This window comes from Toxorhynchites rutilus, chromosome 2, assembly GCF_029784135.1.
Source record: "Toxorhynchites rutilus septentrionalis strain SRP chromosome 2, ASM2978413v1, whole genome shotgun sequence".
NCBI classification, from domain to species: Eukaryota; Metazoa; Arthropoda; class Insecta; order Diptera; family Culicidae; genus Toxorhynchites; species Toxorhynchites rutilus.
In genome coordinates, this window is record NC_073745.1 from 164,212,111 (window position 1) to 164,356,289 (window position 144,179).

At 39.8% G+C, this 144,179-nt stretch overlaps 1 protein-coding gene and 1 pseudogene across 1 annotated transcript; both read left to right on the forward strand.

Moving 5' to 3' along the window:
* The first annotated feature begins 1,847 nt into the window (after window positions 1-1,847).
* On the forward strand, window positions 1,848-112,857 carry LOC129767256 (uncharacterized). Its single transcript, XM_055767956.1, has 5 exons — window positions 1,848-2,962; window positions 26,048-26,093; window positions 65,050-65,179; window positions 109,571-109,692; window positions 110,219-112,857. Coding segments are annotated over exons 1-5 (903 nt in total). The 5' UTR covers window positions 1,848-2,960; the 3' UTR covers window positions 110,822-112,857.
* An 11,718-nt stretch (window positions 112,858-124,575) lies between these two features.
* Window positions 124,576-124,658, forward strand: LOC129772347 (U4 spliceosomal RNA; annotated as a pseudogene).
* The last annotated feature ends 19,521 nt before the right edge of the window (window positions 124,659-144,179 follow it).

A 144,179-nucleotide genomic window follows, 5' to 3' on the forward strand; every position in this document is an offset into this window, starting at 1 on the left:
ATTATATTATATTTATATTATTATTATTATATTATATTATATTATATTTATATTATTATTATTATATTATATTATATTTATATTATTATTATTATATTATATTATTTTTATTTATTTTATTTATTTATTTCATTGTCTTCGGAAAAAAATATACAGACTGTTATTAAACTATATTCCTTATCCTATTTTTGAAAACGTCCTTGCTTATGTTATAGTCAAAATAGTCGTAAACTCGTACTAAGCGGGTTGTTGTGCACGTAGTTCGTCCTTTGGACGGGAATGTTGATCGCGTTATGATTGCGAAGCAAACGTCATTATGTCTAATGTGAACATCCGTTGCAATTTCAATCGGCTGGATGATAGGCTTTCAGAGCCAATCAAGAGTTAGCTGGGTCCAGCCATGGCAACTGTCGAAGGTCGAAGCGAATAAAGTGTTTTTGGATGCGCTCAATTTTGACGATCTGGGCCACGTGATACGGCGCTCAAACTGGAGTTTTTTTTTTTTATATCCAAAATATATATTTTATTAAGGCTCATATGGCGTCAGCCTAACGGGGCCGGGAGTTCAATATTTTGACAATGTTTGCTTAGACTATGTTAGTAATATGTAACCGATTACTCGCGGTTGACTCGAGGTTAGTATTACAAGTGTTCTCATAATTGGTATGTCGCAGTCTTCGATGCTCTGTACGTGTGCCCGACACGGGATACTTCCTATTGGGATGCAACTGACCATTAATCAGCAACGCCCCCCTAGTCTGTACCCCATATCTAGCGTGGTGCGTCTTTCTCGACAAACTGGAGTTGCATATTCTAAGATGCTGCGGATTAAAATCGGTTCAATTTGTAGAAGTTATTAAAATTTGTTGCGTGAGCGTTTAATCTGAAAGACACTGTAGTTCAAAAGATATGAGCAGTTTTTGTTTTGACCATCGCTTTCAGATTCACGCGTTTTAAATAAGGTGCCTTCTCACCACACTCCTCACTCAAAATTATCAGCTTATTTAGATGTACTTTGGATATGTATAACTTGTCCGCTAATTTTGAGATAACTGTAGTTTCGAGTACAAGTAGACACAGTGACTGTTACCTCAAGATGACACCAGGATTGTTTACATGATATTTATATTCCTAGGATTTACTTGAAATGTGTTTTTCCTCGTCGAATATAACGGCGAATAATTTGAAAAATTCCCATCAGATCAATTGACTCGCTTGGCATATTCGTATCGGTGAATCTAGGTTGCATAGATTAGAGGTTTATAGTTCTAGGGTGAATAGCAACATTCAAAAGTTTATATGAAGGTCTTTAAGCCACACTCACCATAATGAGTGATTTGTCATTACCAGTCACGGTCGGTCATATTAATCGGTGGCTACAGTTTTGATAATCTTTGAACTATGTGTATTTGTATTTCCAACACTAAACATATTTCAATGAACACAACTAGTTGACTAATTTCGACTCACACAATGAATTCACCGCGATTTACTTTGCCACGCACTAGACCTATCAATTCGCAGATCCTTTCACGTGAAGCGTCCGATTGGATGCAAATGTGATCTAGTTCAGTCACTGCAGCATAATACATGTACATGATACATGATTTTGTATCACTCACCCTTTTCGAATGTCACGCCTAAAACGTGACGTCAATCCGGCGCGTGTCGCACAACTTCGATGCTACAATCACTCGATAGTAAATCCCGTCGAGGCAGGAAACTGGGGCCACATAAAACATACAATCAAAGAGCAGCAACAACAATCTCACCAAAGCTGCAGCGAACTGACGCACGGTTGCAAATACATTCAGCTCGGGGCGAGCATTTAGTACTGTTTTGCGCCTCGTACGGTGAACAACTCTCCTTCGTGTGTGGCACTATGTACAGTTAGACTGATTCGTGTGATCCTTGCAAGGGTATTATCGAAGAAGGGGTTGAAGATTTTTTTTTGTGCCGACGGTTTGGTGGATCGCTGAGAACGGAAAATGACATCTACTAACAACTTGGTGGCGTTGCATTTGTCGTGTGTGTCCTGTAATCGGGATCAGTGAATTAATTTAGATTTGAACGCTGCAATCCCACAGGTGCAAGGTTGGTGTGGAAGAAAAGGGGGGAAATACTGATAAAGACGATGCGCGCTTTCGTATAATCGAAGAAAGTTATCAACCACCTCATAACGATTAAAATATTTATATTCTACCGAAGCTTAAGTGGTATATGCACGTGAGTTTTCGAATGGTGATTTATACCGCCCGAAGTGCTATCAAGATATATGTGAAATAATTTGATTCTTTTTCGCAAAAGCGCGGAAAAGTTAGATTTGTGAAGATCAAAAAGCTATAAGAAAAGAGAAAAATTAAGTGCATGCAAATAAAGTATCATGTGTACTGAGGATGAAGAATTCCTTGTAGGAAACCGCAAGCAAGTGATTCTTGTAACCGATACTGATGGCAGAGTTAAACTCAAATAAAAGTGCATTAAGGTAATTCAAACATAGAATAACGTGTTTACTCACTGGCTGAGTGAGATGAAATTTACAATAAATTTTACGTGGTGAGAAAATTTGTGATCGTGAACTCTACGCGAAGCATACATAAATCGGAAACTGAAGAATATCCGTCGTCATAACGTTGATTTTGGGAACTCGGAAGAAACAACGAATTAGTTTTTCGCCACACGCTTGGAGTTGCTGCATTGGCTTAGAGTTGCATATGGAAGTGAGTGGTGATGGTGAAAAATATTATACAACAGAAGATTACGAATTTTGCAAAGGTTTGCCGTTAGATTCCAAGTATCATTTCAAGTGGTGTTTAACAAAATATTTTTATATGTGTTTATCAACCTGTTTGGATATAACTCCCGCGATCTGGATCGGTGGCTATCTGTTCAGTAGCAATTACGAATGTGACATTTTAATAATAAAAAATAAAAAGGTACAATGAGGCCAAATAAATACGATGTAAGTATCCTCGTCATCATCACACTCTCTGTTGAAGTGTTCACTCGTCAACCCCTCTTGATATTTCAGTATAGACATTCTAGACCAAACGTTGATTCGAGAATAGAAAGAGAGAGAAAGCGGTGGAAAAAGTTTATTTTCGTTGTACATTGAAATCTTTTGTCGCGTTCGCGATGCCAACCGTACTTCTAATACTCTACCCGGTGAAGAATACAAACATCAGCCCCAGCGACGAACGCCTAATGTAATGAATATACCGATGAAATATTAATTAAAGCACATATATAGGGGTTAAATTGTCGAGCAAATTCTCACACGGACGATTACCGGAGAAAGGCAGGGAAAGTTCTCCTCACTGTGGGTTAGCACGTGTTTGCAACTGGTTAATTTTTCCGCTTCACAAGCACAATTAAGATTTTGGTACACTATAAAATATATTTTTGATAAAAATCCCTTTCCAAAAGTGGTTTCTTTTATAGAAACTTGATAACTTGACGGCTAGTGACCATTTTATCCTGGATTCCTCGAGTCGAGAAAGACGCACCACGTTAGATATGGGGTACAGACTAGGGGGGCGTTACTGATTAATGGTCAGCTGCATCCCAATAGGAAGTATCCTGTGTCGAGCACACGTACAGAACATTGGAGACTGCAACATCCCAATTATGAGAACACTTGTAATACTAACCTCGAACCAACCGCGAGTAATCAGTTACATATTACTAACATAGTTGTAAGGCAAACATAAAAATGAGAGATTTCACGTAGCTTTAAAAAAGGCAGTCTGAAAATGCCAAAAAAAGAAAACCACTGCTCATCGAAATCGTCTCACAATCGGTTCCTACTGTGTATAGAGCAGCGCCATCTTGTTGAAACCCCATATTGGCCAGCTTTAATACTTGCATTTGAGCGGAAAGAGACAACCGATGATGTCGGGCTCTGTTGAGAGTAAGCTAGAAATAAAATACGGACTAATGATTCCGTCGGCTCATACAGCGCACCAAACAATGCATTTTTCTGGATGCATATTGCCTGTGGTTGTTCATCACATCAAAATGCAACAATTTGGTTTGTTTTGGTACGCTCACTGTAAATTTTAAATTTAAAAAAATTATTAATTGGGTGTAAGTCACTCCATAGTGAAATGGCCATACAAACAGAGCATTTTCATTCTCCACGCGCGAATCACGCTTGTATTGTCAGAATTAAAGCTTTAAAGGCGAGACTTTAAAAAAATCACCTAGTATAATTTCATAAGATAACACAACGATTGTTGACAGGTTACTAAAATGTTCTAGAGCTCAGGGTATACCACCTAGACCCACCGAACACCGTGCATCGTCTTTCGGTCGAAGCGATTTGGTTTTCCTTTGGATAGATCGGCTTCACCAGGTGAAAGCTCTGATTTTTGCTTATAGTTCTCCAAAAAACGTTATAACACGCAATGTGCGTCGACCGCCTTTTTGTTCAAATAAAAAATGTAGCGAATGCAGAAAATGGTCTTTTTCCGACATTTAAAGAAAAGTTGAATAAAGCTGAATCGGATTGCAATGGATTCCAGAAATGAGACACTGAACTGGATATTTAGTTAGAATCCTAACATAAGCTTCATTGAAGACTTATATCGTTGCTAGAATTGATTCTTCTACAAGCCTGTTATCCTATAAAACGTACGCTTTTTTTCGTTCGCTAAGGCCATTTCTCAGAATCCTAATTCTGGGATATGAATTCGATAAGCTCGATCGTAACCACAAGATTCGCATCTGGCGGCAGTACAGTAAATTCGTTCCAATTTAGAGTCTAGAATCGCTCTATGTTGTGATGACCCACAATGTTGTACTATTTTTGATACATTGAAATGATGTAACTAAGGATCGAACTTGTCACACTTTTCAAGTCATTGTAATATTGAACTACATAATTTGATTTTCGATTGTATTTTACCATTTCCCGATTTTCCTTAAATTGCTATTTTCGCTTTTCAAAGATCCTTGTTCCGTGTATGTCGGTGAAATGGGTGCGATATACTATGCTCTAGGGATCAATGAAACACTGCCCATCGATATTTCCTAAAAAGAATAAGACAACTATTGAGTATTTTGGTCGAAAAATTATTCAAGATTACCTTAGCATGGATTCCCTCTCATTGCTCGATCCCGGGGAATGAGAAAGCGGACTCGCTAGCTAAGGTGGGCGCTTCAGATGGCACACTTCTTGAAAGGCAAATTGCTTATAACGATTTTTTTCACATTCCTCGTCAGCGCACACTCGTTAGTTGGCAGCGCATGTGGAGTGAAGATGAGTTCGGTCGTTGGTTACACACGATTATCCCTGAGGTCTCGACGAGTGCATGGTTCAAGGGATTGAATGTAGGTCGTGAATTCATTCGCGTGATATCTCGGCTTATGTCCAATCACTACAATCTAAACGCGCATCTCTATCGCATTGGGCTCGCAGCAAACGATCTTTGTGATTGTGGTGATGGCTACCACGACATCGAGCATATTGTCTGGTCGTGTATCCGGTTCCATGCTGCTCGCTCTCAGCTCCCTAGAGCACTAAGAGCACAAGGCAGACAATCGGATATCCCCGTCCCCGGATATCTTAGGTAGCCGTGATCCTGATCTTCTGCTCCATCTATACCTGTTCCTCAGAAACGCCGATTTTTTTTTATCCAAAATATATATTTTTATTAAGGCTCATATGGCGTCAACCTGACGGGGCCGGGAGTTCAATATTTCGACAATGTTTGCCTTATAACTATGTTAGTAATATGTAACCGATTACTCGCGGTTGGCTCGAGGTTAGTATTACAAGTGTTTTCGTAATTGTGATGTTGCTGTCTTCAATGCTCTGTACCTGTGCCCGACACGGGATACTTCCTATTGGGATGCAGCTGACCATTAATCAGCAACGGCCCCCTAGTATGTACCCCATATCTAGCGTGGTGCGTCTTCTCGACCCGAGGAATCCTTCAAGAATGGTCACTAGCCGGCGCAAACATCAGCTCGTGTAGAGTTGTCATGAGCGGTACAACCTTTGGCTCTTGTTGAATGATCAGTGGACTGCACAACCTTTGGCCCGTGTATCTGTAAAGAGTGTGTTTATGTATTGCCGCGACTAAGTAAAAGTTTATAGATCGGATAGGAGGGATATGAAACAGGGACACAACGAAGGAAACATCAATAAACGTTGACATCGGCGTTTCTGAGGAACAGGTATAGATGAAGCAGTAGATCAGGATCACGGCTACCTAAGATATCCCGGACGGGGATATCCAATTGTCTGCCTTTTGCTCTATGTGCTCTAGAGATTTGAGAGCGAGCAGCATGGAATCGGATACACGACCAGACAATATGCTCGATGTCGTGGTAGCCATCACGGATTCAGAAACGCCGATGTCAACGTTAAATGATGTTTCCTTCGTGGTGTCCCTGTTTCATATCCCTCCTATACGAGCTATAAACTTTTATTTAGTCGCGGCAATACATACACACACTCTTTACAAATTCACGGGTCGAAGGTTGTGCAGCCCACTGATCATTCACCAAGAGTTGAGTATTGTACCGTTCATGGCAACTCCACACGAGCTGATGATTGTGCCGGCTAGTGATCATTCTATCCTGGATTCCTCGAGTCGAGAAAGACGCACCACGCTATATATGGGGTACAGACTAAAGGGGCGTTGCTGATTAATGGTCAGCTGCATCCCAATTCCTATCCCGTGTCGGGAACACGTACAGAGCATTGGAGATAGCAACATCCCAATTACGAGAACACTTGTAATACTAACCTCGAGCCAACCGCGAATAATCGGTTACATATTACTAACATAGATGACATAGGCCCTGTCAGGCTAACGTCATATGAGCCTTGATAAAAATATACATTTTGGAAAAAAAACTGTCTTTTCTCTACTTTTTGAAATAAATTGTCAAAGTTTCGAAAAAATATTCCAGGTTTTTCAGGAATTCGGCTCATTAAGCGATGCACAATTCTATCATCCATTATTCTGAGCATCCCTTTCTTTTTTTTATTTGAATGATGTTTTTGGTCACCTGTGGTTCTGGTGACACTTCTTCTTGCACACTGCCGAATTCATATGTCGTATCTGCGATGAAAACATTTGTCTTCTGGCTACAACTTTATGTGGCCTACTAGACCATGATTTTTTGGGCGAATTTATCAGTACAACAAACTTATATTTAGCAGAAGTCTATCCTCTAGCAGTGGCTATGTAAAGTTTTTGTCATAGGTTCTGACCGAAGTCAGTCTTTTTGTTCATCCAAACTAGCGTCGGCAGAAAAGATATCATGCTTGGCAGAAAAGATGCTTTTTGATGCTCCCACACTGAGTGTCAGCTTGGAATTGTACCCAAAAATATTCCAAACGTTGTCAAGCAGGAATTGAATCATCACAGGCTGGGTTGTAAAGCTATTTCACACAAACACTGGTGCAAATGCACTAGAATATTACTTATTATATTAAAAAATATTATATTAAAAAATGAAATTGGATCTCATAAGTACAATGTTTTCTGACAATATAACAATATAATGCATGCTTATTTGCAAACTTTCTCTCATTTTGCTCCCTTATATGGGGCTTATCATGCAATGACATATGAGGGGCTCAAAATGAAAGAGGTGTAAGTGACTTGATCGAACTCTCTTCATCAACTGTTTCTTTAATTAATAACTCTTCTGCAAAAACGTTCCAATCTGAGTTTGCTATAGAATCCGATATATGAGGTTCTATCTTCCACATTATCAAATACAGCTGGGAATGTGTTTGCAGTTAAGTTATGACTAAAAGAGAGAGTCGATGTAGAGAAATCGATGATGTCACTAACCCCCTTTCATTTTAAGCTTCTCACATATATTAAGCTGTCAAAAAAGGCCTGCGGTATTTTTTTTAAATTTTCATTTGTTCATAAAATTAGTTACAATCATCTGTTTTAAGTCAAATATGCGCCGTTTTGTTCGATTACTTGTTCCCAACGAGATGCCAACTTCATAATACCCCTGTTATAGAAGCTCGCTTCCTTATTGGCAAAAAACTCGGATAGCCAATTTTCACAGGCCTCTTTTGTGGCTAACTTCTGACTACCTAGCTCGTTCGCCATGGACAAAAACAGGTGGTAGTCACTTGGTGCAAGGTCCGGACTATACGGCGGATGCAAAAGAACCTCCCATCCGAGCTCCCGGAGCTTCTGACGCGTCACCAATGAAATGTGTGGCCTGGCGTTGTCCTGATGGAAGACAATGCGGCCTCTGTTTATCAAAGATGGCCTCTTCTTCATGAGTGCTACCTTCAAGCGGTCCAGTTGTTGGCAGTACAGGTCCGAATTGAGCGTTTGGCCATAGGGAAGCAGCTCATAATAGATTATTCCTTGACAATCCCACCAAACACACAGCAGAACCTTCCTGGCCGTTAATGAGGGCTTGGCCACCGTCTGAGCCGCTTCAGCGGGCTTCGACCACAACCGTTTGCGCTTCACGTTGTCGTAAGTGACCCACTTTTCATCGCCAGTCACCATCCGCTTCAGAAACGGGTCGATTTTGTTGCGATTCAGCAGCAATTCACATGCGTCGATACGGTCAACGTGTGGGTTTTTTTGCGTCAACGTGTGTGGCACCCATACATCGAGCTTCTTTGTGAATCCAAGCTTCTTCAAATGGTTAATAACGGTTTGATGACTTATCCCCAGCTCTTGGCCGATGCTACGGCTGCTACTATGCCGGTCTTTCTCGGCTAATTCAGCGATTTTGTCGCAATTTTCGACGACAGGCCTTCCGGAGCGTGGCGCATCTTCGACGACCTCTACACCAGAACGAAAACGTTGAAACCATCGTTGTGCGGTGGAAATGGAAACTGTATCGGGTCCATAAACTGCACAAATTTTATTGGCAGCTTGAGATGCATTTTTGCCTTTGTCATAGTAGTACTGTAAAATATGTTGGATTTTCTCTTTATTTTGCTCCATATTTGCGACACTATAACTCACGAACGGCTTAACCAAACAAAACACTGTCAAGGACTATATTATAGCAAAAATACCTTTCCAACAAGCTATAGTATGACTCGATACAATGAATACAACTAGAACTACGCGCTTACAACGACACTTCGCCGAAATACCGCAGGACTTTTTTGACAGCCTAATATTATACACAAAACTCGTTTGAGCAAATGCTGTACCAGCATAACTGTATAGCATTTTTAATGATATTTTGAAGCTCATTTAAAGTAAAATGTGCTAAATATTCATCTTGGGTGTAGGTTTCATCATTCATAAGCCCGTCGGTGTTGGTCACCGGTCACCAATTCGTATACCAGGTCGTGCAACTTCCGGATATGGAGGCTGATCATAGTATTCTGTTAAGGGAGATTGTTTGATTGTTTGTTGGCTGGGTAGAAGTTGAAACCTTTCCGGAGACGAATTCTTCGCACTGTATTGGGGGCAGCACAAAACTCTTTGGCCACACCTCGATCTGAAACATTCGACTCCTTTTGATGACCTATATGACATCTCTACGCGGGAAAAAAAGTTGATGAGTCTGGGCCTAGGGAAACGGAAGGCATCTTGACATAGGACTGTGATTGTGTGTTGTAATTGCATTAGAATTGAGTTTTGTCATCGTTCAAAATCTGTAATTTTTAAATATATGTTTATAGATATTATAGGTGAGCTAACGGCGAACTGTAGACAAAAAGATTGCTCGTTGCGCAAAGCAATTTGTAGAAACATACCCATCCTTATTACAGTTTTCAAATTACAGTTTTCGTAGAGTGACTATATCGAAATTAAAGACATATTCCTGTGTCAAAATATTTTGAACATTGGGTTCTTTTTAACATCTGTGATCAAAATTACACCAACGGCCTTCGTCAAAAAATAATTTTTACAGCTCAGTACGATATGAGTTAACAATATTAAGTAGCTGCTGTGCTCTGTTCGCGACCCGAATTTGCTCTAAAGGGTCATAACTGGTGACGAATCATGGACTTATGGTTACGACGTGGAAACTAAAGCTCACTCATCCCAATGGAAGTTGCTGCTTTAGATTACAGTATACAGCTACTCAATGCTGTAATCGGGGTTGACAACCATAATTTTCAAAAATCAGGACAAATGATAATAAAAATCAGGACGAAATCAGTATAGCTCATATTGGATTGTCCGGAAAGTTCGTGCAAATTTTAGGGAAAGCAATTCATAAGCCTATTTTTTATAGGCAGATATACATTCATTCAATTTTCATATGCCCAGTTTTGTTCCACAATATTTCGCCATCTTTCATGCAGCTTAAAATTCTATCCTTCTTGAATAGACTTACTTTCTCGTCAGTTTTCAAGATATTTTTCAAGCTGTCCATAGAGTCGAAAGTTGTTTTTTTCTTGAGAGAATGATGTAATATTCAACTAGTTTAGCTGGTGTAGTATAATCTCCCAGCACCTCCCAGCCTAAATAATTTGTCGTGTTGTCAAAGAGGCATGAACATTGGAGTTGTCCTGATTGAATACAACGCCTACCATATTGATCAGTTCTGGAAGTTTATCCTGGTTTACATATTAAATATTCTCATATGGTTTTAAATGTACCTAAATATTATACATATAAAATCTGCCAAATTTCTGTAAATCTGTCATCCTTGAAGACAGAAAAGAGATACTTCGCAACACTCTCCTCAAGGTTCATTCATTCAATTCGCGCAGACGATGTTGTGCTTCATGTTCTGTCATGTTCTTTCAAATAAAAATCATGGATGAAATATGACTTTTTCCTATCGAAGCAATAGATCAATACCTTTTTTCGTAAACTGTGAAAATTAATACACAAAAAACTGTATCTGATAATGAGTTTTTAATGTTTCTACGATAACGCTAATCTTTTCGAAATAGATACCTAACTAATAAACGAAAGAAAAATGAACCATTATACAAGTGCGGAACGGGGTGTTTTCATATAGGCTATTATGACAGTTTGCATTTATAACCAGGTAAACTTTGGCAGAGATTGGGGTATATTTATTACGGATAATATTGAAAAAGTTCAAAAATCAAAAAAATCAGGATAATTCCAGTAAAATCAGGCAAAATTGAGTGTTAGTCAGGGTACCAGTGAATATACCAAAAAGTCAAGAAAGTCAGGAAAAAATCAGGAAAGTTGGCATACCATTTAACCGCGCATGCATACCTAGAGTATTGTACCATTTAGAATATATTGAAATAATCTAACTGATTATCAAATTATCTACTCTTTTCAAACCCTTGCCACGTTTTATAATTCATTTCACAATCTCCCGAATTTTCCCCAAATCGCAGTACACTGTGCGGACGCGCTATAATATTCGATATAGCGTCGTCGCCGGTAGCTACGATGCCACACATATGTATCTGTTTGCGTGTGGTTGCTTTGATTGGTTTTTCCTGTTTCATACTTTTCTTCTGGCATGCCGATCATCGGGAATGAACAAAGCAGCCGTGTTTGCAACGCAATGAGGGGTAGTTGCAACCCCTATATCGATGGTAGTCTGGGCCGGATATATATTTTTTGTATCCAGAAAATATCAACGCGAAAGACTGTACCACGTGTTACCACCACCATCGATTGGACGCGGTTGGGTGTTTGGAAATTTGTGGTGAATATAGTTTACTCAACTAGGCTAAATGGTTCCATGTGACGGCATCTATCATGTTGATAAAATATATCTCTGAAAACTTATAGTCGTAGTTGGCAAACTGTCTGGATTAAAATTTGTATTACATACAGGATAATTCACATTCAATCACATTGCCCATCTTCCAATCTTCAATGTTGCTGGATTTTTTATGGTGGGAATTAATTAATACTTGCCAGAATATGTACAGAACAGAGCAATTATAAAACTAAATATAACTTGCATTCCGACAGCTTGACATTGTTTTTAAAGGATATTGCTCAATTATGATGTTACATTCTACGATTGCACCATACGTGCCAAGCAAGAAACGAATTTAAAGAATGTTTGGTGGAGGAGCAATTGATTTGTTATGTAATAAACGGGTGTTTGTGGAGTCTACGGATTTAGTGTAGAATGATGGCCATCTGATGGCTGACAGGGTCTTGATGTTCGCCATTGATTTAGTATTGGTAGTCATCCACATTATGTTTGGCATCATCATAATGTGATCACTTGTACTTAGTTGGAGTGTATCATTTCCGTGTGTTCACAGAGTCTTCGTAATTTGAGCCAGAAAACGATCATGTTATAAACCTGGCATCAACACCATTTATAATCGAGGAAGCATCCGAGTTCACCCAAAAAAGACATCTTGATGTGTTAATTATATGACAAACTTCGAATTGTGTTAGGTCAGGTATGCGCAATACATCTCAATAAAATTATAAATAAATAGAAAAATGCGCCACATTCTCATTCCACAATCGTGCTTATTATGGAGCCTTCATAGCTCAATGAAATATTTTTCGCGGCATTGTATTAGTCGTTGCACTCGGCTCTGGTATGCCGCTCTGTTTGAGGCTAGCGAAGGGTCTGGCGCTCTTATCGGTGGAATATAATGAGTATGACAAATCGGTTGATAAGTTGTAGCGAAATCCGGCTGCTGCCCTTTGGTGTGTTTTTGCTTCTTATTCGAAATGCGGGTTCGCCCCGTCAAATGTCGGACAAGGCAGGTGTTGTTGGATATGTGGTTGAAAACAACTTGTCTTATAGTTTACTCCAAACGAAAACTGTAACACGGTTTAAACCGGGTAAAAATATTCGATGCTGGATCATGGAACAGTTTATAAATGATTACTATAAATGAAGGCTATTTTGACTCTTTGGCCTCTGAAAAATACTGAGAACAAATTTGAAAGCTTTTTTTGCACAAAAATAGTGCAATACCTAGAACCGATTGAATTATTATTGTTAGGATATCATCATTGTGATTAATTTTTCTGGGGATAGGAGGAAAATTGTGGTTTTTTGACGATTTCGAATCTTCCCATCTTAACAGCTTCATCACATTGTCCCATCTGAAAACATAGGTCCAGTACGTGGGAATAGTATGACAAATCCAATCTGTACTGCATTAATTAAGGGAACGCACGAGCACTGAGAATCAAAGCGCCGGGAAATCCACTTCAAGCCGGAAACAACCTACTTATTACGATGCTGAGCGCAAACTAGCTTTTCAATTTACACAAAAAGGAAACAAACGAAGCACAGACGATGAAACTCAAACACCCTACTCTTAGATTGACGATTCTTACGAATATGTTCAACCTGAGTAGACTGAATAGGCCTCACATCGACTCCGCACATTGATAGTGTTCTTCACTTTTTGATGCACTGTTATGTTAATGCGGTTTTCCAAGATAGTCATAATTTTTGTTACACTTTCCAAGAGAAAATTGTGTTGGTTCTGAATCGGGCTTGAAATAATGAAGAATGTGTAAATGTACACATCAACAAAAACAGTTATCAATTAGCGGTTTACTGATATGTTGCTCTTAATAAACCCGTTGGAACGCGTTCGATGATTAATCACGCCAATCATATGTGTCTGTAGTCCAAATTTAAATTCCAAAAACAAACGCTGAAAACCGGATTGAGCTTTACGTCAATCATCTTTACACCTTGATTTTTTTTACACTACAGCAGCAGCAGCCAGCAGCATTCACCACTCGCCCTCAGGCGCTCCCGAGAATGTCAGTGTGCAGTTGGCCCGTGGTTTCATGAAAACAGTTCAACAAAAGAAGCAAACGAATTGAAAAGTATCAAATATCATAATCTTCGGTGCCTTCATGTGTTCATTCATAAATAATTTATTACAAACTTTGGCGGTTGCATTTCGTTGGCTTTGACGCGGGCGCATCTCGTTCGATCTTCTTCTGTGGCAACCCGTCGGAAAGGTGGTGAGCCGTTTTAACGCTTCAATGAATGCTGGTCATGCCTAAGACATATCAATGTCTCAATACGATTGTATGTTTACCTTTGTAAGTTCCCGGATTAAGAACTATGAAAAGGGAAAAAAACAACTTTCGACTTTCTGTCACAACAATGCACTTGCGATCGAGAACATATCCGGCGGTTGTTGAAATTTTATATCTAGATAGGTTGTTCGTCATCGAAAAAGGGAATTTAACACATGAACACAACAACAGGTATCAATTTGTAAACACAATTCATGTTCGGGTTGATAAGACACCGCGTCGCACACATGGCCAGGCACACACTTATCAGTCTTGTAAATTATTCCCAGTTATGGATTTAAATCAATAATAAAAAATGCCTTTCAGCGGGTGTGTTTTTGGAATTTTGTGATTGGGTGTCTGGGTTTACCGAGTGGCGTTGAGCTCGTGGCTGTGACGTGTACGATACTGGTCTTGTTGATTTGCTATTTATTGGAAACACTCGTGATTCCGATTTTTATAGCACATTCCGGCCTATCGGGAGCGTAAGCGCGGCGTAAAAAACTTCAAGTTGCACTTATCAATATCAGACACTTAAGAAGGTTCATTTGATACGCATAGAGAAAATGCACATGGAATTTGGCCCACTGACTGTAAACTGCAGTATTCCGATGAACATTTCTATCGTGCATAAAACAATAACCGATAGCTGTTCAGCATGAAGCTTGGTTTTCCATCCATTATCGGGATCGATATCTTTAATATACAAATTATAGGCTCATTTTTGTAAGTTTCGGTTCCTCCATAATTGAATCGATTCCATTGTTTTAATTTGTTAGAGCATTGTTGGCCGCTATTGAAATAGTAAGGAGTATCCTTGATGTGCAAAGTTAACATTTGTCATGTACATCATCGAAAATAGTTCAGTTCGACCCTTTTCGATTTTTCTACGTCATGTGTGAGAATATTTATCGGGTAAAGGTACAATGATCCCGTCCAGTGGGTGTTGGTGTCATGAATTTTATGTGGGTCACACAAAATAGCTCTGAAAATATGTTCGAAAGAAGGAAAGTCCACATTGCAGCAGAGTAATACTTCCGTGTCTGATGATAGCTCCTGTTTCTACTATGTCTTCACCATTCCCTCCAGAACTCGTGTGCTCGTGTAGATATATCACATAACAAAACAAAATATATCGATTCCCCATATAAAACGTGTATAATAAGCCACCTGATTGTAGAAGTGAAATTGATCAGGGTGTAGAGTCATGGAAAGGTGAACTGGAGAAAGATAGACGTTAGATAGCAGTGGCACATGAGACATAGGCAACTTCAACATTCACTTTGTGTATGTTGTTAAACAAGAGAGAGATCCATATCACATACAGGAGGCATTTCTTTTTAACCACTTCTTTTTCTTGTTCAGTAAGCAAATCAAACTGCCGCCACCGCCACCTTCCAGTACTACGGTCTGACTATACTGATATGACACAAATTGATGTGCCTCTTCAATTTCGGTTATGCTTTCACCATCATGGGGTACTTGTTCCTACAACTTCTCACATAACTTTTTTTTCTTCATTCCATCTACACAAGCGACATTTTTATAATCATGCTGTAAATTAACGCTGATAATCCCAGTAGGCATGTAGGTTTTCCCACCAAAAGTTGTAAGGTTTTTGTGTGATGTGAAAATTCCGCCAATGCCTACTTCGCATGATTTTATCTCCTCATTGGAATTATCGTTCCATAAAGCAATTTAACATTTTCAACACATCATATCTTGCATCATTATTCTTAGAAATTGGGTCAGTTTTCGAAGCTATATAATATGACAAGATTAGACTTCCGAGATTGCTTTGAAAAAAAAATCCGATATGAACGAGAATTGAACCCGAAGTCGCTATGCATTCGGGAATCCGGTGTCAAATCGCATGACAATGAAGGCGCGGAATAATTCGTTTGCAAAATGCTTCTTCCAACGAATCAATTTTGACACGCGCTGCGGCATGTCGCACCGTCATGTTGAAACCACAGCTGATATCGGCACTAAATTGCAGCACATGAAAGTGATCATGGCCCTGTATCGATTACCAACAACTTTTACGTTCTTTTCGGCATATTTTTTTAAACCAATGAATCGAACCAATGATTCCACTGGCGCATCAAGCGTCGTCATGCATTGTACGACATCTCAGACGGTACGTGTTATACTTAGGAGTAAAAAAGTCACAGGAGGTTGTGTCCGAGACACGACCGCACAGTTGACGTAGGATTACGTTAGGCTATCTGCCGTATGCTGATTTTTTCTCGGTTGACGCCTCGCCCCGTTAGCGTGAAAATTTGTTGCTTCGCTGCTCTGGGAATAATTTGCGCTGCACAGTGAGAACATTCAGTTTGTTCGCATTACATCTGTAAGTATGTATTCACTACTTCTTTTTCGAAATGCGGAACGCAAAAGATTTGCATCAATTGATTGAAAATATTTCTATGCGACTTTTTCAATAAAGCAAAATTATATACTTTTCGAAACAAACTATTGAATAAATGTAAAATACAAAAGCTGATATTCCGGATTGCATCTTGTTCTTTATTCTTTATTATTATTTGATTCATCTGACAGAAATAGTCTTAATGTCTATCACGTTTAAAACCACATGCAGTCTTCTTATACTATTAACATATTGTAACGTGGACATTCCAAGTTCAAACAATAATTCAACAGACGAAAATATGCGGACCATTGCATCGTACTTTGTTTGGTTGTATCCATACAAAGTACGATGGAATCCCGGCTGCATTAGGGATCGATATCTAAGCATCCTACCCGAGGCTCGAAAGTTCAAAAGCGATAGGAGATAAGAGCAGTCCACATCGCCATTAAGTAGTTTAACAACAAACGTCGCTTGTCGAATCTTCCGTCTCCGATCAAGTGTTTCAAGTCCAAACAAGCGACATCTGTCAGGATATGCCGGTAGGTTCAATGGGTCACGCCACCGTAAATTTCTGAGTGCAAGCCGTACAAACCTCTTTTGCACTCGTTCAATCCTTAGGTTCCACGTGACATCATTAGGAGCCCAAACAGCAGATGCATTCTCCAGGATCGGGCGAACAAGTGAGCAATACAATGCTTTCAAGCAATGCGGGTCTTTGAAATCTTTGGCAATCTTAAATAGGAAGCCGAGTTGTCGGTTTGCCCTAGAGATTGTCGAAGTATAATGAAAATAGAAGGAAAGTTTAGGATCCATCACTTCATCTACTCTCTCAAGAACATTCTCAACGATGTGATAGTCAAAAATGATTGGGTCCTTGGATCGATGAAAGGTCATGACATGGCATTTACCGATGCTAATAACAAGTTTGTTTTTGCGGCACCAGTGAACAAACTCATCGAGTAGCCTTTGAAGGCGTAGACAATCCCCGATGCAACGTACCACGACATAGATCTTCAAATCATCAGCATACATAAGTTTGTTCTTGAAGCCTAATGAAGATGCAGTGTCATTGAAATGAAACACGAACAGTAAAGGTCCCGAATTGCTTCCATCAAACGAAGCTTCCTATCAGTAAGGTACGACGACAACCACGACACCAATCTGTTCGATGTGCCCATCCGTGATAGTGAACACAATAGCACTTTGTGGTCGATTTTATCAAAAGGCCCCTTTAGGTTTGTGTAGATCACGTCTACCTGTGCCTTTTGTTCTAAAGCTTCGAAACAGGTACTGATGAAATCCAACAGATTGGAAGTTGCGGATCTACCAGGAATGAAACCGTGCTGATCGGATGAAATGTGGGACTTAGTAGCGTGTAGAATTTGATCACTGACGATAATCTCAAAAATTTTCGATGCAACGGGAAGGCTGGATATTCCACGATATTTCTTCACATTACGACGATCCCCACTTTTGTGTACAGGTAACTTATATGGTTCTTTCCAGCACATGGGAAACACTTCTTTTTCGAACGAATGTCTGAAAATGAAGGCAAGCGGCTCCGCAACTGCACTTATGCAGCGACGGAAGACAGATGCAGGAAAACCATCCGATCCAGGAGAAAATAAATACTCAATTTCTTGGAGGCGTCGATGATCGTTGCAGGTAATGTTTTGAACGTATCCAAATCTACTGCATCCGCAACGATATTAGACATAGCCAGTTCAGCATCGGGATCGCTAGATGGCAGTCGAGGGAAGTAAGAAATATATTGTCCAGCTTGGTCCTCAATCCTCTTACATCCTGGTAATAAATCCAGACGGCATCATCGACGGAAGTAGAAGTATGCTACAACACAGACTGATTGAGTGCTGGGGTCAAGAGAATAGAATGAATATACTCGCCTGTGATGGGAACCCTTGGGTTCCCACCGTCCTTATCATAACGCATTGGAACATCGATCATGTCTGCATTGCATCTACCAGTGGTGTAATGGATGTTGGCGTCAGGTTGACAACGGGAGATTTCTGAAATTTTTGGACAGAAATCTCCTCGAACTCACGGAACATGATGCCCTCTGGTCAAGACGAAGGGTCCATTGCTTTGGATTTCAAAGCTGGATCAAGCCCGACTTTGAATGAAATGAAGGTCATGTTGCCGATGTCTGCTCTTATTGAATAAGCCTCAGTTTAAGGTACTGTAATGTGCTATAGGGTTGGGGAAAACAGAAATGTCGTATTTCTGATCGAAATTTGACGCTTTATTTAACATACTTAAAATTATCCAAAGTCAAATATGCGCCGTTTTATTCGCAAACTTGTTGCCATTTAGAAGGCAACTTCATTATCCCCCCTTATAAAACCCCACCTCCTTATTTGCAAAAAACTCAGACAGCCAGTTTTCGCAAGCTTCTTTTGAGGCAAACTTAGTATCACCAAGAGCGTTTTGCATGGACCGGAAGAGATGTTAATCACTTGGAGCCAAGTCCGGACTATACGGTGGGTACAATAGGACATCCCATCCGAGCTCCCGTAGCTTCTGGCGGATCATCAAAGATATGTGAGGCCGAGCGTTGTCCTAGTGGAAAACAACACCATTCCTATTGATCATTTCTGACCGCTTCTGGTCAATCGCCTGCTTCAAACGGTTAAGCTGCTCACAGTAGAGAACCGAGTTGAGGGTCTGGCCATAGTTGAGCAGTTCATAGTGGGTGATTCCCTTCCAATCCCACCAAAACCTTACTGGCCGTCAATCCGGGCTCAGCGATGGTTTGGGCCGGCTCACCGCGCTTCGACCACGACTTTTTTCGCTTTAGGTTGTCGTACGTGATCCACTTTTCATCACCAGTTACCATCTTCTTCAAAAATGGGTCGAGTTCGTTCCGTTTCAGCAGTGCATCGCAGGCGTTGATTCGGTCTAAAAGATTTTTTTGAGTCAACTCGTGTGGCGGGGGTCTCCGTAGCCACATTGGCTGCGCGTTCGCTTAGTAAGCGATCGATCGTGAGTTCAAAACTCAGGGCCCTCATTGACCATATTTGTGTTGTTACAGAATAACTACGTCCACGCAACAATCATCAGGGATGGAGATCGATCCACGGTCGAAATAAGATCGATTCATCCATACAACTGCTCTGCTCTGCAAGACACATCGGGTTGCTATTCTATTAATAACTCAACAATGATCATATCAACTGTCTCCGCTGTCCGGTCTAATTGGACAATGGAAGAACAGAACGAACGGTGCGAACGGAACGAACAGAACGGTGCTCCCGTGGCCGAGTGGTTAGCGTCATAACTAACATGCCGGGTGTTCGGGTTCGATTCCCGTTCTGGTCGGGGGAATTTTTCGTCAAAGAAATTTCCTCCGACTTGCACTGTGATCACGCGTATTCTAGAGCTTGCCACTCAGAATGCATTCAAGGCGTGTTATTTGGCATAGAAATCTCAACTAAGTACTAATAAAAATGACGCAAGTAATACTACGTTGAGACGGCGAAGTTCCTCTAGGAACGTTAGTGCCATTGAAGAAGAAGAAGAAGAACAGAACGAATACTCTTACGCCTAAATGGCTACTGTGAAATGTAATGTACTATATGTATAGAAGGAATACTATAACGCCGAAAAATGGCAACTGTGTAATGTGCTAATTATATATATAATAAATATGTGACATGTACACGATTAAAATTCGGCTCTGTTACAGCTAAAATGCTAATGAGTCTGAAATAAACAAATGGGATAAAAAAAAACTCGTGTGGCACCCATACATCCAACTTTTTTTGGAATCCAATCTTCTGCAAATGGTTCCAAACGGTTTTATGGTCTATACCCAGTTCTTGGCCAATCGAGCGAGTGCTCACATGCCGGTCTACTTGGATGATTTCAACGATTTTATCGGTTTCCACAACGATTGGCCTACCAGTACGGGGTGTATCTTCGACAGCCACTACACCAGAACGAAATCGATCAAACCAACGCTGTGCTGTGCGAATCGTTACAGTATCGGGTCCATAAACTACACGAATTTTTTCGGTCGCCTTCGTTGCAGTTTTACCTCGCAGGTAGTAAAAACGTAAAATATGGTAAAATATTTCTTGCTTGGTGGACTCTATCTTTGACGCGCTATAACTTGAGACTGAAAAGGACAATCACAACACTGTCAAAACGACACTTGTAGCACAGATTGTCGTCTTTAAATAGCCGTATAGTATGACCCGGCAATATACGACATTTCTTTTTCCCCAACCCAATAAATATATGTTACATGGAATGAGCTGATGACCACACTATGTATTCCCAATAACACACAATATTTACATACTAAATAAAGGCGAATGAACTTGGTAGTTTCAAGCTTCTATGATGGAAAGTACATAAAAACAATTACTCGATTGAATCTGTTATTGTAAAATACCCCAACGATTAATCCATAATCAATTAAATGAAAACTTTAGAAATCTCTAGCCGTGATATGACGGTTCCCTGTCAGTTGCACCTGGTGAAAGAAAATATAAAAGTGAAGAGTATTTTTTATCTTAGTTTTAATTTTATAAAAAGACGACTCTTTCGTTTCAAAGCAATATTAGTAGTCCTGAAAAGGACTGGATTTGATTACTCGTGTTGTGCGAACTCTACTGCGTGATGTGATGTTTTAGTTAGACGTAGCAGTTGTTCACTTTTTGGCGGCGGTAGCTTTTTTCAGTCGCAAATGTTCTTCTCTATAATTCAACAAGTCAGTTAGTCAGACATGCTCTCGTTATTCCGGAGCGGTCGAAAGGGTCGACCACAAGAATCTGAATTCTAGGTTTTCAGAAACACGTGACATGTGCGACGCATATCAATAGAAAATCACACATGAAACTCATATTTTATTTTTCATTATACAGTCTCGTATTCTAATTTCGTATTTCTAGTGCAAATGCACTGGATGTTAGTGCGAAGATTGCTTTTGCAAATGGATCAATTTCCATTGCTTGACATTTTTATATTGTTTGATAGTTGGTTTCATATAATATATTATTTTATTAATTGTAATGATTTATTATGGAGCGCCTAAATCGATTAAGGCGAAAATCTCATAAATCCATCAAGAAATTGCTGAGCAATAATTGTAAGTACAAGAGCCGCCGCTTGTGTCGTCAATTTCGACCAATCAGAACTGGGTACTTCCGTTCGGATAGGGGTTGAGATTTTTCAATTATTCGATAGTTAGTTACATGATATATACTATTTTATTCAATTTTAGAAATTGTAATGGAGTGCCAAAATCGTTTGATGCAAAAATCTCATCAATCCATCATGAAATGACTAAGCAATAAGGGTTTGAAATTGGACGTTTTTCACGATGCAATCGATTCTCGTTTTTCAATTTGTACTCCCAATATGTTCCCGAAGACGTAATCCAAGGTCAACAATTATGCCCAATCGATCCAGGTTTTTTCGAATTGATTGAAACCTCTCTAAAAAAACTAACTAACTCATTCTATTTAATAAACGCATTTCATCACACTTAATGCTGAGCGGCGCGAGCAATAGTCACAACAGGAACATTCTCAAATCCCAAACTCGTTCCTCGTTTCACTATTGGGTGTGTCGTTTGGTTTTTTTTGCATGAAAAACCATTCATTCGAATTTTAAAATGAATCAATACATTGTTCAAAGTATTGGCCATCGCTAGTCACTCCTTGCTTCATCTTTCTAGCAATTTACGGATTCCGTCGCGAAAGAAGCGTTCATCTTTTGAAGCCAAGAATGAATCCAGCTAATTTTTGATATCCTCTATCCACTCAAAGCGTTCTGCATCGATCGAAACATATGGTAGTCGGAAGGGGCATTTCCTTTTTTGTCGTTCAAGCAAAATTTCGGACATGCAAAATCGCTGTTCGACAACAGTCGCTTTCAATTCGTATGGAACATAATTTTATACTGAACTTTTCACAAAAAATTGACTTCACCGCATTCGGGGCTTCTGTTCCTTACTATACAGTGTAGAATTGTGCCCTCGGAAAAGGTTTGTAATCCAGCTTAACGTAGGTTTAGTAGGTTAAGCATCACCCATGATGGTTCCCCTTTTGCGTTTGCTCAAAATTCCATTGTAAATTTCACGGGTACGGGGTTTCACCGAACTTGCCTGATTTTTGCTCCCTATATTAGCATTGATTGAACCATTGAAGTTCCACAACTTTTAGCACTATTTTCATTCAAATTATCTGTGAAAATTTTGGTCCAAATCAGCCAGGTTTTTTCGTTACAATCGGGTAGATTCTTCAATGTGTTATGTGTGTCAAATCGCTTGATGATAGCGTTATGGACCGCATGGTCACCTTCGCTAATTTCGATTATTATTTATTTATTTATTTTTTATTTATTTATTTATTCATTTCGTCAAACAAATGTAGACTACACACTTATACAATAATGTTACAATGTTTTCTTAGGTTAAATATTATTTTTGCGGTACATGTTTCTTTTTAGCTGTTTTTTATTCATTGTTGTGTCAATTATTTCGCAGTGCTGATTGTATATACGCATCATGCGATTGATAGGGGCGTTATTTGCATAATTTGTTCTGGATGTTTTGGTTAGAAACAAATTTCGCGTTCTTAGTTGACGCCCAGGTACATAGAAATTTAGTTTTTCTAGTAATTCAGCTGACTGTACTCGTTGCGAAATTAGGTCATTAACAAAAGAAAGCATTGCAAATTCACGGCGTTCTTTTAGTGTTTGGATGTTTATGAGCATGCAACGTGCTTCATATGAAGGAAGTGGAAATGAGGTCCAGTTGAGTTTACGAAGTGCAAATAGAAGAAACTGTTTCTGGACTGACTCAATGCGTTCTTCATGTACGACCATATACGGGTTCCAAACGATGTTACAGTATTCCAGAATAGGCCTTACATATGTAATATATAAAAGCTTTATTGTGTATGGGTCCTGGAAGTTATGTGAGAAGCGTTTGACAAAACTTAACACACTATTCGCCTTATGTATTACAGAGTTGTAGTGTTCTATGAATGTGAGTTTACAGTCCAGGACGACGCCTAGATCTCTAACTATTTCACATTTTTCTACATTTTGATTTCCAAGACATATTACAATATTTGGTACATGTTTTTTTCTGCTAAATGTTATAGAGTTGCACTTTTTCACATTCAGTGTTAGTAGATTTTTATCACACCAAGTATGGAATACATGTATTTCGTTTCGAAATGCTTCGATGTCGTTTTCATTTCCAATTTCCGCGAAAAGCTTCATGTCGTCGGCATACACAAGTACATTGATACGCTTGAGAACGAAGGAGATGTCATTAACGTACAGAATGAAAAGAAGAGGACCAAGATGAGAGCCTTGTGGGACTCCCGATGTGACTTTTACTGGATTTGAAAGAGAATTTTGAAAATGAACAATTTGTTCACGGTTTGTTAGATAAGAATTGAGCCAGTTTAGGAGTCTTTGTTTCATTCCTATTTTCTGCAATTTGAAGAGTAGTAATGGAATGTCGATGCGGTCAAACGCTTTACTGAAGTCAGTGTAAAGAGTTTCTACGTGTTTGCCATTTTCCATTGCATTCAAAATAAAAGTCACAAAAGCCAACAGATTAGTTGCAGTTGAACGGCCTTTGAAGAAGCCATGTTGCATACACGTAATTCTATTCTTTACTTGTTGGAAGACTTTTTCGTTGACTATTGCTTCGAATAGTTTAGGAATGCAAGAGATAATGGCAATTCCACGATAATTACGTACGTCAGATTTAGCGCCTGATTTAAAGATAGGTCAGGCGCTAAAAGATATTATTCATAATAGTTTCAATACAACATGTTGTCACAATGGATTTACGTTTTTCTTCTGTCGGTATTCTCGTTGTTTCACGTATAGAAAAAAAAAACGAACAAACTTTCAATATGAAAATTGTGAATGAAAAAATATTTTTTCTGTATTAAATATGTATTTTATATGATAGATTAACAGTCAGTTATATAAGTCAGTTATATAAAAGAAAATAGTTATTATATCCTTCAACACTATATACATCATCTCAACCGAGCTCTTACATATTTCAGAAAACTCAATAAATTGAAGGGTTGTGTTCAAGAAACGATCACATTTCTGCCGCAGGACTACGAATTTGTTCGATTCAATTCGCTTGGTATAACGTTAGAAATTGTTTGGGAGCGAAACAAAATTCGAAATCAACTCTCGGTTTTCCCTAGTTTGCCTTCACCGATAAATATTTTTTTAAATATGAGTGATAAATCATGACAACCCAACTTGTGAAATACCAAATACCGATAAAAGTCAAGAAGATGCGCTATTCATGCCTTAGTCTCATTGTTTGCTGCAGAATGTGTTAGACGCTTACTTGAAAATGGTTTTGATTTGACGCGAAAATGAAAACCTGAGGCGAGCGAGTGAAATACTTGCTTGAGAGGAAGGAAAGCCCTCATTATGATGAGAAACAGACCGAGAAAATTATGTTCACTGCTTTGAGTGTTCAATGAGACTGAAAATTTACCAATCTTTATTGTAGCTTTAAACCTGAAAGTTCATTCTCATCTAGCTTTGAAAAAGACCATTTGAGAAAACTAAGCTCTCGGCCTCGAAAAAAGCCATACCCTCATCGCCACCGTCGTCTGGTTGCAAGCTGAATAGCTGCTGAATCGTAATTGAGAAAATTTGCCATAGCGAAGTATACTATTTATACTCTAGTGATAGCGTAATACTTTTGCAAGGCCAGAGTATAAGTCGCAAAAATTCTCTTCTCGATTGTCCTCCGTTGTTTATATCATAATCGCTACATTTTTTTTGCTCGTTATTGACGGCATAGGTTGGTAAGCACAGAAATGAGCAGAACAATGTATGGGAAAATTTCTGAAAATTTGGTGGCGAAAACGAAACGAATCATCTAGGCATTCAAATTAAATTGAATCTCCGTAGAATAGGAGATAACAAAACGTTGTGTGGGTTAGAAAACACAATGCCGAATGAACATACGTAAAAGAAATCACGCAACAGTAACAGCATCTAGTACCAAGCGTTCAAAATCTGTATTGCACAGCCATGCACTTGCAAGCTTTCCTTTCGTAACATCAGAGGTTAATTCCCGCAGTAGTGGTCAATTAGCCAAATGAAACGCTGCAATCTTCTATTGCTATGCACAGCAAAATACTCCACCTGTATCTTTGAGAGATCGCGAATATAACGATTTTACCAGTTTATCGTGCAGGGCCAAAGGTTCACTTCTGATTTATTTGTGGTTTCAGTTTTCCTGCTCTAGTTAACATATCTAGCTTACACGGTCGACTGCACGTTAAATTTGTTAAAGATTGAGAAGATCGAACTAAAGTTCGCTGAATCTGTTCAATAAAAAGTACAACATCGTGTTGAGAGAAAAAAGGTGGCGAATGCAAGTGCACTAATTGTTAGTCCTCAAATGGATGAATGTGTGCGGAGAGCTGTTCTTGTTGCTGGATTTATTCAAGATTGGGTTATATTTCCATGCCTAGTGCTTGTACTACATCTTTCACCATCATTTATAAAATTGTTTATTGCGGTTGCTGGTTTTGTGAAAAGCCAACCAAGATTTTACTACAGCTATTTCTTCGTACCTTAAATGTCGACGCACCATGTTGCAGAGAGTGCACATTTGTGGTACGTGCAAATTAACCACATGCCACTGAAGCAGGGAACGTAGGAAAAGTCTTCAGTTGTTCAACTTGAATTAACCACTTCTTTTTTAATTCTTTTGCAGGTTACCACAGCTTACCGTCTATGCCAAGATTTTGTGCCTCCTGATGGTGAGTTTTGATGGGGTTTCTATATTATTACGCCACCTAACACTAACAAAACGCGGACCGCTTATCCATGCGAAAAATAGCTATAACCTCAAACATAGTAAAAATGATTTTTCTACAATCGAAGTAATGTTGAACATACCACTATAATGCTTTGTTATTCATTTACGAATCGAGAAATACAAACATAATCAACTTTTGCGTATTACTGTTACGAAAATTTATTACTAAAAATAATTTTCTGTTATTGCAGTAGTATATTTTTAGCAAAGTTGACACATGTCTTACATAAACCCGTTGTGTGTTGTGTCTTAACAGAAAAATGTAATTATATGTGAATCAAAACACACAATGCACTTCTGGTAGATCTGTTTACATACGTTTATGATTAAACTAATGATGTTCAAAACTAGGATAGAGATATTGTGTGTGTTACAAACATATAGTATCATCGCCAACACATGGGGTAAAGCCGTCAATGTCGGCAAGCCACCGTCGCAAAGAGAATCTGTTTTTTAACAACGCACCAAATGTACGTGACTTGGGTTTCGTGTCGCTCTCTGGTCACTCGCATAGGCCGTCATATATACATATTGTGACGTTGACATTGCGGTATTACTAGCAGAGTTCAGCTCGAGACGACCGTCATGTCAGCGCTATGGCTCATCGGCTTTGATTACATTTGCATATGCATGAAGGGTTTCCCTCGGAACCATTCCGAAGCGTAATGGAAATCTAGAGTCTAACTTATTATAAAGCCATATGGTGCATTATCATATGATTTATTTACTGTTACCATAATAATTGAAATGAGTTGTATATCATTAATACACTTATGGTTTTTTTTTGTTTCAACTTTAAAGAGTCGGAATGGATCTGTATATGGTGTCCGTGTTGCTGTTTAATTTAGTAACAAACGAATGATCGCTATAAAAATACTATATAATTCTCACATTATCTAGTCCTAGACTCCACAGACGTTGAGAATGACACTTAGGCAGTAGCGAAATTAGTTCCGCTTTTATCGCCGAGATGACATGATGACTCATTTATGTCTGATCCCCAATCAGAAATGTGCTTGTTTCACGTATTTATACACATCAAAGACAGCCGTGTTGATCTTGGAAACTTGGAAATTAGTATTCACTACAGCCTACTACTAGTAATACATATTCGCGCTTCGAAAAAAATAATGAATCCACTATCTGAAGACGAGGAATCTACGTAATCAGCAATAACAAAAATTAGACTCTCGAAGTTTGCCATTGTCTCTTGCCACACACCATGTACTCATCTGTTATGCATGCCTCATCTATGATACATTTAAATGTTAAATAAGATAAACCGTGGACTGACAAAGTTTGAACGTTGCGCTATGTTCCCTTTGTTTATTTCCAGTCGGTATACAAATAAATTCAGAATTTACAAAAAAATACGTATCTAGCATTAAATCGCATATTGTAACCAGGGTTGCCATAGTAAAATCTTTTCATCTTAGATTTTTCTCAGAAAATCTGTATTGATTTATGTACTGAATTTGAAAGTCGCTATTCGTAGTAGTTAGTAGTAGTAACAGTAGTATTCAGATTCAGCAGATGGTCCTAAAAGATATTATTCTGCCCTCGCCTAGTTGAGTAGCCCGCTGTTTCTACAGATTCAAGACCGACTCGGATATCTCGTGGCTTCATCAGAAGCTGTTGAAATTTTCTAAAGTCTGATCTTGTTATCTTAGATTTGATGTATTATTATGGGCATAGTGTGCAAGTGTTCTGTGCCATTTAGAAGGCAACTTCATTATCCTTATAATACCCCCCCTCCTTATTTGCAAAAAAAAACTCAGACAGCCAGTTTTCACAAGCCTCTTTTGAGGCAAACTTAGTATCACCAAGAGCGTTTTGCATGGACTGTAAGAGATGATAATCACTTGGAGCCAGGTCCGGACTATACGGTGGGTGCAATAGGACATCCCATCCGAGCTCCCGTAGTTTCTGGCGGATAATCGAAGATGTTTGAGGCCGAGCGTTGTCCTGGTGGAAAACAACACCATTCCTATTGATCATTTCTGGCCGCTTCTGGTCAATCGCCTGCTTCAAACGGTCAAGCTGCTCACAGTAGAGAACCGAGTTGAGGGTCTGGCCATAGTTGAGCAGCTCATAGTGGATGATTCCCTTCCAATCCCACCAAACATACAGCAAAACCTTCCTGGCCGTCAATCCGGGCTTGGCGATGGTTTGGGCCGGCTCACCGCGCTTCGACCACGACTTTTTTCGCTTTAGGTTGTCGTACGTGATCCACTTTTCATCACCAGTCACCATATTCTTCAAAAATGGGTCGAGTTCGTTCCGTTTCAGCAGGCGTTGATTCGGTCTAAAAGATTTTTTGCGTCAACTCGTGTGGCACCCATACATCCAACTTTTTTTGGAATCCAATCTTCTGCAAATGGTTCCAAACGATTTTATGTTCTATACCCAGTTCCTGATCATTGAGCGAGTGCTCACCTGCCGGTCTACTTGGATGATTCCAACGATTTTATCGGTTTCCACGACGATTGGCCTACCAGTACGGGGTGTATCTTCGACAGCCACTACACCAGAACGAAATCGATCAAACCAACGGTGTGCTTTGCGAATCGTTGCAGTATCGGGTCCATAAACTACACGAACTTTTTCGGCCGCCTTCGTTGCAGTTTTACCTCGCAGGTAGTAAAAACGTAAAGTATGGCGAATTTCTTGCTTGGTGGACTCCATCTTTGACGCGCTATAACTTGAGACTGAAAAGGACAATCACAACACTGTAAAAACGATATTTGTAGCACAGATTGTCTTTAAATAACCGTATAGTATGACCCGATGCGATAAGTACAACACAAGATATGTTTAAGTGTTGCCATATATTGACAATATACGACATTTCTTTTTCCCCAACTCAATATACAGGGTTTCAAAACTTTAAATTCCGAAAGTAAATTGAAATAAAACACACTTAGAATTCGAATTTCGATGAAACTTTTATTTCAAATTAAAGTTTGGTTTATGCCATTATGTGTGAAATACAACATCATCCAAATGTCCACCTAGGGCTTCCTCGCACACCTTGATCCGGAACAGGTAATTTTCGATTACTTTTCGGCACATATGGGGCGGTATCTCGGTCATAACTTCACGAATGTTGTCTTTCAAATGTTCAAGAGTTTGCGGAGAGTTGGCATAGACACGGTCTTTCGCATAACACGTGGCACGAGGCGCCATCCTGCTGAAACCACATGTCATCCGTATCCATATCTTCAATTTGTGGCAAAACAAAAATCGGTTAACATGCGGCCATAGCACTCACCATTCACAGTTACCGTCTCACCGCCTTCATTTTCAAAGAAATACCGCCCGATGACTCCACCAGACCATAATGCGCACCAAACAGTGACTTTTGGCGGATGCAATGGCCTCTCAACAATCACGTGTGGATTTTCTGAGCCCCATATACGGAAATTTTGGGTGTTCACATAGCCACCGAGCTCGAAATGTGCCTCATCGCTGAAGAAAATTTGATGCAAAAATTCAGCATTTTGCTGCTGTTGTTCGTTCACCCAATCGACGTATGCCCGACGTATTCCATGGTCACCACGCTCTAATTTTTGTACCAGTTGGACTTTATATGGATGTAGGTGCAAGTCCAAATGCAAAATTCGTCACAATGATGTGTTTGACAAGCCCAATTGCTGAGCACGCCGTGGAATCGAAACATTCGGGTCATCCTCCATACTGGCAGCAACAGCAGCAATATTTTCGGCCGAACGCACATTACGATGATGCACAGGTTTCACAATATCCGCTACGGATCCAGTTTGTTCGAATTTACGCACTACATTAGCGATTGTGTGCTCTGTAGGCCGTCCATGACGACCAAAATCCGTCCGTAATGCTCGAAAAACATTTGCTCGAAAAATGTCTTAAAAATACATAAAACGTCGAGATCTGGTGTTATCTCGAAAACAAAATTTGACCGAAAATCGACTTTTGGCACTTAGCCTGAGAGACTAAAAAATCAAAACTTTGAGTGCTTTGAGGCGCCCCTAAATCATGTCCGATCGAGCTGAAACTTTGCACAGGTCATTTTTTGTGCCAATGAAAAAATTGTACATGGTCGGTTTTTTAAATTCGATAATTATTTTTTTCTGTACCTTCATTGCCTCTCAGACAAAGTCCCAAAAGGTCGATTTCCGACCAAAATTTTTTTTTCGAGATAACACCAGATCTCGTCGTTTCATGCATTTTTAAGTCATTTGGCATAAAAAAAAATCGATTTTCCAAATTTCCTTTACTCCCCCCTTGGAAGATTTTCGAGAATAAAAAAATCAAAACTCACAGATCTTTTTTTTTGTGCCAATAAACAAATTGTACATGGTCGGTTTTTGTCAGTTTTTTTGATGATGATGAATTATAGAGGCTGAAAAAGGTAAATTTAGTAAACATACACCAAAGGCGAATGAACTCTTCGAGTTTCAAACTTCCAGCAACAAAAAAAACAACAACTTAAACTAATCTCTCAACCTTCAGAAACATGTGATATGTGTGAGCCACATCTGCAGAATATCTATCACAAACGCATATTTCATTGTGCGTATTCGTATTGAATGAGTAATGAGAGAGATTGAGAATGAGATTGATTGTACCAATCGACCAATCAGAGCGCGGTATTTTCGTTTAGATAGTGCTTGAAATTTTCAATTGTTCGACAATTGGTATCATAAAATATATAATTTTCTTTATTGCAATAAACTGTTATGGAGTGCCCAAAACGATCAATGCAAAAATCTCGCAAATACATCAGGGAATGACTGAGCAATGAGCGTTTCAAATTTGACGATTTTCGCGATGCGACCGTTTTTTCATCCCAATATGCTCCCAATAGACATAACCCTACGTCAAAAACTGTAGACACTTTTCAAATGACCCCATATCATGAAAATTACGAAGGAGAGCGGTATGTACTTGAAAAGAAATCTTGCTCTCTGTTTTACGAATATTTTTTTAATTGTTGTGTACCGATTCAAAAAATAACTCAATTCCGCGGCTTTCAAGGCATAAGTTATATCACATGACTAGATAAAAAGTGTCTAGAGAGAATTGTAAAACGTCTAGCGTGCAAATTGTTCAATATCGGATCCAGTAATTCTATATTTTGTTTCGTCTCACAAGATTGCGATGTCATCGCCAATGCGAACAATGATTCAACGAATAAACTCCGTTGAAGTCTCCTACAGGGTTATCCTTTTTGTGGTTGGGATGGTGAGGAATGGAAATTAAAATAATAAAATTCAGACTTCTAAACTTTTCACTTTCATTCTCGTGGAGTACGAAACAACACTATTGTCGTTGCTTGTAGAATATAAAATATTCGCCAATACAGAATACAGGGATATTTTCAAATAACCACCGCGCGGGGATAACCCTGTACAAAACACCATTTATCAAGCCACTCATTAGGGAAGGCGCCAGATATTAATTAATGTCAACGATTCCCGTCATTATTACGTGCTGCATCAATCGCCACCATGTAGAGGCTACAATTTATCAATCTAAGTCGAATGAGTGGGCACCGACTGTATTGCACTGATACTGAAAACTGTACAAGTAACTACGGTGCATCGGATTATTTTCTGGCCGAGTTTCAGCTGTAAACTAAAGTTCTCTGCGTCATAAACAGACAACAACAACAGCAACTTACGATTGACATTAGCTGATATCATATTTGTTGCTTATTATTAATCCGTTTTTATCGTACATGTTGTAATATTTTCTTCTCGTTCGTACGGTTTGCAGGGAGTTTAACTCATTCTCCTCCCTTCTACGATATAATCAAGTTTTTTTTTCTTCTCATGGGTAACATTATTCTATCTACCTAATATATCGGCTACTTATTTAACTGATAGAGCCAATATGCGGTTAATGCAAAACGTTTTTCTCTTGACTGTCCGGCAGGATGCTCTCATGTGTAATCTCTTGTTTCTTCGCAGTGTATGATTACTATCGGGTCGCCGCTCGATTGCACTGAATAATTTGCCTCAGTAGATTTTAATTCCAATTTTATTTTGTACAATATCAGATAACGCAAGAATGTGCCTATGTAGTTAAACATAATCGATTCACCCAAACCGGTTCCGAACGCAATGGGTACATTTTACTCGTATATCACTGTATATTCAAAATAAAGGAATTCATTCTAAATTTGCCGACGTTTTTCAAAGTAAACGGGACTGCTTGGCTTCAGTATCCATGTTGTCCGAACTGATCGGAGCTAGGCGAACAGCAAGCTATCGATGTTGATGGAATAGTTGTTTAAATGTTAAAGGTGTGATTTTATAGTGGGAAATAACGAGGTGAGTAGCAGTAGCATTGATTAATTCCAAAAGCGCTAATGCAGTTGTTCATAAACACTGCTATAAAAAAAAAGATTCTCATCTTGCACTGATCGTGGTCTGCAATACCGACTTGATGCGAAAATCGTAAGTGATAATTTGATCGCACGAGCAGCAGAAGGCGTGAAAATCATCGTTATTTTAAGCAGCAAACGAAAGAAATAAATTGTACCAGTTACACTGAAAGTAGCACTTATGCGCGCAACCATCGCGATAATGCTTTCACAAAAAGCATATAAATGATCGTTTTTGCTGAATATCCTGAAGCGTAATTTACAACGGAACAAGAGATAAACATGTTCTGATTTCGATAAAATGTAATTCTTTCAAGAGAAAAAACACAGAAGTGTTGCCTGCATTTGACTCGAAAGATGGTTAACAGATTGTCAAGATTTATGTGTAGTCGACATAGTATTGTTTAGCAAATATTTCTCTTAATAATTATTTATTTGCATATCTCTCAAATATCAACAGAACAATTACTTTCATTAAACTGGTTGCACGGTTAATGTATAAAATAAAATTTACACGTTGTTCAAAACAAAACAACAATCAGTAAAGAAGGGTGTGAGTAAGACTGATCGCTGATTCTTGCGTTGAACTTCATAAATACAAAACACGCGTCACGTAGCCGCGAGCGACGCGCGATTCATCCAATTTACAACGATTTTATTCGCGTTTCATTGTTCTCCCATGCCTCAGATTGCAGCGAGCCGTGAAAAATCGGTAGCTGGCATCGTGAAATGTGAAAAAGATACATCAAAGTGTGGAAAAACACTTGAAGCTGTTCGTTTTCGCGGTTCCATTTGATATTGCTTCTTAATCTTGTTGGGAAATGATAACGATCTGCCGGAATCTGTTTATTCGATGCCGCGCAGATTTCATACTTGCAGATGACCTTATGCAAATGAAGGCCTATTTAGACTCATGAGGGGCTGGTAATTTGTGGTCTTTAGTAGGTTTTGAGTTTCAATCTCGTTCTCATCTTGAGATGCGATACTTTCGCCGTTCGCATTTCGTTCATGAAGATGTTGATTACGATGATAATGAACGACACCGTGTTCGGCGCTGTTAATGATGATAAAAGAAGAATAATTCGAAAAAGCGTGTTTAATAGAGATGGACTTTGCCGCAAACTGGCGCAGATCGGAGGCTGGCGCTGTCGGTTAAAGCGTATCGTAAGCTGGTGACGCTTGTTTAAGGACGAGCGGCATCGGCTGTTGTAAATTATCTCAATTTAAATGGAAATATTTATACTCCCTTAAGAAGTAATTTGTTTATTATCAGCTCACATCGCGGTATTGGTATAGTTATTAAACCCAAAACTGGTAAAATGTTTTTGTTTGCCTAATCCGGGATATGAAAACTCCCGTTGATAGTTGATAAGATTTCTATTCATAGGTTCTTCTTGAAAACTTTCAGTCCTTAATTTGCTTCGTTGCTTCTAGGCAGCAGAAGCGGATTCATTATCAATCGACGTTCTTGTAGATGATTTAAATATAGTTGGAATCTCTCTATTAGCGCGAAATATTCCATAGAACTAATATGAACTTTGAGAAACAGTTAGGCAAGCTATTTACCGAACAAGAGCTTTATTGTGACGCATATTGCTTAACTTACTAGCACCTATTTCGCGATGTTCATTAAGCGACTTTCCCACTAGATTTGAATCGAAAAAATAACAGGGAAGGATTATCAGCATGTTCGGACCTAGATTCAAGACACAGAGGCTCGAGCTCACGCTTGAATGCTTCCTTGTATTTTTCATGAATTAGCCAATTGATGGATATTCTTCGTTTCCGATCAATTTTCTTATAACCATATTTCACTTCTCCACAGAGCATTCAAGTACCCGGAAATCATTTCTAAGAGTTGGTTGATCTTTCTGGCTGAATATGTTCTTAATTTCAACATGCTTTTTTGGCGAAACTAACCGCCGATTAAGGATATCTGCACACGAATATTCATTATAGTTTACTTCTTCACGAGACCAGCATTTCAGGGCAAAAAGCACAAAGCCTAAATGGGAGCACACTTCACCTAATCCGGCTATACAATCGCAATGTGCAATTTGCATTGTTTCTGTAAAACTTTTTGAATAATCAATCTGCTTCCATTGATAAGGTTCATAGCCATAACAGAAATTTCTATTTTTCTCCGTGTATATTGCTTTGACTTTAGCGTCAATATTTTTTAATAAATATTTTTATGTGAAGAGACATATATTCGCAACTTATAAATATAGTGTAGCGCGTAATTTCTATAACTATTCCGCTAAAATAATTATTTAAACAAAGCTCAATCTTGTCGATCCATATAAATCCTATGCAGCGATCTCTTTCGCCTGCCCAACAGATCACTAATACATATGCACGCTGCAAGCGCCCTATAGGCTAACTGACGCGCATGATGACGGAGTACCGCGACGTCGTTGTAAAGCTGTTTGCGAGAGGTCACGGGGTGAAGGGAAATTTCATCTATGTCACCATCCGTCGGTACCGGGAAACGGGCACAGCCAAGGACCGTACGAGATCCGGGAGGACGCGTTCGGCAAGGACGTCAGCAGCCATCAAGGTCCAAAATGATCGACTGCGGGCGCCGACGGGCAGCATCCCCGCGTCCCACATAACCATCCCGCGGTTCCAGAGCGCCGCGTCGGTGACGGTTTGGGGACCGTATCCAGGGGGCCGTATCCAGGCGTGGGAAACTCCCACTTGTCCTTAATCTTCAGGATTTTTATTTATAGTCGTTGAGTGCCAACGGATGGATGTATGATAAAAAAGTGACCTTCGAATGTTCAAAGGAAACTTAATTAAAAATGTTGATTCTCACGAAAAACTACCCTATGCAAAATATCAGCTCTATCGGACTTCATTTACTAGTGTCGCACAGTCGTCAAAGTTTGAGTTTGTAGAAAACCTAAAAATGACCCTAGCGGGGGGAGTGAAGGAAACCGGGGTTTTCGAAAAAAAATTGTTGATTCCAAATGTCTTAAAATTGCATGAAACGTCGATCTCGGGGTTTTCGAAAAAAAATTGTTGATTCCAAATGTCTTCAAATTGCATGAAACGTCGAGATCTACTGTCATCGGAAAAAAATTGTCGAAAACCACCCAAGGGGGAGTAAAGGAAATCGGGGTTCTCAAAAAAAAATTTTGATGCCTAAGACATTTGTCTTAGAATTGCATGAAATGTCGAGATTTACTGTAATCTCGAATATCTCGTCTCTCCGTCTGAAAAGTTGAATTTTGACGAAATTTTTTTTCGAGAAAATAGTAAATCTCGACGTTTGCAAATCAAAGACATTTGGCATCAACAATTTTTTTTTAAGAACCCCGATTTCCTTTATTACCTCTTAGGCGATTTTTCGATTTTCAGAAAACTTAAATTTTGAAATCTGCGACAATAGTAAATGAAGTCCGAATGAGCTAATATTTTGCATAGAGTAGTAGAGTTATATCGTGCAAATCAACATTTCGCAGGGAGTCCCGTATGAAAAATCGATATGACTATTTTCATTGGCAGAAGGATGATATCGTCAAGCTTGGCTAAGCTGTTAACAGTTTGGCCGACAAAGCCGTTGGGAAAACTTCCGCTCCTAACAATTCGATATTGTGGATAAACTAAACCTTCCAGTGGAGCCACAACCATCGGGAAGAGAACCAGTTGTACAGATGGAAACTTAATACTCGGGTAATCACCGCTACCTCGATCTATTATTCGTTGCAAGGATTTGCAAACGTTGTAGAGCCTTCTTTACCAGGACGCGCTGTTTGTCATATTAGCTTCCTGCTTCCTGGGGTCCCTCGAATCAGCCGCGCCAATCGCATTCTGAGATCTGTGACTGAGTTTGGAGATGGAATCTTTGAATCGTACGCATATGCAAGTTTGCCACAAGCATCATAGCAGTCCCTTATCCGCTCATTGCAGTCAAGCCCTCCCAGTCGGGAGATCTCGGGGATCTGCAGTCATCTTGATCTTGTTGTCAAGTACTCAGTTTTCTTCAAGCTCTTCGTAATTTTCCTGATTCCAGCAGATTCAATAACCAACAACCTCATAGTACTTCTTCGTACCGGACTCAGGTACGCAGATATGTCACCGGAACTACTAATGGGCTTCAAAATAAATTCCCTGACTAACGGTCTTCTCCACCATGGCCATGCACCGTATCTTCAGAGCAGATACAGGAACGCAACAGTGGAGTGGAGTGGAGTCTTTTCAACCAGTAATCAGCAGTCGTTCTGTGTTTGGGATCGGAGAAAAAAGCTTCCATCGTGCCTCGTCAAGCAAGTGTCATCGTGTTAGCAATTATTTGTGCCCTAAAATGTCCCCTACTCCCAGCTACGACCCGCCGCATCCTGACGATAATCACGATCTCGCAGAATGACCTCACGTCAACGCGGGATATTTACACGTCATCTCTGGATGCAACAACCCTCGATCACCGGGACTCGTGTATGATGGAACTATGGTTGGTAGTTACCGCCCATCTCAGATGAGCCTCTCAGCTGACATCAGTAAATCTATCCGGGTGAGGACCTGTTCAGCCTAGAAGAGGAGTCTCCCGATATGTCTCCTCTGGTGACTTAAACCTGCGACTGATTTACTATGAGAACGTTCGGGGAACGCATACTAGAATCGAAGTCTTCTGTGTGCGGATGTACGGAGGCCTAGACGACCGCATTTTTTCCCACAACTGTTTGGGGGTACATTCCCCGATTACCGTAATGAACGTAATCCACGTGAAGATTGTGGTTTGAAAACCATCTCATCCAGCGTTTTATTGGTCCCACTCCGGTGTGTGACATTCTCGAACAGCTTTGGGTCAAAATTACTCTCCCATACTGTATTGACATTTGTATAATATATAAGCCATAGCAATATAAGAGCAATATGAGCAAACGAAACCAGATACACATTGCAAATAATCACGTATTAAACCTTTTCACATACTTTGCCACATACACGGCCCAGACCTAAAATGTAGATTCTCGTTTATGACCTCCTTTTTACTCTTAGAAAACACTTTCCAACTTCATTTCATAATGAGGAGAAATAATACCACCAGTGTTTAGATATCTGTCAATATTGAATGATACACAATGTGTCATGCAAGTAACCTCTCACGAATATATAACCTAACATAATTCGTGTTTTTTACATGACTATACAAAGCGAGGGAAAAAGCCTGCAAAGCCTGTAGATTCAATATCTAAGCTGTATCAAACATCGCACACCACTTTAGATGCCTGCATACAAATTTGAACCACATATGTCGTCCCGTTCTACTATAGCGAAAACCGCTGCACAGCCAAGTGCAGAGCGATAAATGATAGATGAAAATTTACGTCATCATTCGGTCTCCATTTGCGGAGAGCAGCAAATGGGAAAAGAGATAGATAAGATTTATGCAACAGCAGTGGCTATGTGGGTGGCGTGTTCGTAACGTGTAACGTGTGGCGTGTAAAACGGTCTTGCATTCCAGCCGGCCTTGGTTCGATCCCCGCTTGACTTCGTTTGGATTTTTTTTGGGTACAAAACTGACGTTCGGGCTGAAAGAAAGAGATGTCTACTCCCGTACATACAAACATTTTAAGGATTTTGAAGAACGTGCTCTTACTTGTTCATTTCACCCTTCAGCACACGAAAAAGCATTTTTTCTGCCGAAGATGATATGTTTTCTGCCAACGCTAGTGTGGGCGTTATTCATATACGACCCGATAAGAGAGCTGACTTCGTCTATACCGAGAAGCATATTGATCCCTCATTGAAGCACAGGATGACGTCTTTGCGTTCGGTGACTACATTCAGTCTGGTTTAGTATGGAACATTCCGTAGAACGCTCTTCCTTCTATTGGTTGCTCACGTCTTTCTGCTACTTCCCCGGCCTTACACTATGGCATCCGTTTCCATGAACTAACGCAGATCAATCCAGGGCTTTACAGGAAACCGAGGACATCGATCCCTCTTGACACCAATCATCCAGCACTGGAGGCATCAATCTACCATCACCAACTGAGTTTGAAGATATGCAGACCTGAGTTGCCTCAATTTCCGGAGAGCTAACTTCGCAGTTCAAGTTAACTGGGAATTTCCGGAGACTGTCGAGGATGCCTCCGTTGCAAGGTTTACCGATACCATAACTCGTATCATTGCGTATCGGAGCGGAGGGCAGCACAGAAACCAATATGGGCCAATAGACGGTTCAGAGCACTCAAACGATTGGTATCATTTACTTTCCGGCGTATCTGAAGAGTACGCTGTCCATTTGCAAGATGAGAGCTTAACCGGACGAGCAACGTGTAATGTTTGTACAATAGGTTCCCGTATAAGCAGTATACGAAGCGTTTTCTGGGAGATCTCTTAAAAACCCGAAGCTTTTCTGGTATTTTATCAACTCCAATAGAAAGAAAGAAGACATGCCCGTAAGCAAGCTTACGGTGAGTAATTCGCACTCAAGAAATATAATCCCTCTGCTGCTCACTTCAAGGCAGCACTCGATTGCCTTTCGTCCTTCGTATGTTGCTGCTGCCGTCGGAGACACTCCAACTAACATATTTATTCACGATATATTTTGAGTTACTTACTAGGTTGCAAAGACTTCAATCCGTAAATTGAAGTATCTTCTATCTATCCGTGGATCATCACGGATTCTTCTCAAAAGTACAATCGCAACTAATTTGGTCGACTTCGTTCCTTTCTGCCTGCACAGTATCTCAAAATGCAATACTATTTTGTTCCATCGGAAGCTATAATCAATTGCGTTGGTTCATTCCATCTCGGGTCAAGTTGTGTCGCGAGTGACACTTGATAGCGCACTCATGCGTACGACATGCTTTCTGTTTTGACCAAAACGGCAAATCCAACCAACTCAGTGAACGAATTGAGGTGTGGCATGGAGTCCCGTTCTACTTAAAGACCACATTTGGCTTAGATCCGTCTTCCTTCGTGACCCATGATAGTAAAATTTACTTAAAATACTAATATACACATCCGTGGTCACTTTATCGCTTAATCACTTAAGTCAGTTATCGACTTTGGCAGAGAGCTGATGTATCGGTCGGTTCTAGAATTTGATACGGGATCAACAGTAAACATGCTCTCGCCTGTGAACAAGATTACCAGGTTTTTGCGCTTAAGAATGTTTTGAATCTTCTTGCAGCCTTTGATACATAACTCCCGGATGCGCTAAAAATGAAATAATTTGTGTGTTCGTATAACATGAAGTTTGCCCATCGAATTCGAAATTTGCCAGTCTGGAAACTTTTACACGATGATCATTTTGGATGTCTATATAATTGAGAATACTGCAATTAGCTGAATCATTGCAAAACACATTTTGTTCCTGGAGTGGTATTTTGGATATCTTCCCTCACTACAATCGAATCCCAAATTGTCATAGCCATTGTAACCTGCCCATGAAATGTATATCACCCCAATGCGGTGTGTGTCACTATTCCCTTTCAATTGACACTCACCGCGCACAATCGGAGCATCGAGCCGCTCCGACATCAAATGGATAAGCTCGAACTTCCTGTTTAAATGTTATTTGAACACATAAGCGCAAGCATATTTAACGTAAACATTTGGGGTAGTATTTCATCATTTCATTTGTGCATTGCTGTGCAGCCTTGCCATCACAGCACTGTAAACGACACGGCAAAATGTCAGGTTAATGCATATAGTGCATTATGCATTTTGTTTTACCTATTTCGAAACTATCATCAAATAGACATGGCGCACCATTCGACACTTAGTAGATGCGCTTTACAACACAAATTCGAAAGAAAGCCATATTTTTTATTATTTTATTAAGTCAAACATGACTTTAATTCATGTACTTGAACACACGATTTAACTCAACAACGGAGCAACGGATTTAAACAGTCAGTATCAAATTTGATGTGTCTTAGTCTGCGTCAGGTTTATACGTAAAAATTAAATTATCTACGGCGAGTTTAGATCACGTACATCAATATAATTTCTGTGAGAACTTGAGTATTCGAAATGATTTAAATCATATATCAATAGTGGGTGGGATGATGTTCGCCGGATCAGCTAGTAAAAAAATAATTTCAGTGGCGATTTTTCGTGAATGAAATAATCACTAAATTTTCAATACTGAATACAAATATTTACTATTTCCACGATAATGTAATGCCTTTAATGAATGAAGTGAACTTGTGCTGAACTATAACAATGAAACAATGAACTATTGTGAAGTTTCACGTGAAACAATTCTGAAACGTTTTATTTTCTAGAGAAATTTAGGTTGAAGTATTCAATCACTTAAGGTCAAGCAAAATGTTGAAGATGATTCGCTCCTAGATCGCAATTCCATTTGGCCTGATCTGACCGTCTGTTCAGTATTCGTTTGTTCAGAAAACACGATCCAGACCCGAGAGTGCTTGGTCCAATCCCAGGACTACAACTTCAGCACGTGGGCCGTACAAGCACCGCAGATCCACCTCGCTCTGAAAGGCCAAAAAGGCTGTACAAGATATGTATGAGTCGCGTCTTGGCTAAATTAAACCGTCGAGTTACATCTGACACTCAATATCACGGTCAAGCTGTCAATGGAAAAGGCGCTCGCATATTCGTCCATCCGAATACGCACATTAGAAAAGAAACTCATATTCCACACACGTGAGCTGTGTTGAATCGGAAACGAGGGGCTCAACAACAATAAAATCAGTGCAGCGCTACAATTGAGCTAACTCAAATGGGTACTATTGCTTCTTCCAATCTGTTCGAGTTTGTTCTCAAATTCTCGTTCACTTTTTCTATCGAACTCCGGAAAGGAAACCAAAGTATTCCGTATATACAAGATCTCTCTACCAGTCAGAATTCTGCTAGGAGCGCGAAAGTTCACCCTCTCGATCAAGTTAGGCGCATAAATTTCGCCACAAAGAAGTTGAGCAACGAAGGTGATTTTTTGAATACGCCTACGACGCTCAAGAGTATCAAAATTCAGTTAGCGAGACCTAGCTGTATATAACGGCAGGTTCCGCGGGTTACGCCAAGCCAAATTTCTGAGCGCTCTACGGAAGAACCATTTTTGAATCCGTTCAATCCTGACGATCCACATGGGATCAATACTACAGATGCGATTTCAAGAATTGGCTGAACAAACGAGCCGAAGAGTGATTACAGGCAGGAGGGATCAGTAAAGTCCCTAGAGATTCTCGAAATAAACCCAAGCTGGCGATTGTTGTTGCGTTCATGTGCCACTTTCGTCAAAAAATGAACTGCCAGCACTTGCTTGCTTCAGTGTCCTCAAACTTTTTCGGAGATTGTCCACGCTTTTCGTTTTTTTACGTCAAAATCATCTTTTTTTTTAACCGCTAAAAGAAGTGCGATTTTCCAAGAACATGTTCGCCGTAATCTTCGATGCGATTCTGCAGTAGTTTTCTCTAAATGGTAACAGAAAATCAATGCTGGTCGCAAATTATACGTTTTAAGCACAAAACTCGACATGTTGAATGCTCTTAATGCTGCAGAGTAAAACTTGTTTCTTTGCTAGGTGTCAAATCAAGCCAATGTTGTCTATAATGCATGATGATGAAGATTACATTGACAGTTATTTGTTCGCAAATTCCGGCTCATATTTAAAATCCAGGTATAACCAATATCCAAAATATGAAACTTTGGATTCAGAATAGCGAGGGAATTCCCAGAAGAAGAGGATTGTTTGTTTGATGTACGAATATTCATTTTATCAGCAGCGCCGAATGGGATTAACATCAATAAGCCTGTCTGAAACAGAAATCCAACAATTAATGGATTGAGTGTCTAATAGTTTTCATATTAATGAACTTCGTCTTCTTTTCTCTCTCTCTCTCTCTCTCTCTCTCTCTCGGGTATTTGGCGCCTCCACCGAACGCACGCTTCCGTTTTTTTCACACGATAATGTTAAAAATCATTTATTCATTCTTTTTTTATTTCATTTGGCTGGAAAATCAACGTTTAGCCGTTGCAATGGCGTTTTAATCCATTGTATATTATAAGCACATTCAGTCTCGCAGTATGTTTCAGTTGGATCGGCGCTTAACACGATCATAATGTGGCATCGTGAGATTCCATCGGCCCAAGCCGCGGCGAAGATTCAATCGATGATATATGTGCAAAATATTTGAATTATCCCACCACAGAACCGAAGCTTGCGCAACACGTAGCAGCACACAGGAGACGACAAGTTGCGCGTGTAGAGAAGACACCGGAGATTTATTATTTGTCAAACAATTTTATTATTTTGTGAGAAATTTCCTGCCGCCATTGATAAATATTGCGACAATAAATAATGTTAATCAAGAAACAACGGTCCATCGTGCGCACAATGAACCGCGTGCCAGAGAGCATGACTCCCTGCTTCCTTCGGAACTCTTGTGTTATTCTTTTGAACACCTAAATTACGTCCCGTTGTGATGATGACACTTACTGAAATATGTGTGAATTCATATGAGTTTTTTATTCGTCCAGGACTACCGTCTGGAAGAATGGTGTTTCATTACTGATTCCAAGTTTTCGGGAATAGGAAATTGAATTTTGGCTGTTTAACTAAATATTCTTCACTCGCATTGGCGCCTACTAGAGAACCCCATTATCATCGTATTTTTGTGGTTGACTTAGGGTTGACCCTAAGCCTCCTTCGATCTCAAAACTCACAAGATTTGTTATATTAGCACTGGCGCTGCTAATCGCATATTGACAGGAGCAACATGAAAATGATCATTCTTCAAATACCAGAACACACATGCGAGTGCAGATATTAATGTCCAAGCTAACCACAAATGGGAATTGCTTCTTATTGAACTTAACATTTGCCACTTTCCACAGTACACAGATATCTGTAGTTTGAAAGGTAAATAAAAATCTATGTACGAAACTGTTATATTTCACACATCTGTTTTTCAATCCGTGGATGCCCCACAGTACTTCCTAGGGACGATAGGTTTATGGAAATACTGTGACACCGTGTGTTGAAGAAATTAGCTTACCTGTCGACAGGTTCAAATGGTTTGACCGATGCCCACAACAGTTGTCGGATTATGTTTCCCAGTTCAAGGGAAGTACCAATGATGCACAGTAACAACAATAATAGGGGAACTAATTCCAATTGTGTACCCTTCGACGGTTCTAATACAGGTAATGAATAGAAATAAGCTTTTGACACATTTAACACAGAACTCTAGAGTGCAAATCAAATGAATTACCGTTTTGTCTCGAATTCCGAACAGTTTCATATTCCGAACACTTCATTTTTAATTGTAAATTTATTAAACTTTAATGTTATAAATAATTGACTAATGTAAACCCTGACATTATTTGGGGTATAGGCTTCGATTTAACGTCATTTACAGATATCGATACAGCCTATAATTTATAACACTAAGCATTTGCAAAAAAAGTGACAGTCAAAACCAGTGACAAAATGTTTGCGTTAGCAAATTCCTTTAAAGTTAACTATTTGTATTGCTCTTTTCGTGGTCAGTGGCCTCTTCTTGAATGACGTTAACGTTCCCTGTGAAACTATTGCCGTCTCAACGTATGCATTAACTAGCGTCATTTATTAATACTTAGTTGAGATTTCTTAAGCCAATTAACACGCCTTGAAGCTCTAGAATACGCGTGACCACAGTGCAAGTCGAAGGAAATTTCTCTGACGAAAAATCCCCCGGCTAGAACGGGAATCGAACCCGAACACCCGGCGTGATAATGTGAAACGCTAACCACTCGGCCACGGGTACTCCGTGGTCAGTGTTAGAAAAGGTATGAATCTTTTATAAATGGATGAAAAAAAGATCTTTCATGCAAAAATGTTCATTTAAAATAGTATTTAAATAGTGTTCGGAATTTGAATCAAGTTTCTACGCATGATTCAAATTCCGAACACTTCATTTCAGATGTTAATTTACCAAACTATAATGTTATAAATAATTAAACAATGAAAACCTTGACATTTGTAGAGGCTTCGTTTTACCATCATTTAGAGGTATCGATACAGCCTATAGCAGGGGTGGCCAAAATTTAGGCCAGTACGGGCGACTAATTATTCAAATCTTAGGCCGCGATCTACCAACGTTGACCGTATCAAGAAGTCATAAGTTTAACCCTCCTGTACTCGCACACAAAATTATAACTCGTATGTCACAGACTGTGCGTGTCTCTATAATTTTGCAATTTTATACGTTAAAGTAAAAAAATATCAATAAATGAAAAACCTCCAGTTTTTTTTTTCATCTTCATTCAGTTTGTCGTAGTCATGTCAGCTTCCTCAAATTGATTTTGAGTCTGTGCGACCGAGATTGTGAGAGGGTGGATTAGAGGAGAAACACAGGTCATACTAATAAATATTCAAAGAAAAATTATTTTATAAAATAAAAATAATTATGGGTTACTAAATAATTGATAGTAATACTTATCTTTATTGTCTGTAAAGTGTCATCAATCAATATCGTTGATTTTTTAAGGATATCGTCAATTATGAACATGCAAGGCAATTATTTTCCGTTGAAATACACCAGTGATGATTATTATATTCCTGAATTACCTAAAAGTAACTTGACGGTTTTGTGTCTTCGTGTGAACGAATCCATAAAACATTTTAATGGTTTATCAAAGTCAAAACGCTAGTCAAAATAAATCTTTTCATTTTGGCGAAGTACACGTACGAGCAACGCTTAATAATTGTTAAAAATTACTACTGAAATTCGTAGTCGGTGGTTGCAACTTTTTAGAGCGCTTGCCCCAATTTTCGGTCGTAATAATCGTCCCAACCGGCAGACTGTGCTTATTTTAGTGGCCAAATTTGAATCTTCATTATCGCTGTTGGATGTTGCCGTATCAACGAGAAGCCACCCCGCACGAAGCAACGAAAACATCGCAGCCGCAAGTAGTAAATCCATCCGAAATTACTCAAATCAGTCAATTGCACGGCGTTCTCAAGAATTGGGCATCTCCCAAATATCATTATGGCGGGTTTTGCGAAAAGATCTTGGGATACATCATTACAAGATTGATTCAAGAACTGAACCCACTTGACCATATGAAGCGCCGAGACATCTCCGATTGGGCTCTGACGAATCTTGAAGAGAATGATGATTTTTATCGCAACATCATCTTCAGTGATGAGGCTCATTTCTGGCTAAGTGGCCAACAAGCAAAATATACGTTATTGGCTTCAAGAAACACCATTGCATCCGCAAAACATACTGTTTGAACATGTGATTTAAATGCCGGAGGAGTGTTTGGGCCGTAACGGTCGATTCGATCCCTATAACTATCACACCGAGCAAATTTTCATATTTTGTAAATCGATAGAATGTTATCAAATCGAGTTATTTCTCGAACGTCGGCGAATTGCATATTTCGAAACATTGCTGGAATTTTCCAAAAGCAAAACATCAGGAATGCAACAAGCAAAACAAACAGCTCGAAAAATTATTTTGAAAACATTCACCCGACTGTAGCTATAACAGTTAAATAGAGCTAACGAGCAAAATTCTGTTCAACTTGAATCACATAATAAAACCCAATATTTAATTTTAGAAATTTCTAATTAATTTCTCATTTACTAGTTGCTCTATTCATGGCTATATCTCTCGAAATATTACATTACTTATCATAGTTTTTAGATTGAAGTAACAACACTTCATTAAAATTCGCGTTCGCAGTCTTCAAAGGCGAAATTTTCTCCAAAAAAATAGTTTATAATAAGTATACTTTCGAAAATGAATAAAAACAAAATTGTGTTTGTTTACGGATGTTTCCAGCATTTTCAATTGGTCATTTAACAAATTATATGCCTGGAGGAAACATTGTTTAAATTGTTCCTAGTGACAATTTTTTGATTTATTACGAGTTATGGTCGAACGGATGTGTTAATATTAGATAACTAACAATCGGAATGGAATATTAAAACGGAGACTTTAATGAAGAAGTATCTACTCTTTCAACTAATATGTTTTATTGAGGTAAGCATAAACACCTTATAAAATGATCACGGAAAATGTGGAAGGATATTTAATCCATTGCTTTTGGAGGTGACACTATCCTAGACAAGCTTGCGGGCACCTAAGATTACCTACGCGGGCGACCGGTAGACCGTGGACTACCGTTTGGCCACACCTGGCCTATAGTGTATAATACTAAGCATTTGCAAAAAAGTGATAGCCAAAACCTGTGACAAAATGTTTGCGCAAATAAATTCCATTAAAAACAAGCACTAATTTTTCAGTTGTTGTAGTTGTTTTAGCTATTTTGTTTATTGTTATTTCGTTTTTGTTAAAGCTCGTGCAGACTACTCTATCTAATATTCCTAATATTATTTTTAAAAGCTGGTTCGCTAGTCACAAAATCGAAGTATGAACTGATTTCATTAAAGGCTCGTAGTCATGAATCAAATGGTTTGTTGAGGCCATAGCCAGTCTGGTGTGCAGGTACAGCGATGAACTGTGTGGTTCTTAACTGCCGTGGTGGGACTTGAAGATGAACATTTTATGAGCGTTGGGGACAGTTAATGTTGCTGCGCAGTAGGTCGAAGATCATCAGTTGCAGAATGACAGTGTGCCTCGCACGTAGTGTCTCCGTATCAATCAACATGCAGCGATCGGAGTAATCAGGCAGGATAGAAGGGTCGTTCCACAGGAGATTCCGCAAGGCAAATCGAATGAAGTACTTCTGAATACGCTCGATTCTTACGATCAGCTTTGCGTGGTTAAGGGCCCACACAGGTGCAGCGTATTCCAGGATGCTTCGGAGGGCAAAGCACAGAATAAAGTTTTTTGACCGTAGATGTCGGTGAACTGCCAGATAGAACGTCGTATGAAGCCAAGAACCTTAGAAGCTTTAGCCGTGATAAGCGTAACGTGTTCGTTGAATCTCAACTTGGAGTCAATAGTGATTCCAAGATAACGCATTGTGTAAACGCGCTCCAGTGGCACAAACCCAAGGTGGTACTGATGTCTTACGGCGGCGATCCTGTGGGTGAACGAAATCGCTCTGCATTTTTTCACGTTGACTCTCATGCCGTTTGCGTTGCACCACAATTTCGTCAATGTCCTTTTGAAGGGCGAGGCAGTCGAGCGTTGTCACGATTACTCGATACATTTTTAGGTCATCAGTGAACATTTGCTTGTGTGATGAAATACGAGTGCACAGATCGTTGACGAACAAATAACATATGTCGGAGCACACTTCCTTGCGGAACTCCTGAAGAGATTGAGAAGACTGCGGAGCGTACAGAATTAATAGACACATAGAATTGGTGAGCAGTCAAGTAGGAAAAAATCCAATCAACCAATCAACTTGGGAATCACATAGCACTGATTTTTTAACATGCATACAGATGCGGCACGGTATCGAATGCTTTCGAAAAATCGACATAAATGGAGTCGGTTTACCGACGAGCTTCAATTCCGCGGAACAATGTGTTTGTGTAGCAAGGTAGATTCGTTGTTGTGGACCAATGTTGGACGAAACCATGATGGAACTCTAATATAAGTGGATGCACCACATTGTACAAAGCGTTGTGGACTAAGGTTTCGAAGACATTGCTAATGCAGCAGAGGAGCGATATTCCACGGTAGTTCTCCACGTGGTTCCGGTTACCCACTTTGTGAATTTGGACTATTGAAGCTTTTTACCAAACGGTGGAATTGTTCTTTGCCTCAATGAACGGGAAGAGCGAGCGACGGAGCACAGTGCTTCAGCAGAGATGGAGGAATGCCATCAACTCCAGGCCCTTTTGATCATGTAAGGCTTTCGCGACTTCATCCGGAGATAAATTCAACGTTGGAATACTCAGGTTGTGCTCTTGGATGCGATCGAAACTTCCAGCGTATAGAGGCGGTGAAGTAGGGCTGTACAATGACTGTAAGAATAACAGGTAATAACGGGACCGGAGGCTCAAGAAGGTTGGCAATGTTCGGTTCACTGATGAACGCTAAATCAAGAAGTCTGCCGTTCGAATTTGACAGCGAATTTACTTGAGTTAATCCCCAAGAGAGCATCGGTTCGGTGAGAGCCAGTTCCTGTTCTGTAGATTCATTTGATAGTAAACCACCATTCATGTCCTCGTCGAAGATGCAACTCAATAACGGGAGATTGTAGTCGCCTAGTCCCAAGACTACATTGGTATTCGATGTTCTCTCCATGATCCTTTGTAGCGCGTGGGTATGAGACGTGTAGAGAGCCAGAATGGAGAGGGGGCACAAATAGATAGTTGTGATATATAGTGTTCTGTGCAGCAGATTAATGCGCATGGCCAGTTGTTCAAGATGGCTACAGTCCTCAAGCATGAAGCCAGGTTTCAGTGAGAACTAAAGCGTCGTAGCCACAAGCCGAGAGCATCAATCGGAGCGCCGTAGTCTTCGTACTTACATTTTGGTAGTAGATGACGAATGCAGGATCAATTGGAGACGATGAACTATGGGGGACAGACATTCTGTTATTATTCTGAAAGCAATTTAAAAACATTGACTTATCTAGAATGAGGTCCCGATGACCTGCAATATCCTCCGGCGGTAGATCTATTACTGGGGTAGCGTGTTCGAGCATTGGATGGAGTGGTCAAGTCCAGGCGAGACAGCTTTGTCATACTCCGAAAAACCTGGGAATGACGAACTCCCTTAAGAATATTCCAGCAGGACAGATAGAAGAATCCATTGCCGTGTCCTTCAGGTTCGACTCGATTCCAACTTTGAATTGTACGAACTGATGTTTTGTCACGTCGGTTTCGTTCTTGATCAGCATTTTTGCAACGACGGTATCTGAGCATACTAGGCATTCTTGAACCAGCGTGGCTACGTCGTCTTCAGAACTTGTAGGTCAATCCGTGAAAAAAAATCCAGAACTTTGCAGCAAGCTTGGGAACAGTTGCGATAGCCTTGGCAGTGGGTGCTGATGACTTAAGGTGGGATTCCACCTCGGTTTGATGCATGCTACAAGTCAATGCCTCTTGCTTATTGAGGTATGTCGTTTTACGACATAATTGGTCTTGTTGAGCAATGTTGGCCTTATCCAATGGCTTGCGGATCGATGCGGCACGACATGTTCGACAATATTGGGACAACTATGTCATTTATTGACGATTATCATACTTCACCAGAATAATGGAACAACCAAATTATTGATTATAAAAACAATAACATCATATGTGGAGCAGTGCGCGATCGCACACTACTGTGTAGTGGTAGAGGTGGCAACAAAATCAAAAAAACGCGCAAGTATCATATCTATTTAACTTGTATCATGTTGAATAGGTCGAATTCCGCCTTTAGTCCCTATTCGCAGAACTGCTGTAGATTTTCTAGTATGTGTTTCATTTATTTCAGCGCGAGGATGTTTCTTACTGGGCCAGACTGTTGGTGTGACTGACTGACTTGCAGGTTGAGCTTGGAGAATAGAAGTTTTAATTTTCTCAAGCACGGTTAAAACATGCTCCTAAGAGTCCACTTTTGTCCATAAATTATTTTGTTTCAAGAAAGAAGAAGCTTTCAAGAAAAAATATTAACAATATAGAGCCCTTTGTCCCGAAACCATGTAAACTATGATAAACAAATACAATAAACAATTACAAAAACTAAATACAATTGTTTTGCGAGTATATTTTTTCCAAAAGAGACTAGATAATTGACTTTAATTTGATATATCGATCAACTGAATCGGTCCAGTAGCTCGAAAGTAATGATTTTTTTTAATAGCATTTTTGCTGCTGTTCAGAATTTGAAACAAAAGTGTTCGGAATATGAGACAAATGTAATTAAACATAGTTTTAGTTTTTTACCATTAATATGTATTTATAAAACAATTTTATTGTAGTCGAGGAAAAAGGCTCTATTGTACCCAAAAACCAAATTAATTTCGCGAAACAGTATCATTTTGAATGATGAGACGCTGTTTAATGGCCAACAAAGCTTAAATGTTTGGAATTTAAGACAACACGGTACTATCTTCATCCCAACAAAACATTATCCCGAAGAAACAGTACAAGTATTTGCAATGCCTACTTTGTTTCATCTTTTGTCAATCCAAGCTCTAAAGAATTTGAGCAATTACGTTGCATTAAGAACTGAAAAATTCGTCAAAATTTTCACGATGTTTTCACGTTTACAGATTTCACATTCATTTAAAGCTGATGAGTATTTTCTCATTAAAGGCAAAGAGTAAGCACATTCTCGGTATACAAACTTCTAGAGTATAGGTCGATTATTATTATTTTCTGACCTATTGTGAATATTGGACCGATATTATTAGATTTTCGGAAGAGTTCCGAACCTTACAATGAGATAATAATTTTCCCCCAAGTGATAGCATATTCAATAAATTCGCAATTAATTTGAGCCGACTGTGAAATTGCTGAGGTCGGCATCACACCATTTCTTGCCGCCTGTTGCATTTGTTGCATTTTTGTTCACCTTCTTCATCTTGGTATATGAAATATATGTAAATCACATATTCGAATGCCTTTCCTCCATTCCATTTCTCATTCGTTTCTGTTTACGCACGTTATTTCGTGAAACTGAACCACAGTTATACGTTCCGATCCTTTGGTTCTCTCGAGTAGTAAGCATCTCGATAGAGCGGTCCACGGGCTTTTTTCTGCACTTAGTAGTTACATTCGTTCGGCTCATTTTTATTTATGTTTATAGAAAGGTGTTTAGACTTCTCTACAGCGCTATCGGTTCACCTCGGAACTTTATGTACATGTCGTCTGGTTCCAAGATCGCATTGTTTAACACATAAAAATGCAGTCAACCCAACGCACAGTCAAACTGGGCTAAGCCGTCCAGTGGATATGAATCTCGCATTGACGTCCAACCCTATTACACTTGACCAGTCTTGAAACGATAAAAATCCCTTTTGCCACAATCGAAAATATTTGCAAACGTATATGTTTCATTGTAATAGGAAGCTTCCTCCAGTTATGGATTTACTGATATTCGAGGCAAAAGGTTGTTATTCTTCTGGGTGCAACTATATTATAATTGTGTTGCAAGTTCAACTCTTGATATACACACATGGCACAATTTCACTTCATGAAATGTAACTGCCTCATAAATTATTGTAAATTAAATCAATTCCCCTTTGAAGTGACTGAGAAAAAAAACTGAGTTCGTTATTAAAACATTTTATCACATTGCTCTTGAGAGCAATCACACATAATAAACGCTAAGCAGTGAATTTTGCGATGAATCGACCGTTACGAAAGGAATGTCACTCGAATAATATTTCAATTTGATATTACTTCACATCCAAACACTGCAGTCGTGAACGGCTCTTTAATTACCATTATTTTATTTCATAAAACAGACTGTTTATAAGGTGGATTCAATTATACAAGAGGTGCCGCAGCATGCCTGGTCGAGAAGAAAACTCAAGACAACTAGCATAATATATATTTCAGCGGTTAAAAAAGTTTTCATCAATCTCAATGAATATGGTTTAAAATAAAAAAAGAAAAATAATTACGAAATCGATTAATGTCATAAGGTTCCCAGCAGCCACACTACACAGAGCATAAACCGGTCGAATCCCATAAAAGAAATTCTTCTAAATTAATTAGCTAATATTGCAATTACCGAACATCACACCGTTAATTATGAAAGACCTTATGTCAATCACCTTTTATATCGTAATAGCATTGGCACATTTTAAGTGTTTCTTAAGCCCCCTTTTGTACAACTTCTATGTAAGCGATATTGACAATTGCCTTACACAAAATTGCAACCTAAGACAACTTGCAGATGATGAAGTGGTGTCTGTCGTAGGATCAAACGAATCCGACCTGCAAGGACCCTTACAAGATACTTTGAACAATTTTTCAACCTGGGCCATTGGGCTAGGGATCGAATTCTCCACGGAGAAAACAGAGATGGTGGTTTTTTCTAGGAAGCATAGACCAGTAAAACCAAAGCTTCAACTTTTGGGTAAACCGATCACTCATGCTATGTCATTCAAGTATCTTGTGGTCTGGTTCGACTCCAAATGTACTTGGGGGCCCATATTAGGTATCTGAGTAAAAAATGTCAACAAAGAATAAACTTTCTCCGTACAATTACCGGCACCTGGTGGGGAGCCCATCCAGAAGATCTTATAATGTTGTATCGAACAACTATTCTCTCAGTGATGGAGTATGGCAGTTTCTGTTTTCAATCAGCTGCCAAAACACACCTTATTAAACTCGAGCGAATTCAGTATCTTTGTCTCCGTATTGCGTTGGGATGTATGCCCTCAACGCATACCATGAGTCTCGAGGTTTTGGCAGGCGTACTCCCACTAAAAGATCGCTTCAATTTATTATCTCTTCGGTTCCTCATACGGTGTAAGGTTATGAACCCATTGGTGATCGGAAATTTTGAGCAGCTTATCGAGCTAAATTTTCATTCTGGATTCATGAGCTCATATCATGAATTCATCTCTATGCAGGTTGATCCTTCTTCGTATACTCCCAACCGTGTTTGTTTTCCTGACTACATCTTTTTTTTTGGCAGACTTATCTCACTTCTTAACTAGGCGAACCTAGCCAGAATTTTCACCTGCCCCCGGGCTTCTGAATGCCAAAGGGGGACTAGGCTCTGCGGAATGCACGTATCTGCATGCTCGTGCTGTTTCAGTCCTGACCGAGAAATTGTCGGACAATCGCGCAGGTGCTAAGGATGACCGACTTTTGGATGCCGGCCAATTCCTTCTCCATGTTCAACACCTTTAGCGCTTCCAGAAGTGTCTTCGGGACAATTCCAGTTCCAGAGAGAACGACTGGAACAATTCTTGGGACCTCCCTTAGCCCCCACAGTTCCTTGAGCTCCACGGCCAATGGTCGGTACTTGCAGATTTTGCGACCGTGGGTCTCCTCCAGATTCTGGTTCAGTGGAATAGCGACATCGATGATGGTGACTTTGCGGTCGCTCTTGTCGTAAACCATTATATCTGGCCGGTTGTGGTGGATCGAGAGGTCGGTCAGAACAGTGCGATCCCAGTACAGCTTGAAACGGTCATTTTCCAGGACAGGTGCAGGCAGGTACCGGTAGTTTGGTACGTTGTCTTCCAGTAGAGCACATTGGAGCGCCAGTTGTCGATGAACAATACGGGCCACGTTGTTGTGGCGCTCGGTGTAGGCTGCGTTGGCCAAAACGGGACAGCCTCCCATAATGTGCTCTATGTTTTCACCTGGATGATGGCACATCCGGCAAATGTCATCAACGTCTTGATGCCAGACGTACCGCCTGCAGTTTCTCGTCGGCATTATCCTGTCCTGGATGGCTATCATGTCGGCTTCTACTACTGAAGAGAGTTCACCACGCGTTAGCCACAGATTAGATGCGGCCTTGTCGACGTGTGGCCGGTCCAGTTGATGGGGGTGGGCACCATGCACTGCCTTCTGCTTCCAAGCTGCAATCTTCTCCTCCACTGTCTGCAGATTGCAGTTGAGTTGGTACTCCGCTTGCGCCAAGTGCAGAGCGCTGTATCCTCTGTCGGCGGCGCAGACAGCCCGGTATAGCGCGTTTTGGTTGGCGCGTTCTGCGAAGTACTCGCGCAGTTGTCGTACCTGGGCAACACACAGTGCAGATATGTCGACTTTTCCAAGTCCCCCTTCTTTGCGTGGCAGTGAAACTCTCTCCAGTGCCGATTGAGGATGGTGCATTCCAGCCTCTTTAAATGCTTTCCTCATCCTCCTCTCAAGGTCCTCTAGGTCAGTTTTGCTCCATTTGACTACACCAAAACTGAAGGTCAGCAGGGGAACCGCGAATGTGTTGATCGCGCGTACCTTGTTCCCCGCGTTGAGGAAAGTCCTCAGGACACAGTTCACTCGACTCAAGAACTTGTCTCGCAGCTCCGTCTTGATGTCGGAGTGGCGAATCCCGGTGAGCTGTCGGAATCCAATATATTTATAGGATTCGCCACGAACCATGTCTCTTATGAACTCGCCGTCATAGACCTCGTAACCTCCGGATTCGGTAAGCTGCCCTTTCAGCAGATGGACACAGCGGCACTTGTCAAGGCCGAACTCCATGCAGATGTCCCTGCTTATGTCTTCGACAACCCGGATAGCTACACCTAGACGCTGACGTGAATCAGCGTAGACCTTGAGATCATCCATGTAGAAGGTATGGGTCACTTCTTCGTGGGCGCCGTCGCCATACCTTATTTTATAGCCATGACCGTTTCTATTGAGCGTCCTACTGAGGGGGTTCAGTGCCAGACAAAACCAAAGCGGGCTGAAAGAGTCGCCTTAGAATACCCCCCTCTTTATCTGCAGCGTTCTAGACTGCAACACATTTTCCCCATCACTGAGGTGCAGAGACGTACTCCACTGCCTCATCGTGATCATTTTTTTTTTTCAGGCAGACTTATCTCACTTCTTAACTAGGTGAACCTAGCCAGAATTTTCACCTGCCCCCGGGCTTCTGAATGCCAAAGGGGAACTAGGCTCTGCGGAATGCACGTATCTGCATGCTCGTGCTGTTTCAGTCCTGACCGAGAAATTGTCGGACAATCGCGCAGGTGCTAAGGATGACCGACTTTTGGATGCCGGCCAATTCCTTCTCCATGTTCAACACCTTTAGCGCTTCCAGAAGTGTCTTCGGGATATTTCCAGTTCCAGAGAGAACAATTCTTGGGACCTCCCTTAGCCCCCACAGTTCCTTGAGCTCCACGGCCATTGGTCGGTACTTGCAGATTTTGCGACCGTGGGTCTCCTCCAGATTCTGGTTCAGTGGAATAGCGACATCGATGATGGTGACTTTGCGGTCGCTCTTGTCGTAAACTATTATATCTGGGCGGTTGTGGTGGATCGAGAGGTCGGTCAGAACAGTGCGATCCCAGTACAGCTTGAAACGGTCATTTTCCAGGACAGGTGCAGGCAGGTACCGGTAGTTTGGTACGTTGTCTTCCAGTAGAGCACATTGGAGCGCCAGTTGTCGATGAACAATACGGGCCGCGTTGTTGTGGCGCTCGGTGTAGGCTGCGTTGGCCAAAACGGGACAGCCTCCCATAATGTGCTCTATGTTTTCACCTGGTTGATGGCACATCCGGCAAATGTCATCAACGTCTTGATGCCAGACGTACCGCCTGCAGTTTCTCGTCGGCATTATCCTGTCCTGGATGGCTATCATGTCGGCTTCTACTACTGAAGAGAGTTCACCACGCGTTAGCCACAGATTAGATGCGGCCTTGTCGACGTGTGGCCGGTCCAGTTGATGGGGGTGGGCACCATGCACTGCCTTCTGCTTCCAAGCTGCAATCTTCTCCTCCACTGTCTGCAGATTGCAGTTGAGTTGGTACTCCGCTTGCGCCAAGTGCAGAGCGCTGTATCCTCTGTCGGCGGCGCAGACAGCCCGGTATAGCGCGTTTTGGTTGGCGCGTTCTGCGAAGTACTCGCGCAGTTGTCGTACCTGGGCAACACACAGTGCAGATATGTCGACTATTCCAAGTCCCCCTTCTTTGCGTGGCAGTGAAACTCTCTCCAGTGCCGATTGAGGATGGTGCATTCCGGCCTCTTTAAATGCTTTCCTCATCCTCCTCTCAAGGTCCTCTAGGTCAGTTTTGCTCCATTTGACTACACCAAAACTGAAGGTCAGCAGGGGAACCGCGAATGTGTTGATCGCGCGTACCTTGTTCCCCGCGTTGAGGAAAGTCCTCAGGACACAGTTCACTCGACTCAAGAACTTGTCTCGCAGCTCCGTCTTGATGTCGGAGTGGCGAATCCCGGTGAGCTGTCGGAATCCAAGATATTTATAGGATTCGCCACGAACCATGTCTCTTATGAAATCGCCGTCATAAACCTCGTAACCTCCGGATTCGGTAAGCTGCCCTTTCAGCAGATGGACACAGCGGCACTTGTCAAGGCCGAACTCCATGCAGATGTCCCTGCTTATGTCTTCGACAACCCGGATAGCTACACCTAGACGCTGACGTGAATCAGCGTAGAGCTTGAGATCATCCATGTAGAAGGTATGGGTCACTTCTTCGTGAGCGCCGTCGCCATACCTTATTTTATAGCCATGACCGTTTCTATTGAGCGTCCTACTGAGGGGGTTCAGTGCCAGACAAAACCAAAGCGGGCTGAAAGAGTCGCCTTGGAATATCCCCCTCTTTATCTGCAGCGTTCTAGACTGCAACACATTTTCCCCATCACTGAGGTGCAGAGACTTACTCCACTGCCTCATCGCATACTGCAGGAACCTAACGACGACGGGATCAATTTTGTAGAGCTCCAATACCCGGACGAGAAACGAGTGAGGTATGGAGTCATAAGCCTTCCTGTAATCGATGTAGGCCATACTTAGGTTCCGCTGGTTATATACCGCCTGGCCGACTATGGCTGCGTCGATGATGGCCTGGTCTTTGCAGCCATGCGTATTTTTCCTGCATCCTTTCTGCTCTTCTGCGATGATGTGATGCTGTTCGCAGTGAGCAGAAACTTTGGCGGTAATTATGCTGCTCAGTATTTTGTACAGACTCGATAGGCACGTTATCGGTCTGTACTTTGATGGGTTCAATGTGTTGCTGTCTTTCGGTAGGAGGAAGGTGACGCCACGGGTGGCGAATTCAGGAAGGCTGTGTGGGTCACGTAGCACCTTGTTGAAGCACTCAGCTATCTTTGGATGTGCGACGGTCAGCTTCTTGTGCCAAAAGTTCTGGACACCATCGGGGCCCGGTGCTGCCCAGTTCCTCAGGTACCGCGAGGCTTCGCGGACATCGTTCTCTCCGACGATGATAGCTGGCATCTCTCCAATTTCACCACAACTCTCCTCCTCCCGTCTTAACCACATTTGCCCGTCGCGATGTTCTACTGGGGTCTCCCAAATACCAGCCCAGAAGTTCGTCACATCGCTAATATCTGGCAAACCTTCGCGGTAGTCGGGCTTCTCGTCGCTAATGTGGTCGTAGAACGCTTTTTCGTTATCTCTGAACATCCGATTTTGTTCCTGGCGCTTTGCAGAGTCAGAGTAACGTTTCAGCCGTTTAGTTAGGACGCTCAATTGCTGTACCAGTGTGTCGAGTTTTTCCGTCAGCTGGTGACCTCCCAGCTGGCGAAGTTCAGTAGGCCGCACGATCACAGCAACTTGGCGACATAATTTCGCCGATCTGCTGCCTCTTTTGTACGCCATCAGTCTTCCAATTGCGGCGCGCTTGTTTAGGATCCGTTGCTCCAATCTCCTTCGCCATGGAGGCTCACGCCTTTCACGGAGATGTTGGAGCAGTCCGCCTCTTGGCCTAATACCGTATCCTAAACTTTTGGCGGCCACAGCAGCACAGTAAACTTTCAGTTGCAGCTCCTCCATGTTCTCAGCATCAACCAAGTGCAGCGGAAGAACGTGCTCGTTCATGAGCTTTACTGCACTTGTCAGCCTGCGGGAATGCTGCAACTTCGGGATCCTGGGGCGCGACAATGGGTCTGTGTCGCGGAACTGTGAGATCGCCTCGTCGTAGTGGAAGACCAGATCGCGTAGTAGTTGTTGATCTGGCTGTGGGTCTTCCGGCTCAGGGGGTTGTTGTACTGTGGCCTCCACTGGTGCTGATTCGCGTGCCCCACTCGCGAATGAATTGCTCAGCCGTACTGAACTTCGTCTCGACACATCGCTTGCTCTGTTGTTCCTGGAGCTTATTTCTCTCTGCACCTGCTGCTTGATCTCGTCGATTTGCGTTTGGGAGAGCATGTTGTTGCGTACTATCGCTCTACGCCTCGCGTTTATCGCGTTCTGATCAAGCCTCCCGACGAACTCTGGATACGCTTCCTCGAACATTGTTAGTATTCGAGGGCGACCGCTCATGTCCGTCTCCAAAGCAGTGCAGATGTAATAGGTGCGGATCACGAATTCATTCATTTCGTGTGTCCACATGATCCGGCGCCTAGTGGTACCCACAAGTGTGGACGACTGTCGTCTGGCAGTCGCAACACATCTCGTAGGCGCAGCGTTTCTTGGGTGATGTCGATGGCTGCTGTTTCCGTGTGGCGGTAGCTCTTCGGGTTGAACCCGGCTGGTGGCCCGCTCTTGCACATCGCCCTCCAGCCGCTGGCCGCTCGCTCTTACGCCCGTTCCAGGACCAGCTCCAGTTCGGGGACCCTCCTCGGGTGATCGCATTCTAATTATTCTTCGTGATCGTAGCTCCATTTTATTGGGTGTATCTCCTTTGCCCGGGAGACAGCGGGTTGGCAAGGCCTCCATGACCCGGGAGGCCTTCCCCGGGAGAGATATAGCGCTCTGACTCGCTCGCACCCCCTCACTTAGCCACTTTCGACACCCGTTCTCGGAGCCAAGACCAGGTGTGTGTTTCCAGTTCACGCCCGATCTAAAAATGTCGTCATATGATCTTCGTGGAGGCGTGAGATAGGAACATTTGAGACCAACAGGCAGGCTCCTACCCTATGTTGATCCCCATTTGAGAACCATTTGAGAATTTTTTTTGGCAGACTTATCTCACTTCTTAACCAGGTGAACCTAGCCAGAATTTTCACCTGCCCCCGGGCTTCTGAATGCCAAAGGGGGACTAGGCTCTGCGGAATGCACGTATCTGCATGCTCGTGCTGTTTCAGTCCTGACCGAGAAATTGACGGACAATCGCGCAGGTGCTAAGGATGACCGACTTTTGGATGCCGGCCAATTCCTTCTCCATGTTCAACACCTTTAGCGCTTCCAGAAGTGTCTTCGGGACAGTTCCAGTTCCAGAGAGAACGACAATTCTTGGGACCTCCCTTAGCCCCCACAGTTCCTTGAGCTCCACGGCCAATGGTCGGTACTTGCAGATTTTGCGACCGTGGGTCTCCTCCAGATTCTGGTTCAGTGGAATAGCGACATCGATGATGGTGACTTTGCGGTCGCTCTTGTCGTAAACCATTATATCTGGGCGGTTGTGGTGGATCGAGAGGTCGGTCAGAACAGTGCGATCCCAGTACAGCTTGAAACGGTCATTTTCCAGGACAGGTGCAGGCAGGTACCGGTAGTTTGGTACGTTGTCTTCCAGTAGAGCACATTGGAGCGCCAGTGGTCGATGAACAATACGGGCCACGTTGTTGTGGCGCTCGGTGTAGGCTGCGTTGGCCAAAACGGGACAGCCTCCCATAATGTGCTCTATGTTTTCACCTGGTTGATGGCACATCCGGCAAATGTCATCAACGTCTTGATGCCAGACGTACCGCCTGCAGTTTCTCGTCGGCATTATCCTGTCCTGGATGACTATCATGTCGGCTTCTACTACTGAAGAGAGTTCACCACGCGTTAGCCACAGATTAGATGCGGCCTTGTCGACGTGTGGCCGGTCCAGTTGATGGGGGTGGGCACCATGCACTGCCTTCTGCTTCCAAGCTGCAATCTTCTCCTCCACTGTCTGCAGATTGCAGTTGAGTTGGTACTCCGCTTGCGCCAAGTGCAGAGCGCTGTATCCTCTGTCGGCGGCGCAGACAGCCCGGTATAGCGCGTTTTGGTTGGCGCGTTCTGCGAAGTACTCGCGCAGTTGTCGTACCTGGGCAACACACAGTGCAGATATGTCGACTATTCCAAATCCCCCTTCTTTGCGTGGCAGTGAAACTCTCTCCAGTGCCGATTGAGGATGGTGCATTCCGGCCTCTTTGAATGCTTTCCTCATCCTCCTCTCAAGGTCCTCTAGGTCAGTTTTGCTCCATTTGACTACACCAAAACTGAAGGTCAGCAGGGGAACCGCGAATGTGTTGATCGCGCGTACCTTGTTCCCCGCGTTGAGGAAAGTCCTCAGGACACAGTTCACTCGACTCAAGAACTTGTCTCGCAGCTCCGTCTTGATGTCGGAGTGGCGAATCCCAGTGAGCTGTCGGAATCCAAGATATTTATAGGATTCGCCACGAACCATGTCTCTTATGAACTCGCCGTCATAGACCTCGTAACCTCCGGATTCGGTAAGCTGCCCTTTCAGCAGATGGACACAGCGGCACTTGTCGAGGCCGAACTCCATGCCGATGTCCCTGCTTATGTCTTCGACAACCCGGATAGCTACACCTAGACGCTGACGTGAATCAGCGTAGACCTTGAGATCATCCATGTAGAAGGTATGGGTCACTTCTTCGTGAGCGCCGTCGCCATACCTTATTTTATAGCCATGACCGTTTCTATTGAGCGTCCTACTGAGGGGGTTCAGTGCCAGACAAAACCAAAGCGGGCTGAAAGAGTCGCCTTGGAATATCCCCCTCTTTATCTGCAGCGTTCTAGACTGCAACACATTTTCCCCATCACTGAGGTGCAGAGACGTACTCCACTGCCTCATCGCATGCTGCAGGAACCTAACGACGACGGGATCAATGTTGTAGAGCTCCAATACCCGGACGAGAAACGAGTGAGGTATGGAGTCATAAGCCTTCCTGTAATCGATGTAGGCCATACTTAGGTTCCGCTGGTTATATACCGCCTGGCCGACTATGGCTGCGTCGATGATGGCCTGCTCTTTGCAGCCATGCGTATTTTTCCTGCATCCTTTCTGCTCTTCTGCGATGATGTGATCAATTTTTTATTTATTTTTTTTTGTCGGTGTATAAATTCTTTATTTTTCCAGAAGTTAAAAAACAGTAATTACAAAATAATTATTCTAAACTTCGTTTCTCAGCTCGAATTCTAGTGAATCTACATCAATAGCATTATTACTGTGCATAATAAAGATGACGTATTTCAAAAACATTTTCAAAATTAGAATTTTTGTTGTTGTTGGTATATTCCTTAACTGAGGTCGTAACAAATCTGCTATCTCGAGTCTGCGCCATCCACCAAGCAGCACTGTTATTTTCCGTTGCAGTATTCTCCATGCTAGCTCTACTCGTACGCATTCGCTGAGTTTATGCTGCAAAGTTTCACAACTAGTGTTACAAAACGCACAATTTTCATCATCCGCTCTGTTCATACGGTACATCAGTTTTCTATGTTCGAGTTTTTCGTTGATCAGCAAGAAAAGGGTACTTCGCTCACTCGAGTTCAGTTGTCGAGCCGTTATGTTCGTCCATATTTTTTTCCAGTCTGCCGCTGGATACTCACGAGAAACCTTTGGGATTTCCGTTTGTGCGATGAAATAGTTGTGAATAGTATCGGCGGAGGGATTTTGTTGGATATGTGGAGGTAGTGTAGGAAGATTAGAAAGGATGAATTTTAAACAAGGACAATCAGCGGGAGGGGTGGGATTTCTTTGGGTAAAAAAGGACATATAAAAGGGAAGGGAAACGATATCACTCACATGTCGATTTAGCAGCAGCGCCTTACATTTGAAAGCTGGCAACTGTAGTTTCAAGCCGCCTGCTTCACTTCTCCGCGCCAGCTGTTGCATTGGAACTCGTGCTACGAATCCCCGCCATAAAAACGTTCCCATCATCGCAGTTAGCTTTGCCATATGAACGGCAGTCGGTGTTAGAATGGATGCAAGGTACCAAATTTTGGACGTGATGAATGTGTTCAGTAGTATTACTTTCTGGTGCAAGGTGAGTGTACGAAGTGAGTGAAGATAAACCAGTCGAGAGAATGTAGAAACAAGCGTATCCCAGTTTAATTTGTTCATCAGCCGTATGGAGTTAGCGAAAGTCACTCCCAAAATGCGGACTGTGTTTTCGTTCGGCAACCACGGCATGGTGAGTGGCATGACGTCAGTATAGCCCACTGATGTCGAGATAGATTTCTCCAGACTCAGCCTTGCTCCAGAGACACGTTCGAAATGCTGGAATGTTTCTCTTATCTGCTCCATTCTTGTTGCGCTCGTGCTGATTACCGACACATCGTCGGCGTACGCAACGATGAGGTCTGAATCACATATCTCCTCCAGCCGTCTAAGCAATGGGTTTAGATAGACGACGAAAAGGTGCATGGAGAGAGGATCTCCCTGGCGAACAGATCTCTCGATGGGGAATGCTATCGACAGACGCCCGTTTAGCAAAAGTCGAGAGGTAGACAAGTTTCCGATTTTGGCGAGTAGACGAACGAAACTCGGATTGAATCCGAGCGAGCACATGTTTTGGAAGAGAAAGGTCCGATCGACGACATCGAAAGCGTGACGGAGGTCGAATGATGCCAGTAAGCCACGTTGTTTACTTTTGATCAGCTGGGCGATACGATCTTTAAGCGCGAGAGTGGCCTGGAAAATATTCCGGCCGGAGTTTGAGGATTTTTGACTTTCGGTTAGCACATGGTGAGCACTCATCACGTTCTCTAGACGCTGCTTAAGAATGCGTGAGAGGATTTTATAGTCGAAGTTTAGTAACGAGATCGGTCTATACGAGTGCGCTGTTTGACCATTTCCCTTTTTCTTCACGAGGACGATAACACCATCAACAAATTCAGCCGGGAAGTTTCCCGACAGGGCTTCGTTTATAACGAGAGTTAGCTCTCTCCAGATGATATCAAATGTTTTAAGGTAGAATTCTCGTGGCAAAGAGTCACTGCCGGGTGACTTGTTCGGGTTGCTTGTCTTGATGGCTGTGATAATATCGGACGGAGTTATTTCATCCATGCAAGATTCACTTATTGGATCGTTTTCTGGAATCAGTCTCTCGCACTCAAATGTGTTCGTTGTGTCTCTTTCTGTCTGATCCGCAGCGTACAGCGATTTGTAGTAATCAAACATGTACTGTTCTATCGCAGCAGGGTCGACGATGAGTCGTTGTCACGTAACTGTGTGATGGTTGTTTTTTTCCTTCGCCGGTCGCCCAACTGGAACATTGATATAGGCTCACCCGAGATGTATGATTCGTTTATACGGATGAATGATTGCGTAAAGTTGCGCTGAAGAGTCAACATTTTCGCTTTTACCCGATTTATAGTGGTGAGCATTGCAGGATTGTGGTAGTAGCCATCGTACGCTAGCCGTAGTTCTGTGTACAGACGTTGATGTTGATGATTGAAGTCGTCGAAAGCGTCCTTCGACTTCCTCTGTACATTTTGATCTGTTCATGGAGGAGAGAATCCATGGAATTCCAGATTATCATCGATCGGGGATCGTTCCTACGATCTTCAATGCAAAGTATGGGCGTGTCAATTGTGATAATATGTACTTTACTGATGGGTCCTCTATGAATGAGTCCACAGGATTTGGAGTGTTCAACCAATTTTCTAGCACCTCCCACAGTCTTCAGAATCCTTGCTCAGTGTATATTGCTGAATTGGCAGCAATACATTGGGCGCTGGACAGCGTCGCCTCACGACCTGTTGAACACTATTACATTGTAACGGATAGTCTTAGCTCTGTCGAAGCTATCCGTTCAGTGATGCCGCAAAAGCACTCGCCGTACTTCCTTGAGAGAATACGATTAATGTTGAGTGCTTTAACCAGACGCTGTTATATCATTACCTTTGTCTGGGTCCCTTCACATTGCTCAATTCCGGGTAATGAGAGGGTAGACTCATTAGCAAAGGTAGGTGCAATTGAAGGCGATATTTATCAGCGTCAAATCGCCTTCAATGAATTTTATTCTTTAGTCCGCAAAAATACCATCGCTAACTGGCAACGTAAGTGGAGCGAAGATGAATTGGGCCGGTGGTTTCACTCGATTATCCCTAAGGTTAGCCTCAATCCATGGTTCAAAAGTCTGGACTTGAGTCGGGACTTTATTCGCACCTTCTCTCGACTCATGTCCAATCACTGTTCGTTAGACGCGCTACTCTTTCGTTTTAATCTTGCCGATGGCAATATCTGTGCTTGTGACCAAGGTTACCACGACATCGAACACGTTGTTTGGTCGTGCGAGGAGTATCTTGTTGCCAGATCGAATTTAGAAAACTCTCTTCGGGCTAGAGGAAGGCAGCCCAATGTGCCGGTGAGAGATGTGTTGGCTCGGTTAGACCTTGAATATATGTCTCAAATATATGTCTTCCTAAAAGCTATCGATCTTCGTGTGTGATTGTCCTTATATCCTTATATTCTCCTTTTCCTTCGCGAGAAATCAAATCCCTTCTTACTAAAAATAGAATGAGGTGAAATGTAAATACATATTAGATATAATATAGGCTTAAGAATCGAGTATGATGAATGTGAGTGTGAATGTGAGTGTGAACATTGACAACATATCCTTATATCCCTTCCTTTTCCTGAAAAAATGTCACCCTTCTAAACTCGAGCAAACCGCGAGTAATCGGTTCTCTACTTCATTAACATTAGAATTAATGAAAAATGTTTATATATACTTGTTACAATACAGACAGAAGTTTGGCTCCTTTAAACTTATGTAGCTGAGCCTGTAAAAATAAACGATTTAATAAAAAAAAAATTTTTGTTCAGTGCATTAGATGAAGCAAAACAATGACTCACTTTAAATATGAACGATTGACGCGATAGACGCCGTTGTAGACGTCTGCTTTTTGTGAGATACCATATCAGTCGTCCGCGGCAACAGGAATGTTGTTCGTACAATCAGGTAACACATCGATCGGTCCATAAGGGATTCTTTCTTGTCAGGAGCCTTCCCTAGTATTAACATGTAATCGTTGGGGCAATGCCCATTCTTCTGAGAGTAGATGAAAATTATTGAACATTTCTTCGTGCATTCATTCCGAACAGATATTGCAATTGGTTGATTGAAAGTATTTTGTCCTTCCATTTTCAGGTGGTGATAATTGCCGGAGCAACACCCGATTACATGTATCTACAATCGGACTGTTCATCAAAGTTTGTTCGGATAGTGGCAAAAAATGGCACTGTCTTTGCCGACGACAACGGACAGAGTGGTCGCCCTCGTAAGTATTGAAAACGAAAAATGAAATCTCACGCGTTTGGGTTGTTCGGCTCGTTTGGCAACCACTAGACTTTGAATTTACATATGTCACCCTATCTGCTAGAGATTCAAAGAAATATCTTGTTTTAAACAATTGAATCGTATCACACAGTCTGATCCCTTATCATCGACAACTTCATTGTTAAAATTGGGTTCACCAAAGGTGGATTAGAATAGGAAGAGTGAATATTATCAGGCTATTCAAAATATTCCACCGATGTCAATCAATGTGATGATTATGCAAATTTCTAAAACAATGAACCTCGAGGAGAACCCATGTTGCTTATTCGAGAATATAAAAAAAAATCATTGTTGCGTGAGCAACAGGAACTTTTCCAATTTTTTGGATCTCTTTTTTTATTCGTTGGTAGGCTAAAAATCCCTAAAAGTTTGATATAATTCAATTACATGGAATATAATATAAAATTTAATTTTCCCACGTTTAGTGTTCCTATTATTCATTGTAATTCACACTTTGAATATTTATTCTTAAACTGAACTATCTTTCTTCTCTTTACTTCAATATGAAAATGCAAATGAAAGGATCTTCAGTGTAAAGAGCGACTTTAGATCAATTTGAACAATAAATTCAAAGTTTTTGTTCTATACAACATAAATCCTTTAGTTGCGTACAACAATTATCGAGCGCAAGGTTTGTGTGATATCGAGGTCCATTAGCTTAATTCCGAAAATGCCTTTTCAGATGGCGGTTCGTTGCAACCATTGTTTGTGGATCATATGTCTGTCATTGGTTTGTAACAATCATGGAAAATGGTTCACGCATGAAATGATTAAATTGAGTAAAAGCTTTTTTTAAGGACTGTATCGAAAAGTCTTTAGCAATATCTACTCGTGAATAAAAATAAAACGCGATTATTTTTTCAACTTCTGCTTTTGGTTTATTGAAGAACAGTTCAATGTGAAACAGTAGGGTGGCTAACATGAGTCAAAATATATTGCTCTATAAAGCGAACGCACTTTTGACGAAAGACCTTCATCAAATTTTGCACAGTAGCTCTTGTGCATTTTCTGGATGCTGCTGTGTTTTTTTTCTGAATTACTCCATTGTTTGGAGAACTGTTCCCTCCTTCTTGAAGATCTTTTTCACAATCGCCCATTAACGTTCAATTGGTCGGAGCTCTGGACATTTTGGTGGATTGATGTTTTTCTTAAAATACTGACTTAGCGTAATGTGATGATGTTTTTATGAAGGAGCAGCAATCTTTTCTTCAAGCATTCATCTTTATACATTTGAGCATTGATTGCACTTTTGTGAAGGAAATAAGAGACCGCAGACCACGAATAAAAACAGTTTTCCATATTAGAACCTTCTTGTGAATAACCGAGCTCCGTGGGGTATATTATCTTGCCCCGAAACTCCGTAACACGTATTATCTCTGCTGCGGCTGGAACGAGAAAGAGGACGATTTTCTGCGTGATGTGTTCACATCAGCTGTCAGATCGAGCTCGAGGTTCGCTCGTTGGGTTACTGTGATCGGGATATGTACGAATTGTGGGGTGAGCGAATATGGTGAGACAGCTATAGCTGGCAATGTTGTCAATGTGCATTCTGGAACCCACACATCCTCCTCCTTCTCTGAAAAGATGAAATCTGGGGAATAAATAAAAGAAAATTTGCCTCTCTTCAGTCTTTTTTATTTTCGATATTTCATGTCACCCTTCAATGACAGCATTTTATTTTAAATCATTTTCTTCACGCATAACATTGACGTAATATTCCTAAATTAGCTAGTTTCAAAATTCCATTTCCCTGTTTCATCACGGTATACTTATGAGAGTCGAGCCGCGATTCTGCTTTCACCCGAACCAGACGTACATGAATCACCGTATCTCTAGGTCGAACACGATACAAACGAGCCCATGGTCGCAATCTTTTCACTTTTTGGTCCGTAATTACGATTCCTTGTAACTTCTATCCCATCGATATAAACAATTTTGGGTGAACTCTACTGGTTCTTTGATTTTGCGAAAAGACATAGTGATTTCGAAACGATCAACGAATCAATGCCAATGTTCCCACAAAGATTTCCAAGTCATTATTGTCTTTTGTCTTGAGTTATTGTTTCAGTGTTTGTTATCCTAATATCCTTCAGGATTACTGCTGTCTCAAGTGCAACGTTCTGTTTCATTTCCATTTCCTTATCTGATTCCTCTTCGATTTTTTTTTCCGCAGTTTTAGTTAATGTACTGCCGATCAAAATATTCCTACCTTACACATCTTCAAACATTCTTCAGTTTTCTCCGCTGTCTTCGTCCATGTTTTGTATCCACGAATCGATGCCAATGTTCTCATTTTATTGGGAGGAATATTATTAAGGAACGGTTGAAAGTTCTCTCAGTGGACATTTCCCGTGTTAGATGATGGTCCTGGAATTACATTACCGATGCTACAGCCTACCTATTTTTCACGGAAGATATTTTAATCTAGTATCTTTATCATTTCCGTTGATTACGTTACATTTACAAATAAATTCCAATTCATTTTAGTGTGGTTTTCTCGATCCGCTTCCTACTAAACCTAACAAGGTCGTCACGATCCGTTTTCAATTGAACCTAACGCGGTCGTCTTGATCCGCTCTCAATTGAACCTCGCGCGGTCGTCTCGATCCGCTTTCAATTGAACCTCGCGCGGTCGTCTCGAGGTTCGTTCGTTGCTGTGATCGGGGTATGTACGAATTGTGGGGTGAGCGAATAAGGTGAGACAGTTATGGCTGGCAGTGTTGTCAATGTGCATTCTGGAACCCACACACTTCTCTCCAAATTTTCCCAGCGCAATTGTGCATTCAGCATCGTCCACCTCCTCCTCCGCCGATTTCGTGTCCCTGGAAGCGTTCTTGAATCCTGTTTGACATATGTTTCGTCTTCCATCAGGATGCGCTGGTTACTGTTGTCCAATAGCCGGTTATAGAGTTTTCGTGCCATTGTTTTGGCTCGAGATTTTTGTTCTGCGGTTTTCTTAGACCACTTCCGCTTTTTGTATGTCTTCAAGGAGTTCCTAGCCTTGATTCTTTGAATGGAATGATAGAACGTTGGTTTTGAAGTTTTTGGCCAAATAAAGCGTTGATACCGATCGGTGTCGTTTGATGCGAGTCACCACTGTACTATCTAACATGGGCTGACTGGAACCAGGTTTTCTACCGGATCTAGACATGTCATCCACAGAGAACTCGTTGTCATACTTGTGGATGTTATCTTCTGCAGTGCAGTGTTTTCTTTTTTGTCTTGAGATCAATTCTAGTCGTAGCGAAAACGAACAACTTAAACGGAATGAATCGATTGTACAAACTTTTGTCGACATGTGAACAAACTTTTGCTTGTATGCACACTAAAACAAGTTCACCTATTTTTGAGTAGAAAAAGTTAAGTTGCTTATTACTTTTCGATACATTTCATACAATACCATTCTGTTGAAACCAATACAAGGCGGATGCTTTTTGTATGAGTTTTGTTTAAAATATTAGGATGACGAAAACAATTTGCGATTTAACGATTCGGATGAAAACCAATTATGTTAAAAATGTACGACCTATTCCATGATTTTTTCGTCTCCTATTTCTCATGAATAGAAAATTGAACATCGCCTATCAATAACTAGGAATTAGTTGGACAAAAATATATATATCAATCAAGGATGATTTTTCTGTGGTTCTGCTTGTAATTAGTTGTTCGATCACTATATTTTAGGTACAATATGGTACAAATGGAACGAGAAAGAGGACGATTTTCTGCGTGATGTGTTCACATCAGCTGTCAGATCGAGCTCGAGGTTCGATCGTTGGGTTACTGTGATCGGGATATGTACGAATTGTGGGGTGAGCGAATATGGTGAGACAGCTATAGCTGGCAATGTTGTCAATGTGCATTCTGGAACCCACACATCCTCCTCCTTCTCTGAAAAGATGAAATCTGGGGAATAAATAAAAGAAAATTTGCCTCTCTTCAGTCTTTTTTATTTTCGATATTTCATGTCACCCTTCAATGACAGCATTTTATTTTAAATCATTTTCTTCACGCATAACAATGACGTAATATTCCTAAATTAGCTAGTTTCAAAATTCCATTTCCCTGTTTCATCACGGTATACTTATGAGAGTCGAGCCGCGATTCTGCTTTCACCCGAACCAGACGTACATGAATCACCGTATCTCTAGGTCGAACACGATACAAACGAGCCCATGTTCGCAATCTTTTCACTTTTTGGTCCGTAATTACGATTCCTTGTAACTTCTATCCCATCGATATAAACAATTTTGGGTGAACTCTACTGGTTCTTTGATTTTGCGAAAAGACATAGTGATTTCGAAACGATCAACGAATCAATGCCAATGTTCCCACAAAGATTTCCAAGTCATTATTGTCTTTTGTCTTGAGTTATTGTTTCAGTGTTTGTTATCCTAATATCCTTCAGGATTACTGCTGTCTCAAGTGCAACGTTCTGTTTCATTTCCATTTCCTTATCTGATTCCTCTTCGATTTTTTTTCCGCAGTTTTAGTTAATGTACTGCCGATCAAAATATTCCTACCTTACACATCTTCAAACATTCTTCAGTTTTCTCCGCTGTCTTCGTCCATGTTTTGTATCCACGAATCGATGCCAATGTTCTCATTTTATTGGGAGGAATATTATTAAGGAACGGTTGAAAGTTCTCTCAGTGGACATTTCCCGTGTTAGATGATGGTCCTGGAATTACATTACCGATGCTACAGCCTACCTATTTTTCACGGAAGATATTTTAATCTAGTATCTTTATCATTTCCGTTGATTACGTTACATTTACAAATAAATTCCAATTCATTTTAGTGTGGTTTTCTCAATCCGCTTCCTACTAAACCTAACAAGGTCGTCACGATCCGTTTTCAATTGAACCTAACGCGGTCGTCTTGATCCGCTCTCAATTGAACCTCGCGCGGTCGTCTCGATCCGCTTTCAATTGAACCTCGCGCGGTCGTCTCGAGGTTCGTTCGTTGCTGTGATCGGGGTATGTACGAATTGTGGGGTGAGCGAATAAGGTGAGACAGTTATGGCTGGCAGTGTTGTCAATGTGCATTCTGGAACCCACACACTTCTCTCCAAATTTTCCCAGCGCAATTGTGCATTCAGCATCGTCCACCTCCTCCTCCGCCGATTTCGTGTCCCTGGAAGCGTTCTTGAATCCTGTTTGACATATGTTTCGTCTTCCATCAGGATGCGCTGGTTACTGTTGTCCAATAGCCGGTTATAGAGTTTTCGTGCCATTGTTTTGGCTCGAGATTTTTGTTCTGCGGTTTTCTTAGACCACTTCCGCTTTTTGTATGTCTTCAAGGAGTTCCTAGCCTTGATTCTTTGAATGGAATGATAGAACGTTGGTTTTGAAGTTTTTGGCCAAATAAAGCGTTGATACCGATCGGTGTCGTTTGATGCGAGTCACCACTGTACTATCTAACATGGGCTGACTGGAACCAGGTTTTCTACCGGATCTAGACATGTCATCCACAGAGAACTCGTTGTCATACTTGTGGATGTTATCTTCTGCAGTGCAGTATTTTCTTTTTTGTCTTGAGATCAATTCTAGTCGTAGCGAAAACGAACAACTTAAACGGAATGAATCGATTGTACAAACTTTTGTCGACATGTGAACAAACTTTTGCTTGTATGCACACTAAAACAAGTTCACCTATTTTTGAGTAGAAAAAGTTAAGTTGCTTATTACTTTTCGATACATTTCATACAATACCATTCTGTTGAAACCAATACAAGGCGGATGCTTTTTGTATGAGTTTTGTTTAAAATATTAGGATGACGAAAACAATTTGCGATTTAACGATTCGGATGAAAACCAATTATGTTAAAAATGTACGACCTATTCCATGATTTTTTCGTCTCCTATTTCTCATGAATAGAAAATTGAACATCGCCTATCAATAACTAGCAATTAGTTGGACAAAAATATATATATCAATCAAGGATGATTTTTCTGTGGTTCTGCTTGTAATTAGTTGTTCGATCACTATATTTTAGGTACAATATAAATTTTACACAAGAATATGAACCCTATAATAGAGCAATTTTGGCAAACCTGGGGCTTTCTGAGCATTCGGTTACAGTATCGATTAATCGAGCCCCGTTAGAAGTTCGAAGCACGAAGATGCAGCTGGCTAAAATAAGCAATCTCGAAAATGAGTTCAAAATACATATTTGATCAAACCTTCGCATACCCCCGGGAACGCCAATTCACTCAGAACGAAGGCAAAAACACTGAAACGCGTTATTTTACCGTGGTGGTGATAAGAAAATGGTGTTAAAACATTAAGTCATTCAGTAAGAAAAGACTTCACACACGGTGTTTACAAAAGCATCGCGTGCTTTGGCCGTTGGCTGGTGCGGATCCCAGGAGAGATGTGTCTAATGAAATGCCTGCAATTTTTGGGAATCAACGCTTTCTGGGAGGTTTCCAAAAATATACCACACACACAGGCACGCAACTTCGTGGCAGTCCGCATTCGCCTGTCCACAAGAGTGTTACAAATATCGCGTGAATGGATCCCTCGGGCTATATCACAATCAAAGAACTGGTGCTAATTATGTTATTCATTTGGGAGTTTGCCTCATTTCGGTTGCGGCTCTGGCATTGAAGTGTTAGAACCGAATCGTTTTACCGCATTCGCAGTGAACGACTACTGGATAATTATTAGGAACATGCTGATCACTGACAACGCGAATTTGTCGTGCACTTTAAGCTAATAGAGTACATTACTGTGCATTTGGATGTTTTAATTGCCCTAACAAAGATCTGAACAACAGGAAAATCAGTATAAATATTAATGCAATCAATTTTCTAGCTTTAGGCAGTGATTCATGTCATGTTATATGATTAATATCCCCTTCTAGAATAAAATTATATTTTATTTGTATTTGCTCTACGCTTGCGTATAAAGCTGGATTCATCTAGAATCTGGAATCACAAAACCAGTTGTATCTCGGGGCTGGGAAATAGTACAAAAAATGTTTTTATATCAAAAAGCAGATAATTTATAGTTCTTATCCGGAAAAATATATTATATATATAAAAATATTTTTAGTTTTGATAAATTTTCGTACTTTTCTCCGGATACCCTCCATCGATGTTTGGACTCTCAGTTCGTCAACCTCAGCGACCTTGGTTTTCTATCCACAGCTGAAAATCCCTTGCCAAACCAAGAACATCCTGGAAAATACATCAGCAAAAACAAACTAACATCTTCACGTAATTTGCTGTCAAAAGATTTCAGATACGCCTACTACAAGTGCTGAATCAAACCTTATAACTTGCACTTTTAATGTATTCACCACAGAAAAAGTAAAAAAAAATTAATATTTTTCTTTAATATATTTTTAACAACAATTAAATTTGATAATGCACAAAACACTTTGGTGAAACCGTTCAACCCGAAAACCACGCGTGTGTCACACTTACCGGAGCAATAGAACCTACAATTATAAAAATTAGTTCATTATCCAGACATTGCCATCGTGGCAAAACAAAAAAAAAACGGCATCATCATAATTCGAATTAATTGGTAGGCGGCAGAGGTCGGCCAATTTTTTAGAAGTGATGCCTCCCTTGGTCCTCCGTTTCACCAACAAAAAAAAAACACTTCACTCAGCATTGACTGCACCAGCAGAGTGGCAGCTCGCAGCACGGTATTCGAACAGGAAGACAAAGTTATTGAGATAACATAATCTGCGAGGATGTTCTGAAACAGGCGGAGAAAATTAAGTGGTTTAACTGTTCAAGCTTCTTTAATCAAGATTTCATATAAGTGACTGGTGCATATATCTTACTTCGGTGCAATCGATGAAGATGATGTTGCATTTTCTACTGATGCAGGACTGTCTAGTTCCAATCATAAGGCTCCATTAAAGCTGTCAAGTTTAGGGAAAACGAATATATTACTGAAGACGATGGTGATTTTTTTTTGTGTTTAGAGTGAATCGCTCAAAAAAAAAAAGAACCGATGACTACACACAGTCCCGATGCATCTAATCGGCGATTTATCAAAGCCCTCACTATTTTTCATTCTATTATAACTCAACCTGTACGACTCGATTCAGCGCTTCGTCAATATACATGCACGATATTTGTTTTTTACCTTTTCAGCTGATTGTAAAAAGGTTGGAATGCCGTAAACAAATACGTAGCAGCACCGTACATCACCGACGAACAATCAAAGTAGGCGGTCAAGTTTTCGCTGACTCTCTCCACTCATTTCCCGTTTTGTTGGTTAAAGAATTCCAGCCTGTTCCAATGTTTGGCTTTCGTCAAAAACAATTACTAGGAAAACACAATTTTGCTAAACGTTTAAATACAAATATTTATCGATCGCATGCATTCGGCGCATTGCGTTTAGGAAAGCCATTTTTTTCTAGATGCGTTTTGGTCCAATACGTGGTCCAATCAAATGTTATCATTCGAGCTTCTCTATGATTGGTTTCCTTTGTTTTCTCGGCCACTTCACAATGATGACCACCGAGAACCACAGACTCCACAGCGTGAGCAGGATGACTTAAAGTAGCTGTTAAGTGTGTTCCAGAAAAATGAATCGATCTTGATAGGTGCAGATCGTTCACGATCAGGCAAGGCGTCAGAAAGTTATTGGAAATTTTGTTTGCATAGGTTTTTAACAACGACTTCACAGAAGTAAACAAAAAAAATTTCAAGTACCGGCGCCCGTTCCTGTTGCAATGATTTACACATTAATCTGATGAATTGCAAATTGTTCAGTGATTAACAGCATTCTACATAAGAGGGTATGCTTTCTGTTCAATCTTATAAATGAAATGTCAAATCAAATAATTCAAGAGGACGGGTTACTACATCATTAAAAAATATGTTTTTTATTTACCCAGTACAGCCTTAAATTCTGTCAGAAAAGATAAAAAGCTTAATTGATGGTATAAAAGTATCTAAATTAACATTTGTTGGCTAAATTATTCAAAATGGTCCCTCCTTTCTTCACGTCAAGTCGCAACAAGCCATCAATCGAATTATTGCAAGGGGTCCAATTTTTTTTGTCCCAACAGTTTATTTTATTAGGCTGTAACAGAGCCGAATTCATTCGTGTACATTTTTTATCTCAAGATAACTTTTGTTGTATATTACCCCTGTTACCATTTTTGGGGCGTAAGAGTATTGCTATCTATCGATAAACATTTGTTTTTATCTTTAACGCAGTAGCCGTTTAGGCGTAAGAGAATTCCTATTCTATCGATGCACAACACATATCGCCTTTTTCGGCGAAAGAATATTGCCATTGTTCGAATATTCACAGTTGGGCCGTTCACAGCGGGACTGTTGATATGAGGTTTCCTTTGTTGCGTTATTAATAGTGCCAATTACCGATGCAGCAGACCGAAAGTGTGAGCGGTAAGGGACTGGGATTACCGTCACATTATGATTGTTGCGTGGACATAGTAGCTAGAATAACACACAAAGATGGTCAGATGAGGGGCCCTGAGTTATGAGCTCATGATCGTTCGCTTAGTAGCGGACACGCAACCAATTAGGCTACAAAGACCCCGTGTCCAATGATTTTTTTTATAACTGAGTTCTATTTTTTTTTCCAAAATATACATATATTTTTTGTTATGGCTCATACGGCGTTAGCCTGATGATTTTTTTTTCCAAAATATCTGTACGTGTGCTCGACACGGGATACTTCCTATTGGGATGCAGCTGACTATTAATCAGCAACGCCCCCCTAGTATGTACCCCATATCTAGCGTGGTGCGTCTTCTCGACTCGAGGAATCCAGGATAGAATCATCAGCTCGTGTAGAGTTGTCATGAGCGGTACAACCTTTGGCTCTTGTTGAATCATCAGTGGACTGCACAACCTTTGGCCCGTGTATCTGTAAAGAGTGTGTGTATGTATTGCCGCGACTAAGTAAAAGTTTATAGATCGGATAGGAGGGATATGAAACAGGGACACAACGAAGGAAACATCATTCGTTGCCATCGGCGTTTCTGAGGAACAGGTATAGATGAAGCAGAAGATCAGGATCACGGCTACCTAAGATATCCCGAACGGGGATATCCGATTGTCTGCCTTGTGCTCTCAGTGCTCTAGAGAGCTGAGAGCGAGCAGCATGGAACCGGATACACGACCAGACAACATGCTCGATGTCGTGGTAGCCATCGCCACAATCACAAAGATTGTTTGCTGTGAGCCCAATGCGATAGAGATGCGCGTTTAGGTTGTAGTGATTGGACATAAGCCGAGAAATCACGCGAATAAATCACCTACATTCAATCCCTTGAACCATGCACTCGTCGAGACCTTAGGGATAATCGTGTGTAAACAACGACCGAACTCATCACCACTCCACATGCGCTGCCAACTTACGAGCGTATACTGACGAGGAATGTGAAAAAAATCATTATAAGCAATTTGCCTTTCAAAAAGTGTGCCTTCTAAAGCGCCCACCTTAGCTAGCGAGTCCGCTTTCTCATTCCCCGGAATCGAGCAATGAGAGGGAACCCATGCTAAGGTAATCTTGAATAATTTTTCGACCAAAACACTGAATAGTTGTCTTATTCTTGTTAGGAAATAAGATGAGCGTTTATCAACTTTCATTGATCGGATTGCCTCTATTGAGCTGAGACTGTCTGAAAAAATAAAATAATGGTCGATGGGCAGTGTTTCAATGATCCCTAGAGCATAGTATATCACACCCATTTCTGCGACATACATGGTGGTTAGCCTGATGATGCCGGGGGTACAATATTTCTTATAAGCTATGCTAGTAATATGTAACCGATTACTCGCGGTTGACTCGAGGTTAGTATTACAATTTGTGGTCATAATGGGGATGTTGTAGTCTCCAATGTATTGTACATGTGCCTGGCACGGCTTCATCCCAATAGGAAGTAATTGGGATGCAGCTGACCATTAATCAGCAATGCCCCCCTAGTATGTACCCCATATTTAGCGTGGTGCGTCTCTCTCGACTCGAGGAATCCAGTGTTGAATAGTCACTAGCCGGTACAATCATCAGTTCGTGTAGAGTTGTCGTGAGCGGTACAATCCTCAGCTCTTGGTTAATGATCACCGGATAGCTGCTGAGAGTAGACAGCATGGAACCGGATACATGACCAGACAACATGCTCGATGTCGTGGTAGCCATCGCCACAATCACATAGATTCCAATCATATGTTATCATTCGGGCTTCTCCATGATTGGCCACAGGAATTTTATACTTTCCTTTGATTTTGATAACCTTTAATTTGTTTTTATTTTTACGAATTACTATTCAAATTTACATCAAATCATTTTTATTTATATAAATATGCAAACATTCGTTGAATAAAAGTCTTTCCAATTTTATATGTTTTTTTAACTTTCCGCTTAATTTTCAATTTTTTGGCACATACTTTGGCACTTCACGCTGGCTCAAACGCATCAAAAATTATTAGAACTGTTCATATCCGTTGTTCCGTTCTCGAGTTAAATCCTCCTACCTAGATTATTATTACCCTAATGTTAAGTAACTATCGTTGGATGCTAGACTTCCTACACCCAAAGTAAATTTTTAGCACATTTTCTGGCATCCCGATTTATTACATTAAATGAGCTGAAAGATAACATAAAATGTTCTACTCCCCAATACATGTATATCATTTGTATAATATATATGCTAGAGTCAATATGAGGGAGCGAAACAGGAGACACATTTAAATGAAAGCTTTTCGTATAGTTTGCCAAATACACTGCCCAGACAGAGAAAGATATATTCTCGTTCATGTTCTTCTTTATCGGCTTAGAAAACACCTTCCAACTTCATTTTATGATGAGGTGTAATATTATCACGCTTCTTAGTAATAGGGCTGGCAGCTATATGGATAACGTGGTCGTGTAAAGTAACTTCGCATTCCAGCCGGCCTTGGTTCGATCCCCAATGACGTCGTATGGACTTTTTTTTTGCACAATCCCAAAAGAAAAGAGAAAAGAAAATAGAAAGAGATGTCTGCTCGCATACATACACACCATTTTTTAGCTTCAAAATAGCTCATTATTTGCGCATTTGACTCTCATGACCAGGAAATGGCATCTTTTCTGCAAAAAATGGCATGTTTTCTGCCAACGCTAGTTTGGGAGTAGTCTTCGACAATTTTATTCTTCATTAAAATTCACATCTTTTCCTGATTATAATGAGAAAAAAATTACCCAGAACGAGCCGTTTTTCTTCATAATTTAGGAATTTGTGAAAAATATAAGCGGGTTAGGATTTACGATTTACAAGTGAAATATATTTTAACCAAACAAAGTTTTTTCATCGTGTTTGTTCCAGTCTGGGCGTCAATAAATGGTTCACACATCGTCTGTACACAGCAAGCCTTAATTTTTTACGCAAAACACGACTTTTGTGGCGTTTTTCGCTTCAATCCCACTGCTACACGCTCTTGTTTGCGTAAAAATTACGCCGAACGCATTCACGAACGGCATGGATACCGACCTCGGACGTCCCTCTCTGGGTCTAACTGTCACATCAGCTGTCTCTTTGTACCGTGGAAGAGTACGGTACATGAATCGTTCATTGATAGATGTACGAGGTTCTCAAACCGATTTCTATTTCCCGCCCTCATATAATGTCGTACAGACCGATCTCCATCGTTGAGGACAATTCGCGGTTGCGTGGACTTATTCATTCGTCGAACGTTTCTGTTAAAAATCATTTGTGACACGCACAGTGTGCCATGTTGCACTGTCTTCCTCAGTGTTTTCCTACATAAAGTGGCGAAAAACATTATAATTACGTCATACCTCGGCTCGATGTGTTGATTGCAATGCAATGATCCACAGCGAGTGAAATATTCGCCGCGTCCTCATCTCGAAGGGAAACGAAGATGACACTAAATGAGCAGAATGAGGAAGACACTCGATGGTCGCCGGCAACGATGTTGCTTCGATAACCATCAAACGGGAATGGAAAGTTTTCCCATTCCATTTCATTCTATCGTTGTTTTTAAGAGGCTTCAAACTTCCTCAGTTCATTCGCCTCTAGCCCTGAGAAGGGCTCTTGTGCAAAAAACCCTGTTCCACACTCCTCCTTCACCTGTATTGAGAAAGACAATCCACTCCCGCTCGACGCTCGCCGGCAACGATATTGCTTCGATGACCGCCAAACGAGAAGTGAATAAAGTTTTTTTTTCTTAAACGATATGCATTATTTATACGCTAGCGACAGGGTTCTTACTATGCCATGGTCACAAATATTCTCTTTGCGTTATCCTCTTTATTGTTTCTATTCTCGCGGCTGCATAAGTTGCGTTGTTGGACACATACGACGTTTCTAACGACGCGTGTTATCTTGTAGAACAGAGGTGATGTGCATTATTGCTGAAATTATGGACGATTATGACGATCAAAATGGACAGCGAACGAGGTTATCCTCCCGAACTGAACTCTGATTTTCGATCAAAAATCTGCACAAATTGCGGGCGTTATTCAGGTGTCAGTCTATCGTGATGAAATGAAAGATTGAACTAAACACAGACTGTTGGCAGCCCACGGCGGCCCTATTAACGATATTTAAAATAAAGTCTCAGTCGTATAGGAATGAGACACCCACTTCAAACTTCTTCTTGTATGGCGTTAACGTTCCCTGTGGAACTTCTGCTATCTCAACGTATGTATAACTAGCGTCATTTATTAATACTTAGTTGAGATTTCTTAAGCCAAATAACACGCCTTGAATGTATTCCGAGGGGCAAGCTCACATGACCCACTTCAAACTATAGCGACGTATTTTGTTCCTTAACCTCTGAACCGATGTCGTTTCACGAATTCCAACACTTGTCTGAAAAATCCATCAACATTAGTACGTGAACTGCCTAAATTTCCGACTTTTTTGAGGTAGGTCGGGGATTTGAAGGAAAATAAACATTCTCAGGCAAAACAAGTGTCCAAGTGAAACCATTCAGGGTGGACTGTAAATCATAGCTAATCCCATAACAATTTTTTTAAATTGCACAAGACGAAATGTATTAAAACGGATTCTTCATCACGTTTCATCACAGTTATGTGTTGGGCAAATTTGGCTGTAATATCAAAATCTTCTACGATGTTACGAAGATAACAGAGTTCAGAACATCCCAAAACAACTGAATTCGCCGAAATTGCATTTGTGTTCAGTATGTGCTTCACAATTGAACAGTATTCTTCAATTTACTTCAGTTCAGAGCTTCGGCCGGGTTCATCTTCTTGGGAACCATCGCCGCTCTTCTCGATGACAGTCCCACTTGAAAATAGTTGCTACCTTCGCATGCGTTTCAGAATCCATTAGCTTTGCCAGTCTGTCACTAACGGGTTTTTCGACCAAGGGATTGCTAAGATGGCCGCCTTTTTGTAGCCAGCATAGAAAATCATGAGCATAGCGCGGGCCCTGTTTTATGCTGCCTACGCTCAATTTGCATTGGTTGGGATAGGGTTGCCAGGGCTCCGTTCCCGACGATGGTAAGACTTTTCCCGAATCGTTCCAGAATTTTCTTTTGGAGCTTCATTGAACCATAATGTAAACAAATGATCCTATACCGAAATCCAATGCCTACTATGATTCTACACACTCTTAGTTTGATACACCGAAATTTTAAAAAAAAATTAACAAATGTTCTAATAGCAGGATTTTTCCATGTGTCCTGATTGTTCTATGTTGAATCTTCAAAATAAATATAATTGAAGAATATAATTGATGCTATCGGATAACCAAAACCGGTGTGCAATTCCGGAACCGTAACAGTTGATCATTTTTTCTGAAATAACTATATTTTTTCCATATTTTATCGTTGAATAGTTCTTCTTTTATCATATCATGTACGAAATATAACACGTGAATCCGCCCCAATTACGACTGATGTAAGCTTTACATTATAAACAAGAACACTGGGTGATTTACGTACACTTTGATAGTGGACTAACCATAACTTGACTTTGTGAATAGATCTCCACCTAACCTCGAAAAACCGGCGCACTCAAAAAAATTAAACCGTACCTCGTACATAAAATATGGGAAAACTACTGAATGTGATTGTGTAATTGGAACGCTCTAAACCTTATTCATCCTATCGTATCAAACCGATCGTAAAACACTAAAAATCATCTCCCTTCTCAAGGTCAGATATGCGATGAAATGTCGCCACAAGCACACCGGCTTCTGCCGTAATAGGTAGGCCCATATTTTCTTAGAAACGTTTAGGAGGAGTGGTTTCAATCAATTTAATGGCTTTAATAATAATTTATAACGAACCCGCATCCAAATACAGTGCCGAATAGACAAGAAGCGTAGGAAAAGGATACATTGGAACACACACAAACCTTATGATGCGCAGATGCATTCCAATTCGGTAAATTCATTAGGGGTTTACGGAACGATTGGTAGGGACAATTCAATTTACTATGCAGCTGTCCATTAAATTTACGGTGTCGGATGTAGTAGAACGCAACGCTTCTAGTGGAAAACTCACTCGTGTATTTATTTGAATTAATTTCAGATATTTAATATTAACAACGTGATAATAAGACAATAACTGCATTATCTGATTATCACTCGTTCTGCCGGAGTTGGAACCATCTCATTCGGTTTTCCAACTGGAAACTAAAGAAATTCTTCTCTGATACCATTTTAAATACATCCGAAAAATGATCAAAATTATTGATAGCTTGCACGACTCTTTAGAGGAAAAATTCCAAAATATTTTGTGTCCCTACTCGCTCTAATTGTATGTCAATTTAAGTGTAATTGATTTGACATACGACACAATATAACGAATATAACAATCATCAATTTTTCCTATGGGATTATGTGGTGTGTTAATTTGTTCTTCTCAAGTGCTTCTCCCAAACGTTCTGAGAATTTTCGCACCCGGAACACAATAGAATGCCTCCAATCCAGAAAGGTAGGGATTTTAATCTCTCTAAACTGTTTGTCGATGGCTTTCTGCCCTTTTATGAGTCTGCAAAAATACTTTCCAATCCGTTCGGTTGAGTCAGCAGAAGGTCTAACAAAATGGGAAGCAATGAAAACACAATTTATTCATGTATTACCAGCTCATCTTCTCATATGGTGATGACCTTTCCATGCGACATTCTTATAGGTTGCGCAGATGATTAATGGAGCCATTCGATGAATTGGCAGCAATAAAACGTTCCGGTGATCTAAAATCGTTTTGTGTGCTACAAAAGCTTTATCTTTAGCGCCCGACGTGAAATGTTAGGTGCAAACATAGTTGGCTATGAATAAAGAATTGTTCGTTTGGTCACAGATTCACAGATGGGGCCACAGAATTCATGTGGCACTCGACACAGGTTCTTCGTGTCTGTTTTTGAAATTTATTCAAATTATTTGTAGCTGTATGAATTGTTAATTAAGTAATTATTTTCTATGTTGCTTTTGACTACATTATTGCGTGTGGGATAATGATCAAAGGGCAGCTATTTGAGATGCATTTACAAAATTTATTGAAAATCATGTTTTAATTAATTGTTTCTTTATTAAATTTCTGGCTGCTTGACTTTCTTCATCTGCAATCAAAGAACCAGTTTATTCACAGCCAGCTCATCGATTCCCAAACTTGTTGAATAAACATATTGACACCATTGAACAATTTGTTTACTTCTTATGATAGCTATTCATGCAACATAAATATACCTTATGAGAGCTATCCGGCTCTTCATTACATAATAATGCTCCTATAAGTGTACTATCGATATGGTGTCGATTATTACTTCATTGAAAACCTCCGATGCCGATGACGGCATCTTTCATTCTACGTCTCGCGTAACACATTGAATGGGCCCCTCGACCAGTGTAAGAACAGATTATTGTGTCGATCACTCCGTCCCCGTTTAATTGCCAGGTTGTCGTAGCGGCCGACAACGTAAGAAAACATAGCTGTGTGGGCGAAGAACCGAGAAGCTATTATCAGAATTTTATCTGTTTATAACAGATTTCGGTGAAATTTGAGTGATGTTTCCCTTCTTTCTCCTTTCTAGCTGGCTTTTCTATCGATTTCTGCTTTGTCTCGTTCCTTGCTGTCTGAACGGTGTGAAACAATCTAATTCAAAATTGTGTGTTTGCTCGTTTACAGAACCATACAAGCACGCTTTGAAAATATGCCGAAATAATTTGCATATTTTTCATAATTAGTTTCGTCCGAAACGGGATGTTGTATCCTACAGGTACAGCTGAGCTCATGCTAGGTGTATGTATTTCCAGGAAGGATTGAAGGTGACGAAATCCTCACTTTCATTGTTCGAATGTTTTATTTGCAATGCACACCTGTTAGGGGTTCAATAGTGAGACCGACTGTTTACCGAGCTACCGTGTGTCCGTCCATTTCGATTACAATGAAACACATTATATGCGTATCGTCCTCAAATTTAAAATATTGTAATGCTCATTTCTTCGTACCATTACTTCATTCTAACACGATTGTTCCACCATAGTAGGCCATTTCGAGAAGAGAAGCTCTAAAGACGATTTACGGTGTAATGTGTGTTGTATGTTTGAAAATCTTATAGATCTATCATGAAATGACTGAGTAATTGGACATTTTTTACAATGCGATCAATTTTCGTTTTTCAATTAGTACCTCCGAAATACGTAATACTACCCCAAAACTCGGAGATTCGGAGATGCGGGGAACTATTCGGATATGTTTAAAATACCTAAAGTGAGTAAGTCACCACAGTTTGACTGGATTGTCAGAATTGATAGAATAATAAATTATGCAGGTTTTTAAATATAATATTAAACACAATAAAACAAAAAACGACAGGGTTCGAAAACGGCGGGGGACAAACGACACAGCACTTAGGTTGTGAATTCACAGAGAAAAAAACACTAAGAGACCCTGAAACATCAGGAGTAAAAATCTCAATCACTTGAGAAAAATCACAAAGTACGCTAGACCTAGTAAATAAGTCACCGATGAACACATTTGGAAAATGTCTAGAAATTGTCTATGAAATGATTCTCACTACGCTCACTGGGCATCTAACGACCTAAGTTTACTCTCCAGAGCGCAATGATGAAATCCTTCCTTCCTTCCTTCCTTCCTGGTTTAAAGAGACTTTAAACTTTTGCAGTTCATTTGACTCTAGCCCTGAGAAGGGCCCTTGTGAAAAAATTACTCCATTACTCCTCCTTCATTTGTCTTTCGAAAAACAATCCATTCCCGCTCGACGCTCGCCCGTAACGATGTTGCTGCGATAACCACCAAACGAATGATGAAATCCACGATCCATGAAATCCCTCTCCTTTTATACCAACTAAACGTGCGATGTAAGTGCCACAGTCAGAGCTTGCTGAGAGTCTCAGAGATGATATTATAATGAATTACGTCGACTTTAGAATCTATAATTAAACACAACAAAACAAAAACTATAACTGAAACAACTGAAACTGAACTCAATCTCGCTTGTGGTTTCCAGAAACATGTAACATGTGCGTCGCATATCAGCAGCAGAAAATAAAACATTATTTCATTACACCGTCCCGTATTCTAAGATAAGAGTAAGAGTGCAGATGAACTGATTACTTTTACAAATCGATCAAACAGAATGAGAGATATTCGATTGGATAATGGTTGAGATTGCTCAATTGTTTGATAGTTAGTTTCATGAAATATATTATATATTAAAATCGATTGATGCGAAAATCTCGTATATCCATCAAGAAATGATTGAGCAATAATAGGGAGTACAAGAGGAAGCTTGTATCTTCAATTTCGACTAATCAGAACTAGGTATTTCCAATTGGATAGGGGTCAATTTTACTCTCACTCTCTTACTCGCACTTCCCCTATCTGGTCAAACAAAGTACTCGATGTCGTGATTCGATCCCCGTTCTGGTCAGAAAAGAAAAATCGTCAAAGATCTGACATGCACAAGTTCAGAGGAACTGGTAGGACGAGAAACGGGCATTACCAGTCTCCAAGAAACGCCCAAAAACAGCTTCTCCAAGCGAATTGATACCACATACCAAGCGTCTTTGTCCAGTAATAGAAATAGAGAAACGACGGTTCTCGGCAAAGACCCAGGCAACGAAAATGGATTAACGATTGGAATCTCGGGACATGGAATTGTTGAATTCTCAATTCCGCTGGAAGTACTCGTGTGCTTTCCGAACAATTGAAGAAAAGCATGTTAGACATCGTAGCGCTGCAGGAAGCGTGTTCAAGAGGATCGTACATATGTACACCAGTCTTACCATCTACCAAAACAGCGATTACACAAAATAGCTGGGCACAAGTTGTGATTTGAAGAAGCATTGGATTTAGTGATCGATCAATCCACAAATGTGACGATTAAGAATTATGGGCCGATTCTTCAACATCAGCACGATAGAATAGCATGACTCTCACTTTGATCTCAGTGATGACAAATACGAATCCTACATGCAGCTAGAACGCGAATATGACCGCTGCTCAAAACATGGCATCAAGATCATAATCAAAGACTTAATTGCGCCTCCTGCACTTCTTCCTCTTTGATGGAGGATTATATAATATAAGGACTATTTAACATTGCGCTAGAGAGTGTTCTGAAACGAGTGGTGTTCAATCTGCTTGACACGATTTTCAACAGATCCAGCCAAAAAACTTTTCTGATGATGTAGACATTATCAGCTGCACATTTTAAATGATAGTAGAACATTACACCAGACTTAAGCACGAAGAAGAGAAAGAGAGAGAGAAAGAGAGAGAGAGAGAGAGAGAAAGAAATAGAGAGGCAGAGAGAGGCATAAATTGTCCGATCTATGATTTTAGTTTCACTCTAGGCAGTGATCAATCAACACCATGTGTTAATTCTGAGAGTTAATTTAGAAATATTTGGAAATACTGCTGTGATGTTTGCTCGCACCAATCAGTGGAAGTATTCTATGCATTAAAATATGCGTTTGTTGAACTGAGAAGGTTATTGTTGTATTGAATTGGCTTGAAGATGTTTCAATCTTCTGTTCATTCACCTCTAGTCTCTAGCCAAATTTGAAAAACTAAACCTAATCCATCTTCCCTCAGCAAAGGCCACTCTGACGCTCTCGTTGCCGCCGCCGGCTAGCAACTAGGATGACTGTTGAATAGTGAATGTACATAATATGAGACTGTATCATTCCACTTAACTTTACAGCTATTTCATGCCAAAACCAATTTCTCAATTTCTTCAATTTCTCTGATTTCCGTTAAAATTTGTGCTTTTGTTCCTCATCGCAAAATATTAAACCCTTATTTTTTAATTTTTTTATTAGGGTACCCATTTCCAATTAAGGGTGGTCCGAAAGATCTTTTTTCACTTTTTTTCAACTTTTTTTTAATGAAAAAATCATAACTTTTGAACTACTGGCCTGGTTCAGATGATCGACATATCAAATTAAAGTCAATTTGCTAGTCTTTTTTGGAAAAATATTATACTTGCCAGAAAATCGAATTTTATTTTCGCGATTTTCTATTGTATTGGTTTTTTTATTGCTTGCATTGCCTTGGACTAGAGGGCGCTGTATATTTTTTCCTGAAAGCTACTGTTTTTCCAAATAACATACCCAAAAATCAAAGATATGATTCTGTCGTTTTTTAGCTATGATTTTTAAATTTTAACCGATGATCCGAAAATCATTCTTCCCCCTTTTTTTCTAAAAATGACTTAATCAAAAATTCATAATTTTCGAAATACTAGACCGATCTAGATAATTGATATATCAAATTGAGCTATTCCGTTTTGAAAAAATATTACACTGGCGAAAAAATTGGATCCTAGTCACAAAGATCTGGTCTTTTCGCATGGGAATACTGAACGTAGACTGAAAACTCGGTTATTTTGAAAAATCTTCACTCAAAAACGAAAAAAAAACACATCTATAATTTTTGGATATATTATGTAAAAAACCTCGGCTTTCAAGAAAAAACATTTTAAAAAATAGCACTCTCTATCTTTAGCCATGCAAACTATAGAAAACATATACAATCTATAATAACAAAAACAAAATCCATTTTTTTGTAAGTTATTTTCAAAGAAGTCGAGCTCATTGGCTTAAAATTGTTATGTCGATCATCTGAATCATCGGTCTAGTAGTTCAAAAGTTACGAATTGAAAAAAGAGCCATTTTTGCAAAAAAGTGAAAAATGTATATTTTTCAACCCACCCTGATATGGAAATGGACACCCTAATGAGAAAAAATACGCGTCTAATATTTTGCGATAAGGAACAAAACTATCAATTTCCCGAAAATCTGAGAACCACTATATCGGTTTGGCATGGATTGGCTGTTTGTTTATTTTATGAACGCTTTAAACTTAAAAGCTTATTCGTCTCTAGATGTGAATATGCTATGGAATATGTTTGCCTTTTTTCTCTGCATTCGAGAGTCGATTCCGCACAAGTCACGTTGCATTGAGCATTGATTATTCTGCTTTGTGGTTTCAATTTTCAGTTTCACTCTAGACAGCGTCCAGCCAACACCATGGGTTAAACCTGAGAGTTAACTTGGAAATATTGCTACTGTGCCGATTGCACGCATCGCTCAGTAGGAGAATTCTGTGAAATGTGCGTTTGTTGATGAATAGAATAAAATACTGTTCTATGGGATATGTGTTTCTTGCTTGTCTCTCGCTTGAATCAAGCGAGAGGTACAAGTTATTTTGCCGTGGAGCGATCAGTCAATGTTGAGGATGATACCTCATAAAGATTATCAAATCTGCTTCTTAAAAGTTCCAAGAATGTTAATACAAAATCACGCTTCAGGACCACCGACAAATCTAGTAAAGATTTGATTATTAAATTTAGCGACGGTTCTTTCCTAAAATTATATGCAATAATTTTGTAATCCTCCGTTAACACAGCGATCATGTTTTGAATACCACCTATGTTTTATTGATTACAGTCTTTAATATCCCCAACTACGAAGGTCATTCAAAAAATAAGTTTCAGTGCCTCATAAATCGCGGAAAAAAAATTAGGACAAAAAACAAGGTGATTTTTGTAATTTACGTTTTATTTTCTATTTTTCTACATAATCGCCGTAACGTTCGAGGCATTATTCATAGAGTGGCACGAGTTTTTCTATTCCGATCAATTTCTGAGGCACTGAAACTCATTTTTTGAACGACCCTCGTATTTGTGGTAAAACACAGAGTTATCTATTCCGTCGTTCGGAAAATACAAATACAATCGAAACTCTCTATAACGACAATCTTTTATAGCGACAATTCTCTATATCCCTTGCGATAATAAAAAAAATATAAATAATTCGTATTTTAACGATTTAAAAAAAATCGTTTGGACGGTGCCATTAAATGTGAAACGCAACATCATTCAAATCTTCAGTAGGTAACAGTTCGAAAGACTGAAATGAATTACAACTTCTTTTTGAATATTGGTTTTCCGCTGCTCTGGAATTTGAGCATTGTACGCTTTGCCACGTCTAGAATTTAGAAAAAAAATAACAAGTCACAAGGGGAGACCCCAACCTGGAGGGCATAAAACATACGTTTTTTACGATTTTTTATGTCATTTCAGGGTTAGCCCAGTGTTTTAATTTTTTTTGCGGTGTGTTTAGGGTATGTTGAATCCAAATTACATACAAAATACCAGAACGCAATTTATTTTCTTGATGACTAAATAAACTAAATAAACACATTTTTTAAATCTTAATAACCTCGAAAAGAGTTGCATTGCTTCATTATGGTCAAGGTTAACGCAAATATCATACTTGTTGAATGCCGTTTTGCGAATGGCACGTGAACCCAAAAAATTCATAACATTTCAGCACGACATTCACGATGGTCTAGCTTGATGATTCCTCAAATAGTTGTGTGGCGCACATCCGTAACACTTGCTTTGCTATAGCGTTATTTCGATGCATTGATGCAATGTCAAACGCACCAACGAAGTTCTTATGATGACGGAAAACAAGTCCACTGCTTTGAATGTGGAAAAAAACTAAATATTTGCCAGAAGAGAACCATTATTCATACTCTAGCGTAAATATTCCCCTTCCGTTATCTCCTCCACCAAACAATCATCCATCATAGCATCAAAAAATTAGACGATTGTTGCATTGCGAAAGGGCCAATGCACAGAAACAAATGAGATTTTAGCGTAACGAAGATAAGCTATTTGTACAAACGGGTCATGAAGAACGCAAGTACGCACACAACGTCATATATCAATGGCTTGAAGCGGCTAAATATACATACACTTCTCTCCGTTTTGCGCTCTTTTCAACAGAAGCTTTTTCTGTTCATATTGCCGATCTCGATCAGCATAGCTTGGTGGAAAGAGTTTTGCTACTAGCATGCGGAACCAAATCACATCCAAAATTCTAGAACAATTATTCTTTTGATGAGACGACGAATCCTAGCTTGATTATTCTCCACACCATTGTGTAGCTCAGACCCCTAATCCAATGGCGTCAGTTTGATGCAATGATTGCAATGCCAGAGACATCAGCGAGTGAGAGCTTTGGTCGTGTCCACAGCACAAGCCGAAACGAAGACATGTGACGACGTGAAACAACAAAGAACAAGCGATGTTCATTGCTTCGGGCTTAGAACAAGACTGAAAGTTTGCCTTAGATCCAATATTCATACTCTAGAAAATATTTCCTTCCGTTGCTCACCGATAAGTTGCTCGTTATTGACGGCACGGGTAGGTAATCTCACAAATGAGTTGGATAAATGTATGGGAAATGTAATTGCTTTTAGTTTTCATCGATTTAAACCATTTGCACAGTGGATTGCACTGTATAGCATATCAAACAAACTTTAGGGAATTTCCGATTCGTTTGGAATGTAAATCGCCAAAGTCCGTTCGCGGCAACAATAGTTATTAACGCTAACTATATTTCATAAAAACGTGACCGGTTTTCTGATTTAGCACCTTTAATAAAAGACGTAGTCCTACGTAGTCCTCAACAAGTCTTGAACATCGTTCGGTTGTAAAACATTCCATTTGGCAAAACATACAACTGAACAAATTACATGTTAGATGACATAGAAGTTTGACTGATGTTATTCGGAACTATATTTTCCGAACCACGGAATGAATAAATCGGTTCGGTGTGCATTACGGGAAAGCCATGATAACTTCTCATATTTGCTCTGCATATCATATCCTACAGCATGCGCGGCAATATACAGTTTAAGCCATTCCGATCATATACTGCAGTGGGTTGCGTGAGAACTAAAAAGTGGGATGGATTTTACAAAATGAAACGCGTTTTAATTGGTGTTTACACTATGCATGTAGGCGTTCGTGATTTTTCACGATGCCAACCGACACTGGCCCCACTAGTTTGATCACGTCTAATCCTCCGAGTGGTTGCAACACTTTGGCCAGCTAAACAAGAGGAACTTGAATTAACTTTTCCGCGGCCATTTATGTATACGGTTTTGTACATTTTGTAGATGCGCATACTTTAGACTTGCTCGTGGTTGACAAGGAACACCAAGTTAGTTTTCCTGCTACGCCAGCTTTTGATACGTTGTTAACCGGTATCTAGCGAAACACATGATGGAGCGCTGGAGCACCATACCGGTTGATCGGCTTTCTACTGATATGAACGGCGGGTCGATTAATGAATAACCCTTAAATGTTCTGGCTTCGTGTGACTCATCCAACCACCATTTTGAGCCTATATCAACGGGCGGCGCATCGGCTGACGGATTATGGTCATTGAGCTCAGTGAGAAACCATATGCTCTATTTCATTATCTTCCAAAAAATCATATCAACAAGCGAAAGAAGATGCATGTTGGAAAAAAAAGTTTATTCTTCTCCATAAGACAGAGAAACGTGCAACAAACACCTAAAAGAAATCCACATAAAATCAGTGATATATGTGACATTTATAGATTATTAGGTTGATATAAATTGATTTTTAACATAGCCTTGATGGCGCTTCGGGTTTTCCGTTGAAATCATTTCGTATGCTCCCAACTACAGCCTACGAGATGGGTGGCAGAATAAGCAGTAATCTTTCTATTCACATCTTCAGAATGTTGCATCTAAGCCAAGTCTTCTAGTGCCACACACAAAAAAAACACAGATATGAACAATCTCTTTATAATTTGGATCCATCGCCATCGTATATGCGGGGTTCAATCAAGTTTCCATGATGTGTCGTTTATTGAAATGAGTATATATAAGTGAATTGAGTCAACACAAGTAGCACAAAAATCTTCTATCCATCGGATGGTGAAGGGTGAGAAACAGCGGAGGAATCGTAACGAATCTAGAACGATGATCATGAATATTTATGAGTGACATTGGAAATTTCTCTGTTTCTTGAACGCACTTCAAAATAATAATTGTTATTTGTGTTTGATTCAACGTTCATTTATCCAAGATGAAAAAAGCGGAAAGATTGAGAGCGACAACGTTATTATACGACGCACGATTTGGCCTCTAGACGCTGAGTTCGTTTCAGCACGTGATATATTAATTCTGTTGGAACAATTATATTCTATGGCGCCTATACAAAGCTGGAGCGATTGAAATGTCAAAAGAGTTCGTTTCGCAACCAATAAGATACACACTTCGACGAAAACGATACATGTTGCTGGTATACGTAACTTATCCAATTACAATTATACTTTTGCCTTAGTTGGATCAACATTGAGTTTCAACTCGTGTTCCATATAATTAACCAGAGATCCCGCCGTTTCCAGCATGATATCGTTCGTATACACAATCTACTATATATTCATTTAGGTTTCACGTTTCGTCATAAAATCGTACACATTCCAGACTAGCAGACAGTCAGGCATGCAGCAATCGTTCACAGCGTTACTCTCTTCTTCTGAATTAAACTTAAATTCAATTAAATCGAGAACCAAAATTCATAAACTCAACCAAAGTGAAGTGAAGTGCCACGCAGGAGGGAGCTTTTAATGCGTTCCAGTGATATTACTGCTTGCTGTTATTATCACATCCTTGTCGACGCTTTATTCATTTTTTTCCATTTCGCAATCTTTCATGCCAACAAAACCATCGCGCACAGAAAACTTGCCAAATGGCTTGCGGAAGACTGACGGTCGGTTCGCTTAAAACATGGTTGGTTGCCGGAATAGGTGTTAAACAATTTAATTGGTGGTTAAACATTGGCAGAGCGGAGTTCACCGAAGACTTCAAACGGGACTCTCACTCAGTCGGAAACACGCTGCCGTTTTCTCCGTTATCTTCTAATCCCATTTCCAGCTTCCTCCAAGACCTACGAATTCAATTTCCGGCATTTTCAATTGAATATCGACGGAAACATCCGCAATGTGAAAGGTTAAAAATATTGGCGAAACTTATAAATACAAGTTTATTATTTTGTATTCTACCAGTGTTCAATGTTTTGATGTATTTATATTACTCGCCCTCCTGAGAAGATAGTAGCTTCAGCTCAAATTGAGCACAATAAAGACCGCAATTTGATTGCAGATAAATGCTTCTGCAGTCTTCATCCTTGCGTCCATATTACAGAGAGGCACAAAAGCACCATAAATCTAGCAACACAATGAAGCTGACTTCATCTTCCTCTTGGCCTTGCATAATCATTTTGAAAAATGTACCGCTACCATGTCGCTTGGACGATTGACATAAAAGCTCTCATCCCTTAATTACACTTCTAATCGCGTATTAAAATTCAATCTTTGCCAACCGAGACCAACATGTGGGTAAAAGTGAATGAGATATGGTGATGTGCAAGATAATTTCGTTCAACTTGGTGCACCCAATGTGGTTTACTAGTCCTTGAGATATGAAATAAGTGATGCACGCCTTGAGCGTTATGGACATATCTCTCCAACGAGAGATGCTACATTCTTTTTAAATTAAAGTACATCTTTCTTTCGGTTAGATGTGAATAGTATGCTCACCCGATTCGATCTACGCCTCCTGCCCCCAAAATAACAGGTGTATAAATATGTAACCGGTCTTTTTTCATTACAAAAACACGTTCAGGAATACACGAATGGAATATTTTATTCAAAGTAAGTGCAGTTGGAAGCTTTGGAAGCTGTGCAGTTTTCCCATCTGTCAGAAAATTCATGAATGCACATTTTCACAAGAATTGAAGGACTGCTTAGCGAGTGCGTGTCCCATCGATGAAACCAAATGGTAATCGGAAGGAATCATGTCTGGCGAATAAGTCGCATGCGGTAGCAGATTCCAAATGAGATCGCACGCGAGTAAAACAGTAAAGTTCAAGTGGTCAGTCTAATGAACCAAGATGGTTAATATATCCTACACTATATACAACATTCTAACCTAGCTCTTATACTTCTCTGGAAACTCAAAAACATCGAAAACAAGTGTGTCGTGAAACAATCATGTACATTTGCAATTGAAATCCCGGTCTGATTTCGGTTTAGATACAGTAAACATTCACGAACTGGGCGAAAAGGAAAGACCAGTTATCGACATTTGCGTTTTAACTGGTCCGGCATGTTAAACGTCAAATAAAATCGAGGGGAACTTCAATGAATTGTTTGATACGCGTTGATCATGAAATTGGATAAACAAAAGGATCCAATGGAAGTTTCACATTGAGTGTGACAACAGATATGAAATATAATTTGAGGACATTATTTTTCTGTAATTTAATCAATGTTTTTGTCATACGAAAATAATGTCAATTTTCATAACATTTCAAATAACATTCGAATGCCCCTCACAGCAAATCTTCCATTTGAATATGGCGTCGATTGTTTACGAAATTCTGCTTTTTAACTGGTCCAAGCACCAGTTAACGTTCGTCCAGTTAAAACGCAGACCAGTTAGCGAACGATTACTGTATCTCAAATCCACGGTGTATGATGTCCTCAAACGATTTGAATCCGATCCGGAAGTGGCTTAAAACAAAGGCAACTGATCCTAGAACTCATTCGAAAGTGGTGGTGCTTTTCGAACAGAAGCCAAATTATCATCTAGAGAAGCGGCCAAAATAGCAGGATTTTTACATTCTTATAATTTTATTGAAATTTTTTGCTGGTTTGTGAAGTTCCAGGCACAAGTTGTATTGGACCCTAAAATGAAGCAAAATGTGAAGTTCACAGAAAAGCTCAAGAAAACATCGTAACCCTACACCCAAAATTAATATTTGGCACATCTTTTGACATTATCGTACATCACTTCAATTAAGTATAATAAAAAGTGGGATCCACCCATACTGGTATAGCATTTACTCCAACAAGAGGCGAGTTTTTATTATACATAGCAGCATAGCATAGCAAAATAAGAGACACTTTGCAAATAAGCAGGCATCAAAGTGTGCCATATATACAAACATTTTAACTCTCTTTAAACAGGTGCTTCTATTTGTGCATTTGACGCGGTAATACAAAAAAAATATCGGTATTTCAACAATTAAGATAAAAAATAATTTTACAACGAAAATTGTAACTTTTTCATTTATTTACAATGGGGACACATCCCATGAAGAGATTGGATCTTGTTCACAACATTGTTTCGTTAAAAGACCCGGTCCATAGCTGCAGTTCTCCAGATTCTCCACGAAGGGCTCCACCTTGTCCAATCACCTCGCTCGCCTGGCGACAAGTGATGCAACAAGGTTTGCTTCAATACACTCTGTCCAACTTCTACAAGACCAGGTGATGATCTTGCTGCTTTGTACCATTATAAAACAACAATGCTTCAACTTATATTCTAGTGTGTTGGTATTGGTGACTACTATACACTGCATGATTTTCATATGTATGTGTGAGCAAGCGCTGAGCGTAAACCAAAGATTTGGTATTTTTCAAGTGTCAAGTTTCTATAAGACCAGTTACATTTTTCCGTTGTTTTAGTTGTTTTGATCAATAAATCTGGAAAATACCGAAGGGAAAAGTGCTCACGGAGAGAAAAGAAAGACAAATCGATGCATTTCACCAATAACATGTTGGTATCAGAGAAATTTCTCGTCGGATTGGACGATCTCATCAAGTAGTGCTCAATTATTTGAAGAATGCTCAAGAATACGATAAGAAGGAGAGCTCCACGTAAATCGCAACTCTCTGACTGGGATAAGCGGAAAATAGCTAGAACAGATTCGAATACCTCAAAATCGCTTATGCAAATAGAGCAATATTTCAATTTGAATGTTACTCGGGTGACAATTCGTCAAGTTTTGGTAAAAAAATACTCACATAAAGAGGGTTTAAAAGGCTAAAGCTCCTCATCTTACACCATCCCACATCGGAAGACGTCTGAGTTTTGCCAAAGCTCACATGAACCGACAGTGGGACATGGTATGTTGTGACAAAGAATTCTTCCAAAAGATATGCCATAACGAAAAGTTCTTCAATGTATAGGTTATCTTCACTGACGAAAAAAGTTCTATTAGGATGGTATTGAAAGTTCCAACGGGTACTGGCGTGATTTACGGAAGAAGGAATAGAATTTTTCAACCAAGAATTTTGGTGGAGGCTCGTGCATGGTTTGGGCGAGATTCGGTGCACCCGGAAAGCTCAAGACAGCTTTCATATCATTCAAGGATTACATACATGTTCTGGGAATCTCTCTCCTACCGTTTTTGTGTGGATATCGTCACAATAAATTCACATTCCAGCAAAACAATGCGACTATTCATATCAGCAAGGAAACTAAGCAATGTAATAAGGATCAAAAACTCAATTTTTTGGACTGGTCGGCTCACTCTCAGGATTTGAATCCTGTTGAAACACTTAGGGGGATCCTTGTACGCAAAATCTATCGGCTTTCAACACTCCCTTTTTAAACATTCGCCGGATCCTCGCTATTTTTTCAGGTAATTTCATAAATCCATCCATGTAGAACTTCGGTGGTTTATTGCCGAAAAGGTTTTTCAAGTAATTTTCGACAGATTCTATGTCGGTCAATGTTTTTCCTAATGTTGGACGCACCGTCCGACCCGAGCTATACGATGAACGCATCAAAAAATCCCACCAACTAACCTTTAGCCCAACATCAAAAAGGTCTCACGTCACTGTTGATCAATTGTGGTCGTTTTTAAACGGTTTTTCCAAATCGCCAAATACCTTTTTCGATCATATAAAATCTTATGAAATAAGAAGTAAACTTTTGACACAATGAAATGCTTCAGTTTTGTATACATTGTGTTTGATTGTACTCCATGCTTGGGGTGGCTGTCTTACCCCGTTGTTCCCTAAACTTCACTTTTTTTTCTGCTGCACATTTGCTTTGTCTGTAGTGAAAAACATCAGATGGCGTATTTCTTTTTAAATTTAATAAACTTTCAAATCAATAAAACTTTTGACACGATTGGTGAAGTACTAACCATTGTTTACAAAAAAAAATGTAACCTAAAATCTCGTCTTCCAGGTGTGTTCTCCTTCGATACCCGAAATATGACAATCAGTACTATCTAAGCACAAATAACCGAGAATACCTTTTAAATGACTCAATGGTCAAGGCAGTACACTGGAATCGCGTACAAAAATCGCAAAATCACACGAAAACAGTTACACTAATGAGTAATTGCACAAAATGCGATCACACAAAAACAAGTTTACTTGTATTTAAAAAAAAATCGGCAAAAATTTAAAAAAAAATTCTAAACAGCATTTTTTTCTTCAAACGATATCCATTTTGTCAAAAAACATGTTTTTAATTTGTTCAAGGTTCATGTTGTAGCGGCATTTTTAATGATTCAAAATCTGTTCGATTTTTGTGTTTTCAGATAACAGAAGGGCTGGAACCATGTACGCCATGGCACCATTTTTTTAACCCGCCTCACTTTATCAGCTTGTAACTATTCTAATTATGAATATTTTTTTCATTCAATTTTTATTTTTTCTGTTAAAAGATAGATGAACAAATAATGATATAATGGATAGAAAAAAAATGTAAGGGGTTGTTGCTTGGACATGACCACTTTTTCGACGTAGAACTACGGAATTATATTATTTAATCCGATGAACTTCGGATATTATTTAAAAATTCATCGCATTTTTTGGAAAAACTTTTTAGTTGAAACAGTAAATATCAAGTATAATTAAACAAAGTAAGCACACAAATGTATGGGAGAATAGGAATACTTCCAGTTTTCATTAATTTAAACCGTTTAGAGATCAGCGAATTGTAATGTATAGCATCAAACAAATCTTAGAGAATTTTCGATTCGATTGGTGTGCGAATCATCAGAATTCGTTCGCTGTGAAAATAGTAATAAACGTTAACTTTATTTCACAAAAACGTGACCTGTTTTCTGATTTGGCACCCTTCTTGAAAGACGTAATTGTACGTCAAAAATATTATTTGTTTTATTTTTTCGGAGCATCCCCTTTAGCATATCGTAAGCTACATGCCACATTTACCAGATTTGGAAAATCACACTAAAATAATGTATCGAAATTGTTTTGAATGATGAACGAAAATCCCTAAACTTCAAGTTCGTTTTTTTAGAAATCATGAAAATGTCCCATAGTCTGATCTGACTTAATTGAGTATATTTCAACATTACAATCGATGTATTATAGTCTTCAAATTATTGCCCATGTCTACTAATTCTTCGTCAGCGTTTATCTATTTGAGCTCAAGTACTCTCGGATACCAAGTAATTATATTAATTATTATCATTTTATAGAATCCGCTAGCCGTAATCGGCATCATTTACCTGCTGTCCGCTCCATTCAGTTGTTTGAATTATTATGTCAGCTTTTCAGCGGTAACTGAAAGCATAAATGGATTTCACACGATTTTACATGAAACAAGAAAACCGCCGCAGACGGAACAGAATTATCAGCAAAAAGTGCCGCCGCCACCCAAGCCACCCATGCCTACATGCAGAAGGGAATGACGATCCGGTTTACATCCGTGCGGTCATCAGAAGGATAATCAATTTAGACTTCAAGTTTTCCCATTAACATCGCTTGATAATGCGGGGTGGGTTAAATTTAAACAACCTGTTAGTAGGTTAAACCTTCCTTGATACCTTGTGCTGCTTCCGATATTGTTTTTATTTTTGCGTTGCGGATTATATGAGGGTAGGCTTGTCATCTAGGACAAGTATTACAAGCTTATTGAAGCTAATCGAGATAAAAAAAACGTAACGCATACTATCGAAGCTCTATACAATCACGACGGAATCACGTGTGTGCTGTGAGTGAACTCGAAGAATGCTAATCACGCTCCAGACGTGACCTAAGCGTAAATATTACTGATACTAATTCATTCTCAAGAATTGAATCTAAAATGTCAATAGTGATCTTGTTACGAAGATGAACGGCTTCACCCATTGACGTTCACATTCCAGGGTACAGCTCTAGAGCTGCGTATAAACTTTCGTCACTGAAGTTTTACAGTTGAATCTGACGTTACGGTGGAGTTTGTTTTTTTTGTGGTTTAACACGAAAGATTTATGATATTGATCTGTAAATCGCCTTTCCAATGCGTTTTATTCTTGATCTTTGCAAAGTACAAACTATAGTTGGTGTCAAATTATTAGGGTCAGTAGAGTTTATTCGAATTTCGCAGATTAATCGATGTTTTGTTCTAAACTTTCAACATATTTATCACTTAAAAGCATTTTGAGATCGAACAATTTTTTAAAACCCGATGGAATTAAAAAATGTGTTTAGACTGTACTGTTTCTGATAATTTGTCCACCTACTGTAAATCAACATTTAAAAGAAGTTCAATTCGTTGGTTCCACGTGTAGAGATTGATCTTATTTGGAAATCGATGTAAGAAATCACAGTGCAAAAACAAGGTTATCTGAATAACTTATCTAGCATACGATGATTTTCTCAGAACAAATCGAACAAGCCGTTTTCTCTTTCTCCCTCAGACACACACACACACATACACACATGCATACCCTTTTTGGAGCCACGCTTTCGGATCGATGCTGCAGTGTGATGAATTCAGGAAATGGTTATTTATCGAGACAAACATCTGGTCCCCCACTTCGGTGCATATCTTTTCAAATCGGCTTGACAGTGTCGCATTAATGCATACACGAGTATTTCTTTTTTGGATCTTTTCCGATCCGACGGCTCTGAGCTATTCAAAATCCCCGTCTTCTCGCGAGATACCGCTCTCGGTAATCAGGACGGATATTTATGGCCGTAGGAGTGGAGTGATGAGTTCGGGATGGATTACTTCGAATTTTATTCAATGTGTGACAAGTCTAAGCCGCTATTATTGCTGTAAGGTTAACTTTCGCCTCGTTTTCAAACTCCAAAAGTGGGGTATGGTGATGATGCTCACTGAATGTTGGTGATCTTTCTGAATTCTCAAACGATGGAATTACAATGGGAAACTCAAAGCGGTACGAATATTGAGTTGTAAACCAAAAAAGTAACAATAAAAGAAAAAAAAATATTTTTACTGAAACATATTTAAATAATTCTATAAACAAACACACTACGCGAGCTCATCTTACGCAATAAATTAGCCCTAAATAGCATTACAGTAATTTTTGACATTATAATTCAATTTCGAAGACACCAAGTAGCCATAAATTTAAAAAAGCATCAATATTCGTACTTTGGATACGATAAAATTAATATGTGACGAAACAGATGAGTTACAATGCCACATAAATTGGGCTCCAGATATTGAACGAAAATTGATGAGTGATTAATGACAACATTTTTCCTATCCTCTTCCATCGAGAAAACCCACCTACCTACACGAGAGGGGCTTTTTTACTTCTCGATATCCCAACCCGTTAACTTAATAATATATTTAAATGTATTCAGTATTTTGATATCGCCTGGTATGTCTGAGATGGCGCCAAAATAAAAGATAAATGAAATTTGCCCCTTTCGGGCAATTCTTCAGTCGCTGGCTACCCCCCTCACATACTCTCGAATAATTGTCAGTCTCCAAAGAAATGCACACGGCTTCGATGGCTTCGATTTTCGTAGACATCAGGGTTCAACGTGACTCCTAAGCAGGTGTTGCATATACATAGAAACAAACTAAGAACACTAGATTCGAGATGATCGATCCTCTTTCTGCCTTGTTCATGCTCGTTCTCCTTCATTTACATCTTTTTCAATAAAACAGGTGATAATGAAATTATGATTACACTATCATCGAAGAAGCAATGCACAACTGCTTCCTGTGGTGCTCAAGAAACAGGTTGGAATTCCAGAAATATCTCCGGGAAGCCGAAGCTTATATTTCAAAATATTTATCAATGCTATTATTTACAAAACCGGTTTTATCTTCAAACTTCAAATTCCCTTACACCTAGGTGAGAAAACTTGAATAGATGTAAAAGAGAGAAGATTTGTTACGAATTCAAACAGCACCCAATCGTGAGTAGGTGTAAACATACAAAATTTACTAAGCACATGAAATCAATATATTAAGTATCAACGGAATAATATTACATTCAAAAATTTCCATTATGTCGTGATTGTGACTTACCGCTACTAAAGCCTACTTGCTATATCAGACTATACGCAGGCGAAGCAGTATTTGCAACGGTCCCATATTGACGAAGTGAAGTCAATGAGCAGGAATTTGAAGATAAAAATCTTGACCACATCTTATGCGCCATTTGGAATCCAACCTTTGCGTGCACTTAGGAAATCGCTGTTCGCACACATTCGAGCAGCATACCACAATTCCACGTAAAAGAGATAAAATCAAACATCCATTAATATTTCCAATAAATTAAACAATTAGCATCAATTTGCAGATTATCGTTTGTTGCTGCTTGGCTTCTTAATGCTGTTAGATCGGATTATATGGCAAATTTATCAAATAATAGTTGGAGCCAATAAAAAGATTTTATATTCACTTTCCATCTCGCTGTCGCCCATATCGTCTTGTGCCAGGACTGGAAAAAAAAATTGACAATAGAACAAAAAAACAGACCGCATTCATTTGAGAAAAAACGTCAGAAAAACATCGTTGCCCTCCAGAGTTTTCCGTATGAATGCAATATGTTCTCAGTGTGATCCATAAGATCAGTACACACCATGCAGCAAACGTTGCGAATATAAACAGCGGCAAGTACATGATGAGCTTTTTTATATTCCTTCTCTCTGACGATCTTTATCTGCTTGGTGTTCAATTTTATATCATCTTATACGGGAAGATTATCAATGCTCAATTTAATGCATCATTTGATTACATATCTTTAAAACGGCACGTGGCTCTCGTCCGGCTGCGAGGCAATCACAGCACCGCTGTTTCAACCATTTTAATTGGAATGCAATTTACGACATTTATGTTGCGATTTCGAAATGTAGATTAAGATCAGCAATACCAATTTCATCGTAGATAATTAGCGTATCAGGATAGTGATCTGTCGAAGCTGCACTCTTCCGATAACATTTAGAAGCGTCACCAAATACAAAAGTAATGTCACTTCAACTGTTGAAACACACGGAATTTCCACGGATGATTATGTACAACCTCAAAAGTAAACACGTTTTTAATGTGTGTAGCTTTAAACTGTATATTATTATTGAATTAAATTTTCATATTCGTAAAATTACAACATGGAATTTCTGACTTACATTTTCTGTCCCTAATATGTTAATTAGTGTGATTCGTGTGTTTAACAGTATGTTTTATAAATTTAAATTTGTCTCATGGACCCAATGGGATTCCCGCGCAATACTTCTCACCCTTTATTGCTGGTGTCTTGATCCAGCTACACCATGGTCCGCGAGGTCGAGCACTGTCAGTTAACGGGCCTCTGGTAGACTCCGATGTTGGTCAGAGCCTCTGCTTTGCGAATCCGCCTTACTTTACCCTGGTACATTCATTTAACCCGCCCTCTAATCCAACTTTTCCTGACTGTCTTATCCAAGGGATTGCTAAGATGGCCGCCTTTTAGTAGCCAGCATAGAAAATCATGAGCATAGAAATCATAACCTAAAATTAAAAATGAAGTGCTCCGCGCGATTCTTCAGCTGTGATTTTAATTGTAAATCGTCAAGAATGCTTCCGGATGAGTAACCAAACATCGCTTGCCAAAGGAAACTATCTAACGTAATCAAATATTAACATATATGACTCCAAACATTAAACAATACGTGAGCCCGCTAAGCGCGAGCCCTGTTCTATGCTGCCTACGCTCAATTTGCATTGGATGGGATAGGGTTGCCAGAGCCCCGGTCTTATCCACTATAAGACCTCCACCCTGATTGGCTAGACGTCTTTCAATACATTTCTGTAAAAAAAAAAGAGCGTAAAAAGAATTGCTCTAAAGGCTCCCTAGAAACGGGTTGCTCGTTTATTTTCGCTCGGGTGCTGTCAGTTCGATCAAAGATGGCGTCGAAACAACAAGCACTCTGCGAGCGCGTTGTACGCTTCTTCAAAACGCGCGGAAGTCAAGGAAAAGTTTACAGTAGACTACTTTCGGGATGAAAATGTGCCGGTGAGCACTGTTTACCCGGAACGTCGAGGAGAAGACCAGTGGTAGCCGTACGGCGAAGATCATGGCGAAAAAGAAGAAGAAAAGCTGTTCGTCAACAATGACGGTACGAGTTTGCGTGACGCCGGCCGAAAATTTCACTGCTCCCATTCCTACATCCACAGAACCCTCAAGCAGTAGGGTTCGTCTGTTGGAAGAACACGTACACAACAACAACAGAGTACACGGACGAAGAGATAGCGACCGTGAAATCTTAAGACCGCTGGACGGTCCTGTGGACGAAGAACTATCGCGGGACGTCGTTCGTGGACGACGAGAGTTATTTTTCACTGTCAAAGTCCCACTTTCCCGGCAATGAACGGTACTATATCAGCGACAAGGCGTCCACACCCTCCGGGGGTGTAAGTTTGAGAAGAAAATTATGCTATATATTGCAATCTCCGACAAAGGGATTTCAAAGCTCTTGTTTAGCAAGACAAGCGGACTTGCCATCAACCAGAAGGTGTACCAGGAAGAGTGCCTGGGTGAAGATTCTGGTTCCGTTCTTAAAGGAGCATCATACTGATGGGAAGTACGTCTTCTGGGAGGACAAGGTGTCTTCCCATTATGCCAAGAAAACGATGGCGTACCTCGAGGAAAAACAGATACAGTACGTACCCAAGGAATGGAACCCGACCAACTTGGTCCAGTGCCGTCCGATCGAGGATTTTATTTCGGCTCCCTTAGTGCCCTGGTGTACAAGCATAATTAGCGGGCCACGGACACCAAGCAGTTGACCACGAGGATCAAGAATTGCATCCGGAAGATGGAGGTCAGTACCGTTCAGCGCTCTTAGAGAGCATCTTCACCAAGTTGCACCGTACGTAATAAATCCTTTGCCAACATTCACCGACTTTTTGAAGAACAACCGTTATGTTTTTAATAAAAGTACTGGTACTGGTACTGGTACGAATAGTACTGGTTTGTTTGAAAAATTTACTATTTTTTTACTATTTCACCGAAGAAGTTCACATTTTTTATTGAACACCCGTTATTCATTTTCCTCTCAAAGCAATCACCCGTAGGTATTCGCGGATCTAGCGAAACCAGAATTGATCCTACCAGCTTTGAATTTCTGATGTCACCACTGATTGCCACCTTCCGTTGACGAAAACGGCTGGGAAGACCCAAAAAGAAAATATGGCTCTTTTGGAACCATACTGTTGAACGACGCCTTGCCCGACCTACGCTTGGTTCCTTGGGTTTTCCACAGCGGACTACAGTTCTATCAATTCTTCCTTGAGCTGGTAGTCCTTCAGTTGTTGTCCCGTATAGACGTGTAGACTATCAGGAAACTGGATACAATTGGAATGCACAGAATTTCCGTCTTGAAACGCCCCGTAGATGTTCTGTTCGTTGTTGCTTCTAGTACCGTACGAGCTCGGTGAATGTCAGCAACATATCGAAGAAGTTTTGTAACCGGTGTTGTTTTAGGAACATATTAGAAGAAAAAAATTAAGAAACGGAAAATCTGCCGCATCGCGAAAATGTCTAATTTTATATGACTGAGTACATTTCCAGATGGGCGCTCTTCCAGTTTTGCCCTCTAAAACGAGCAAGTGGCGATTATTTGTGTCCGCCAGCAAGTATATAGCCGAGTACCGCAATTCCAGTGTTTAGTGTTACTCTAGACATCAAGCAGAGTATATTAATCCTCTTCTTTAGTGGCCCTAACTTCCTGGGAAACTTCACCGTCTCAACGTAGTATTACATGCGTCATCCTCATTGATACTTAGTTGAGATTTCTATGACAATAACAAGCCTTGACTGGAAGGCAAGCAAGCACCTGTGCAAGTCGGAAGAAATTCATTTGACAAAAAATCTCCCGGCCTGAGCGGGAATCGAACCCGCAACCCCCGACATGGTGTTCATGGCGCTAACCACTCGGCCACGAGAGCCACAAGTGCATTATAAAAATTAAGTATCCAATCAAAACAATGAACTTTGTCAACATAGAACCGTAGTTGAGGCATGAATCCTTCACCCAATCCAAAGTTGCACATCGTGTCGTGGACTGTCCAGCGTTCGAGTGCTTCAAAATGATACGTCGTTATCAATACAACACCCAATGAAGATTGAAGCGCTTCGAGGAGGCGTTCACGTGGATGAAAATAATATGTCGAAAACATTTTTCCTCAAAGCTTGTGTACATCTTGGAAACTACGTATTGGACAACACATGTGTTCAACCCAGCAAACATTAAATCGTATAAGCAGTGTATATGCAGCATAATATATCCCATATTTTTGGTGGTATATGATGCGCCTAACAAACATATACATGCAAAAGTGGAGGCAATATGCATACAGGGCAAATGCTTGCGAATTTTTCTGATGAATATTCGACTTATTTGCGCACCTAATAAGACGTATATATGATTGATTACAGACATAAAAAAAAATGTCGTAAAATATTTGTGAGGTTATTACTAATAACATATATAACCTCACGAATCGCCACTTCTATGTATGAGAATATTTATGTTCGTAGAAATATAAATTATACTTCTATTTCTTGGTTTTTAGTGGAAGTGGAATACGAATGTTTCAAATGAGTGGTGGTGATGGTCACTATAGACGGAATGCTCTCCCAGATCTGCTGAATCGTCATTTTGAATTCCGCTTTGTTCCCTGGATTGTAATTCTTCAGACGGTTCTTGATTTCCCACCATAAACGCTACATAGTGTTCAAGTCCGGCGATTGCGGAGGTGTTTTGAGTTGATTGGGACATTATAGAGCAGGCAATTCCGCATGATGAGATCAGGGTCATTATTAAGTTAAAAGTAGTAATCACGAGGGAGATCCAATTTCTGCACGGAAGACAGCAGACAACGTTACAAGATATTCAAGTAAGCCATCTCGTCTATCGTTGAATCGATGAACTCCATGGTTCCAGTTTCAGAAGCCGTCATTGTACCATACATCAACTGACTACCGCCGCCGTGTTTTACTGTGGTAACCAAATGCTGAATCTGGAGCATCGATCCTGATTTCCTCAATACCATTTGTCTTCCATCTGATTCAAAGGAATTGGTTTTCGTCTTATCCGTATAAGGGACCTTACTCTAGAACTTCTTAGGTCAGTTGACATATGCCTTAGCAAACTGTAGTCGTTCTTTTTCCCGCAATGTTTTTCCTCGAGAAGTCTTATGTGTTATCATTGTCCTTTACCAGACATCTCCAACCAAGTTTGCTTCCCATACTTTTGCAATCCCTCTGTCATTTTTTATCTGTCCATGCGACAAAAATTCCATGGAACCCCAGATCATCTACGCTCCAATGATATTCCGTCGATATTCTCGGAAAAATATGGGAAAGTTAGATCTGATAAAATGTTCGTTACTGACGGTTCATTCATAAACGAGCATCTTCAATGAAAATTCCAGTACCTCTTTTAAACTCAGAGATCCTTGTTCCGTGTATGTCGCTGAGCTGGATGCGATATACTATGCTCTAGGGATTATTGGAACACTGCTCATCGACCATTATTTTATATTTTCAGACAGTATCAACTCAATAGAGGCAATCCACTCAATGGGAATTGATAAATGCTCATCTTATTTCCTAACAAGAATAAGACAACTATTGAGTGTTTTGGTCGAAAAATTATTCTAGATTACCTTAGCATGGGTTCCCTCTCATTGCTCGATTCCGGGGAATGAAAAAGCGGACTCGCTAGCTAAGGTGCGCGCTTCTTTTTGGCACACTTTTTGAAAGGCAAATTGCTTATAACGAGTTTTTTCACATTCCTCGTCAGCACAAACTCGTAAGTTGGCAGCGCATGTGGAGTGAAGATGAGTTCGGTCGTTGGTTACACACGATTATCCCTAAGGTCTCGACGAGTGCATGGTTCAAGGGGTTGAATGTAGGTCGTGATTTCATTCGCGCTCATGTCCAATCACTACAATCACTCGGCTTATGTCCAATCACTACAACCTAAACGCGCATCTCTATCGCATTGGGCTCGCAGCAAACAATCATTGTGATTGTGGCGATCGCTACCACGACATCGAGCGTATTGTCTCGTCGTGTATCCGGTTCCATGCTGCCATGAGCACAAGACAGACAATCGGATATCCCCGTCCGGGATATCTTAGGTAGCCGTGATCCTGAACTTCTGCTTCGTCTATAACTGTTCCTCAGAAACGCCGATGTCAACGTTTCATGATGTTTCCTTCGTTGTGTCCCTGTTCCATATCCCTCCTATCCAATCTATAAACTTTTACTTAGTCGCGGCAATACATACACACACTCTTCACAGATACACGGGCCGAAGGTTGTGTAGTCCACATATCATTCAACAAGAGCCAAAGGTTGTACCGCTCATTACAACTCTACACGAGCTGATGATTGTGCCGGCTAGTGACCATTCGCGAGTAATCGGTTACATATTACAACAAAAATATTGAATTCCCGGCCCGTCAGGTTAACGCCATATGAGCCTTGATAAAAATATATATTTTGAAAAAAAAATCAATTTGCCCTCGGATGACGGTACGCTTATTTGCAATGATCGTACTTACAAAGTTTGTTTGTTTGGAGAACACTGTTTGGAGTATCCTCGATTTTGCAATACCTCAAATCAGGGTTTTTCCATCTTTTAGGGTTGAATAATTAGCCAAAAAACAATCCGCGGAATTTACCTGCGCTTATAGCTAGTTAAATGTGCGAGCAGGGTGGCCAATTTTTGAAAATCAGGAAGAAATCAAAATAGTCCGTATTGGGTCGTCCGGAAAGTTCGTATAGATTTGGAAAACCACAATCTTTCGTCATCTTTCACACAGCTTAAAAATTCTATCCTCCCAGAACACGTTTCTCATCGAAAACTGTTCAAAGTATTTTCATGATGTTCATAGAATCGTGGTCTTGATAGAATTTCGCAGGAACTCTAACATGTGTTTATTCGAAAGTGAAGTATCCGGTGCAATGTAGAACCTCTCGACTAGTATTATTTGACGTGTTTTCAGAAAGGCATGAAGTTTAGATTTGCTCTGATGGAACATAACGCATATCACATTAACTAATTTTGGAAGTTTGTTCTGGATCACTGTCTCCAGTTAAGCTAGTTGCGGGGCCTTAAGTTCAATGAGAATATCAACCAATGAATAACTCTGGGATTGATTCCACGATCGTTTGTTTAGTAAGAAAACATGAATGTTCGGAGATATTCATATAAAAAACAGTTTTGGGCGGTACGAAGTTCGCCGGGTCAGCAATCTGTCAAATGTCTGAAAATATGGCTTCCTTGATGTGAAAAAAAAGAATTTCGCCATATTATTCTCAATGTTCATTCGTTCAATTCACGTTGAATGAATGAACATTGGAAATTGGTGTGTGAAATAAACTTCACTTCGGAGCAAACTTCCTTCGTGGGGAAGTAAAATATGAAGTGCCTTGCCAGTCGTTACCATTCATGGTGAGATAGGTCTCGTCGTTCATCACCACCGCCACGTCGCGATTCGCCGGGAAAATCGACTTGACCATCCGCTGCCGCTGCCGCTGCGTCATTGCCTGCAGCTCCGAGACCAGTGGACGGGACATCCGCTTCCTGACATGACTTTTTCACTGTTTGATCGATTGCAGCGACCTTTCGGCCAAGCGCACGCAGCGATGTAGCCACTTTTTTCTCGATCTTCCTCTTCAGCATCCTTTGGAGCTTCTTGTCGCTCAGGTTCACCGACCGTCCGGAATCGGGTTTTCTTTCGATGCTCTGATTGTTGTCTATTAGTGCCAAGATGTTGTGGATGCCGGAACGGGTGTATACGGCGTCCAAAGTGCCGCACGATGTCCGTTTTCGACGCGGCGGGGTACCGTTTTTTGAACGCGCACACTTCTGAACGAAATAGCTTCACTGTTTTCGCCATCACAGTTAGAGTTCGACTGATAAAGCTGTCAATTTTTTTCTGCTGACTCATAGGTTACTATGATTGATGCTACATGGATAGTTTCGTCAGTGCGTGTGCAGGTAAACCAATGAAAAATCGGCAATTTTTGTTCAGTTTTTTAATGCAGCGTTATGAATGAAAATTCACTTTTCCGTATCAAATATGTATTGTATGTAATAGAGAAACATGTTTTCAACAAATTTTGAAAAGTATTGGAACTGTGTCTGATAAATTTTATGTTGTAATGATGAGTTTTCGTGGAAATATCAGGAAATATATAGACAAATAGTTAAGTAGGGACTACGTATTTGAAGCATTCAGAATAACAATTTGAATCTGCCTCCGGACGTATTAATCTGATAGCGTGTCTTTCTTTCACGCCAACTTCAACCTATAATGAACTGTACATTCGAAAAAGTGAATCGCTTCGCAATATATTACAGTTAGGCTGAAAAGTTCATAAGGTTGACGTCTAGATGGCGCCTCTTGCAAAAATCTACTTGACTGGTACAAAGCACCTTCTTTCAATAGATACGTGTCAAAATTTGACAGCAATCGGTCGATTGGTTCGTGAGTTACAGCGTTGAGAGTGAAGCAACTTTTGTTATGAAAACGATGACAAAATTGCATAAATTGGGCTTCGAATTGCTTCCGCATCCACCGTATTCTCCAGTTCTGGCCCCCAGCAACATTTTTTCTGTTCGCAGACCTGAAGAAATTGCTCGCTGGCAAAAAAATTTAAGACCGATGATGAAGTGATTACCAAAACTGATGTATTTTGAGGAAAACCGAAAGAGTATTATAAAAATTGTATCGAAAAAATGCAAGATCGCTATAATCGCTGTGTCGCCCTCGAAGGCCATTATTTTGAATAATAAAATTGAATTTTGCAAAAAAAAATGTTTTACTGTGTTACCTTATAAACTTTTCAACCAAACTGTTGCATTATAAACGAAAGAAAGAGTAAGCATTAACAAGTGTGGAGAGCTTTCCAATGTAGGCTAATATAACAGCTCTCATTTCCAATCAGGAAAACTTTTGTAGAGATCTCAGTATATTTGCTACGGATAATTGTTATTCTGATAAAGTAAAAAGTACAAAAATCAGTAAAAATTAGGATCATTTCAGAAAAATCAGGCAAAATTGAGTGTTTGTCAGAATTTCAGGGAACGTGCTAAAAAGTCTGGAAAATCCTGAAAAATCAGGGAGGTTGGCATCTTTGTGTGTGAGTAATTAATAGGCATCAAACGATTAAATGTATAGGGTCTTTCAGATTAAACGCTCACACAAAAAATCGAATAGCTCCTTATAATTTTTTTTCGTCCCATCGATGGTAACACTGCATTCCCCACTTCGGGACGATAATATTCGGTTACTCGTTCAGTCTGATCGGATTTTTTTTTGTGTCAAGATGTACAATTTATAAGAACGTGTATTTTTAGTGAAATCGTATTACTCGAGCAACTGAAGCATTAATGAAACTTTGTCCTCTTTTGGTAAGAATTTCAATATTTCTCGTTGTCGATTACTTCCTCTGGGGATACGTGGAGGACCGTTGCTATGTTAATAAGCCACAAAATTTGGAGGAACTTAAAGAAGAAATTACTCGGATTTTCAACAGCATCGAAGTCGTAATGTTAGAGTTGTGTATGAAGAATTTTGTTCGCCGTTTAAAACGAGTTATCGAAAAATGAGGTGGTCATATTGAAAATGTCCTAAAATAAGCTTTATTTTCGTTTTTTTTTAATAAAAATTAGTTCACTTTTGTAGAAGTTATTAAAATTTGTTGCGTGAGCGTTTAATCTGAAAGACCCTGTATTAAAAATATTTTGTATCAAAAAAATGGAAACTATTGTCAAGTAGCATGTGTACACTCAATTTTGCGATTGACTATGTATCGTTTGAACCGTGATTTGCTGAATCCTTTGAACTTGGTACCGATACTGAACGAAATCAATTCATCTCCAATTTTGCATTTATTTCCAGGACACTTGTATTCTTTGCCAAATCCAAAGATTTTATAGGATATCATATTTAATTTTGTTTTTTCATTTATTTTTCCGTTTCAGAAACTTTCACCATAGAGCCATTTTCTCTGCCGAAGAAAAATTTAACTATAGGAGTAGCTATACGCTGCGAAGAAACCGATATGTACTTATGCTTCGACAAAAACTGGAAAATCAAAGGCATGGTATGTATAGTTGTTTTGAATAATATGACCTGAACCTATACCTATAATCTGACCACCATTGAGATCATCTCAGTGAAGAACACTTAGATTTTGCGCAAAACAAATGTCAGCAGGAGTACGCCCAACGTGGGGCCCGTTGTCATGTCAGCTTAGAGTTCTCACTCTCGCTGTAGGTCGAAGGACACATTCAGTTTCTTGAAAAGAAGTCATAAATTAAAGTCCATTTCACCAAATCCCGAATCTAGGACTGGCTTTTGTTCTAGATAATAGGCACATTGAGAATATAATCAAAATCGGTGCGCATAAGAGACAAGTCAAACGGAACAAGATGAAACAAAAAAGCAATTTGGTGTGAGCTCACCAAGGCCATTTCAGGTATATGTGGCACAATGTTGCGAACTCTAACCCGATAATAGTATGAACACGCCCCACGTTGTGCTGTCGGCACTCTGGCAGATGAGACAGATGAGAGAAAATGCAGCATTCATCTTTTTTTTATCTCAGATATTTCTCTTTTTTGTTGTAGAAAAACAGAGGAAACATCGTCAGCCGATCACGTTGCCATTTTTACGAAAAACTCGAGAGAGGATACTTTCGGTACCAATCGGTCATCAATCAGACAAAATATCTCGGTTTCGTCGGAAGCGGTAAACCAATAAACTACAAATTAAAGCGCGTAATCAACGAAAAATGTTACAATTTTCAACGTACCAATGCATCTGGCCTGTTTTTCGAGAATAAACACCAAAACACAGGTACGGTTGAAGTTCCACCACATCCCCATCGACACAAGCATGGTTCGGGTGATCAGAGACGAACACGTGGCAAATTCCATTCGCCGCATCGATCACAGAATCTCGCCGAACAAGGACCTTCGTCTTCATCACAGAAAGCGATGCAATCGCACACCTTATCTGTGACTACCAGCGGTTCACGGTTCATTGATCATCCGATTCCATCGCATAGAACCACACAAATGAGCAACGATGTCCATACCACTACCCAGAAACCAGCGAAAACTGTGCGGACAAAGAAGCAGGCAAAACCTTCCAAGCGTCCAGGAAAACTGAACAAAAAGGCTATCATGTACGGAACCGTTCAATTTGGAGAAAACGGTAGACCACAGTAACGTTTTTGAAACATGATTAGTCTTTCGCGTTGTTTTCCTACATTTATCTCTCTGAACATCTCAATTATCGTATATACGCTTGCAGATTACTAGGGATGGATTGCTCTTGTATTAAAATGTTACAAAACCGGGAAAGCTTTATTAGAATTAAATTTGAAACTAAGCGTCTATACATCCTAGAAGTTTATTAAACAAGTAATGAACGATTGCCAAAATATTTTTCATCTATGTCTCTGCTACCATAAATCCTAAAGTATTATTCGTGAAATGACTGACACAAATATCAAATTACGATAGACAGAATAGGAGACAATACGGCAAAATGTTGTAATTTATTTGTTGCGGCGACCGAAGCGAGGAAAATAAACAAACCACGGACATTAGAAATCGCTGAGAGCTTTTAGATGCCTTAATCGATGTGTAGTTGTAAACGTTTATAGGCATATATTTCAATCAACAATTATTGAAAAAATCAGGTGTTATCAATATAAAATTTGTAACTGTATACATTATGTAATTGCACTGCATGACAAAGTCTCGTTGCGTTTATTTTTTTACCGCTCAGTGCATTTTTCTTGCCAGATCGATCAATGTTCATTGCGTTCAACTGTCATTGTTTTAATTCACCTCAAATACATTCGCTTCCTTGTGCAACCGCATTGAAATCGTGGCGTTTTATGTCCGAAGCCTTCATTTCGCACTGATATTGAAAAATACCTCTCAGAGCATGAATTGATGAATTGACAACAATAATCGCTACTATTACAAGAAAAAAAAACGTGCACAAAAGATGTGACTTAACGAGTAAACGCTAGTATTTGTGTGCATTTATAGAAGCGTTTAGAACGCAAGGCAAGTCAGACCGCTATTTACATTACTAAGATCAATATTACAAAACAACAATAGAAACTAAATTATCCAGGAGACACGAACCCACTGTTATGAAGTAAACAAAGATATTGAAACTAAACTAATCTCAAATAACGTAAGAATCTCACTAAAAGCTCCAGACGACAACAAAATAACATATATCGAAAAATTGTATTGCTGCTAACGTGTATCTTCAACGGCCGTAGAAATTTTAGCAAAACATAAATTATCGTAACAATTTCAAAGCATACGAATCCCGGTAGGAAGTCGTTGAATTGTGAAAGTATTACATACATCTAGAGAGAGAACAAACGGAACGGAAACAAATTCCAAGCCATTCTCTATATCACGGCACTCTAAGAAGAAAACACTATAGTACACATGTTATTTGCGTTAATCATGACTGCCAAAAATACATACAAAATAATCAATACTCTCCTATAGGTTTCCCGCATTTAGTAATTATCTGAAAACTCTAAGAAAGCACATACGCATCACTGGTTCATTTCTATTCCGTTATTATGTTCAACAACAGCAACAACAACAACACTAGACTTCTTATTTAATCCTATGGAGACAGACAGTTATTTAATTTTAACATTCCATTATTTCTAGTGTTCTTTTTTCTGTATAAATGTTCTCGCGAATTTTCATTTGTATGATAATAGGTATCATCTCATCATTCTATTATTTAAGCGTGTAGTGACAAATCAGAATCAGTGGAATAGCCAGTTTTCTAAATAGCTTCGTATACATTCTAAACATTATTCTATGTTTCCTCAAGCAAAGAGCGCTTCTCATAGTTTAGAGCAAAAAGCGATTTCAGCGTGTGGTAAGCCAATTAGAGGCATCTCATTCGTTTTGCTAGTATTTTTCTGAAACGCAGCAGCTTCGAGGAAACGAACTGTAGAAATTTGCATTGTTATAAATGTACATTATTATAAAGCTTCACTTAAACATTAAATTACGTTCTACTTGAATAACAATACTATGGTTACTTTCAGTTTTAGCGGATAAAATTGAACAAAATGACAAAAATATTATTTAACCTAGAGAGAATATAAAAAAGTAACGAAAAAAATAATTCGTAGTTTTCCTTTAATTTATGACTACATTTTAGTATAACAAGATTATTTAACAATAAATTATAATATAAATGACAATAACTCCAACTATAATCATGATCGTTTCATTCATCCGAAATCAACATGACACATTTTCGTCTTCGTCTCCTCCTTCACACAGTCAAAGATGATACTTAGCAAACGTTGTTTGACACCTTGGGCCCTGATTTTTTTTGCTGCATTTTCCATTCAGCCCGCATCAAGTACGTTTGCAGAATATCAGTGTCGGTCCCAGCCCTCATAGATACTTATTGTATTGTCAACGCGCCGCTGTTTTTGCTTGGCGGTCAGCAAACGCGGCACCCATCGCGCGTTCATGTTCAAAAAGGGTGCACAATCGACGAGTCTGTTGCAAATTTTTATGATCAAGTACTTTCAATAATTCGTGATGTCGCCCCTGTGAAGAATCGACGCCGATGCGGTGGGAAGAGACAGTCGTGGTGGAACAACGAATTGCAGCATTTACGAAATCGTCTTCGCAAAGCAAGGAAACGTTATTTTCGATCAAGGAGTGAACTGTGCAAAGCTGAGCTTCGTGACTTAGAGAGCGAATATAACTCTTTGCCCGCGTGAAGAAAATATAAAACAGGATCCTAAATCGTTTTGGACATACGTGAGGAATCATAAACATACAAATAGAGTTCCAGCATGTATTTTTCAACGGAATTGCAGCCGAAACCTCACTGGATATCAGATAACGGCTATGTAACGTCTTAGATAATTCATGTTTACATGCCGATAAAAAAAATCAACCAAATCGCTCGAGTAGATCCTGAGATATCGATACCACCAGTTGAATTAACATGGTTTCGAGAATAACGTGTTTTAAAATTCGTACAGCAATACCTTGAGGTGAACTCATACTTTTGGCTGTAACTTTCAAACAAAATGAAATATCGAAAAATCGTTTTAGGAAAACATTTATGAGGCTTCCCAAAAATTCAATTTTTTTCGATTTTCCAGACCGGGTCTCGCTTAATATTCGAAAGTGTAGCGCAATTTGTTTCTGTCGGACAGGAAGCACAACAATCTATGACTATAAAATGTCTACAACCAGCATCGCTAGAGTCAGCACTGTAAAGGACCTCGGTGTGCTACTCGATAGTAAGGTAGGGTTACCATCTGTCCTGATTTAGCAGGACATGTCCTGATTTCGAGATCTATTTGGGGCGTCCTGATTTATATTTCACAATCTAGCCTTTGTCCTGATTTTCATGAGAAGTTCAATTTTGTTGCAGAATCTAAATGATTTTCAGTGTATCATGTTTTTGAGTAGAACCTTTTTTATTGAAGACTAAAGTTTTGTGAGCATATAAAGAGTAGCAGTTGGATCTTCCACGAGATCTTTTAACTATATACGTTTATATATTTTGTCTCACTGGCCACGGTGATGTTTTAGTGTTTCGTCTCGATATTCCAAGTTATTTTTTTTAAATGTCTAAACGAAAGTGTTACACCATGTATGCACCCCTCGTAACAATCGTTCAGTAGTGTGTGTGTGTGTGTGTGTGTGTACACTGGCAGGCATAAAGCAGTAGAGTGCGGTAGAAGAACAATGAGAGTCCATCAGATTGATACGTACGATTGAAGAGTAAAGACAAGATAATAAATACGTTATAATAAATCATCGAGTATTCTTTACCAAATATAATAGAAAGTGTCATTTTATCGACCAATTGGACCAGAAGTTTCCCTTTTCCACAAAAGAACTTAAGGATTATGAGGCCAATGCTGCATATGTGATTCATAAGTGTCGTTGGCTCATAGCAGTGTTTAGCTTTAGCCATTTTGTTGAAACATAAGTTTGAAATCAACAATGAAACATTACAGATGAATCTGCTTAGGAAAAGCATATCCAACCCCGGAAACATTGCCAGAATATTCGATTGGCATCCACTTCCGAATCCTTGCTGAACTATGAGTGCAGAAATCCAGCCACTACAGAAGCTCTTACGTTTCATAACCGTGGCTTGTACTATTGCACTTAATGTTTGATGACTCTGAACCCGCCAAAAAAAATCACCTGTGCTCGTAAAAAGACAGAAGTCATCATCCCCGCAGTATTCTCACCACATAGATCGTCCAAGTAATATGTTAAATAAATAAATTTCACATGTTTTAATTTATTTATATCTGAAAGAACCCCAATGGTTTGGTCATAATTGTAACTGTGACATGTGTCCTGATTTTCAACTCCGACCAGATGGTATCCCTACTCATATGAGCACCGTATTGATTCGTGAACAGGTTCACTAGACATTAACCTTCGTTTAAGAAAAGCGTAAACTGATACTTGGTTGAGTAAAATATAAGATTAGCATGGTTTCTTGCTGTGGTGGCTGAGAGCAGACAATCGACCACAAAGAGTTAAAATAGGTCGTACAAGCACCGCAGATGCACCTCGCTCTGGAAGACCAAAAGAGCCTACGAATCCAGAAATCGTACGAGGGTCACTATTTATATTTCGGGAATTGGCAACACTGATGTCATGTGAGTCCATCTGACGGTTCCATCGTAAAGTTTGACATTTTTGACGATATACGTACTCAGAACATTTTGTCATACGGACGCTATTTGTTTATTTTATATTTAGTTGAAAGTTTGGTCTCGGCAAAAAAATGGAACTGAATCGTGAACATTTTCGTGCGATGATTTTTTACGACTTTCGACGTGGATTATCACAACAAGAGTGCGTCAATCAACTTAATTTGACTTTTGGCGATGAAGCTCCATCAAAAACCAATGTGTATCGCTGGTATAGTGAATTCAATCGTGGTCGTAGTTCGCTGTCCGACGAGTTTCGTGAAGGTCGTCCAAAATCGACTGTAGTGCCAGAAAACATCGATGCTGTGCACGAAATGATTAAGCAAGATCGTCATGTAACCTATACGAAAACCCAACAAGCCGGCTTGCGATCACAACTCGTATAGGCCGATTGCAATGTTATCCTGTATTCGCAAATTGTTAGAGAAAATGATTCTACTTCGTTTAGACAAGTGGGTCGAAACGAACAATTTGCTGTCAAATACGCAGTTTGGCTTCCGCCGAGGTAAAGGGACGAATGATTGTCTCGCGCTGCTATCTTCTGAAATCCAAATCGCATTTGCTCGCAAAGAACAAATGGCTTCCGTTTTTCTCGATATCAAAGGGGCATTTGATTCAGTTTCCATGGAAATTCTCTCAAAGAAGCTTCATAATCGTGGACTTTCACCAATTCTGAATAATTTCCTGTACAATTTACTATCAGAAAAGCACATGAATTTCTCTCATGGCAACTCAAAATCTTCTCGTTACAGTTTTATGGGCCTACCGCAAGGCTCCTGCCTAAGCCCCCTCTTGTACAGTTTTTACGTCAATGATATGGATGATTGTCTAACTAGAGACTGCACGCTGAGACAACTAGCAGACGATGGAGTTATTTCCATCACGGGTACTAATCCCGTCGCTCTGCAAAAGTCGTTGCAAGATACCCTGAACAATCTGTTCACGTGGGCCCTCAAGCTGGGTATCGAATTCTCTACGGAGAAAACTGAAATGGTCGTTTTTTCTAGGAAGCACGAACCCGCCCAATTCCAGCTTTACCTATCCGGCAAAACGATCCAACACTCTATGTTTTTCAAATACCTGGGTGTATATTTTGATTCTAAATGTACCTGGGGGAGACACATTGCATATTTGAAACAGAAATGCCAGCAAAGAATCAATTTTCTCCAAACAATAACCGGAACATGGTGGGGTGCCCATCCAAAACACCTCATTCAGTTGTACAAAACAACGATATTATCAGTGTTAGAATATGGCAGTTTTTGCTTCCGATCAGCTGCCAGGATTCATATTCTCAAGCTGGAGAGGATACAATATCGTTGCTTGCGTATAGCCATGGGGTGTTTGCATTCGACACATACGATGAGTCTCGAAGTTTTGGCAGGAGTACCCCCGCTTACTCTTCGGTTCACAGAATTATCCTACAGATTTCTCATCCGTTGCAAGATCATGAATCCATTGGTGATTGATAACTTCGAAAATCTACTACAACTGACTCCTCAGTCAAGTTTTATGTCTTTATACCATGAGTACCTTACCTACGACGTGCACCCTTCACGAGGCATCTCCAACCAAGTGTGCTTCCCATACTTTTGCAATTCCTCTGTCATTTTTGATCTGTCCATGCGACAAAAAATCCATGGAATACCAGATCACCTACGCTCCAATGTTATTCCGTCGATATTTTCGGAAAAATATGGGAAAGTTGGATCTGATAAAATGTTCTTTACTAACGGTTCATACATAAACGGGTCCACTGGCTTCGGCATCTTCAATGAAAATTCCAGTGCCTCTTTCAAACTCAAAGATCCTTGTTCCGTGTATGTCGCAGAAATGGGTGCGATATACTATGCTCTAGGGATCATTGAAACACTGCCCATCGACCATTATTTTATTTTTTCAGACAGTCTCAGCTCAATAGAGGCAATCCGCTCAATGAAAGTTGATAAACGCTCATCTTATTTCCTAACAAGAATAAGGCATCTATTGAGTGTTTTGGTCGAACAATTATTCAAGATTACCTTAGCATGGGTTCCCTCTCATTGCTCGATTCCGGGGAATGAGAAAGCGGACTCGCTAGCTAAGGTGGGCGCTTCAGAAGGCACACTTTTTAAAAGGCAAATTGCCTATAATGAATTTTTTCACATTCCTCGTCAGGACACACTCGTTAGTTGGCAGCGCATGTGGAGTGGTGATGAGTTCGGTCGTTGGTTACACACGATTATCCCTAAGGTCTCGACGAGTGCATGGTTCAAGGGATTGAATGTAGGTCGTGATTTCATTTGCGTGATATCTCGGCTTATGTCCAATCACTACAACCTAAACGCGCATCTCTATCGCATTGGGCTCGCAGCAAACAATCTATGTGATTGTGGCGATGGCTACCACGACATCGAGCATGTTGTCTGGTCGTGTATCCGGTTCCATGCTGCTCGCTCTCAGCTCTCTAGAGCACTAAGAGCAAAAGGCAGACAATCGGATATCCCCGTCCGGGATATCTTAGGTAGCCGGGATCCTGATCTTCTGCTTCATCTATACCTGTTCCTCAGAAACGCCGATGTCAACGTTTAATGATGTTTCCTTCGTTGTGTCCCCGTTTCATATCCCTCCTATCCGATCGATAAACTTTTACTTAGTCGCGGCAATACATACACACACTCTTTACAGATACACGGGCCAAAGGTTGTGCAGTCCACTGATCATTCAACAAGAGCCAAAGGTTGTACCGCTCATGACAACTCTACACGAGCTGATGATTGCGCCGGCTAGTGACCATTCTATCCTGGATTCCTCGAGTCGAGAAAGACGCACCACGCTAGATATGGGGTACAGACTAGGGAGCGTTGCTGATTAATGGTCAGCTGCATCCCAATAGGAAGTAGCCCGTGTCGGGCACACGTACAGAGCATCGAAGACTGCAACATACCAATTATGAGAACACTTGTAATACTAACCTCGAGCCAACCGCGAGTAATCGGTTACAAAAATTGTCAAAATATTGGACTACCGGCCCCGTCAGGCTAACGCCACATGTGCCTTAATAAAAAATATATTTTGGGAAAAAAAAAATCTTTGTTTGTTAAAAGTGAAAATTGCTGATCTTTTCGGATACACATTGGTGGCATCAATTATAAATTTATTTCATCAATGGCAAAAGTGGCTCATATTCAACGGATAATAAAAAATATGTGTTGATTATACTTTATGTGATTTACTCTTGGAGTCTGTTTCGAAAGATTTCACGCGAAGACGAATTATTAAATATATTTTTTATATAAAAGAACACCTGAAAAACAAATACATACAAATTAATACATATATATAGTCCACCAATTTTTTTTTTCATAATCTTGCATGTATCACTGCTTTTTCAAGAAAAAATAAGTCCGACCAGTACGACATCCATGCCCAAATTTAATACGACCACAAAGGGTTAAATTCACTAAACCACCGATAAACTGTTATTCTCGAAGGAGCAGAAGTGGAATAACATTTCGTCAACCCCTGCATAGATTGTCCAGGTGCTTCTCCCATCACAAAAACACGAATGCTTTGGTACTGACACTTAAACTTAACTTTCAGTCCCAGTCACTCAGCACTTTCCTACCAAAAAGCTCAACATCGGCCCAGGGCTAAACATGTTAAAGACTTCAAGTGCTCGCAGATTCTCTTCAAGCATTATCCACACCAGGTGCCCGTAGAAAATAATAATTTTATGAGCGTTCTGTACAGGGAACATTTAGCATGACTGCAAAATCTGTTTGACTTCAAATGGAGACTGTGTGCTATGCCCAGTTCTGGCAACAAGAGCATCGTCAGTTTAGCGATCAAGTGAGCCGGGCACTCGGCACATACTCTGCCTCCTTCTCAGCTGCGAGTCACCGCTCTGAATCGGGCGGTCTCTGATTATCCTGTAGACGCTCATGGACACACAGAGATCATGGTAGGCCAGACGCCCAATGATAATGGGTACTCGAACTTCGCTGCTGGTGTCATTGTCAGTCATCACCTTTGAACGCTAGAAGCTCCTGTGGGACTCGAATAAATCATTTTACTCACCCGGTAGTCTCCATCAGTCTGGCCTGATTCATGAGGAAGCCATTTTTGTCCATGATTCTCCATAGCTCTTTTTCGTACTGTTGAATCATAATCGGCTTTAAAGTCGATGAATAGATGGTGCGTAGGGACTCTGTACTTACGACATTTCTAGAGAATCTGTCGTGAAGGTTGGTGAAGATTTGGTCAATAGAAGACCAACTTTCTATGAAATGGGTATGGGAACTTTGTACGAATCTGTTCGTTAGTGACGTTAGACGAAAGAAGATAACTTGGAAAAGCACTTTGTAGGCGGACGGTTACTGCACTACAATTTACACTGTTCTGCTTCCCAAATTTAGGCCCCATCTTAATAAGTTCAGCTCCGATACAGTCCTTTCCAGTTGATTCGTTGGCATTCTCAATTTCACCTATCGTTGGGGGTGGCACATCTTAATCATTTACTGCACCAACGCAATCGCTAGAATCTTTATTATCTTATATTATCTAATCGGTCCTCTGTCTAACGGCACTCAGAAGTTCATAGAAGTGCTGCCTTCACCTCTAGGTTCAAAGATTGTTTGTCAAGATACTTCCATCCTTATTCGAACACATGTCTGCTCGTGGCACAAAACCATTTCGGGATGAAATAAGCTTTCGGTGGAACTTTCGCGTCTTATGCAGTTGTTCTAGTTCTTCACACTCCCTATTCATTCCACGTGGCCTAGGAACCATCAGGGCCCGAAATCTTCGAAGGTGAAAAATGAGGACCGACTCTACTCCCAGTAGCTTCGCTTCGACTAGAACTGCTTCGGCAGTCGCCGCCAACAAAAAATGACTTGACTAGAAAATGAATTGACTAGCGCTGACTAGCAAGGATGACTGGTGAACTTGTCCAGTCAGTGGTTATTTTAACTGACTCGACTAATGAATACAAATCTGCCTCTTCATTCAACTGACTTCAATCCACATTTCCATTTCCCCCTGATACTAATTTTGTACACGCGTACGCACGTCCATATAAAGAGAAACGAAAACTTGATTCCTGATGCAAAAAAGTAGTTACCCCATCAATGAACGGTTTTTTTCTACCCATCGTGAACTCAAACCAACGAACGTAGACATTTATCAAATATGCTATAAAGGTCCTCGCATTAGTATTAGTTACTGTTAGGCGTGCAAAATAGCGCACACACACTGCACGCTATTTTATACGTGTGAGTAGTTTTCGTGTACACTACAACAAAATCTAGCTCACCTGTAGCGTTAGTCAAACCACGGTGAACTCAAATATCGATGCATGCAAACGTGCATGGGAGAGAGAGAGAGAGAGAGAGAGAGAGAGAGAGAGAGAGAGAGAGAGGAACGAATTCGTTTTGGGGGAAGTCACTTCAAAATGCAATGAGGACAATTTGGAAGAATGGAATGATATAGTCGAGTCGGTAGAGGGAGATAGCGACCAAACACCCGACTGACTGTTCAGTCGTTTTGGCAGAGAAACTGCGTGAAGGGCCAAAAGTCATTTACCGACTGACTATGGATATAGTCAGTCGGTTAGTCAGCCGACTATCCTCAGTTGACTATGACTATGTCGCGCCCTGCCTGGGATGTTATCCACTACGCTGTTGATGGCTGTTTTAATCATGTTCCAACAGTCCTCAAAAGGAGCTTCGTCAGGTTCGTCCTTTTCTGGCAATTTTAGGCAGTGGTCATATTCGCGTTCCAGCTGCGCATAGAATGCGGTTAACTTTTGCACTAGAAAACCTTGCCGTTTCCACGTAGTATTACTTGCGGAATTTTCATTAGTACTTAGTTAAGAGTGCATTCTGCGTGGCAAGCTACGAATACGCGTGACCACAATGCAAGGCAGAAAAAAATCGATTGGGAAAAAAGTATCCCGGTCCGGACGGGAATCGAGCCCGTGCCCTGACATTATAAGTGTGATACTCACTACTCGACCACTGATACCATTTCCGATCTATTACCACCCAATGGGGTGCATACTTGATGGCAAAGTATCTTATTTTATTTTGGAAGCCACCTTACTTTTTAGTCCCTATCTGATACCAGAGTCGATAACATATGAGGACACGACTTCAAATCACATGAAGTGACAAGCTATAGTCACCCCATTCGCCTTCGGGAACACCGTGACTTGAGCCATCTCACGTCATTCGCCGCGTAGAATAAGGGGGAATGTTAAACGTACCGTTCTGAGTCATATTTCGGACACTTAAGGCATTTGATGCAGTAAACAGATTTAAACATTATGCATAGGTATTATTTGGTTGATATTTTTATTAAATTAGTTCAATATGCCTTTAAGCTTTCTATTGTGGTACCTATTTGATTAAAAACATGAAAAATTATCGAATAAAAATGTTTTTCAATTGAGGTGAATTAGAATCAAACTTCGGACACTATTTATAAAAAAATAAATGAACAGAGTGAATTCGAATTTCGGACACTCTTTTTTCCATAACGTTTCTTGTCATTTTAAGCTCAATTTATATTCCTGTACAATTACAAACAAAATTCTACGTCATTATTCAACATATCCCAAGATTCGCTTGTGACCGCTGCAGGAGTATCGTGAAGCTTACATTTACCGTGAGTTGATGTGTTGCCAGAATACACGGCAGCGTAGAGAGGAATCAACGTTTTTTCTGTTAGAAGTTCATCTAGTTTTACATTGTCCACTATCTATCCAGTGTCCCTCATATCTATTTACTGGTCTGTAGTTGAAAAATATGTGTATTATTTGTACAAGATTTTAAAATATTTCGGTGCGTTATATGATTCTACGCTTTGCATCCATAATAAGCCTGAAAACTCACATTGTAGTATCACCAATTTCAAGTATCCGAAATATGAATCGCAGGGAAAAAGTTCGAATCAAATTTTGGACATTTCATTTTGTAATATTTTGAAGAAAAATTTCATTATGATTGATTATTTTTAATAGTCAACTGCGAAACACTTACCCAGCAATAACAGTAAACTGATAACGATGATGAGAGCTGATGAAACACGAGAGAAATTTAAATATTAAAGAAATAGTCTTAAAATTGCCTTCACAAATGGCTATTGAGATCATACCAATCGGTATCGGCGAGCTGGACGGCGAGAGATCGAATGCCTTTCTCAAGGCAATGGAGGTGAACGAATAGGAAAGTTTCTCAAGGATCTAGAGACGAATGAACTGAAAAGTTTAAAGATTTTTAATTCAATAAAGAAGAACAAGAAGAAATCCACTCAGTTATAATTGTACAACGTTTGGAGCAGATTATTGCTGCTGTGGCGAAGCTAGCTTCGTTCATCATGATATCGTTGAAGAACGGCATTGTTATGACAGGATCATTAAAAATTCTCCGTTAGGCCAAAAGGGAATCCATCAGGACGAGAGTGCGGTACCTAAGTACGACTAAGAAAGTATCAGCATCAAAAAAAAACATGAGGCATCGGAGCATACACAAATAAACGCGCGAATTAGCATTAACCACTGGCGGGCATCGAGCGTCGAGAAGAAACCGGAAAAATGTCATCATTGCTGAAAAATAATCTGCCAGTTCTCCTTGGATTTGTAAATAAAATTCAAGCGAAAGAGTTTATTTTATTGTGTTCTATTCATGTAATACTGCGACCAAATACATTTTGTTTTGTGATTTTTCAATCAAGTGCAGTTGACAGGAAAGCTTCCGGAGATTATACTTCCCCATCAATACACTATTTTCGTATTCAATATTGGATGTATAAAATGAAAAACGGAAAATGTTTCGCATCGCGAAACTCATATAATTTTCCAGCGATTATTTGTTTTCCATTCATATATTAGGTGTACCGGTAAGTTTCTTCGGTTTTACAACAGATGGCGTAACTTGATTATTATTCCAGTGAATCAAATTTCCAGACATTCGTTCGAAAGCTGCTGTCATTGCGCATCTTTTTCAGTATATGTCAAAAAGTTGAAGCGTAAACAACATATTTTTTTGCCACTTCGAATATGTCGAATTTCATACCAACGAGAGTGTTTTTGCGGGGAGTGTTCCTTCATTACTTCAATATGAAGAAAAAAGCTGCGGAAAGTCATCGCATTTTGGTAGAAGTTTATGGTGACCATGCTCCAACTGAGCGAACGTGTCAGACGTGGTTTGCACTGTTTAAAAGTGGTAATTTTGACTTGGAAGAACGTTCCGGACCGCAAAAAAAAATTGAAGATGAAGAATTGGAGTCTTTACTCGATCAAGATCCGACACAAACGCAACAAGAACTTGCAGATACACTTGGAAAAGCTCAACAAACCATATCTAATCGTTTATAAGCAATAAGAATCATCCGAAAGATAAGACATTGGGTGCCGCAGGAATTGAAGCCACAAGACGTCGAACGCCGTTGTGACGTAGGACTACGTCTTTCATTTCCATACTGGGGTGTAAGTTCAAAGTTTCGAAAACGAAAGCGTTACGCCGGAGAACGAGATTTTGAGCGGTAATAGCATCTAAACAACTGAACGAAATGGTATGATAACTACTTCATCCGAAAGATAAAATGTCTACGCGTTATATGCTTGTTACTTTTTGATCTAAAAACTTGTTTCAATAGCTTTAAAATTGCTTTTAAAACAGGCTATTGAAATCACAACAATCGGTATATAAGCGAGTGCCGCTCGGAAATCCACTCAGTTATGATTGTGTAATGATTGAGGTACGATCGCTAGAATGGATGGATGTTTCCCTAACACAAACTTCAAAACCGTGGAGCCTGGGGAAATCAACATTGCAAAATAGATGCAAGCAACGGGTACTTTAGTGCTCGCTTGCATTTTTGCAAACCGGAATGTGTTTTCCCAATACAGATTCCGAAACTAACAAATTGGGAAAATCGGCATTGCAAATACATTCAAGTCGGCAATACTTTTATCTACAAAAGCGGGTAGAAATGCAACGCTTTGGCTCGATTGTTCAAGACTGCATTGGAAGATATCTCTTCATGTCTCCAGCTCACTGAACTTCTACGCATACCGTTTAAGGATTAGGTAAAATGTTGATAACTGTTTGTTGCGATAACTACTACCATGATGCATGAATTGACTTAAATTGGGATTTGTTTGCAATTAAATTCGTAAATAGTATCATTCATTCACCAGTTTAATCAATAATCTAATTAATACACACAAAAGATAGCTCTGCGCAGCGGCGATATCGCACCCAATGAGGAACATCCGAGGTGGGATTATTGCTAATTGAAGAAATACAATTGATTAATAAGTCAACGGCAGTCCTACGTCAACCTTTCGGTTATATCATAGGTATAACCCATCCATAGTCTTTTTCACGTGCGAACAACTGCTCCAACGGCATAAAAGAATGGGTTTTTTGCATCGAATCTTTACTGGCGATGAAAATTGGGTCCGACAATCCTAAACGTCGGGCAACGTATGGATACCCCGGTCATGCATCAACATTAACGACCGCGCGGAATATTCACGGCCAGAGGTTATGCTGTCTATTTGGTGGGACCAGCTAGGTGTGGTATACTATGAGTTGCTGAAACCGAATGAAACCATTCCGGGGGACAATTCTCGGCCGCATGTCGCGAAACCGATCAAAACATACTTGTAAGGGGATCTTCGTAGCCACTTGGTTACGCGTTCGCTTACCAAGCGGTCGATCGTGAGTTCAAACTCAGGGCCCTCAATTGACCATCTTTGTGTTGTTATAGAATAACTACGTCCACGCAACCATCATCAGCGATGAAGATCGATCCACGGTGGAACAAAGATCGATCCATCCATGCAACTGCTCTGCTCTGCAAGAAACATCGGGCTGCTGTTCTATGAATAACCCAACAATGATCAATATCAACTGTCTCTGCTGTCCAGACTGCTGAACATGGAAGAACAGAAAGAATAACTTTACGTCTAAATGGCTACTACTGTGTAATTTACCATAATGTAATGGAACAGAAAACTTAACGCCTAAATGGCTACCACTAACTACTGTGTAATTTACAATTTATAGAAACATAAACATATGTACATGTACACGACAATTTAAACTTGGCTCTGTTACAGCTAAAATGCTTATGATCCTAATAAATAAATAAGTGGGATAAAAAAAACCTAACTTGGAAACGCTAAAATGGGAGGTCCTAACCCATCCGCCTTATTCTCCAGGCATTACTCCATCCGATTACTACACCCAAACTAGCGTTGTCAGAGAGCATTTCAGTTTCGACAGAAAACATGTCATTCCATGCCTTGAAGGTATAATGGACATGTAGTGGGGGGATATGGACAGGTTAATAATATATGAAGCGTAGAGGTTTATCGCACGCGAGAGGAATAATTTCACTCTCTCTCAGTGTTTGTGCGTCCAGTAACTGAAATAGAACAAAAAGAGAAAGCAATATAAAAAAGAGTTCAATATTCTTCCCTTCACTTTCCATCATGCATTGGATGTGATTATGGATTTGACCGTGCATTTTACCGTGCTAATATTACATCTCGTTACAAAAAAATGTAACATTAATATATAAGTATGTAGTGTAAATTTGTTTGACGAACATAAATAAATTGAAGTTGGAAAGTGTTTTCTAATTTCACTCCTAGAAACCACTTTCCAGCATAAAAGAGATCTAGACCCATCTCGGTCTGGGCCGTGGTCAAGTAATGCGTGCTTATTTGAAACGTGTCTCTTGTTTCGCTCGCTCGTATTAATCTTATATTGCCGTACAATATATATATAATACAAATGCTTAGCAGTATTTGTGAGTCATGGCACTTTCTGTCATTTTCACGCACATTTAATGTAATAAATCAGGATGACAAAACATGAGCTAAAAATCAAATTTTGGGTGTACCTTTTTCGATCGATGCAACATGGCCTGGTTGACCAGCACTTCTCCAAATTTGATGAAGTCAAAAAAATGGATCGATTCGTGGTTAGCCGACAAACCGGCCGATTATTTCCGCAAAGGGGTCCATGAATTGCCAGGAAGATGGGAAAAAGTTGTGATTAGCGACGGGCAATACTTTGAATATGAAATTTGTAACCATTTTTGCAGAATAAAGCTTTAATTATTGAAAAAAAACGAAGAAACTTACCGGTACTCCTATTAATGTGCAATGTGTGATTACGTCTTTTTTTACCTGTAAAACTAAAAATCTCGCATCGCGAAAATCATCTAGTTTCGAGCGCTTATCGCTCAGTTGTTGGAGAATTCAAACTCAGCGATTATTCGTCTCTAGTTTGTCTTCCAAATATATGAAATAGTTCTTCTCAGAACTCGAAATTTCTTTAAAGCGAAAGATTTATCAAATACTGTGATCAAATACATTATTTTTTGTAATTTCTTCAATCATGTGCAATCAACCTAAAATTACGTCTTTCGGAAACATGAGGGGTACAAGATGAATCTTGAGAAAGACTTGAGTAATTCCCGCTCGACGCTCACCGGCAAACAATGTTCACTCAAGAATTTCTCAAACGGGAAGTGGGTATTTTGTGAGCGCAAAATTTATGTAGATTGATTGGAAGCGCCAAGTGTTTTTTCTACCCGAAATGGTATTCAAATTAAATCACAGAGTTTGAGAGAGTTTGAGAATTAGTGTCAAGCAACGTAGGGTTAGTGGGGGTAATGTGGTCACGTGCGGTAAAGTGGTCACCTGCTTGTTTGGTAGTATAACTATTGACTTTAACACCGTATTGACTTTGAGTCAGACAGTGGAGCTGTCGCATGTCAAGATATAAATAAAAACAAAAAACGCTTTCTCGGTAGCCATTCGGCCATAGTTTTGTGCGTTTCGAATTTAAGGAAGTTTTAGTGAAATTTAGTTTATTTGATCTGGTATTTGCGACGAATCAACAGTTTGGACGACAAGCGATTACTTTGCATATTTCGCATTTCGTTGTTTGGGGAGCAAAGTGGTCATTGGAAATTACTACCGACAACGTTCTGCTTTCAAAGATTGATATACATTATCACCTTCTGCTCCTAAAGAAGTTCCTTTTGTAGTTTTGATCCAGGAAAAATGTGCCACCCCAACCAAAACCAAGCCTAAGTTTGAAAAACGTTATGTGTTTCCTACAACTTTTTTGTACGTATGAGAAAATTTCAATTACGATTCTAGGTTAATAGGCCTAGCTCATTTCATACATGTACCTACTATTTCAATAATGATTTCAACAAATTTGGCCAAGAAAACACGCGCAAATCTATCTCTTCTAGCGTGATATGTGCGAGCGACCACTTTGCCTCCCACAAAGTGGTATTGAGACTCAAAACCTTGTGCCTCGAACGTAATGCTCTCGTTTTCGAATTCCCCAAATATTCATTTATTCATTCATTCAGAATGGATTCAGATTCAACTTCAAACAAATGATCACTCAACAAACGGTGGTCCTACGTCAACCTTGCGGTTATATCACAGAAATAACCCAGTCCTATTGTGACTATTTTTTTCATTTGAGTGGAAGAAAGGCCCAAGGAGCAGTCGTATTTCTAGTCCTTGAAAGTAGTAGACCAAAGTGACAACGTTTTGATTCACTAAACTTCAACGTTTTGAATCACTTTCTTCATAAAACGATGTTTTGAGCATAATCACATAATCATCCGGAAAACACAAAAAAAAACTTATTGTTTGTTCCCATCTTTAAAAAAACAACTTCAAGCTCAATTGTCCCATGTTGATATTCTAGGCACAACTGTCCCACCATGAATTATTAGACCCGTAATAAAGCTTGATCGATTCAAATGAGGAGAACTTTCACATTTCTTTCAACAATAGTTTACTGCTTATGAAAAACCCGATGTATGGCTAAATTGTAATGCTTAAAACTACTGGTAGACAGATATGCTAGAAAACTTTGATTGCCTTTTTCTCAATTGTTGTTTTTGGAACATGCGGCAATATAAATCACACGATTTCCAAAAAGTTAACGATGTAAAAGTAAAATTGAGAAAATTTCCTACAATGATCATTAGTTGGAGAATAATTTATAATTGAACTCACTTGTTGTCAATTCAATACTTTTGTAACGTAAAAACACCTGACTTTTTGCGGTTTCCGACTCTTGAACATCATTATTGTATTTTCAGTTCCATTTCAAAACACACAAATAAACTTTGTTATATGATTTGTCAACAAAAGATGAACGTAGATTCCAGTATATTCAGTTTTTCAAAACACTCGCAAGAACTTTGCAAATATCGGCATGCATTTCGTGGCATAACAACACGTGAAATTAGTGAAAAAATGGGATCCACAAAGCGTTTTCACGTCACAAAATCAATAAAATGTATTGAATATGAGTTTAACCGTATTGTATCAAGCTATATACTATTTTTGATGTTAGATGTTATCCTACCTGAGATTTCACCATCCTCTTCCAAAGGTCCTACCTATAGGGTCCCAACCCGAACGGTGGTCCTTGTATCTCAGGATCGGTGCTCCCTACCGAATTTTCAAATGAAAGGTGTCACAACGCTGATAATTTAATAACTTAGTGACTTTCTCTACTTCCTTCATTCTAGCGTTTAAGCGCCATTTTGGGATTTCATTGCTTAAAAAATAGAGAAGAATATTGTTTTTTTTTATCCCATTTATTTATTTCAGGCTCATTAGCATTTTAGCTGTAACAGAGCCGAATTTTAATCGTGTACATGTCACATGGTTATCATATCTATAATTATAGCACATTACATTACACAGTTGCCATTCGCCAGTATTCCTTCTATACCATTGCATATGGTACATTTACACAGTAGCCATTTAGGCGTAAGAGTATTCTGTATTGTATTTTTCTTCCATTATCCAGTTAGACCACCGGACAGCGGAGAAAGTTGATTGATCATTGTTGAGCTATTTATAGAACAGCAGCCCGATGTGTCTTGCAGAGCAGAGCAGTTGTATGGATGAATCGATCTAATTTCGACCGTGGATCGATCTCCATCACTGATGATTGTTGCGTGGACGTAGCTATTCTGTAACAACACAAAGATGGTCAATGAAGGTCCTGAGTTTTGAACTCACGATCGATCGCTTACTAAGCGAAAAGAATATTGTTGACATGTATGGAAAATCAGTTCAATGTTCTTTTAGATTGCGAAAGATTGAGGAATACAGAACAATACAATTCAAATTGCTTATGGTCTGTTCATCAAAATAAGCTATATTAATTAAATCTACCTGTTACCTTTAGTGCACCGCTTTTTTTTTTATCCAAAATATATATTTTTATTAAGGCTCATATGGCGTCAGCCTAACGGGGCCGGGAGTTCAATATTTCGACAATGTTTGCCTTATAACTATGTTAGTAATATGTAACCGATTACTCGCGGTTGGCTCGAGGTTAGTATTACAAGTGTTTTCGTAATTGTAATGTTGCTGTCTCCAATGCTCTGTACGTGTGCCCGACACGGGATACTTCCTATTGGGATGCAGCTGACCATTAATCAGCAACGCCCACCTAGTCTGTACCCCATATCTAGCGTGGTGCGTCTTCTCGACTCGAGGAATCCAGGATAGAATGGTCACTAGCCGGCGCAAACATCAGCTCGTGTAGAGTTGTCATGAGCGGTACAACCTTTGGCTCTTGTTGAATGATCAGTGGACTGCACAACCTTTGGCCGTGTATCTGTAAAGAGTGTGTGTATGTATTGCCGCGACTAAGTGAAAGTTTATAGATCGGATAGGAGGGATATGAAACAGGGACACAACGAAGGAAACATCATTAAACGTTGACATCGGCGTTTCTGAGGAACAGGTATAGATGAAGCAGAAGATCAGGATCCCGGCTACCTAAGATATCCCGGACGGGGATATCCGATTGTCTGCCTTGTGCTCTCAGTGCTCTAGAGAGCTGAGAGCGAGCAGCATGGAATCGGATACACGACCAGACAATATGCTCGATGTCGTGGTAGCCATCGCCACAATCACATAGATTGTTTGCTGCGAGCCCAATGCGATAGAGATGCGCGTTTAGGTTGTAGTGATTGGACATAAGCCGAGATATCACGCGAATGAAATCACGACCTACATTCAATCCCTTAAACCAAGCTTTCGTCGAAACCTTAGGGATAATCGTGTGTAACCAGCGACCGAACTCATCTTCACTCCACATGCGCTGCCAACTAACGAGTGTGTCCTGACGAGGAATGTGAAAAAATTCGTTATAAGCAATTTGCCTACTTATAACGAATTTTTTCACATTCCTCGTCGTTCTGTTTGCACCGCTTGTCGTTATGTGGAAAAAGTCGGGGTCCGATCGAGGATCGTATACTTTTCGTGAGGTGACAACAATTTCTAGAGACAGTTCATACTCCTCTATTTGTGATTCGAGCTCAATCAAATTTAGTGGGTTCTGACCCTCTCTGTTTGCCAAAAGAATCCCAAGTATAAAAAAGATTAAACTTAAGGGGTTACTCTAATATAGAGACACGAACTTCGGAGCTCCAAAAAATAAAACAAAGAATATTTTTACCATCCATTATTTCAATATTTGTTCATCTATCTTTTTAAAACAAAAATTGAACAGGAAAAAATATTCATAATTAGAATTGTTACAAGCTGATGAAGTGAGTGGCCTCAAAAAAAGTTGTACCATGGCGATTCCAGTCCTTCTGTTTGTCTGAAACAATGAAATCGGTCAGATTCTGAATGAGTGAAGATGCCACTATCGCATGGACCTCGGACAAGTCAAAAACATGTTTTTGACAAAATGGCCGTTTGAAGAAAAAAAAATTGTTGTTCAAGTTTCCCGATTTTCTCAAAATATTTAAGTTAAGAAATTATGTTTTTTATAGGACAGAGAGATGCATACAGATTGTATTCATATAAATTCGACATAAATCGGTTCAGTAGAACTTAAGATATCGCGTACGCCAGTTTGAAAAACCAGTTTCGGGAGAAACGCATATGAAGTTAATGGTTATGGATGTACTAGATAAGATACCGCATCACTAAAATGGCTATAACTCGGTAAGTAATGGAATTTTTGAAAAGTCCTTTTCAGGATATTGCCTTGAATGTCTAAACTACAGAAATATGAAGAATTTTTTTTTTCAAATTTCTAGACTAGACTAGAACATTCCCTTAAAGCTAAAGTGCTTATGAACCTAAATTTATTCATATAAAAATTATTAAAATAGAATGGAATAAAAAAAGTATCCTGCACGTTATATGTCCACGTGCAATTAGCTAAAATCATGCCAAAGTACGATTTGTGCTCTTGCGACCGAAATTTCGTCTTCGTTGCGTAACCTCTCAATGGCTTCCCATAGGTCCTCAATTTCGAAGAATGCTCCATGGCAATTTGAATTTTCAATAATTTTTCACAATCGCTCATGGGTCTATAACCTATTGGATATAGTGAATAAAACATGTCCACATGTTGACAGAGAAAGTTTTATTGTTATCAAGGAGAAAATCATGGGTCGCTACATTTTCTCCAGTAATTTCTTGCAATTCTGTATTCTTCCTAGAATTCAGGTTCATTCCATTTGCTGGTAAAACATCGAAGCAAAATGGTGGAGGCGATCTGGCGTAGTGGTAACATCCATGCCTCTCACGCTAAAGGTCACGAGTTCAATTCTCACTCCCGACATTCTTCCAAAAATGGAAGTAAAAAGTGACGAACCAGCCAAATGAGTTGAAAATCACTATAATACAGATAAAAAAAAAACAAATCGAAGCAAAATTTACAGAAACGGATACATTCGGAAAAAAACAGAAAATTGTCAAATATTCCGTTTCAGATTATAACAGAGAGATGACTATAATGAAAAATTATCAATGAAAAAGCAAACAGACATCAAACAAAAACCTTTCAAAACCTACTTTACATTCTTTGATGTGAAAATCTAATACAAGAAAAAACACTAAAGATTTCAAGTCGTACGCATGCTTCTGCTCCTATTTGGTCGTTATTATTCTGTAACCAATAACGTTCGACGCACAACTTACATCTTTTGTCACAAGTCGGCCCTCGCTGTTCTTTCAAAGATCAATTGTGCGGAATGGCTTCATCAAGGATGAAATTGCTATCCGCAGCCGTGCACAAAAAGAAAGAAGAGATAAATGATGGGCCATGCCAAATTTAACTGACAGTGAAATATGCCTGTTTCGGAAATAAGAATTTCAAATAAAACATGCCGACAAACTGCACCGGTTTGACTTTTGTCTGGCCACAGGCAATCGGAAGCTCTAAATTAGGCTACACTCTATAGCGTGCGATGCTACATACGGGAAGGTGATGCTAGATAAATAGACACATCAAACATAAAACGCCCTATCTATCACGCTGGATCAGACAAGATATGAGCACAGACAGTAGTCGGTTGTTTCATCGCATCTGCGCTCCCAATTGATTCATCACAGACAGGCAATAAAGCCAAGTTGGGATAGGATGACAACGGAGCCACTGGCGGATGGAATGGGGCACAAGCGAAACAATTTTATCACTCGTTAAATAGTGATTATCGTTCAGTTCCGCCCGTTGCTTGTAGGCTAATATCCGATTCTAAATTGATTTCATCGTTAGCCAACCAAGTGAAGAAGCAATCCATTGCCTTTTCCATGGCTGTCATGAAAAAGTAGCCAAGAATGGCACCTTTGGTGTTCTGGTATTTTACGGCTTCATTATCATTTAACAATTTTGTTAAATGAAAACTTTTTGTAGTGTATCCTGAATGTATGAGCGAGTGGAAACTTTATCGAAGTTTTTTTAAATCTCCTAAACGTTTGTTGATTACATTTATGTGAATAACAATATTTTGCTCATGCGCATGATCCTCCACGGAACGTACCTTCTGATAGGTAAGATTAAGACTGCATACAGCATTTTGGATACAATCGTAATAGGTCCATGCGAGTATTAACGGGTATTTCAATAGGATGCTACAAAAGTAGACCGATAGGGACAGCAAATGACGCCATATTTTTCGCCGCTCTCTTGACATTTCTCTTCAGTAAGGTTTGCCATTTCATAATGGAAAGATATATGATTCAACAACGAGTCGAGATTTTTAAAATTTATTACCGAAATTCGGAGTTGATGGCTTTAACTTAAAGAGCGCTACGCTACGTAATTTATGGTCGTCACAATCGTCCTGCCAGATTGAGCGTCTAGTGGAAAAATTCGAATCCACAGACACAGTACAAAATGTTCCCGTGCCAGTGAGACAAAGAAGTGCCCGTAGTGTCGAGAATATTGCTGCCGCTAGCGCATCAACTGAGGAAGACCCAAATCAGTGTCTCACACGTGGTTCTCAAGCGTTGGGCATCTCTGTGACGTCGTTGTGGCGAATTTTGCGAAGAGATCTTGGCCTACATCCTTACAAGATCAAATTGACGCAAGATCTGAAGCCGCTTGACCATCAGAAGCGTCGTATGTTCGTGAATTGGGCTGAGCAACAATTTGAAAATGATCCGGATTTTCATCGAAAAATCACCTTCAGCGATGAGGCTCATTTCTGGCTGAATGATTCGTCAATAAGCAAAATATGCCTTATTGGTCAGATAGCAATCCACCATACTCCATGAGTCACCATTGCATCCAGAAGAAATTGCGGTTTGATGCGGTTTATGGTCCGGCGACGTCATTGGGCCATACTTCTTCCGTGATGATCAAGACCGGCTCGTTACTGTGAATGGGAATCGCTACCGCTCAATGATAACCGAATATTTTTGGCCCGAATTGGATGATATGGACTTGGACAATATGTGCTTTCAACAGGACAGAGCCACAAGCCACACAGCGATTTAACAATCGATTTGTGGAAAACAAAATTTGGTGAGCGTGTTATCTCAAGAAATGGCCCAGTCAATTGGCCGCCTCGGTTGTGCGATTCGACGCCGTTAGACTATTTCCTGTGGGGCTACGTCAAGTCTATGGTCTATGCCAACAAGCCAGCGACGATTGATGAACTTTTTACGAATATCGAACGTGAAATTGCAGCAGTATCGGCCGATTTATGCTTGAAAATCGTCGAAAATTGGAATTGGAATTCAGCACATGGACTTCTGCAAGCGTGCCCGTGGTGGCGATGCAAAAGAAATCGAGTTCCATACATAATGGCATCAAATGTACTTTCACATGAATAAAGAATTTCATTGATATAAAAAACCGTTTTTGTTTTGTTTAAAAAAACGTTTGTAGTGCTCTCATTGAAAAACCCGATATTTTGTCTGTCTTTTAAATTGGTGGTGTTGGAAATTTTATAGTTTTTTTTTCTAAATTGTGCTGTTGTTTATTACTAAGGCCGGCAATGATAAAATGATAGATAGTACCTTTTTTGGGTAAAAATACAAGCTATAGAAATCGGGAGATTGCATGAGGGATTGATCGGACTTCACGAAGATGAAATTGCTGCTAAAGCACCCGGTATCTGTTATTAAGATTTCGAATGAATGAAGCATTTCGAATAACAGTATTTTATATAATACCGCAATAATTGGTTGCCAAACACCTACTGACTAGAAAAAAATCATACACTTGAGATTATCACCACTGAGAGACCGTAAATAATAGATAGCAACAATCTTTGTTTATGGGTAGAATCTGATGAAATTTTCATTAGAACATATGACATTTTTGACCAGAACGATCAAGATTTGCTCAAAAATAGTTTTTAAGATATGAGTACTGATTACAAATGAACAACTCATGACTATAAGCACTCTTATGGAAATGAGGAAATGAGTCAAAAGTTCTAAAAATGGCCCTGAACCGACCTTCTATTTTTCCTTCTCAATCATTTGACGAGATCAATCCGGCGCTTAGCTACAAGGAGCACTGATAGAGACGTTACTCACATGTCAAAATGCAAATAAAAACTGAAATTGCTCTCTCGATAGCCATTCGGCCGTAGTTCTGTGCGCATGGTATCTAAGGAATTTCTCGTGAAATTTAGTTTATTTAATCTGATATGTTGGACAACTGTTCACCTATTCTAGGAGAGGTGAACAGATATTTTGTTTAATCTCAGCGATTAATTAGCATAGAAATTACTTTGATGTTTGGAGGCAAAGTGGTCAACTTACAATGTTCTGTTTACTAAAGCTAACATACTGCATCACATTCTGCTCTTGAAGAAGATCCTTTTGTTGCTTTGACCCTGGACGAATATGCCACGCCAACTAAACCAAGCCTTATTATGCTGAACGTTATGTGTTTCTTACTACGTTTTTGTATGAGGAAATTTAAATTGAGACTCTAGGTGAATAAACCAAGCATATTTTATAATTGTACCTACTATATCAAACATGATTTGAACAAATTTGGACGAAATAAACGCATAGATCTATTCCATTTATCTTGATACATGCGAGTGACCACTTTGCCCCCACCAGGTGACCACTTTACCTCCAAGCAAAAAAATGTTCGATTTTCCACTTTTGTTTCTTATGATGAAAAGTGTACTATTTTGAATTAATATAGCAAAAGTCGTTTGCTATCTTGAGGAATAATTAGTTGAACTATAATATTCTTCGAGAAACGGGAATTGAATCGGTATGTGGACGCTGAAAATGAGCATGTTCCTTAGGGTGACCACTATGCCCCAACTTCCCCTACACAGTCCGTCCGAACAACAACTGTTGTTGGGCATTCTACCAGTGACAATTCTCGCCTTACTTTTGAAAAGGACCCACCTATATCGATCAACTCTCTTCATCAACACTTTCGTGAATAACCTAATAACTTGACTTGACGGCTTTACATGATATGTTCAACTATCAAGAGTGCAGAAGAAAACCTGGTTTATCAAACTATGTGGGAAAACTGACACACAATTTATCTGCTAGGTAATGGTTATCGAAAAAGAAAGTCTATGAAGGGAATGGAATCGAAGCAAATCAAAACAAATAGATCCTTTTCAAAAGTTACTAGGGAGATAATGACCCACGAAAAGTAGTCCTAGACGATGGTTCGTCAATTATACTAGTGAAGGAGTCATTCATGAAGAACCTCGAATTGACGAGGGAAAGAGTACCCTTATACTTTACATGGACTGGTAATGTAACATCCCATGATTGATTTTATGCACAACATTGTCTCGCCATCTAACCCGATCCATAGCTACAGTTCTCCATCTTCGGCCCATACCAACTCTTGCCACCGATTCTCCCCCTAGCCCAACCATTTCGCACGCTGGGCTCCCCTCCGTTTTGTCTCCACCGGAAAACCATCTTTGCGGGACTGCTTTCCGATAATCTAGCAGCATACCCTGCCCATTCTACTCGTCCGGCCTTGGCGACTTTTTGGATGCTGGGTTTGCAGTAGAGTTGCACCAGATTCTCCTCTGAATCTGAGTCTGTACTCCTCCTCTTGACCGATCCGAATGTAAAGATCACCGATAAGGATTTTGATGTCATGTTTTGGGTAACGACCATAAATTTCTTGTCACTCTTATTAGTAGAATTCTTCTTCATCGTCATCGGTTCTATCTAGATGGGAGCTATGGATATTGACTATCCTGATATTGAAAAAGTATCCTCGTACCAACCAACCACCCGTTAATGCATCTCCTTCTTCACGATGAAAATTGTTTCCAGCTCGTGTCTACTCTGGTAGATACGAGGGTCACTATTTATATTTCGGGAATTGGCAACACTGATGTCATGTGAGTCCATCTGACGGTTCCATCGTAAAGTTTGACATTTTTGACGATATACGTACTCAGGACATTTTGTCATACGGACGCTATTTGTTTATTTTATATTTAGTTGAAAGTTTGGTCTCGGCAAAAAAATGGAACTGAATCGTGAACATTTTCGTGCGATGATTTTTTACGACTTTCGACGTGGATTATCACAACAAGAGTGCGTCAATCAACTTAACTTGACTTTTGGCGATAAAGCTCCATCAAAAACCACTGTGTATCGCTGGTATAGTGAATTCAATCGTGGTCGTAGTTCGCTGTCCGACGAGTTTCGTGAAGGAACATCGATGCTGTGCACGAAATGATTAAGCAAGATCGTCATGTAACCTATTGTGAGATTGAGGTATCCTTAAGCATTAGTTCCACCAGCATATATGCGATTTTACATGAACACTTAGTTGTGCGAAAATTATGTTCACGTTGGATCCCACATAATTTGACAATCGCTCAAAAAAAGGATCGTGTCGATTGGAATAAATGCTTTGAAAATTGGTTTAAGCGCATGCAAAAGTGTATCGATCATCGTGGCGAGTACTTTGAAAAACAATAAAAATATATTCGCAGCTTAACTATTTGTTTTTGTTCCTATTCCCGAAATATAAATAGTGACCCTCGTAATATAACCCCCTTGAAGCGATAGCACCATCGAACTTTTCCAGCACACCTCCTGCAGTGCTACGATGTTGAAATTGCGGGATAGTTGAAAGATTTGCAGCTCCTTGTTCAGAGTTTCCAGAATTTCCAGAGTTCACAGAGTACTCTAGTATGTGTTCTTCACTTGGGTCTAGACCGATTGTTCTGTCTCGAATTTCTTTGCGAATATTCCCGAGTGTTTGGCTCTGTTTGGAGTCTCATGCAGGAACGACGACAATGAGCAGCCACCACTGGCATGAGGAACAGATGATATTTTGAGCCGCACCTCAATGGTGACACTCAGACAGGCTACACACTCCGTGGCGACCAAAACACGTCTTTCACGACGAGACCTCTCAAGGCAGCAACGCCTCATGCTCAGAGTATAACTAACTTAGGTAAATTCTAGAAAGTAGCATTTAAATCTGCGTAGTTGAACGTGTAATTTACGCCATACCACTTTTAGAAGTTTCATATACCAAATGTATAAGTTTTAGAGGGCCTAAATAATATTTAGATATGCTAAATGAAATAATTATTCGCAGCTTAAAGCTCACAAATTAAAAACGTGCTGCTCATATAGAGTTGGTTACCCTAACCCAACAAAGTCTATAGTTCGTATATATTATAAACAACTTAAAAATGCTATATTTAAAAACAGGAAGTGGGTTATATCTATGGTATAACCGCAAGGGTGACGTAGGACTATCGTTGATTTAGAGATCATTTGTTCGAAGTTGAATCTAAATCCATTCTGAATGAATGAATAAATGAATATTTGGGGGACTTCGAAAACGAGAGCGTTACGTTGGAGGCACAAGGTTTTATGCATCCAATATAGGATACGAAAAACCTTGTTCTGAAGAATAATCTTCAGAAGCTAACCTGCTAACTGTACTTGATTGACAAATCACAAACCCAAATGTAATATATGGATATTTTATGGATAGAAAACATTAAAATAAACTCTTTCGCTTGAATGTAATTTTCAATTCCAAGGAGAACTGGCAGATTATTTTCCAGCAACGATTAGATATTTCCACATTTTCCTCGATACTGGAAGCCCACCAGTGGTTAATACTAACTCGATAACCGCCTTTTAATAGTACTTGATTGAAAAATATTTGGTCACAGTGTTACATGGATAGAAAACATTCAAATAAACTCTTTCACATGAATATATTTTGAAAATTCCCAAAGGAACTGGCAGATTATTTTCCAGCAATGATTAGATCTTTCCGGAACTTTCTCGATGCTGAATGGCATCCTAACGGAAAGAGTTCTGCGCGTGTATGTGTCGATCCTTCGCCGTCCACCTCCTCCAGCACGTTAGGCAACGATGTTGTCTTGTCGATGTCCTCACGAAAAATGAATGTGTCTCACCACCAGAATATCGCTTAAGTATGCTTTTTGTGTGTGATTGAATCGAGAGAAGGTGTGGTTTACGATGGCAATTTGGAAGGCAAACTAGAGGGGAATGAACTCTCTGAGCTCGGAACTTTCGGCGACTGAGCAATAATATTGGATACGGAAATATCCTACTGATGGGGAAGAATAATCTTCTGAAGCTATCCTGTTAATTGCGATTGATTGAAAAACCACAAAACCAAATGTATTTGATCACAGTGTTACATGGAAAGAAAACATTCAAATAAACTCTTTAACATGAATATATTTTGAAAATTCCCAAAGGAACTGGCAGATTATTTTCAGTAATGATTAGATATTTCCACATTTTCCTCGATACTGGAAGCCCACCAGTGGTTAATGCCAACTCGATAACCACCTGTTAATAGCACTTGATTGAAACATATTTGGTCACAGTGTAACATGGATAGAAAACATTCAATTAAACTCTTTCACATGAATATATTTTGAAAATTCCCAAAGGAACTGGCAGATTATTTTCAGTAACGATTAGATATTTCCACATTTTCCTCGATACTGGAAGCCCACCAGTGGTTAATGCCAACTCGATAACCACCTGTTAATAGCACTTGATTGAAACATATTTGGTCACAGTGTTACATGGATAGAAAACATTCAATTAAACTCTTTCACATGAATATATTTTGAAAATTCCCAGAGGAACTGGCAGATTATTTTCAGTAACGATTAGATATTTCCACATTTTCCTCGATACTGGAAGCCCACCAGTGGTTAATGCCAACTCGATAACCACCTGTTAATAGCACTTGATTGAAACATATTTGGTCACAGTGTTACATGGATAGAAAACATTCAATTAAACTCTTTCACATGAATATATTTTGAAAATTCCCAGAGGAACTGGCAGATTATTTTCAGTAACGATTAGTTATTTCCACATTTTCCTCGATACTGGAAGCCCACCAGTGGTTAATGCCAACTCGATAACCACCTGTTAATAGCACTTGATTGAAACATATTTGGTCACAGTGTTACATGGATAGAAAACATTCAATTAAACTCTTTCACATGAATATATTTTGAAAATTCCCAGAGGAACTGGCAGATTATTTTCAGTAACGATTAGTTATTTCCACATTTTCCTCGATACTGGAAGCCCACCAGTGGTTAATGCCAACTCGATAACCACCTGTTAATAGCACTTGATTGAAACATATTTGGTCACAGTGTAACATGGATAGAAAACATTCAATTAAACTCTTTCACATGAATATATTTTGAAAATTCCCAAAGGAACTGGCAGATTATTTTCAGTAACGATTAGATATTTCCACATTTTCCTCGATACTGGAAGCCCACCAGTGGTTAATGCCAACTCGATAACCACCTGTTAATAGCACTTGATTGAAACATATTTGGTCACAGTATTACATGGATAGAAAACATTCAATTAAACTCTTTCACATGAATATATTTTGAAAATTCCCAAAGGAGCTGGCAGATTATTTTCAGTAACGATTAGATATTTCCACATTTTCCTCGATACTGGAAGCCCACCAGTGGTTAATACTAACTCGATAACCACCTGTTAATAGCACTTGATTGAAACGTATTTGGTCACAGTGTTACATGGATAGAAAACATTCAATTAAACTCTTTCACATGTATATATTTTGAAAATTCCCAGAGGAACTGGCAGATTATTTTCAGTAACGATTAGATATTTCCACATTTTCCTCGATACTGGAAGCCCACCAGTGGTTAATGCCAACTCGATAACCACCTGTTAATAGCACTTGATTGAAACATATTTGGTCACAGTGTAACATGGATAGAAAACATTCAATTAAACTCTTTCACATGAATATATTTTGAAAATTCCCAAAGGAACTGGCAGATTATTTTCAGTAACGATTAGATATTTCCACATTTTCCTCGATACTGGAAGCCCACCAGTGGTTAATGCCAACTCGATAACCACCTGTTAATAGCACTTGATTGAAACATATTTGGTCACAGTGTAACATGGATAGAAAACATTCAATTAAACTCTTTCACATGAATATATTTTGAAAATTCCCAAAGGAGCTGGCAGATTATTTTCAGTAACGATTAGATATTTCCACATTTTCCTCGATACTGGAAGCCCACCAGTGGTTAATGCCAACTCGATAACCACCTGTTAATAGCACTTGATTGAAACATATTTGGTCACAGTGTTACATGGATAGAAAACATTCAATTAAACTCTTTCACATGAATATATTTTGAAAATTCCCAGAGGAACTGGCAGATTATTTTCAGTAACGATTAGATATTTCCACATTTTCCTCGATACTGGAAGCCAACCAGTGGTTAATGCCAACTCGATAACCACCTGTTAATAGTACTTGATTGAAACATATTTGGTCACAGTGTTACATGGATAGAAAACATTCAATTAAACTCTTTCACATGAATATATTTTGAAAATTCCCAAAGGAACTGGCAGATTATTTTCAGTAACGATTAGATATTTCCACATTTTCCTCGATACTGGAAGCCAACCAGTGGTTAATGCCAACTCGATAACCACCTGTTAATAGTACTTGATTGAAACATATTTGGTCACAGTGTAACATGGATAGAAAACATTCAATTAAACTCTTTCACATGAATATATTTTGAAAATTCCCAGATGAACTGGCAGATTATTTTCAGTAACGATTAGATATTTCCACATTTTCCTCGATACTGGAAGCCAACCAGTGGTTAATGCCAACTCGATAACCACCTGTTAATAGTACTTGATTGAAACATATTTGGTCACAGTGTAACATGGATAGAAAACATTCAATTAAACTCTTTCACATGAATATATTTTGAAAATTCCCAGAGGAACTGGCAGATTATTTTCAGTAACGATTAGATATTTCCACATTTTCCTCGATACTGGAAGCCAACCAGTGGTTAATGCCAACTCGATAACCACCTGTTAATAGCACTTGATTGAAACATATTTGGTCACAGTGTTACATGGATAGAAAACATTCAATTAAACTCTTTCACATGAATATATTTTGAAAATTCCCAGAGGAACTGGCAGATTATTTTCAGTAACGATTAGATATTTCCACATTTTCCTCGATACTGGAAGCCAACCAGTGGTTAATGCCAACTCGATAACCACCTGTTAATAGTACTTGATTGAAACATATTTGGTCACAGTGTTACATGGATAGAAAACATTCAATTAAACTCTTTCACATGAATATATTTTGAAAATTCCCAAAGGAACTGGCAGATTATTTTCAGTAACGATTAGATATTTCCACATTTTCCTCGATACTGGAAGCCCGCCAGTGGTTAATGCCAACTCGATAACCACCTGTTAATAGCACTTGATTGAAACATATTTGGTCACAGTGTAACATGGATAGAAAACATTCAATTAAACTCTTTCACATGAATATATTTTGAAAATTCCCAGATGAACTGGCAGATTATTTTCAGTAACGATTAGATATTTCCACATTTTTCTCGATACTGGAAGCCCACCAGTGGTTAATGCCAACTCGATAACCACCTGTTAATAGCCGCGCGTGTATGTGTGTGTAGCGATGTCTTCCCAGGGAACCGTTTGTGGCATCACTCTCCTCCTGATAGATTCCCTTCTGGCCTAGGGTGCACAAACAGGCTCTTGGTGACACCGTTCATCCGCGCTTTCATGATAAGTAAAGAGCTTCACCGCAACAGCGACAACATGCTCCAATCGCTGTTCAATTAAAACTGAGTGGATTTCCGAGCGCCGCTCGCTTATATACCGATTGGTGATTTCAATAGCCTGTTTTGAAAGCAATTTTAAGACTATTGAAACAAGTTTTTGGATCAAAAAGTAACAAGTATATAACGCGTAGACATTTTATCTTTCGAATGAAGTGTTTATCATACCATTTCGTTCAGTTGTTTAGGAGCTATTAACGCTCAAAATCTCGGTCTCCGGCGTAACGCTTTCGTTTTCGAAACTTTGATTTTACACCCCGGTATAGAAATGAAAGACGTAGTCCTACGTCAAAAAAAACACTCACAGAGATCAATAGTTTTCAAGTAGATTGATTTTACACTAACTTCATCTTCATCTTCTTGAATTCCCAGAGGATCTTCGTTGTGTCATCGTAGTATTACTTGCATCGTTTCATTGGTACTTTGTAGAGATTTCTATTGCAAATATCACGCCATAAATTAATCTTTTACTTTTACTTCTTTTTTTATTTTACTGACAACAACAAGAAACCCAAAAAGGCATTTGACGAATTTCATGACAACTCGACGAGCCATTGGCATCACCATATCAGATAGCAATTGGGTGTAAAGACACATGAGATGGAATCAGTATATTGAAGAAGGAAATGATTCTTTTCTCTTACCTGAGCGAATCGTTTAGCAGAATGTAGTAGCCATTGTTGATGGTCTTTCGTCGTCTGGACTGATGCAAGTGTGTGATACACCGAATCAAAACAATAAATATTTGGATCTGGTGTTCACCACTGACACCGAAACCTGTCATGTTGCTGTGACGGATCCGATCATTAAACATGAAATTCACCACTTTGCTATGCAAATGACGATTGCACTTGCTACACTGCGCGAAATAGAAGTTGGGCGATCCAGAAGGCACTTAAATCTTAACTTAATAGACGTGGCGTTGGTTAAAGAAGCACTAAGGAATGTTTCGTGGAACGATATATTTATATCTTCAGATGACTTCGAACGTGATGAGGAAACACATAAGCAACATGCCGCATCAATGTTCGAATTTCTTAATTCACTGGATGTTTTTCACTACGGACTAGATTCTTCTACTACTGTATGCAACAGTACATACTTTAACGTTTTGTCGTTGTATTTCGTGGTGTTCACTGTTTTCGCAAGGTTTGCCCCTTTCAACAGGGACCACTCTAGATCGACAACTCCGTATCCGGAATGGTTTTCATCGGCTCTCATCCATGTTCTCAAAGAATCGTACTCCGGAAAACGTTGTCTCTTACAAACAGCTACGCGATCGTTTAAAATGTTACACAGAGAATCGTATCAAGTGTACATCACTGGGATCCAGAATGAGA

What these genes read in the sequence shown, in the direction of transcription:
- LOC129767256 (XM_055767956.1), top strand. An exon ending in CGGACAGAGTGGTCGCCCTC is followed by an intron (nt 65,180 to 109,570) that starts GTAAGTATTGAA and finishes TTTCCGTTTCAG; the next exon opens with AAACTTTCACCATAGAGCCA. An exon ending in ACTGGAAAATCAAAGGCATG is followed by an intron (nt 109,693 to 110,218) that starts GTATGTATAGTT and finishes TTTTTGTTGTAG; the next exon opens with AAAAACAGAGGAAACATCGT.